The sequence below is a fragment of the Tetrao urogallus genome (assembly GCF_951394365.1).
Source record: "Tetrao urogallus genome assembly, chromosome: 3".
NCBI classification, from domain to species: domain Eukaryota; kingdom Metazoa; phylum Chordata; class Aves; order Galliformes; family Phasianidae; genus Tetrao; species Tetrao urogallus.
The window spans coordinates 86,163,581-86,270,652 of record NC_136815.1 but is presented as its reverse complement, the minus strand read 5'-3'; the positions used below and the strand labels follow the sequence as shown (position 1 = coordinate 86,270,652).

Sequence of the window (107,072 nt, the reverse complement as noted above, 5' to 3'; positions counted from 1 at the left end):
GAATTGTCACTACTCTCATTCACAGTTTTTCAACTAATAGGAAATATTCTGAAAAATAATTGCTTTCCATAGACGCAAAGTAAAAACAGGTTGTGTAAAAAACTTTCTTATTTCTTATTGCTGTGCATGCCAATTATCTGCTTTCCTACACACAAACAAAAGTATTTGTATAGGTCTATGCAAGAGATACAGTTTCACAAGCAGAACAGATACTGATGTGTAACATAACCAACACTGAAAACAAAACAGGACTTTGCACAGTAGATATACATATTATCTGGAAGTTGCAAGCGTGACACCCTGATGTCATGGGCTAAGGACAGTTTTCTTCCATGGGTCCTATCTTATAGGGGCATTCTGCCCTCAAAAGTCATTTGTGCTAGCTTCACGTTGACAAAAAGAATCTCTATTCTACATATATATATGTATTTATAAAATTACAGAAACGATGGTAGAAACCAAACGTTAGTGCGAAACCCCAGAGCTATGTAATATTTTGAGTGCAGACAAGATTTTCTCAGAATACGTGCAATAAAACCAGGATTACACCTTTTCTTGTTTAAATAACCCTATCATTCTACAGATCTGACTTGGTATGCAAGTCACACTCCAACAAACCAGGCTTGAAATCTTTGTTGCTCCCCTCAGCTAAAAGATACCAAAACTTTAGTAGTTGGTGTTTTGTAGTGAAATAAACAGAGTTAAATTATTTTAAAAGAATAGTAAGTATAAACCTAATGAGCTTTTCATTTTCAAGTTAAAAACAGTGAGTGTGATGCTGCACTCTCTACTGAACATTTACAATCATTATGATCTGAAAGCAGATGGATTTGTCTCAGACAGTCACAAAAAAGGTGGTGAGGTAACTTACAGTCATCTTGCTCTGAATAAAGCAAAATGCAAATCATTAAAATACACTGGCACAGCAGACCATCTCCTAACAAAATCCAACAACATCTCTTTCTCCAAGTTAAGTGCTAGATGAAAGAAACAGCCTCAGCAGAAAACAGCACAGAGACAGCCTGCTTTACCCACCTGGGACAGCTGTGGTTGGGGTGCTCAGAAATCTTGGTTTACATGCTTAAAAAAAAGCCATCAGCATTCAAGCTTCATCAGCATTAAAGCTGATGGCTTTGACAGCACGTTTCTGGAGTGTTAGTGCAACTAGTCTTGGGACCAGTCATTGGCTCATAAAGCAGTGCACATAGACCCCAACCGTCCATACGACAAGAAGAGCTGTTATGCTACCTCAGGAGTTGCTGGAAAAAAAGTAGGAAACCAGACAGCCTGCCTTGCTCTTGAGCTGACGTATAACACATACAGGCATGGAGTTGCATGAGTCTTCTGAGGATCAGGCAATAGGTGAGAATTCATAGATGCAAGAGGAGACAGCAAAGTTGTCTTGCTCTTTCATAGCATATATATAAAGATTGCATGGGAAAAACTCAAGGCTTGATTAAATGACTTTATTTTCTATCATATATGCCCACAAGGAGCTTCAGAGCATGGCATGGACATGCACAGACATTTTTCCTTTTGACCACGTGCCCAAAGTGACACATTTCATTGACTTTTAACCAAGCGTTTTGGTAACATACCTAGAATTGCAATGACTCCAGATACTGGAATCAGTTTAAAAACTGAAAGGGAAAAACCATGCTGGCAGCTAACACAGGAAACTTTCTCTGTAACAGAACAGGTCACCAACCTGTCCTTGTCATAAGAAAAAAATGTGCCTGCTGTTTTAGCTTCTCCATTTCTAGTGCTTTTTTCTGTCCTGCCTCAAGCTCTTAGCTGCCCTATTTTGGAAATATTAAAAGACAGCTTTATTCCTTCCAACCTCCAACCCTCCTAGGTGAAGGCTTTGCTTTAGCCTGGTGTGGCTCTATCTCTGGTGGGAGGCAAAAGGTGGGAGAGGGGGAATGTGGAAGCTTAATAATACATTTCAGCTCAGACCTTTCTGCTTTAACTATGATTTCTGAAGTCATGCACAGGAAAGTCAGAGATGAGATAAGATTGAGGCACCTACTTTTATGGCTATTACAGCCAATGACAGGGCTGTGCTCCCTAGACACCTAGCAGGCAGGACTAACATGCAGAGCTAGAGCATACCACTGATTCCTACCTTTCTTTAGAATTTAGGTACGACATGAACTTATCCTTCAATAAATTTCAAAGCAGAGAAGAGAGCAGTTACAATGACCTCCTTGAAAGAATATCTTCAACATGTGCCACTGTGCAAGAGGTTGTTAAATTCAACAATCTCAAAGTTAGGATATAGTGGGAACTCAAAAACAACCACATTGTTGACATAAGGATTTTTTTTCAGGTGCTCTGTAATTTGGGAGTATTTAAGTCTATGCTTTTGCTACTTCCAAGAGCTAAATCAGTTTATTAAATATACATGCTTTTAACCTGCTTTTTTTTTTTTTTTTTTTTTTTTTTTTAAATCTCTCATAAAACTGCACCTATCCTTTTGGGAGCAAAGAGTCTCTCGTAAAAAAAAAGGCAAGTTTTATGAGACAGCAGGGGCTGAAGGGCAGGAAGCATACCAAAAGCTCTGCTTTTCTAAACACTGCTGAAATCCAAGCAAATAGTGTTTTCTCTCCTACCTATGGTCATAGAAGAAATCCCAAGGGAACTCACCTTTTTGTTAAGCATGACTTCCCTGTGAAAATCCATTGGCTCTGCTACTTCCCCTATACTCCTTAGGAAGAAATTTATGTAGAATTTAGCTATAACCTCCAACTTATTCCTTTACACATTTCCTATGATATGACAAAAGAAACTAGTCAGGAGCAAAAACTGTCAATACATTTGTTCCCACAGAGAATCACTTTGCAAGGTAAGCAATAAACAAAGCTTTCAAGTATAAACTTTGACTCTGTCTAGATTTCCATTAGTTTTACCTTTTTGCAACCAGGTTATACGAATTTAAAGTGATGAAAGTATGCTCAGTGAACTCTGTCAACTAGTAACTAACTAACTTTTCTCCTTTAATTATCCTTAGGACAACTTTCTACATACCTGCAATTTGCAGATCTAGAGAAAAGGCAATTTCCCAAGTTATGAAGCGGTCGTAGGTGCAGGGATGCTGCCTTACAGAAGAAAGAAAAGAGAGATTGTACAAGACTAGAAAAAACTGGCCTACTTGTGTGGAAGAAGTCCTGACACCCCCTCATGCCAGGGGTGTTGGAACTAGGTAATCTCTAAGCCTTTTCCAAGCCAAGCCATTCTCTGACATTTCTCTCACTTCCCATATGACCCAAGTCAGCTAGGTGAGCTGCCACTCCCTCTGCAGGAGGCAGACAGTAAGAAACTTCCAGGGTCTTGAAGTGTACCAAGGAGGTACAAGGAACGTGAAATTTAAGGAGAAACAGAGGCCAAAGGGAAACCAGTTGATTCCCTTGCAATGAAATTAACAGCATGAAAAGAGAATGATCATAAGACTCTCCTCCCCTCTTGCTTTTGGTTTATACATGATACATTCGCTATATTGGAGGAAAAAGAAAAAGAAGTGAAAAGATTTTTAGAATATTCCTAACATTGCATGAAAAAAAGGAGCCAAAAGCTATTTCAGTGCAATATATTTTGCTTTTTTTTTTTTCTCTTTCCTAAGACCAGCTCTTAAAATAACCTTACAGGTTATAGTCTAGCGTCTCAGCTTTTTGAGCAGCATAACCTAAATTCTGACAAACAGCAATTCCCAGTAGACTTGCACAAAGCAAAGGCAGTGGCAGGCACCAGTCACACAGAATCTCCAACATCCTTGCTGGTGATCACAAGTGTCTCACCAATTTTTGGTTTGTAGCTTTAGCTACAAAAATGGCCAGAGTATCTCAGTGGGCTGACAAGAACTAGAGCAAATACGCTGCTTCCTGCTGAGCAAACCTCAGAGAAACGACCCAGCACAATTCAGGAAGAAGCAAGACTCCATCTGACATCCTTTTGTAATATGCTTGTTATGCTCGTTAGAATATGACACAAAGTATTAGTAATGACAGATTCTTGTCTTTAGATTAAAGAAGTATGAATATGTGGTGTGATATGCAGAATTCAAACTGTGTCCATGAGAACAGAATTTGGACAGCGGGGGATAACTTAATTTTCACCACAGTTTTACTCTTTATCTTATTGATTTAAGGGTTTGGAGTTTTTAGCAGTTTTGCCATGTTTTTTTTCAGGAAGACTTATTTCTCTCCCTCTAAACCAGATGACAGGAAACATGATTCAAGACTGTTTGAAAAGTAACATAACAACTTCCTTTGTCCTCATTGATAACATTTTTGTTTTGGTGACCTGAGTGGATATCTGAGTGTATGTTCACTGTGACAAATCTTTTTCCAGTGACTCACCATTTTGATGAAATATTTTACAGAAAGCCGACAATTGATCTTTTGTGTCATTTCTTCTGGTGTCAGTAGGATTAGGAGAGAGAGGAGGGAACTGGAAAACATGTAGGAAGAATAAATGAAGTTAATGTTTTACAGGAAATTGGATGGATGCTTTGCTGAAGTTAATTTCCAGTCCACAAAACAGAGTACAGAATGAATGGAGATAGTGATGGTGAAGGAAATATTCCAAGAATCAGCTTCAGCTCACTGACCATCTTTCCAGGAAACAGTGAAATCATTTTAGCCTGCTTCAACTGGCCAGAAGTGCCCAAGAAATCTTTTTTTGTCATTTAGTGTAAATCAGAACATTCAACACACAGGCACCATCAAGTCTTGGATACCAGCTGGGCCAAGAGGCCCATCCATCTCTCTGGACTGATCCAGACCTCCCAAAGTTTGTTACTGGTGTTATGTCAAGGCTTAAGATTCCCTCCTAATACAGTATTCCCAGACTGATGACCAATGAATTCCTTGCTGTCTCTGTACCATTAACTGCCCAACAAATTAATCTTTGCAACTGAAAATTCTATTTTAAGTTAAAATACTGTAGGATTTGATTGTTAAATTAGTTGTTTCCAGGTATGTTGACAAAAAAAAAATCAATGAGAAAACGACTTCTCTCATTCAGTGGATATCACAAACCAGATTTCTTCTCAGGTAAGAGGATCTATTAATAAGGTGGATTTTAGGCTCCAAGCTTGTATGTGGAAAAATTGGAGAACAGCAAATTAATGAATGAAACATAGTTTCTCTGGTTTGTATGGCTTAAGTACTACTCAACTTTGACAATAAAACAATAAAAGCCAGCTTTCAGGTATTAGGATATGCCTCTGGATCCAAGGCAATGTAAGTTATGACATGTGCTGATTAGTGCGTCCTGCATATGACACTGCTTTTCTGACTGGATGCTACCCCAAAACGAACACCAGCAGAGCACTGCCTGCCCATTCACATCAATGACTTGAAAAGTTGTCAAGCATTCTGGCAGAAGAATAGCATAACCCACATGATCTGCTTCCTTAAGACACGAGGATAAGCACAACACTTCACTCAGTTTCAGACCTCCGAGGGTTTTACAGAAACATGGCACAAGTCACTGTACTCTGCAGTCACAAGTCTCGAGTCCCCCTGCTATAAACCTTTTGGCTTTTGGTTACCTCAGTGCTTCATTACAGTGAGAAGCAAAGAGGAAAAGTTTTCATTTGACTACTTAGTTCTGACCAAGGAAAGCCAATTTCAGAACCTCTGTTACAGGCTTTCTACATACTTAACAAACAAATATCTGCAGTAGAAAACACTACTTATTCTATGCATTGCTAGAAGCATACTCCAACCTTGGAAAAGTAATCAAATCTCAACATGCACCTAATGTTCATTTTTAATGATAATCATTTTTAATTCCCCATAAAACTTCATCACTAATCCCCAGGTTTCTTGTACGCTGTGTTACAGACTGTAAAACGTGCTGCATTTCCAGGCTAGCAGCTTCAAGTAGAAAGCAAAGTAACATAAGTGTTCAATAGGGAAATCAGAAGTGAACAAACAGAATGAAGTCAGTCATGACAAAAAAAAGCTTTTTTGTGAGCATCAGTGATCTGATGAAATAGCTTTTATTTGTTTGGATGATAATACAAATGATCATTCAAACAGTACAAAGTGCATGCAAGGCCTATTTCAATCAATCTGGCCTCACTAAGAAAGATCAGTAGAACAGATAAATGCCATAGACACTCTAAATGCTTGAATGCTAAATGCTAATATAAAATGAATACTGAAAGCCTGCAGAGGAGCCATGAGGCCACTGTACTTCTGATTTCTGAATAACTTCCTGATTTCTTCCTTCAATTTCCCACTTTCTTCCCTTTCACCCTTCAGCATATGTGGTGTCTGTCTTATGATCTCAGACACACAAAGACTTTGGCAGGTTATTCCTAAAGCATCCTGGCTGATCAGCCTTGTGTTACCTGCCTGAAACCTGCCTAAGTCCACTCTAGAAATCGAAATCTTTTCACCTTTTCTTTAGAATAATTATTTCACTCACTCAGCAAAAGTCCCCCTGTGAATATGGCAGTGGTTTATGATTGTTTGTATCTATAGAGATACATAGCACACATCAATGCCTTTGATACTGTCTGTCTTAAAGGCTTTCTGTGTGAAATGTGATAAACCAACAGTTTTTCTGTTAGCATGTACATCTGTGTTCCTGTTTTACTGGAAATGTAATATGCATGACCTCACATTTTTACACGTCTTTAACGTGTGCACAGGTTCATCAGAAGGTAACTTCTTTAGGTAACACCTATTTGACTGTTCCTAACCTACTAGTAAAATGAAAAAAAAAAAAAAAAGTTAATAGGCTATATTTCATGAGACTGAGTTAAATTAACTAAGTAACCTGGTATAATTACATTTTTCCACATAGATTTCTGTATCCCACTCCAAACTGGATCCCTGTGAGGCAGCACAGGGAATTGTCCCAGAGGTCACAGTCTGAGGTGCAATCAGAAGCAACAAGGAAGAGTTGTAAAACAAGAAGAGAAAGGTAAGGGAGGAAAGGCGTGACTGGAAGAAGACATAACCTACTTCTGTATACAGTGAAATGATTCAGGGTACTTGACATGTTTTCTTTAGCTTCCTTTCCTCCTCATCAAGAAAATAAATAACTGAAATTCTTGACTGACAGCTGACTAGTCATCTCTGTTGGCTGACCACAGACAGAAGTCACGGAGGAAGTGAAGAAGCAGAAGGAAGAGAAGATATTTACCTTATGAATAACAAGGCCAATAACAAGGTTCTTTAGATAAACAAAAGGGGCCACATAAAAAGGCAGGAAAGCATGAGCAAGCCTGACATTGGCAGAAAACAAAGGAGCAATAATGAGTTACAGAGAAGCAGAAAGCAGCAGCAATCCTCCCAACTGGAGGACTGCAGGAGTGGGCACACTCTCCTGAAGGCCTTCCCTCACGAGGTTGCTGATGGTAACACCTAATGCCCACGAAACACTAACATCTCAGACCACACCTTCCCTTGTGCTATTTCCAGAATTTTGGAAAATTCTCGTTTTATCACTGTAAAAACAGATTTTCAGACAGATTTTAGAAACTGAGGCAGAATGCTTTTCTGGACCTAAGCACCACAAGAAACGCTGCAACATTAGTTGATCTCAAACATCATTCACCCGACTTCATTATGAAGCTGAAAGCCTCTGACATCAAGCACAATTACTGAGAGATTTTTTTCCTTTTTACACCTTTTCTCAGTTTAGCCACAAATCCCTTCCCCAGCTGCCCTCTCTCCCTCAAAAAACCTCACTGTTTCAGACAGATATGTGAAGAACCTGTTTTAGTAATCAGGTGGGTGCTCGGATTGCTTCATGGTGACACAGATACTGTCAGCGCTTCACTGCGGAGGTGTTTCTGGCACAGTTTGCATTTTGCTTTGCATCCTTCCTCCACAACGCGAGCCTTCTCTTAACAAAGAAGCCATTTTATTGACACGCGTTACTGGGAGGAACTTTCCCTGGCCTCTGTAATTAGAGCTTTGGTAACTAATTGTCCTGGAAAATGATATGAAGAAATTGTTCTTGTAAGGATTAGCTCTCTTTTAGGGCTGTTTAGAAGCTAGAAATAAAGCAGAGTGTTGCAACACCACAAATCAAGCTATGTTCCAAAGACCATGCTGGAAAACTGTCCCTAGGGAGGCCAGCTACACGAAACATAGATGCAGAAGTACGTGGAGACCAGGCCCTAGAAAACTGTCCATCTCCATGCTGGAGGGTTGGCACAGCTGTGCACAGGAGTTACCAGCAGCCTGACTCAGCCCCCTTGCAGGCACACAAAGCACCTTTCCTGAGATTCAAAGACCCAGATTCTTCTAACACAATCAGCAACGGATCAAATTGCCCCAGCCTTTGGGTACACATTTCTACCTTTAAAACTCTGGTTGAACCGTTTAATTGACACGAACACTGCCATTATCAGGCCTACCTTCATTCAAGTAGCAGATTCCCAATACTACCTGGCAACTAATGCCCAACAAGCACAGAGGGAACTCTGCTCCCTGCATCCTCACATCTGGAGCACTGACTTGCTGTAGTTGTCAATTTTTCTAGGAAAACTTTCCATGCTTGAGAAGCGTTACTGGTTCCAAAGCACCTTCCTTCCAAATGAGAACAATTTATCTTTTTCCCATCCAGCCCCAATTGGATCCGTTCTTTTTTTTCTTTTTTTCAGCCTCTTCCCACCATACTGACACCTGCAAGAAAATGCAGGATCAGTCCACCTGTGCTCCTCACAGCTCTTTTCTGTCTACAGTTGTAGACATCCTTACAGGAAAACTGCCCCACACTGGATGAAACTATACTGAAGCTAGCAACAGCTGACAGCAGTGTCTAGCCTGAATGTTGACAGGATCACACAGCATGTTGTCAACCTGCAGATTTAGTTAATTACATATGCCATGTAATGTGATCATACAATTGCATTATTTGTTTTAATATATGCTCAAAACAAAACTGATGGCTGCTAATGAGCTTTTCAACTTCTGCTAAGGCAAAAATCACTCATGCACCTAACACTGTCTGGGAAGCTGCAAGGAAACTTGGAACTAGGCTTTCCTCTGCTCCTGCACTCTATCTCATCCATAAAGCTGCTGAACAAAGTGTTCAACTATCAAGCTAAGACCACCTGAAAACCACCTCTTAACATTTATTCAATGGCTTCTCAAGAATAAGACAGATACTGAATATTTTGAAGTGTTTATATTTAATATTTACCTTAACACAAAAGGGGTTTAGTTGAGAAAATATGAGACTGTCTAGGCAAAGTTACCACAATAAAAACCAGCAAGTACTACAGAAGGAGGGAAAAATAAAAGTCTTTGTGATAACTGAATAGTGTCTGGCATCAGGAGACTGAAGAAAAGCACTTCTATGTAAAGGAGGCATCATGCCTTAAAAAGATGCACAATTAGGGCCAGCTGTCACAGGGCTTCAGCACGTAGAATCATAGAATTGGTTGGGTTGGAAAAGACCTTCAAGATCATCCAGTCCAACCACAACCTAACCATCCTACCCTACTCTAACAACCCTCTGCTAAATCAGTCCCCTGAGCACCACATCTAAATGGTTGTTAAACACATCCAGGGATGGTGACTCAACCACCTCCCTGGGCAGCCTATTGCAGTGCTTAACAACCCTTGCTGTAAAGAAGTTTTTCCTGATATCCAACATAAACTTCCTCTGGCATAACTTGAGGCCATTTCCCCTCGTCCTGTCACCTGTCACCAGTGAGAAGAGACCAACCCAGCTCTGGCTGTAAGAACCTTTCAGGTGTTTGTAGAGAGCAATAAGGTCTTCTCTCAGTCTCCTCTTCCCCAGACCAAAAAGCTCCAGTTCTTTCAGTCGCTCCTCATAGGGCGACATTACATCTTCAGCTTCCATCAAACTGGTTCAGGAGGAACTTTAAGTGAATTCAGAGATGCACAGTTAGGGGAGGAAGTTGCTGGTGTTCCTAACTACTCACTTGTAAAAAAAACAAAAGAAAAGCCTTTGAGATCCTGAGTACCATATAATGCACCAAAATGCAATTTGCAATTTTTGCCATATTGATTGTAGCTTGATCCCTTTTCTGCCTTCCTTTTATCTGTATCTCTTCCTCTGTATTACAATATGCAGCCAAGTATTCTTAATTACATTAGTGAAAGTAAGAAAAAGTAGCTTTTTAAAATTCAAAAGGAGAAGAGTTGCACACACGGACCAATGATGATGCTTGCCATTTGCTCTGAAACTGTGGGTATTCTCAGGCACATTCCAGGCTTGATTTTGAAACTCCCTTTTGATGCAACTCCATACCAGTCTCGATTTTGAAGTTCCCTTTCAGTAAAACTACTGCCTGTGCTTCCTCTCTTTAACTACTGTGAAGAAATATGAACACAGAAAGCAACACTTATATTTCAATAGTACAAATGCACATAAAAAGGAATCTAGCTTTGCCTTCATGATTTGTACTGCCAGTAGAAACCTCTAACTAAGTTACAGCATTATTATTCAGTTGAACTTAGTTTGTTTTGAAGCAAACATATGTGAGCTATAAATCTCAAGAAACAAAAAATCTATTTAGCTGTAAGCACTTCTACATCACCAGTGGGCTGAGGCATACTTTCAGCATTCCATCTATTCAATGGCAATGTCAGTTGATTAGGCAGATTAGATATGCCTACCAGTGCAGCTACCCGACAAATTACAGGCTTTCTATCCACAGCAGGCCTTCAATAATTCCATTTTCAATGGAGATTAAAACGTATCTTTGGAACAAAACAAAGCCCTCCACTACCCAGCCACTCACTGAAAGTTTTGATAGTACCTTAAGAATACAAATACATCTAGGAAGCATACCTACCACTCTCCAAGTCATCCTGGGAACAGCAGATGGAATGAAGTCTGGTTGCCTATGGAATTATGGGCTACATTTAGTCCCCATGGCATAACACAGCTGCTCAGCCTTTGTCCTCCCTCTTCCATCCAGCTCTTGCCAGCACAGTGCAGTGTGTACCAACAGGTGACCAGCAGCAGCCACACAGAATGGATTAGCCATTAGCTGCGCTTCTCTCAGCCTTGCAAGAGCTGCTGGAGTTTGAGCAGTGAGTCCCAGAATCCCCACAGGGAAGACAGGCAACCAAAGGATGAAGATAGGGTGACTGCACACACTGTTTTCCTCAGAAGCTGAAAATCTAGCCATTTCTATAAGACATTGGGATGCTGTTTGGTGTTTCTTTTCAGGAAACACATCAGAATGACAAAGTTATCAGAAGATCCATCTTTCAAAAATGTCCTGGTATAATTATTTTTCATTGGGCCACATCTGCTTTTGGAAGCTTACTCACACAATTAACTCAAGAGAGAGAAAATAGCCCAGAAGTGCATTGCATTTTATTACAGCTGTTAGAAAGTGATCTAAAAATATCAGTGCTGCTGCCTCAGACTTTGGTCCTCAAGTCTATCTTCTGCTTCCATTAAAGCCTCAGAGTAGCAGGTAGTTTCAGGATGCACTGCACAATTCCTCAAAAAAGGGGCTTGTGGTGGTTTTTGTACCCTGTAACTGCAAGAGATCAGAGTGATGTCAATGAGAGATACAACATGGCCTTAGCTTCTATGTTATGACAGAGATGTCAACAGCAGTCAAAACGTTTTTTGCATTTGTATTTTTAAACTGTTCTCACAGAGACAAAAACGAAATTTGCTCTGTGGAAGAAACCCACAATCCAACAAAGTATGGATGTTTTGGATACTTGAGAGTAAGTCTACAGGATCCAGCATTAACTGGGGATCTATGGACAGGCTGTGCCTTGGAAAAGAAATAAAATGCAGAAGAGGAAAAATAGGGACACAACCATGGATGTACTGCATTTTGAAAGCATGCTTGTATGCTTTACTCTGTAGTAAAATTTCTTTTTCACCCCAGCCCACATAAAATTTCCCTGTTCAAGCTGAACCACAGAGCAGAAAATCTGGAGCCATCACCCTTAGGTAACAGTGATTAGATACAAGACAATCCTATTTATGTATACATATACCACATAAAAGTACCTAGCTGCAAATGTAGCACGCAGCACCCACTTTCCTAGGTTATCAATACACTGCATTTCTATGAAAGGGGATTAGGACTAATGGCTGCTGTTGATATGGCTTAGAGAGAAAAGAGTTTGATAAATTTAACCCAAACCACAGCCATCTCCAGCATTTCCACCCCTACTGGCATTAAAAAAAAGTAACAGTAATTGATTTTGGATCATTACCACCAGTTCTTACTGACAGAAGTCAGTGCCTAATGCTAACACCCTGCCTGCACAGCACTGTCCTCCCTTTTCTTTATTCCCCTCTGTAATCCAGGAACACACTACCTTTGCCTCTAGATAAAAAGCTATGTCTTTGAAGGGCAGCAGCAATGGGATGTGTTCTAAATGAAAGGACGTGTTAAAGCAAATGGAATTTATGTGAAAGAGGGTTCCCTACGTTTGTGAAACCATCGGTTGGATTTCTTTAATCAGAATGAACAAGCTCTGAAGGTGCTCTCAGTTCTTGGTTAATAGCTGCTGATTAAGTGTGGCGTAATATTTTTATTACTTACAAAAAGCCAAAGTGATGCATTTTCTGAAAATGTTTTTAGCAGAAATGTTGCCTGATGTTCCTCGCCTAGAAGCAGTTTTTGTTTTAAAATTTATGAAACATGGAATAAAAATCCCTCCTTCAGAGAGTGCTGGATCGATTTCAATGATAACAAATTACAGTTCTTTGTATTGCATCCTCAGACAAGTTCACATTTTAGAAATACTTGACTATTCTAAACAGAAGCCTTCAACTTCTAACAGCTCAAAAAGCCTTGTTCTTTCCTGGCTACTTGACACAGTTTAGCTTCCTCCTGAAGTTCTCAGCGTTATTTGAATCTTGCTCTGAGACCCAGAATTGCAAAAGCTAACAATATTAAAATTCACTATTTCAAGTAAGAAGCGTAGATATTAACTCACAGTAGCAGGACCCGAGTAGCAAGTGAGCTCGAGTCTTACCAAATCACTTTATTTCGTATTCCATTTTGTATTCAAACAAAGCCCAGCCAAATATAACAAACCAGGACACAGAAAACTAAAATCATTTTTATATCTATTGTGTACTTCTCACTGTTCTTCCAAGCTTAGTGCCAACACAGGCTCTCCCTAAATCCTAGACTGCATTCATGGGGTGAACTGCCAATTATATCACAGCAACCTTCTCCTTGCCAAAGTATTTGATACCTGGCTGGCATTTTCATTAGCCAAATCCATTCTGCAAGCTTTATGAGCTGTGCTGCAGCCTATGCTACTTTGGTTCTGTGATAGCTAGAAGCAGCAGTTGAAACAGATTCCAGCCTGGCATTTTCTACTGTAAATCACCATATACATACATCATGCTTTATCAGCAATGAAAGGCAGAAATATCATAGTTGCCCATATCTCAGTGGTTTGGGCCACACAGTGCCCAGAAGACATCATTTTAATAAAGTCCTGCATCTGTAGCTCTTATTTGTTTTGTATGCAGCAAACTGAACTACAAAAACGCACTCAAGGCAGACCATGCACTCATCCTGAAAGAAATTGAAAGCACTTTGATTCTGGTAACTGACTGATATGACATCAGCAATGTTTAAGGAAAAACAGCTGTGCTATCCTCTGTGGAATCACTTCAGTACTTCTCAGCAAGACCAGCAAAACTGAGTGCTACTGCCCTGAGGATTAGAAGAAATTAACTAATGTTGTTCTCATATCTGGACCAGAAACATGCAACTTGGTAATGGGAGCAGAGCAGGGAGAAAGCCAAGAAGGAAGTGCTAGGAGGTGGGTTACAGTGGGTGGTGAGGAGGAAGCATCAATACTTAGAAGAAGTCTGGAAGGATTGCCAAATCTCCCTAACGAGTGGGTGCCAGCAAGGAGTAACAGAGTTATGTGTGGGGAAGAAGGTTTAGCAGATAATTTGGGTCTGCAGATTTCCTGCTCCTTCGTTATCCTTCCTGCTTGTAAATTCACAGCCCCCTCTCAGAGAATGGATACTTGGAGTCATCAAGTTCAAGGAATCTAAAAGAAAAGACAAATCAAGATTTTGAAACAGTTTAAATCCATCTTCTAATAGCATGCTCACTACACCACTACCTTTATTTACTTCCAAAACATCCACTTGGAGGTTGAACATTTGCTAAGCACAACCACGCCAAGAGCTAAAAACAGGTCATTTTTACCTGTGGCTACAAATTGTACAGCAGGATTGGGAATGGGGTAATTGACAGCCAAAGTCTCTTGTAAAATTACTCTGCAGCTCCCAATACTGTTTAACACAAAAAAATCTCCATTGGTTTCTAGGACATCAGTCCCACAAAACAATTATCTCACAACCTGTCTTTCAAGTCTCGTTTGCTTCCTGGATGATTGACTTGCCATAGGGAAAAAATGCCCTTCATTTTTCTGAACACGCAACCTACGCGTTGTTCTCCATAAACACTTCTTGAAACAAGTGTGAGCGTTTGTCTGTATGTAAAAGCTTTCAATTTCAAAGCACAGTTGTATTAATTTTGATGTATAATTTCAAGCTTCCTTCTGACAATTTGCTGCCTAGAGTGATGTAAATTGCACTCCATAATAATAAATTCAATTTGTATTGTTTCTCCCTCTCTCTAATATCAATTATTTCCTACACCACCACAGTGTCATTGAAAAATAGTAGAATACATTAGGCACAAAAACTACTTCACAAGGGAAAATCAAGAGGATGTACGAAAGAAAATACATCTGATGACAAAGGCTGTATAAACAGAGACAAAAAGACCACTGTTCCCATACAGCTTTATAGAGCAGTGCTATTTTATGTTTTTTCCCATCAACATGGAGCAGGTTTTTCAGCTTCTTTTTCTGCCTCACAAAACGGTATCAGTTAACATTGGAATAAACACACTGGGTCTGTGTTTCAGCCACTGTAAGATGACAGAAGCTCTCCAGGCTGCACTGGAAATTCACACCAGCTAAAAATCATTCTTCACTTCCAAGAACTGTATGAAATTTGACTCTTTTGTGAAAAGCAATTGGAAAGCACCTCCAAACAAGTGCAGTGACATCATACATTCACTTCTTCATCGTGTTCAGTATAATGCAATGCAGACTTGGGCTCCACAGGACACAGGCTACTCTAAATTAACTACCAGGTAAGGAAAGAAATTATGAAGAGGGCAGGCAAACAGGAAGAAATACACAGCAGCTCGTTATCCTCAAATTAGTCACTCAGAAAGGGAGCATTAAAAAAAAAATTGAATGTTGATCAGAAAAAAAATGTATAAAAATTTAAACCAATTAAACTACGTCATAGAAATCTCTTACCTCTCAGAAGCTCAAATACTTGCCATAAAAAAACATATAACAACAAGGCTGTATTTCTCTTCTTTCAAAGGCAGCGACTTCACTTTTTCTTGGAAAGGAAAGCAGTATTACGTTCTAATGAAAATAATACTTTTCATTTTTTAATTCAGGTTAAGTTCAGACTTGTCTTAAATCACAAACATTACACTGTACTATTTTGCATCGGTCCAAAAGAGCCCTCTAGCGTTCACTGCTGCAGGCCAAACAAGCTTGCAAATGGCTATAGAGCCTCCTTTCTGCAATTTTCTACCTATTTCTACCTATCAGCTCCAGCTAACAGGCCTACACAGCACAAGGAAAGCAGATTCTAGGTACTGCGTGATACACCTGTGTGAACACAGTAATTGAAATTTCACAGTTAAAACTGCTCATTGTTGATCACGAGACTATTTCTATATTACTTTCTCATTTTAAGGGGTTAATGGGGCTTTCAGCCAACCATTATTAATAAAACTCATTGATATACAATTATTTATGTCAAGAGAGCCTTCAGTCTTGAAAGTAAACTAATTATCTCATTCGGTCATCAGTATTGAAAGTGTGCAACTAACAGGTAGTGCTGCTTGCATCTCCAAGGAGTTATTTTTCCACTGGGATTCTGCTTACTTCTTGAAGAGATATCCTGTTCCAAGTTAAAAAAGATAAAATCAGCTTAAGACTTGTTAAGCTTTCTTACTTGTTAAGTTTTCCCACTTCCTCAGCTGGTCCAACAAATGTGTCTGATGAAATAAGCTATGAAGCACACCATGACAGCCCACAGAGCTACTGGACTGCAGATTCTTCTAATTTTTAGATGCTTTTGCATCCAGGGAGACTGTGCCTTTAAGTTCCCTATCTGCCAACCAAAAAAAAAGATGTTAACCCACTCCCCCACCAAAAAGAGTTGCCATACAGAGTTGTGTGCAATCTGTGAAGGAGGGCATAATATTCGTACATTTTGCCCACAGCAAGTCTACTACTGATAGACACATGCCTTGTGTACCTGTGGTTTGCCACACATTCTGGACACAAAGAGAAGGCAATCTCAGTAGCTTAACTTCAAGACTGGTAATGATAGGCATGATTTAGTCTTCTGTACACATACAGCGCATCTCCACTCCATAGCTCCTGAAGTATGGTGTTACTGGTCACTCAGACACAGACACCTAAAATATACCAAGCCTCTCACATGGGCTATGTGGCCCTTGGTAGGTCTCTCTCTGGTGAGTCTTCTATCTCAGTGACCAAATGACTGGATCCTTTGTTCTCACCTGCTGCCAGAGCCACTGTCAGTGGGGCAGTGAGATCAGGGAATTCTCCAGCTGACAACAAATCACCTGTCATATCAGGCTGTTGTGGTTTAACCTGGTGATGGCTCAGCACCACGCAGTCCTTCACCCACTCCCCTCCTCCCCAGTGGGATCGGGGGGAGGGGGGGGAGAATAGAAAAGAGAAAAAAAAGATAGAATATCAACACTGTTTTTCTCCTAGAACTAAACATGGTATACCAGATGCTCTGAGGAAAACCATTTGTCCCAGCTGAAATCTAGACACAGGCCCATAGTTTCTCTATCATACAGCCACACAAGGCCAGATGCCTGCACAAAGCAGAAGCCAGTATTTGTGGAAAAGGAGAAGGGGCGCAATCACCTCACTTGGTGGCAAACTGTCCCACAGGCTTCACCACTCCTGCTCCAACACATGATTACAGCTTCTGTATGACATCTGTCCTCAGCAAGAGAGGCAATCCTTTATTTACAGCAGAGGTTTTTCTCTTTAGGGAAATAATACAATTAATACCAAATTTATATACATTTTTAAATTTTGTTCCTGCCACTTTCATAAGAGATAGAAGTTTTTTATGTCCATTTCCATAGTTAGAATTGAAAAAGAACAGGACCTGAAACCCTGCATTAAAAAAACAAACCAACAAAAATACATTCCAAAATTGTATGAAGAATAACATTTGACTTCTTTAACAACCTTCTGGTTTTTAGAAAGCTTGTGCAGAAGTTTCAAGAATGAAGCATTTTGGCAAAGATGTCCCCTGTAAAAAGACTGATATTCATACCCAAAATCATAGAACGGCCCAGGTTGAAAAGGAACTGTAAGATGATCCAGTTCCAACCCCGTGCTATAGGCAGGGATATCTCCTTCTAGACCAGCTTGCTCAAAGCCCCGTCCAGCCTGGCCTTCAGTGCTTCCAGGGAGGGAGCATCCACAGCTTTACTGGGCAGCCTGTTCAGTGTCTCACACCCTCACAGTAAAGAATTTCTTCCTAATATCCAGTCAAAATCTACCCTCTTCCACTTCCAGAGTCCCTGAGATCCACAGCTATGGTTTAATGATACGTTATGTACAAAGAGAAATTCTGCTGAAACAATTTGATTCAGAAGCATTACATCAGCCTTCATCTTAACTCTATTAAGCATGTTAGATACACAAAAAGTTATCTAGAAGCTACTTGCCTATCCTTCCATTAGGGAGAGTATGAAATATTCAGTTCAGCCTGAACTCTCACACATTTATTGAAGGGATTCTTATTGCAGGGATTTTAGAGGATATTTTTGTATTGCAGTTACTTTAAGTTCAAAGGCTGTGGGACTTGTTTGGTTGGTTGGTTTGTGCTTTTTGTTGTTTTTTTTTTAAATATGAACAGGACATTTCAATTCACTGATCTCAGTTTCACAGCACTTGTACAAAAGGTTTAGAACTGTATCCAGCTTACTGGTAATAACACAATTTCCTTATCTAAATGTAAATGAAATTTATGTTTCCCATCAGTAATAACAAAATTATCAAGGGATAACAAGCAAAAGGAAAATATGTAAAATCCAATAGTGATTTAAGTGCATGTATGATATGAGTCTATTGAGGTCATTAACCACAAGGTCACAGCAGATACAATTTTATGAAGAACAGCAATGCCAAAGAAGAAAACCTTGTTTTCCCAGAGGAAATGCAGTGCTACTTCACAATTATTACATTTTTCCATCAAAATGAGCTACGTTCACTGTGTCCTGTTATGATTTCCTTCTTCCTCAGCCTCTGTTAGAAAATGAAAAAGCAGCATGAAAGAAAGCAGACTGACACTAGAACAAATTAATTATGATGCTCTGAAATAGGATATTGGATTATTTTTTCTTATATTAGTGATAATACAGATTTATTTTAAAGAACCCTACCATTCCTACTTCACTGAGACTGTAGAGGTGAAAAGCATATTTTGTTAAAACAAGAAATAATTTCCAGAGAGAACTCTGTATGCCATTTTTAGAAGCATCTTCAACTAATTCCCATGGCCTGACATCATGTTCGACAGCTTCTATCAAATCAACTGGCACAAAAACAAGGTTTCATTTTCACCCTAAGATAGCCCAAAAGTAGCCCACAATCTTAGAAAAGACTCCCCTTAGAAAAACATAGTATCCAATTTATTCCAATATTCTCTTCACCCCCAAGAAAGTCAAACAAAGGAAAAATACATGCAGAACAAACCTCTGTACAGAGGTGACTCTGCAGATGGAATTCAAGTAAGCAAGCAAAGCCTCTTCATGTGAAAAGTGAAAAAAGTAACATGAATATGCATGCTCTGCAGACATGTTAAAGAGAAGTGTAATTCTGTAGTTGAAAAGGTTACAAGTACTCCTGCTTTCATCTTTTAAAAGTACACTGAATAGAAATCATAGGCAAGTTATAAAAAGCACGAAGGTTATGAAAGGCCTGGCCCTTGCTATACCGATAACAGTATATTGGACAAGCATTAATTCCTAAACCCAAAATAGTAGTAGCAAACAAACAATTCACTACTTTCTCAGAACACTTTCTCTGGTTATTATGCTATCAGGTTATCTGAGTTGAGCTTGAAGTAACAGCTGTCCGAGGGCCAAGGCAAAGGAAAATGGCCAACAAATTGCGGTAAGTCACTGCTCAGTGCACTTAGCAATGGGCTGGGCACAGAGAGGCAGTAGCAGATCCACAGACATCAGTATTCTGGATGAGGGGACCCCTTAGGGCCTCCATTTCTCTTCTGCTGTGCCAAGCCTATCATCACATACGCACTCTCAGTCGGTTTATGCATTGTACCAACCCAGCTCCTTCTCCCTTCAACATATGCTTTAATTCACTCTGTGTGCCCTCATATACTAGTGGGATCTCAGGAGCGGAGGGAAGCCAGGAAGACAATCAGAGCTCCATTAATCCCTAGGCAGCAACTCAAAGTGAAGTAGTACACACACACATCTTTTGAGGACGAGGAACTAGGATGCAAACCAAACGAGGGACCAGGAGCTAATGAGCATGTAATCAGTGCTGAAGGGCACGCTGCACAGTCTATGACTTTTTTAATGCCTGCTCTTTATAGTGTTTGCAAATTAACACGCAGCAGGCTGGTGGGAATCTGAGTCATCTAAGGACTAAAATAAATGCATTCAAATGTCAAAACAACTAAGTAAGAGTTCCAGTTTTTAAGAACCACATTTTCAATGGCAAAATAAAAGAAGTTCCAATTCTAACATGCCCCATTTTGACCCTGTTAAAATCTAATGTTTTATTCAATAAATAACATGTAGAGTTATTAGTCGTGCTACTTTAAATTTGGTTTTAAATCCTCATTGAGCTCATCTCTGTGGATATTCAGAATCTACTAATTAATTGAATTTATATACAGTAAAAAAGCAAAATTTAGTAACAGCTAGGAAATAAGAATTCAAAAGAATAAAAGATTCAAACGTAGGTTTTTGTTTTGCTTTGCTAATGGAAAAATATTTCTGATTTTTACTGCATTTTCCTTTGACATGGAAGAAAACCTGCTGATGCAAAAGCAAGTACTGGAACTGTGAGGAAAGAAAGCACTGAAACTTTACTCACACTGCTGCTTTGTATTTTAAACATTCAGATGTGAGGCAGTGAACCTCCAGCTTTTTCCAGTATGGTGCAACTGTGGGCTTCCCCTGCAAGAAGAGCTCCATATTGCCTCCCACCCTCATTCCTTAGTAGCTGAGCAACTACAGAGTAAGACAGTTCAGCAAACTCTAAACAAGAAAGACAAGTTTTCCATCTGACCAGTTTACTGGACTTCTCTTGTCCCAGGAAACACAGAAAGTGCACAAATGGGTACAAAAGCACACTTGTCACTTGTTCCAGAACAGCACAGAATAGCACGGTGTCAGCAGACGACCAGCCAGGCTTAGGAGCTGCTCAGAGCCTCAATCCTATGATACAAAAAAACAAAACAAAACAAAACAAAAAAACCTGCTTCCTTTCCAAGTGGAGCACGTCGGTTATCCACCCAATCAAACTGGAGCAGTAACATAACGTGATGGCGGGGTGGAAGGTAAGACGACCACAGGGTCACCCCTTCTGGCAGAAGGACGGGCCTAAGCGGACTTCAGCGGCAAGGGACGCAAGGGAGGACCAGAGCGCTGTCTCTGGCATCCCGGGATGAGGTAAGCAAGGCGAGGAGCTCCATCTAGCGAGAGCACCAGGCACACATCGGCACGCTCGCATTCGGAACCTCCACCAGCGTCATGCCGCAAGGGACGAGCAGCCAGGCTGATGTGAAACTTCCCCGTGTTTTATTAGTCCTCAATTTCAGCATCCTTCTGCTCTGAGGAGATCACAGCACATTACTCTTACTCCCCAAAGCACTGGAAGAACGATCCAGCACGACGGCCCAAAGCACCTCTGCAGTAAAGAAAGATGACTTCTCTTCCCAGGTCCAGTGTTATTATTAAAAGCAACTGCTTTATTTCTGTTTTCCTCTCCCAGTCTCACCATGTTACACACTGAACACGTCTGGAAATGTACTGCCATTTGAACATACTGCACATGCAACATTTCACCCCTCTCCTCAAAAGCTATAAATCAGCATCATCAGCTCATTAATTTTTAAAATAACCTACAAATTTGCATTTCAAAATATCCCAAAAGTTTTGTCGGACTTCTTCAAACATAGATGAAAATGTTAATTGATATAAACAAAGAGATACAGGCTTCGATGTTCCAATATTCCAGAATATTTGCAAGAATGAAATGCAGCATAAAAAGTCAAGAGGAAAGTTGTCAGCTTTTGAAGGGCAGAGACAAGTAACAGTGTACAAGGAGGAAAAAAATTAAAAAGAAGATTTATATTGTGAGGATTAAACATTTCATAAGCAAAAGACAGTACAGAACGACTACAAGCCTATAAGCAATACTTACATTAGCCTTGAGAAAAGAGCACCAGGCAGAAAATGAGGCAACCTCAGAAGAAAGTAGAAACCAATAAGTAGCAGTACTTCCTACACAAAAAATAAAAGCTGTTTCTAACTCTGTTCTGAACTGTTTGAATTCATTTTCAAGACTGTTTTTCTGAGGACGGGAGCAGAACCCATGCCAAAGAATGTGAGCTGTTTGGTTACTCAAAAAGGAGCATTTAGTTTGGGACTCATCAGGAATGTTTAAGGGAGCATTTTTTCTGGTTCTTTCCAAGTTATTACCAGGACAAATTCCAGATTATTTGGACTAAGATGGAGGAGAATAAAGTGATGAGTAACAATATAAAGGCACTTAGTATCTATTATTGCACACTAGCTTTGGAAAGTAGTCAGTGTTCCTAGCCAGCACTACATGAACTCAAAAGATTCTGTAAGTTCATCCAAATCAACCTATGCAGGAATTAACTGTAATTCCAGAGAAGAAAAGCCGCCTCATCCAAGCACTAACTGCATTCAGAATTCCCTCTTGCACACGGTTTCTGCAGGATGGCCTGCCAGGGATTTCCACAACGTGAGAAACAGACTTCTGTGCTGCTTAGAGAACATGGAGAGATGGCCAAGGAAGCCTGCATGTCAGTGAACAAAAAAAGACTCTCACCGAACGTCCACAGCAGGCATATCCCACCCATGGTCCAGATGCAGCTTTGGACAGTGTGACCCTAGAAGAATTGTGATTTTTTACCATTATGATGTGATTTTCATCAATGCTTTCCATGATTGCATGAAAGCCTTGTGCAACTGTGCTATGCAATGCTACATGCACTCGTGTCACCTGGTGAGTACAATGCCATGACTGTTGTCAATATTCCAACCTATCTACACATCTGCTTGTGAAGACGAGTTCTCTTGTTATTGTGGAAGAAAGATCCAGAATTCTTCTGTAGTGCTGACAAATTCTGTAATTTCCAACATGTCAAAAAGCTCCCCAAAATTATAAAATAATTTGCACTGTGTTTCTATGAGTGATTTGATTGCTCATTTAAATGTGTTGAATGTGTCTTCAAGGTGAAAATTAACTTATCTGTGCTGTTGCAAATCATAACAGCATTCAACTGAAACCTAAATTATGATAAGCTCAAGTTATAATGTAACTTGAGCAAATAATTTTGATACTTTGGCTAAACACAGTCCTGTGCAGCAATGGTTTCCATTTTGATAAAGGAATCTGAGAATTGGTATGAAGATTTTGTCAGAGATATACTCCATTTTCAGTCAATGTACGTAAATGACCTGTGAATTTTCAAAGGGAATGTATACAACTGTAATCAGCAAAGAAAAATTTGGTCATGTCTCTTACTTAGTTTTCTATAAGACCTACCTTGACAGAAAAAATCTCTCACTTCATAATCGTGCCTTATTCACATCATCAGTTTCTGCCATGTGTGAGCAACTATTTTCAAGAATGAAGCACGGAAGATTAAAATTTCATTAAAAATCTCTGAGGAGCAACTTGAGAACTTGCTAAGAATTGCAAGCACTTCCACTGAACCAGACTGATGCATCTGGATGCACGAGGGGACTGGGCTTGCTTAAGTTGGAGAAAAGTAGGCTGCAGGGAGACCTCATTGTGGCCTTTCAGTATTTGAAGGGCGCGTATAACAGGAGGGGGAATGACTGCTCACATGGGTGGATAGTAACAGAACCAAGGGGAATATTTTTAAACTGAGACAGGGGAGGTTTAGGTTAGATATTAGGAGGAGGTTTTTCACTCAGAGGGTGGTGAGGCACTGGAACAGGTTGCCCAAGGAGGTTGTCGATGCCCCATCCCTGCAGGCATTCAAGGCCAGGCTGGATGTGGCTCTGGGCAGCCTGGTCTGGTGATTGGTGACCCTGCACACAGCAGGGGGTTGGAACTGGATGAGCATTGTGGTCCTTTGCAACCCAGGCCATTCTATGATTAATTTCACAAAAATAAGGTCTAATATCCACTAGTTTAATGGTTTTGTTGCCTTCTTGTTTTTCAAACTTGTAATGACTTTTTAAAAAATAAATTTTGTTACTTACATACATTAATTACATTATATATTTTATACGGGGCCCAAAACAACTCTTCTTCACTCAAGATAATTCCTCTTCACTCAATGTGACCCAGGAAAGCCAAACTGTTGGACATCCTTGTTCTGTGTAGAAAAGCTAATCTGCATTAACCAATGGCATGAATTCATAACACAAATTCAACTGCTCAGTAGCTCCTGCCATGTGCAAGGAATTGCATATGCCACAATAGGGAACTACTTCACAAAGAAGTGAATGCCCAAACCAGAAGCCGGTGTGAAACAACAGATACTGTGTACATCTTACCTTATTCCATGGTAGTAACGTCTTTAGGAAGACACATCTTCAATATCAGGAAATTAACTTGAAAAAAAATTCTACAGCTAACCAATTTAACTTAATGCCTCTGCTTTTTGCAGATTTCCAGGAAAAAGCAGTCCCACATCACAGCTGTGAAAGAAAGCTTGTTTACACGGACACGCAGCCTTACTGACACAAGTCTTGCCAAATCCTGTAAATGAAGACACTGAAGACGTTACCACTTTTTGCTGCCTGCTTAAACCTTCTGCCAAAGAGGGCCATTGCTGCAGCACAGCAAGCAATCTGTTCCTGCCTCACAGTCAACTGTATTTGCTTTCTGGGAATGTGAGTTTGTGCTACATCCCATTTGTAAACTACCCCAGCTGCACGGCAACCATACGTGCTGTTCTGACAATCTTTGTCCAGCAGCCTAAGGAGAGGAGCAGAACAGAAAACTAGACATTGAAACCCCATTAACTGCCTTACCAAAACTTAGCAGGGTTTGTTAGCCAGAACCTTCAGGAAGATTAATTCGAACAAGCTTTTAAAAGTTATTAATTAAACCATAAATAGAATTTTAAAATGACTGTAGAACACTTTTGTTTAATTTACTTTTGAAGTTAGCTAAACAAACAACAGCCACTGCCAAATGCAAGTATCCATAACAGATCTCACTGTGAGTTAACTAGGACACTTGAGAAGTTTGTTCACGTTAACATCTCAGAACGTCCAGGCTGCTCATTTGGAATATTTTTTTTTCTGAATGTTCCTATGTATGCAAGCCCAGAAACTGCTCCTCGTTTTTCCTGAAACGCCAAAATGCAGCAAAGACAGAGGGCTGTGTTCAGCGCTGGGTTGGAAGGTAGCAGTGACAAAGTGTGAAGTGAAAGCATTCCAAGCAAGCATTTTGGTGAGGTATTCAGAAAAATGACAAAAATGGCTCTGTTGCTTAGCTCATTTTTCACTGAATTACTTAACCAGATGGAAAGCCAAGCTATGTGACCTTCTCTGCCAAGTCAAGTCACATATCTTTTTTTCTTAATAGAGTTTAAAAGTAGAAACAAGTCTGAAACGACAAGGAAAACTTTTGATGAAATCTCAAGGTGAACACATTTTCTAAAGGGTGATTGCAAAGGCCATTAGACACACAAAACAGATTTATACTAACAGCTCTCAGATTTCCTCATAATATTGATCATTCTGATGCTGGAAGTGCACATTGCAGGCCAAATTCTTCTTCAGTAAAGTCATCTCTTCAGTACACCAGAAAAAGAAAATCACATACCTAGAGAACTTAAAGGAATAAATAAATGCCGTAGTTAAACTCCTGCTCTGATGAGAACCACAGCTTTTGTTTTCAGTCTCAACTTCTATAGTTAATGTTGGGTTCTGCTGTGCTTTCCATACATGTATTCCCACCCAACAAAGCTCAGAGCTGATCAGACAGCTCATATAGGCTCAAACTGAACTCACATTTACATGTCAGAAGTGACACACACACAATGCTAAACAGCTACATCACTCGAGCTGCCTATTTCCCTACTTGTCTTGAACAGCAGCATATACCAGCTCCCAGTTCACTGTGGGCAAAAACGCCTTTCTCTGAGTACTGTCTAACCACAGTTAAGGCTTCAGTAGGCTTTGGGATACAACAGATCTTACAATTTTATCATTAAAAAATTGCTTAATTTTAATTAACATTTTTAATTTTCAAGACCAAAAAAGGTAATTTAACAAACAGATCTAATAGCACAAAATAGTGATTTTCTCTAAAGCTGTGAAACCTTTCACAGAGATATCAGCTATGTTACATTATTAGTCAAGTCTATAGTCCTCCACACATCTGTACAAACCTTCAGCAATGTGAATCCTATCTTTACTTGGGCAGGCAAATCAAACATCTACTGTCATAGATATTTATAGTGCTGGGATTTTAGGACCTATTTCTGAGAGGTGACAGGCAACAACTTCTTCCAGTGTAACAGAACGTTCCAGTTACAGAGCTCATGTGTGATCAAGGATCTTGTAACCAATGCTGCAAACCACCACCAAAAAGTCTAATTCTCATCGATAATAAAAGCTGCTTTACATAGTGGGTATAACCATATCCTTTGAAGCCCAACTGAGCATCCAAGGAGTCTTCTGTCACCAAAGGTAGAAGCAGTGCAGTATATGTTTCATCACTAGAACTTACAGCAGTTTGAAAGCAGAGCAGGACAAGCCTCACCACAAAGTATCATCCAGGGTACAGGCAAAATATTAGCATAAAGTAACTAAGAATAAATCACAGATGGACAGTGGGCTTATTTATGTTTAATATTTGTTCAATGTTTTATCTCTGAAGTGACTAAATACTCAAAGAAAAGCAGTCAGGATAAAAACGGCAAGTTTTACCATTACTGCCTGTGTAACAGCAACCTCTTTTCCCTGCTACAATTTAAATGGAAGAAGAATGAGTTTTTTTTGTTTTTTTTCTATTTGTTTATCTTTAAATCAGAACCAGGCAAAGGATTTTCTCATGAGCCTTCCAGGAAAGCTAACTTCTGGACCAAAACCAAATAGGAAAACGTCATCAGGAACTGAGAACAATTCATTAAGTTATGAGTATGCAAAGACAAGATTTGGATGAGACAGCGGTGAAAATTCTTACGTAGCTTTCAATTTAGCAGATCACTGCAAGTAACAACCACCTATCACATAACAAGAACCCAACTGAATTCAGAGCCCAGGCATTATGCAGAACATACAGCGCGCTCTCAACTTCTGTCTGACTTTCATACATTCATCTTCAGTGTAAGGAACAATACTTAAAAGCAGTCAACATCCACAAACCCACCTGTCCACAAAATCTGCACAATTTGCTCCAAAAAGATCATTTCATCAGAATTACAGGATTTTGTTAAGTCCTTTACAAAGCATTGGGAGTGGCATACATTTCCGTGCATACTGGATCATTCATAGGGTTTACAAGAGACACAGGTCTAGACATAGGCACAATACAGGCTACCTTACGTTAGCTATACACACCTGGAATGTATGTTTATCTACCTGTCCAACAGCTGTCTCTCCAGATTATAGCCTGTTATGTCACAGAAAATAGAACTGTTTCACATGCCAAGCACAGCAGAAGTGTTGCTCCATTCACAGCAAATCCATTTAGAGAACTAGCATGGGCATCACCTGCATTTTTCCAGATAAGCTGTCCCTGTTAATGATTAAAGCTGTCTAGAACTGTAGTTTGACCAGTTTGCTCTTTTCTACTGCCCTATTGGAAAGATGTTGTGCATTTCCATGTTTTTCCACCATCCAGGCAGTGTGAACAGGAATCAGCAAACTTGCAGCATATCCCTAGCTCTGCTAATAAATGGCAGTTAAACAAGCTAATAACAAAGTTTGAATAACACAGAAAATAACAACTGACTTTACCTGAGCAGATATCCCAAAACTGGGGGCTTCGAGGTTGTCTCACTTCAGAGAAACAAATTGATGAAGTCCAGTATTCCATCAGGAGCAATTTGTTTACTTACAACAAACATACATGGGGCAAAAGAGGACAGAGTAGAGGGGGGAAAAAAAGATGAGACAGAAAAAAAATCCAACTCTTCTTCCAAGATATTTATTATCTCCTCTATGAATCCAACTATGCAGTTTATATTTGAGTCAAGAGATGCATATTAATTAGTTAGGCTGTGAATTTTATGAAAACCTTTGACCAATTACCCACAGATGCACGCGGGCAGTGATGTGATTTATTCCTGGAAAGTCTATTTGCAAGCTCCACATTTCAGAAGCAGCGTCACTCATCCTCAGGCAAATAAATTTTGCCTTCTGTGGCATCCTTGCAATAATTTTGACTTGTATTGGGACTGCTTGAAGCAAAGCATTTTACAGAGCAGTCTTATTTTTGGAATTAGATTGTATAAAACAGCGTCGTGATACTGCCTGAAGAAATAAGCAGAATGCCTAGTGTACCGATTTGCATTTAAGAAAAGGTTACTTTTGTGTTTGGGTATTTTTACCAAGGAAACTTAGTCCAACTTTATAGGAATTGCTTTTAAAAAAATACCATTTCACTAAACATTCTGAGTACTTATAGCTGCCATTCACTAAGTACAACACGGTGTTTCATTTTGTTCAGTGAGCTTCAGAATATTCCTGTAAGTATTTTCTCCACATTATACCTGAAAAGCCCAGGGACAGAAACCTTCACTGACTCTTATCCAGTGCCACAGAAAGTGACCGTTAGATTCATATGCACATAGCAGAAAACCTGTATTCTATCTCCATGCTCAAAAGACTTTGTACTTTTCTTTTTCGAAGATGAAAATTGAAGCAATAAACAACACTTTGGCACAGCACATTTAAACCTTCAGTGAGTATTTTCAAAAATCCATCAGCATAAGTAAACATAATGTTTCGTATAAGATTTCAGAATCTATTACTGTTATGGTCAGGAGAAAAGGACCGAAACGTGAAAAAGACTTTTTGTTTAAAGAAGCAATAAACATCTGCAAAGGCTGCAAGTTTCTCTTTTGCATGGAAAGTTAAAAAAGGTAGAGCAGCTGTTGAAGATCAGTGAGTTAAAATCAGTGCCTTCCTCCACAAAGAGTGGCTGAAGTGCTAGAAATAAAATTAAGGAGAAACCTAATTCTGCATCACTGACTACAGCCTTCCCAGCAAATATCCAGCCACCCTCCCTTTGTATCACAGAATCTGTAATCTCCACTATCCTTGTTGTTTTTTAGCATAATAAAGTACTGAATGCCCTTGAATTTCCTATGGGCTTGTTGTGAGCAAAACCTTCCTCATGTTAAAACAGCAGGTATACTCTTCACTTAGATGCCATAAAGCCTGTAAGTCAGATTGCTTTATCTGGTAATTACCAAGCTGCAGTCTTTATTTTAACCTCAGTCAAAGAAGACATCTTTATCAGCATATCCACAGCTGCTAGGCAGGAATGATAAGTTTCACAGCTTTCAAACCTGTCCACATCATTTGAATGTACTATTCCACAGCACTTTTCAAAACAATGAGCTTCAGCCAGCTAAATCCATTGCAGGAAGCAGGAGCAATTCAGTCCTCCCAGCCTAAATGTACTCTTAATCATTATTGTACATGCATGCTTCTTGGAACTATGTCATAAACGCATGTCAAACTGAAATTATTCTGGAAACACAATAAAACAAACAGAAACATGTAAAGAAATGTAGTGACAGAAGTCACAAAGTCTTTATACCTTTGATTAATATTTAGTTTAGGGCTGCAGCTCAGCAGAGACTTCAGAGTATTTACTTTTACTTTCCCCTTCACATGACAAATAGCTCTTGGGGTTTCACCCTTCTAGTTAGGCCTTAAAGCACACCTCTCCTCCAAAACACTGCTATCAAAAGTGATACTTCAAATAAACATCATCAAACTGGTTTCCACTTAAAGAAATGTGATAATATTTAACTAAGCTTTTGTCAATTTATCTCTAACATCCCATACTTTGACGTCAAATGTACAAATATAACAGAGATAGGACATTTTCCCTCTGCAGACTTCAGTAAGTTAACATGTCTTTCTAGTTTCTAATGCTGCAGACATGCTTTATCCAAATACTCACTAAAAATGCATTCATATAGAAAAGGATCAAACCCAGAACCTGAATGGTGAAACTGCAAACCTTCTGGTCCATGCTAAACCTCTGCAGCTCTTAGTGGGCCTCTTACAGCTTTCCTTGGGGTGTGCTATTACAGTGGAACCCACCTCACACAAAGCGGAAACCAGACACAGAAATGTGCAAAGCCTTTGAGGTTCAGCCACCAAAGAGGAAAGTACAAGCTTCCTATATTTGAGTTGTCACTACTTCAGAATGTCATTACTGAAATTCTTTAAGACGTTTTTTATAACTCTAAAAGTCCTTCTGGTTGTGACTCTGCAAGGCTATTTCTGTGCATACACATAAAATAGTTTCCTAAAGCTTTTAGTTCTGACATATCAGAATTTCCACTAAACAGATCACCAGAACTGAATGCTTATGGCTTTTAGCCACACAAAACACCATTGTGGTTTCTTGCCCCTACTAAGTACATGTGTTCCACCTATACTTTCAATTCTACAAGCTCTATTGCAGAGAAGAACCAGTTAAATTGCACGTTGTTCGTATTATAAACGAATCCTGTCCTAAAGCTTGACCCAAGCAGACAAAATTCACAAAATACGATAAATGTATTGAATAAATTCAGTATCCAGGTATAGTCCTGTAAATGGAAAATAACAGCACTGAAACAAACGGAGTTACCATGGCGAAGAGTCTGGAGTGACTGGGAGCAGAATTTGGCTACCTGGCATTTACCCACTTTACTAAACTTGAAGTCCTGGAAGGGCCAGACAGCCAATAACTACATACTTTGTGAGGAGAAATGTCTAGAAACCCAGCACACAGAGGTGAAATGAGGATAAATGCTTTGCCTCCACGCTGAATTTTCTGCATTTTGTTAGTCTAAGCCAGGCCATGGGTATTCCTGTAATATGCCGTGAATATTTTCAGCACGGAATTCCATTTCTTTAAAAATAAGACATGATTCATACCAAATTCACATGGCAGGCCCTGGAATTTTAAAGCAGCTTGCACGTAACGTGCAGACATGCAGACCTTCCAACGACTTCAGTTAGGATCTCACTTTCTAGAGATTAAATATAGTTGTCTCAACTACGGACAGAAAATACTTGTAGATTTAGCATTTCTTTCTGCACCCAGCTTAAGTACTTAGAGATAAATAATATTAAGTGCTCAGATCTGAGCGGGGAGAAGGCTTCTCACAGCAGCAGCCACTTCAGGCAGCCGCCCCAGCACCTGACGTGTGGCAAAGCACGCCTCATGGACGGAACGTACTCAGAAAAGTCCGCCAGAACTACGGCAAGCCCGCGTTCACCGCCGGTTCGCACCGCAAAAGTTGCCAGAGCCGAGAGGAACCGCTCGAGAGCCGCACAGCTGGGAGAAGCTCTCCTCTGCCGCACGAGGGAACGCCAGCAGCCCGCGCTCCCCAGCACGCACCGCCGCCCGCCCGGCCGAGCGCCGCGGCTGAAGGAGCGGCGGCAGGAGCGCGGCTCCCCGCCCCGCAGGTGCCCGTCGCACGCGTGCCGCCCCTCACCTCGGCTCCTGGCGGCGTTTTCCTCCCGGCCGCGACCGGTGGGGGTCGGCACCTCCCGGCGGGTAAAGCCGCCGCTCTGCCCGCGCCCGCCTTCCCTCGCCGCGCCTCTCCCCGCCCGGCTGAAGGCTGCCAGCGAGCGGGACGCCGGGACCGGTGCCCCCGCGCGCCCGCCTGCCCCCTGCGAGCGCCGAGGGCGGGGGGAGCCCCGAGGCCGGGACAGCGGCTCCTTGTCATAGCCGCGAGTGCTGCCAGCGGAGACGTGCCGCAACGCGCGCCGAGGGCGCACCGCGGCGGCTCGGTGCCGGCCCGCTGCCCGGCGCCGCACCGCGAGGCGGCCGGCTTCGCTTCTGCTCGGGGCATTCCCGATGGGGTTCGGTGAGGCGACGTGAAGCCGGTGTCCGCTGTCGCCGCCCTCGACAGCCCCCCAGCCCGTGGGTTTGCAGGGGGCCGCCCGTTGTCTTTCGACATCTTTCAGGAAAAACTTCTTGACAGCAAGGGTTGTTAAGCACTGCGATAGGCTGCCCAGGGAGCAGGTTGAGTCACCATCCCTGGATGTGTTTAAAAGCCATTTGGATGCGGTGCTCAGGGACATGATTTAGCAGTCAACTTTGTTAGAGTGAGGGTAGGATGGTTATGTTGTGGTTGGACTTGGTGACCTTGAAGGTCTTTTCCAACCTGAGCGATTTTATGATTCTTTCTCATGCTGTCTGCGTGGCCCATTGCTTAATGGCCAGATACTTAAGTGTCCCGAGCTTCAGGCTTGCCTAGTTACGCACGGCTGGTAAATGACGTTCGTTTTTCAGACTGCCACCATCTGTATTCGCAACAAGTTTAAAAGAACATTGGGAATGGAAACTGCAGCTGCTGTAGGAACTGAGGGGGGGAGATGCTCTCCCCAGCCCTGCCCTTGTACAGTGCGAGCTGCAGCATCTGGTTTAGGTTAGATATCAGGAGGAAGTTTTTCACCCAGAGGGTGGTGAGGCACTGGAACAGGTTGCCCAAGGAAGTTGTGGATGCCCCATCCCTGGAGGCATTCAAGGCCAGGCTGGATGTGGCTCTGGGCAGCCTGGTCTGCTGGTTGGTGACCCTGCACGCAGCAGGGGGTTGGAACCGGATGATCATTGCGGTCCTTTTCAACCCAGGCCATTCTGCGATTCGATGGTCTGAGCGACAAGCGCACGACCCTCCCAAACACCGCTTTCAGCGCAGCCAGCGGCCGTGACGTCACCACAGAGGTTAGGGCGCCCCCTCGCGGCACACGGCCTCAAAGCGCCTCTCTCGCCCCACCCTCGCTCTGCGCGCGCAGCCCTCTCGCCCCGCCCACCTCCGCGCCCGCCCCTCCCCGCGCCGGCGCTGATTGGCCGCCGTCTTCCCGCTTCCTTCTCCCCGTCTGAGAACCCGCCATTTTGAAAACCTTGTTGATTCCGGGAGGGGGAGAGAGAGGGAGAGAGGGAGAGAGAGAGGTGAGAGCGAGCGGGACGCGGGGCGCGCGACTCAGTCTGGCAGCGCCCCGCCCCTCCCCCTCCGCGCGCCCTCCCCGCCGCCACCCGCCGACCCTGCCGCCACAGCCGCTCCCGCTGCAGGAGCCGGGGCTCGAAACGAGGTGTGTCCGCCCGCCATGGCCGCACCGGGCCCTGCAGAGCGACCGCGTTCTCTCCTCGGGGCGGAGGGGGGGGGGGCGGGCGGCCGCCGCGTTCGTGCTGCGCTGTCTGGCGCCATCGCGTCGTTCGCGCTGCGCGCCGGGACGGGCGGCTGGCGGGGCTGGTCGGAGGCGGGAGGGGCCCCTCCTTTCTCCCCTTCCCGGCCGAAAATATCCCCGATGTAACTCTGAGAAGCGGATCTCGGCGCTTTCATCCCTCTCCAGCCCTCCTCGCCGGTCTGGGCGTTGCCAAGGCGGAAAGTTCCCAACTTTCTGTTCTTCTTCTGCGCTAAGAGGCGGGGAAAGGCAGGTTGGGCAGAGCGATCGCTTTTTCTCAAGAAAAACCGGAGGGTTTTGTTGCCTGTACCCCGCGAGAGACATTTTCTGGGCATTTTGCAAGAAGGTGTGAACTTTTTCTCCTTCATAGTGCAGCCCGCGGTTCCCGTCGCCTGTTTGTTTCCTCTGTGTCTTTCCGAATGTTTCACAGTTTGGGAACTGGTGTGTGGAAAGTGCTGATAAACCTCTTCAGCAGCTGCAGAACGAGCGACAGCTTCTGAGTAATGTTAGGTGCTGCGTATAAGCAGGGTGTTTGAGTTCGTGTCTTCAAACATGGGAACGCCCGCAGCTTCTGCAAGGGTGCTGTGTTCTCATGGCTCTGCCCACTGCTTTCTACAGAACTGCACACCATGTCTGCTGTTGCTTCCTCTAAAGAAGATACGATGTCATCTGAAAAAGCAGATGAGAAACAAGCTGAGGCTGAAAGCAAAGCTGAGGAAAGCGAGGAGGATGAGGAGGAGGAAGAAGAAGAGGAAGAAGAAGAAAAGGGTACGTGTCATGGAACCATAGAATGGTTTGGGTTGGAAGGAACCTTGAAGATCATGTAGTTCCAAACCCCTGCTATAAGGCAGGGACACCTCCCTCTAAAACAGGTTGCTCACAGCCCCATCCAGCCTGGCCTTGAGTGCTTCCAGGGATGGGGCATCCACAACCTTGCTGGGCAATTGTACTGCAGCATCTCCTAACAGCAATTGTACATCTCATGGATCACAAATCATTTTCCAGTAGACTAAAACAGACAAGACTAGAAATAACAATACTATATTCCTTAGGAAACAATGGAGGGATTACCAGCATTTTCAGTTTGTACACTAGGGATTTTTTGTTGCTGGAGAAACTTCTGGAGATTTTAAGACATATCATCCTGTATCAAATCATTATCTGAAAATTGAGCATTTTAATTTTTTTTTTTTTTTTTTTTTTTGCCAGTAACACTTTGAGGCGTTGCACACTTGCAAAAGATAGACAAGTGGAAATAACCCTGGCATTGCTTTAGAATAATACAGCTATCATTTGCCTACCAACTGATAATTACTTTTTTGGGTGCCACAACTTATTTGTAGTGGTGAAGGAATTCCATGTGACTTATTTTACCAGCGGAAGTCATGGTGATGTTGAAGAGACAAGCAAGATAGACTGCATCACGTATGTGAAGAGGGTAGTGAAGGCATAGTAGATGCGAGGAAGGAACTACTATGCAAAACTGCTGGTGTTAAATCTCTAGGCAACTATTTTGCAAATGAAAACATCTGTGCAAATAGAGCTGTGGTATGGCTAGTGAAAACCATGTCACTGATGGTTTTGTGTTCTTAAAGGAGCAGAGCTTTGTCTTCAGAAAAACGTAGTAGAAAGGTTATGCTGTTTTAAGAACAATGGAGTAATTTGAACTAGCTTTCTACGAGCAGCTCATTGTCTATTCACAAGTGTGTTTTGCTGTGTTCTCTCCAGGTATGTGTCCAGATTAATGTTTGTGCACATTATAAAGCTGCTTTTCTATGTTAAGGCCAGAGCAACACTATGTGCTAAGGACAGTGTGATATGTGATATAAGGTCAGGTATCTTACAACGAGGTGTTCATGTTTGTGAAACAGTGAGGCTTTTCTCTTGATGTAGTGTTGTTAAAGTAGCTATACGGGATGTCTCCATTAAGCCAATCTAAACGTATTCATAGAATGGTTTTGGGTTGGAAGGTACCTTAAAGGTCATCTAGTTTCAAACTTCTTACTGTGAACAGGTTCCTTCCACTAAAAGGAAGAAGTATTATATTAAATTATTTGTAATAATGTTCTTGATAGTTTGGAAGATGTTAGTATTGTGCTCTGCAGAGTGCTGCACAGCATGTCTGTGTGTGATTCGGTACAGTCCCGCTATCCTTATGTATCTGCATTTTCTACTGATAGCATTCTGCTATGTGTTCTCCATTCCACTGGTGGGAAGAGAAAGAGGCTGCAAGCAAGCTGGATTCTCCCTTTGCCCATTTGTTAGCTTTCCTGTAAAGAACTGGAGTAGAGCTGTGCATCTGGGGGCTGGAGCAGAAGGGGACAGAATGAGACTGTGCAAGTAACATCTGCTCTGTACCTTAGAAAGGTGAAGAAAGGAGAGAAGGCTGGATTTCTGATAATGCATGGAGATGCCATCTTCATCGTGAGATGAAGATCCCTTTAGGAAATGTCCACTGTCCACCTTCAAGGATAGGCTGGATGTAGGATTGTAGTTAAGGACCAGAGACTCAGATCTACAGCTCTGTAGAATCCTATCGACCTTTATCCAAAGGTTTGGAAGTCTTATAATGCTTGGTTATATTGTTATCCTTTTTTGTTTTGCTTTTGCAATAATTCAGAGGTGTGTTGCCTATCACCGCAGTGGAGTTGCTGATATAATGAGGGAAAAAAAACTTTAAAAAAAAAAACAACACCCTGTGTTTTGCAGAAAAGAGTCTCATTGTTGAAGGGAAAAGGGAGAAAAAGAAGGTAGACCGATTGACCATGCAAGTGTCCTCGTTACAAAAGGAACCTTTTACAATTACACCAGGTAAGCTTGTCCTTTCAGGTAAGAACTGTGGGTGTTGAAATGAAGATGAAACCTCTCAAAAGATCAAATTGTTATCTTGTAGGTGAGACCTAACTTAACTGAATCACTGTGCGTTTCCGAACAGTAAAGCTGTTATAATTATATGAAAACTGTCTTTTACCCTACAAGGTCACATTAAACAATAGAAATTATATAATGTTTAAACTTAGCTCTGAATAGGCTTTTCAGTATCTAGCTATCACTGTTGTTGGAACATCTAGACTAAAAAGAAATGCCCAGTCTGTTAGCCGTGTTACAGGTAATTTCAAGTAAGGAAAAAAAGCCATTATCAGTGCCTAGTTGATAGGGAATGACCTACCCAACACTTGACTTGATGCTCTGCAGAAATAACTTCTTTTACATTAAAAAAATATGTATAGATAGAATATATATGTAGATGGATATTTGAAGTTGTGAACAGATAGGTAAATAAGAAGGTGATTTCTTTGTGTGTTTTTTTTCTTTTATTTGTTTCAGGAAAAGGACAAAAACTTTGTGAAATTGAAAGGATACAGTTCTTTCTGAGTAAAAAGAAGACAGATGAACTTCGGAACCTGCACAAACTCCTCTACAACAGGCCAGGCACTGTGAGAACTTAAAATCTATCTGTATAACTAGTAATTCTCATGCATGGTGAAAAAGTTTATCCTATAGGCGTTGTTTTCTTCTGTATTTGCACATGTAGATCTACTTAAGTGTCATTTATTACAAACTACTCTTGAAAATTACTGCTAAAGGACTTGTTACTCGAGCCCATAATTCTTCTAATTTCTGTAAGCTACTCTGAAAATCTTGTGGAGAGGGATGCTGAATTGTAAGCCTATAGAATGTAGATTTCCCCCTTCCTCTCCACTCCAGGTTAGTGATCACTTTACGCAAATGAATTGGCAATAGTTCATGGCTGACATGCTAAAACTGCTGATGTACATGGAATATTTTGACTGTAGTCTGTATAGTTACTTTGAATACAGCTGTGTCTTACTGCTTCATTTATTCTGTGTGGTACCTGCACTCGTGGGTTTCACTACATTGCTACCTACCTAGTCATTTTCTCCACAAAGCAATAGAAAACAAAAGTACATCAGTATGTAACATTTTAATTAGTGATTTTGTCATACTTGCCTAAAATAAGACTGAACTGAAAGATTAATTAAAAAAAAAAGATATGCTCTCTCTTATATCCAAGGATCAAACTCGATCCATAATAGCAAATAGTTCTTAGTGCCTATTACATACGATTGATCATGCCTTAAATTTCAGAATACATCTGGCCCATTTTCTTTGCTACTAGGAGTGAAATGGAGATGGAGTAATTAAAGCAGATTCAACATTATCACTTCAATGCACTTTATTTTTAAACTCTTGTATTTTAGAAACTTAAACAGCTAGCACAGAAATGAGGAACTGAGTAATACAAGTACAAATGCTGGTTAGAATATCTGAAACCACTGCTGCAAATGCTGTGGTTGTTTAAATGACACAGTGAAGGTCTGTGATCTCAACTATTCAGGAGGAAAAAAACAGTGTATATTCATTAAAATCTCTGAATTGTGGTATTTATTTGGTGTGTCAGTTAATAAATCAAGTATTTCTGGCTCTGTATACAGATATTTGGATTGTTTTGCAGTAGAATTTCATCATTTGATGGGAAAAGTGGAATGACAACCGTGTAGCTTTCTGATCAAACTAGATTATTAGTGCAAGTTGTGAAACTGCATCCATTTATGAAACTAGTGATGCTTTTATATCATCTTCTGGTAGAGGTACTGTGAATCCCTCTCTCCCCCCATGGCTCACAGATCTGAGGAGTAACTGACTGAGGAGTCCATAACGTTTATTGGCTATGTAGTGTGTCACTAAGGCACTAACAGCTCAGTAACAATTATCACCAACTACTAAGTAAGTTGCTTATTAACACAGTCAGCTAATGGGCACGTGACTATTAGCAGTTTCAGAATTACATACAAAATAATGTGATTGGAAACTGATATTTAACACTCTTCAGTACTATTAGTTAGACAGAAGTGCAGTTGAAATGCAACTCTCACTGTTCCATCCCACGCTATTTACTTGGGTGCAGTTCCACCCTGTTTTGCTCTATGCTCCCATTTGGATGTAGGCTTGCTGGAGAATCCAGCTAGCTGTTAAAGGCTATTGCTCTGGTGTCCCAGTGCTCTGAGTCTTTAGGTCACCCTCACTACTTTCTGTAGCTGTCCACCTTCCTACTGCCCAAAACATGGTATTTCACAGAAAGTCATCTGAACAATGTGCCTCGGGCTGAATTCCTATGGTTACATAGGTTCTGGTGGCTTTACAAAGTTCTGCTTACCAGCAGGTTCCCCAAACATGCTTGCATTTATCTGGCTTTGTTCTGATTACATGCGGCTTGCATTACTTAAGACAAAATAGTTTACTTCAGCCTCAGTTGTTCTACAAATAAATACCAATACAAATAATTTTCTATCTTATATACAGATGATCCATGTAATAAAACAACATTTTTCACGCTGTTTTTGAGCTTACATAGATTCCTGCTGTCTTAGCTCCTTAATAACAGATAATTGCCCTTGATGTATTATTTGGGCAGCCTTCTGGTTTCCTGCAAGGTTCTGATGCTCCTGTGAGACCTGTTGCTTGGGGAAATCAGGCAGCATCACCTGCTAAAGTGACTGAGATAGCTGGACAACATACTGTGAGATGACAAGATTCTGTTCATCATGGAAAGTTTCTCTTTTAAAAAACTGTATCTGTTCTATTTCTAAACCTTTTATTGTAGCACTTGTGTCCTAACCTAAAGTGATAATCACTGATAAATTTAGAGCCTTGTCTTGTAGAACAAAGTATGTCCATCACTGACCAGAGTCACAATTTACAGAACTTTTAACAGCAAATTTGTGGTTTCTAATTATAGAAACATATATAAAAATATTTCTAGTCCCAGAAAATTCTAATGATCAGATACTTTAAAGATTGACTGTATTTGCATAACTTTTGTGAAAGCTGTGCCTCTGAGCTAGAATAGAGGTGAATATGTTTGCATATAAGTAGGTACCATTTGGAAATACCAGTATGAGTTCATGGAAAACCATATTTAATCAGAGTTGTTGGGATTTCAGGATGCCATTTAAGGTCAAGGAAATCAGATGGTGTTTTGTATGCATGTTCTATATGTGCTTCAGAAAGTAGGTAATGTTTAATAAAACATGCTGACACATCTGCAGATTTTCTATAGGTACTGGGTAGAACACAAGGAGCTTAGCACTGGTAAAATTTTAAACTAGTGGAGGAACACCAGAAAGAAGATCTGTAAAATTGTTGAAAGTAGTTGCAGGTTGTACTTGGTAACATTATAAATATCTCATAACATTTTGGGATTCTTTTAAACTTTTTTTGTGAAGAAGAGATGAAGAAAAAGCTAAGGAACTTCATTCTTGGTTGTAGATAGGAGTGATTTTCTTCATTATGAGGACTGTCTGTTATGATGAAAGCTTGCTCCTGTTCACTCCAACGGCTTAATGGCCAGCCTTGTCAGTTGAGTGGTGTGTAAATATGTAAATTGATCATGCAGAAGAAGAGCTTCATAAGTGCAGTCACAATCCTATGTGAGAATTTAAAAAGCAAATAAAGCTAATCAGCTCTAACAGATCGTATACTGAAAGTTCACTATTCTATAGCAGACTATACAGTAAGTGAACGTCAGGCTTCCTGTGATCATCGTTGCGCAAACATGTTTTGCATGTACTGTATTATTTATAAGCTCCAAACGGCAGGTGATTTTTCCATGCAAGTTATTAAAAGGAATTAAATTACCAAGATCCCAGGAACTTAGTTGTAATTTAGCTGTCATGAGAAAAACAGAGGCATAAGATGTAGAAGTGAATGTTCATTGGGTTTTTTATATAGGTGCAAGTTTTCATCGATGGTAAGCTGCAAGATAGAACAGATTTTTCTTCTATGAAAAGTTAAACATAATTGGATGAAGTCCTTTAAGCTGCATGTAACAGAAGTTAATCTGTGTTCTATTCTAGGTTGCTTCCCTAAAGAAGAATGTGGGTCAGTTCAGCGGGTTTCCATTTGAAAAAGGAAGTGACCAATACAAAAAGAAGGAGGAGATGTTGAAAAAGTAATGATCTCCATTGCTGCTTCATATAGTCTGACTCATGCTGTACCATCTTTTTATTTGCAACATTTGTCTTTACAGAATTTACATTACACTCCATTCATTGCGCAAGCTTTCATCTCACTGTGCCTTAAAACCTTTCTCCTTCAGAATCAAAACCCATTTTTGCTTAATGTATATTAAAAGTACAGTATTATTCCTAGAATTGCTGTGAGATAAATGTAATGATCTGGAGCATTTAGCATAACAAAGTGATGTTTTTTGTTTTGTTTGTACTGTTTCTCCACATAAGCTACTGCCCTATTAACAGAAGAAGGTGCTGCAGATTGGTTGTAACTGGAATGAAAAGGGTTTGAAAATAATATAAAGCAGTAAATCTAGTCATAACAAATCAATGTCGGGTTGTAGGCATAGATCAGTTAAATGTTGATCTGTTGTTTATAATGTGTTACTAAATACTTTGGATTTTCTCTTCCTTTTTTCTCTCTCCAGATTTAGAAATGCAATGTTGAAAAGTATCTGTGAAGTTCTTGATTTGGAAAGATCAGGAGTCAACAGTGAGCTGGTAACCAGAATCTTAAACTTCTTAATGCATCCAAAGTCTTCAGGCAAGGTGAGATGCAGGTTATGCTTGTTTTGAGAACTCTGTCCTGGCAAAAAAGTGCAGCTGCCTTTATGCTTTAAAGCACTAAACAGAATTCATGATTAATATGTGAGCTAATTGGGGACAGCCATTCCCAAATTCCAGTAGGCAGCATCTGCTTTGTGGCTGAGTGGAAGAGAACAGACACAGTAATATCACATAATGGCAGTCAGTTTTTAATCTGTAAGCAATGCCAAACTAGTTAGACTGTTGCTCAGGAAACTTCAGTTTATTTGCAGCAAACACTGAGAAGTAGTATGTACCAAGTCAGCACGCTGCCTTAGGGATGCTGGTAACAACAAAATGCAGTTTTGTATAACCTCAAGAGTTGTCAGCTAATCTGCTGCTAGAAGAAAAAGTGTACTTTTATGAGTAATGTAAAGTTTCCTTGTTTGTGCTTCCCTGATCCCTAACTGTGGAAGATTTCTTTGATTAGGGGAGTGAAGGGGGTGCTTAGCTTAAAAGTGGAATTCAGTTTCATTTTATTCTGATTTATCCCTGTGCTTTGAATTTCTTTTTAGCACAAGATGTGGTATAAGAATAACATGTACAATTGGCCTGTTTTTTTGTTTTCATGATGCAGACCTCTGTACTTACTATTTTTTTTACTATTATTTGAAGGAATTTATATTTTTCTTTAAAATATTCTTTTGCATTCTGTTGCATTCTTTTGCATCCCTGGCTTTCAGCCATTGCCGAAGTCCAAGAAGACACCAAGCAAAGGTGGCAAGAAAGAACGCAGCAGTACTGGAACAACGAGAAAAACAAAACGCACCAAGTGTCCAGAGATCTTGTCAGATGAATCAAGCAGTGAGGAAGATGAAAAGAAGGAAAAGGATGATTCTTCAGAAGAGAAAGAAAGTGAAGAAGAGGTAATGAGGGCTCTTGCATCGTTTTTTTTCAACATAGGGCTAAGAACTTTTCTCTGCAGTTTGTCTGTGATTGCTACCAATTGTTGATTTGTGGAACGTGAGGTTGGAGAGGTTTGATGTTTTACTCAATTAATGGTTTCATTTATAAAACTTATAAGAGAGATCTTGATTTTCTTAGTGCCTTAAGGTTAGAGAATCGATAAGATAATACTAAGGTTCTCATTTTTGTTCATACAGCCGTACAAAACCATTTGCTGCTTGTCAGATTAGGGCAGTCAGAATTTGAAGTGTAATTGATGGGATTCTTACATCACCTGTGAAGGTTTTATTTAACGTAATCTTCATTTTAATAGTAAATTCTCAGTATCTTTTCCAGTGAGAGTATGTTGGTATTTGTATCTGTGTATGTAGGGTTTGATTGGATACCTAGAAGTTAACTCTGAGGTGAGTACAGGTCCCTGACTCAACTAACTGCATTGTTTTCAGATCTTGGTTCCACATTTCTTCTGGATCTTATTTTCTGATTTCTCTTTTGGGCTTCTGTAGCCCAAAAGCCCTTCTGTAGAGCTAAAGGAGGCAACAGAACAAGCAGCCTTATGGAGATCCCTGTGTTTTACAAAGAGTTCTCCCTATTTGCTGTTCTGCTGTATATTCACTGAAACTTATTTCAGTCTTCTCTAACATCAGAGAGATTAAAAAACAACAACAAAACAAAAAAAAACAGAAAAGCCTTCCACTGTGCATTCAGTTTCAGTCCTGAACGTAGTTAACAGAACAGGCACAAAATGCTCTGGTGCAGATGCCACTGGTTTTGTCCATATGTCTGAAGTGTGAAAGAAAGAAATGAAAGGAACCACAGGCTCCATCTTATCCTATAATTTCTTTTCAGTGGGACTTCCTTTTTAGCCATAACCAAAGCCATAGAACAAACAGCAATTAGTTAATTGGTGTCAAAGGAAATTATTTATGTGGGCTATGTAGCCTTTGACTCCAAACTGAGACAGTTATTTACTTGGGTTGCATTCCCTCCATTGAAGTGCAGGATTGGCAGACTAAGTAAATAGTCTGAGCTATAAAAAAGCTGATGTATGTAAGTTGAACCATTAATGCAAACACTTTTACATTTTGGAGGTTCTCATGTTAGGTTAAAAAGAAGCTTCAAGGAAGTTCTTTGCATCTCCATAAAACAAACATAATTCTGAGTTTGCATCTTTCTTTTCCCCCAGATAGTGAGTCAAAAGAGGGCAAAATACTACAAGTGAATTTTATATTTGGTTGTCTCTTCAACAGTACAGTCTTCCTGCTGTGAGGGAAGGAAACATGGCTTTCAGGGGCAGGAGTCTGCTTTTAGAAACTTTCTCAAGAATTTAGAATTTCTATTTAAGAAAAAAAAGTAGACCCTGTTGATCTAACAGAGTCGTCTTTGCCTTCTTTCAAAAGGCAGGAGGAGTTGATGACCTCCAGGCAATAACCTGGTGTACACTGAAGACTTTGGAAGTTGAAACTGACTTGCATGGAATAAAAGTGTACTTAGCATGCAAGTGCTCGTATGCCAAATTAGTTTGAATATAGGAAATGGTGAAGTGGAAAATGTCTACCTTTGCAGAGCTTTAAGGTTATACCATAAAGAAGGAAAGAAAAAAAAGAAAAAAGGCTAGGATTATATAACATTTAACAAACTACAGGCTGTGTTTCCCCTGCTCTTTTGGAATCTCAGGCTGAAGTAGTGATGAGCTTCTCTTGACTGCAACAGTATTCTATTGCTTTGTTTTTTGATCTTATGTACCCAGAAGGAAAAGATATCTGAAATACTTCTGTATGCTGAAGGAACATAATTTTTTTGAAGCTTAAATATGTCTGCTGGTTGTAACCTCTGATTCTGTCGCTAGTGATAGAGCTTTATCAGGAACTTAAAAACTAATTGCAAGTTTAGTTAGACTTGGGGTGATTCCTGAGTATATTTTCTGATGTTAAGCAGCAGAGGTCTCACTTAACAACACTGCTTTTTAGTTGTATAGCTATAATAGCAACTGTAAGTGAGCAATCCAGCATAAAGAAATACATTCTGTTCTACGGAGTGCTAGTTCCAGGGGTTGTACCAGATACCAATGGAACAAGTAGTTACAAGTTGTATGAACTTATTTAGATGTTACTGTGTAATAGTGATAGCTCAGGTGACTACGCTGCCATTTAAAATTGAAATTGGAATGATGAATTTAGTAATTACTGTTAGTTGTTTTGTTTCGTGGTGTTCCTTCTCTGAAGCCTGGTTTTATCCTCGTCAAAACTTTCTGTGAGGGCAGTTTTGAGCCTTGTTAGAAGTTCTATATAAAAGCTTGTGTTAAGCACACATTTAGTTTGTGATAACAATGCCATGCATGTATACACGCACAGTATGAATTAATGTTCTTTCTCTATTGGTGGTAACTTAGTGCAGTTTTCTTTGAGTTTGCTAGCTGCAATAATCAGCCAAATTATGGGCCAGCTGATGTATCTCTTCTCAGCTGTGCTAAAAGAACTTGCTGTGTGTAGTCCTAGTGAAGTACAGCATCTAGAAATGATTTAAAGGCATGGCATGTTGTGTTCTGAAATTTTTCAGCTAATTATAAGCAACCATAGCTTTGAGCAACCTGATCTAGTAGAAGGCATCTGCCCGTGGCAGGGGTCCAAAACCAGATGGTTTTTAGGGTTCCCTCGAACCCAAACCATTCCATGATAACTAACTGCAAATGGAGGGGTGCAGTACAGCTAGATTACAAACACAATCAGAAGGTGCCAGTTTGAGTATATAGAGGAGCAATGTGAAATTCCTGAGAATGTGAACGTTTTCACCCCACAGTTTAGAAGTAGATATTGCTAGTAAAATGTATTAATGTTGTTGATGTAGTTTGTGCTGACAGAAGGGATGATTTCCATTGCTTAAGAGGAGTATGGGTTGTTCAGTAGGAACCACTGTTCTAATCCTCCATTTTCTTCTTTATAGCCCCCTAGAAGAGCATCTAAAAGAGAAAAATCTAAAAAGGTGACTTCCAAACCCAAGAAAACTGTGAAGGGTGCTAATGTCAAGAAGGCGGATAGCAGCACTACTAAAAAGAATCAGAACAGTTCTAGGAAAGGTAAACGGCTTTGAATCTTTTATCATGCATTATCTTGTAGCTTAACAGAGATACTTATTAGAAGACAGGCTTCTTTACCTAATTGTGAAGGAAAATGGAGTTTGCTGAGTTATGGATTTGAAGTTTCTTTCCTCGCACTGGTAATTTAAAGAAAAAAAATTGATTTGGGTATATTTTTATATAATTATATAAATTATATTTATATAATTTTTATATACATTTTTGTCTGTACATCTAAAGTATCAGCCTGGTTTTGTTTTCTGTTGTAAGAGCGTCATGAAGTTCTATTAAACTTCAATCTTACAATTGATGGATATATAGTATATATCCAAGATTCTGTCTCCTATTCAGCAGCTTGATATTCACAACACAGATACGTGTTCCACGTGCATCCTGTTGCTCTTGTTTTCCTTATATCTGACAAATGCATGTATATGCAGCGTAGGGCAGCCCACTCAGCTGTGGCCCTGTTCTGATGAGGAGCTTCAGCCAAATCATCTCTAGAGGTTTTTTATAGCCTTCAATTCTCTGACCCTCTTGGAGTTAAAAAGCCATCCCAGTGGCAGCATTACTAATGCAGCATATATCCGTGTACCACAAGCACAGTTCATTTAATGCCAGCACCAGCATATGTGTGTGCTCTCACAGAGAAATCAGTTCAAACTAACTAGTGGTTTGTCAGTGAGTTGAGAAAACAACAACTCTCAGATAAAAAAAATCATGCTCAGCTTCTTTCACAGCCTTGTTTCTCAGCTGTTAGGCAGCCTGTGCTGAACTTAATATTTTTCAGTTTGCTGATGGCACCAATGTGATTGACTGTGTGCATGTACACTTCATTTTACCACCACAGTGTGTGTGTGATGTTAGGTGTGTGCTTTGTGTATGTGTGTGTTAGATAGTCTGTGCTTAGTTTCCTATTTATTCCTGCTGCATTTCTGTTTTGAGTCTACGTCCACAGTACAAAACTTGAAATGTGAAGTGGGTCATTCTGCAAGCTCTTTATCTAGACTTAGTGCCTCTGTTCTCAAACAGGATGCCAATAGCAGTGTGCTGGAGTCACTCAGTCTTGGCGTTTTTCTGCTGGAAAAGATTATAGGACTGTCCTGTGCCTTTTCACTTAACTTCCCTTACGATTTTCCTTGCTTTTTGGGGTGGTTTTTTTTTTTTTTTTGGAATGGTGTTTCTGATGGCATGTTTGGTATTACAGCACTGCAAAATGATGAGACTCTAGTGAGCAGCACCATTGGGAAAAGGAATCTGAACTCCTTTTCAAAGCAAATAAGTGTTGTTTTAGGGCAGAAATGTCTCAGTTTTGAATTCTTGTCATAAATGTTGTTGGTTTGCTTTTTGTTTTTGTTTGATAGATGAATATAAACAGATCCATACTTTCTAGAGTATGTATTGATTTGTAAACTGGTAGTTAACAAACAGTAATGCAGGTACATAAGTAAGTGCAATACTGACAGCATTAGCTTTATTTATAAAATGATGGACTGGCAAGATATCCATTTTAAGGGTGAGCATTGCATCAAATGTTCTGATAGCTTTTGTTTTGGAAAAAGAATGAAAGCAAGTTGAAAATGTTTTATTACAATCTGAGTTACTCTTCATATTTAGAAAGCGAATCTGAGGATAGTTCAGATAATGAACCTTTAATTAAAAAGCTGAAGAAACCACCCACGGATGAAGAAATTAAGGAAACTGTCAAGAAATTGTTGGCCAATGCAAATTTGGAGGAAGTCACAATGAAACAGATCTGCAAGGAGGTAAGCAGGTGATTTAGCAGTTTTTTGGGGGACAGTGAGCTGTCTGTAAGCTGACTTTTCATCTTGTTTTGTAAGCTATGGCTTACAGTCTACACAACGAAACAAAATGGTTTGCCTTGATTTATTTACTAACAGCTACTAATAGGAGGGCTTAATCTTAAGGTATGCAATGCTGTATGTTCCACAGGGGAATGAAAATCTCTAAATCAAAAATAGCTACATGGAAAGTAGTGTTGTTACCTTCAAAGCAACTGCTGTGTGTTAAGGTGCAAATATTAGAGCTATTGAACCAGCGCAGCAGATTTTTGCTGTCAAAAGGGAAGGACTGTGCTGCTCTGTGCACATTTCTGCTTGCCTTGCTCTTGCTCTTTTTGTATCCTTTGAGTCTGTTCGGTGCTGTCAACGCAGAATAAGTGCATAGCTTTCAATTGAGTTAATGAGTTGTATAAAGTGAGCAAAGAAGCGTTGAGCTGCAGGACAGGAGCCAAGGAGGAGAGTGGGTGGGAAAGGGCAAAGTGACCATCACACAGACAGCACTGCTACCTGGTCACTTCTTACACTAGGATAAGTCTGAAATGTGGTGAGCTGCATTCATTGTCAGTGTTGGCATTTGCTGTGGTGGTGGTGGTCGTTTAATTAGTTTGATATCCTTTCACTTCTCATTCATGATGATTAACCAGAGAGTAATTGTAGAATTGCACTTAAATATATTGATGCTTATGTTGGTAACTTGGAAGATGACAATTCCACTTATTACAAAAAAATAAGTAGGCATTTAGATTTTATTTTTTTTTTAAGAAGGCATTTGTCTGCTTAGCAAATGTGTAGGACAAACATTGGAGAATTCTGGGTTTGCTTGACATGGCAGGTTAGGCATTCCAATTTGTTGGTGTGTTGCCAGTAGCATTTTAGTCAGTGACCAAACATAAAAAATAAATTGATGTAGATTTCATGGTCAAAATAAGGACAGGGAAATAAAAGTAACTTTCCATAATTAACAGAGGGAGTTCTGCCAGTTTTGTAATGCTAAAAGTACAGCACTGCTTTCTGCTCTCTTTTTATTTAAGCTTCTATTCATAAAGTACACTGAGTGGAAGTAACTCAAGGTTGTACTTTTAATTCTTTTTTTCTAGGTGTATGAGAATTATCCCAGTTATGACTTATCTGACAGGAAAGACTTCATTAAAGAAACAGTCAAAGAGGTAAAGAATTGTTCAGAAACATTTTTCCAAGTCTAATAGGAATTGGCATGACATAGTTTCACACCAGTTGTAATAGCCTCCTGTGTAGTGTTGGAAGCATCCCAAACCTCATTGTTTTGATGAATGTGAATACTGGCTTTTTTTTGCCCTTCTTTTTTGGCTCCCCTTACGTGGGGTGTGTTGAGTGGTTTTGTTGGTTATTGGTTTTTGTTGCTGTTGTTTGTTTTGTGGTTGCTGGGGTTTTTTTTTCTGTATTCCTCTTCCTAAAATAACTGGTCCAGACTTTTTTTTTTTTCTTAGCATGTCATTACTACTTGGAGTTTCTTTAGTAAGCAGAACTAAAATTAGAGCTCTCCTAGTTTTTGATGACTTGACTCTGAAGGCTGTATGTTCTTCCAATTGCAGCTTTGGCTGCGAGTTGCTTTGTAAATCGTGCACTGACCACTGATAACAAAACAAAGGTGGTGTAAGCTTCGTAGACTGGAAAGCTCTACAAATGAGAGAAGGAAATTGGATGAAGAGAGCTTTTCTCTATATTTGCCCCTTTTCACTGATAACACAGTTAGGAAGCTGCCTATGAGGTTTTTTTTTCTTGTAGGTTCATTTGCAGGTGTTGAAATGATACGTGACTGTCTAGAAAATAGCTACATCTACGTGCTGTGTTATCAGCAAAGGCATAAGAGCAATCTGTCTGCTGGAGGGATGTTCTTGGCCTTTCCTGCCAGCAAAAGTTGAGTGCATCTTCTTGATGCTAGAGGAGAGGCAATGTGTATGTTGTAGGTAGAAGTTGAGAAAGGAGAAAACTAATGCGCTTCTCATTTCAGTTGATTTCATGATCTGATTTGACTGGGAAGTTGAAGATTCCTGATTTTGTTTCCGTGGATTTGAAGATATGATAGGCACCAGCAAAAGGAATGTGTCTTACCCTTGTGGTATTTAGTCAGAACTGATTCTGCTGATCTGATGCTAAGAGTGTTAATGTAAATCGTGTCGTGTATCTTTTTTTAAAGCAAAAAAAAAAAAAACAAACAACCCAACAAAACATGCATTTGATGCACGTTTTAGTTGAACATTCTTAAGTTTTGTGCATGGTAATAAGTGTTCCCTTTTTTATAGCTTTTGTACATCTTTGATTGCTTTGAATAATTAGATTGATTGGAACCATCACAGCTTTTTAGTCTGCATTACTAGCTTGCAGAAGACTTAAAAATCAAGATGAAAGCTGTTTATCTATGGACATACATGCAGAGACTTGAATACTGCATTATTGGTTAAAAAAAAAATTGAATATATATCCATTTTAAAAAAGAACAGGAGTTAATGGCATGTTAATGTCTTTCATAGTCTGAAACATTCTACAGATGCAGAATTATTCTAGATTGTCATTACTGTCTTGCATGTTTAGGCACTTGGAATTGTCAAAGCATGGTAACTAATTGGCATATAGATGTTATTTTTGTACTCTTAAAAGGCTTTCTGTTGTGTATATAAAGTTATTTTTGATTTCTTTTGGCAAATCAGTTTTTAATCTTATCTTAGAGGATTTATGACATGAAATGTCAGTGTTCAGCAGTGAGGCTGTGATGGAAAGAGATGCAGAAGTCTGATTAAACTACGAATGAGTTGAGGTTTTACAATGTTTTTCCCATCTTGTACAGAAATGAAACTGTAGTTTTATACTTAAGCTTTTCAGTGTTTAATTTTGTACAAAGACTACAGATACGTTTGTTTCAATGGCTTGACCTTATAAATAAAATCCCTGTAAAGACTATAGGAAACTTTTTTCAAATCTCATGTTGCAAAAAAAAAAAAAAAAGTCTTTTAGTGTTTGGACTTGATGGCCTGACGTCTCAGAAGTGGATATCCATGATGTACAGTTAGGAGGTGTGATAGCTTTGGAAGCCCCCAGTGGGGTCTCTGACTTGGGCTTTACTGCACGATTGTATGGGAGCTCTCTTCTGAACCTCAGCCACGGTGCCTCAACGTGTGTGCTGGTACTCCTAAGTCTGCAGTCTTGAACTTTGACCCACGGCTTTTGGGATCAAAGTGAACTCTTTGCATATCTGTTTCTGCTATTTTGGTTTCTGTTTTCCAAATACATTGTAGCTCATGTGGAAAGTCCTGCACTTAACATGCCAACTAACAACAGATGCTGAAGTGTGGGCTGCCATTAATGCCAAAAGCAAGGAATCCCTTTGACTACAGTATTAATGGCAAGAAGAAGCATATTTTTGCATTTTATTGTTGTATAGTTGGGAAATAAGTGTTCATAAGTAATCTAAGTTCTGGAAATGTTCAGCCAGTTAGGCTATTCAGTCATCACCTATTTTGACTTGCTTTGCGTGTAATCATTCATAAGACTGAATGTAACGGGGTTTTTTATTCAATAAATGTCTTTCTCAAAAATGTAAATCAATGTTGATGGTACGTTTGCTTAAATGTATAGTAAAAATAATTATACAGAAACGAGGCTGTTGTCTTCATCTCGTTTGGTAGAAACTACCTCAGCTTACATCAGCAAGCTTCCCTACTTAGGAGATGTAGCTGAAGGGCACATCTTTACAACAAGACCTAAAATTGTATGCTCTGTGACTTATTTTTTTTTTCCCTCTGAAATATTTGAGTGTTAAAAGTACTTTGTAAATTTTAATTATGGAATTCAAAACACTAGGGGCTTCTACTTCCACTAGCAGTCCCAGCTAAAGCTGTTAAGTTACCTGTGTCAAGTTTTATTGTGTTTTCACATGGATTTTTAATACCAGTAATTTAAATCATGTAATTTTCTTGTGATTGGTATTTTAATATACCAGTGAGTTTTCATTTTTTTGGGGTCAGGAAGTGTTTTTATGGCAAATGACTTCCAAGTATAAACGTTTCTTACTGTGTGAATTCTTAGGAACAGCGTGCTGCTATTTATTGTGCACGTGCATTCCTTGCCATTTTGGAATTGTGATGATGGAATGGAAATGGACTTGGCAACTGTCAAAGATTGTGTTACAACATCTTAATTGCATCTAAGTGCAGTTCTCAGCTGAGGAGAAATGTCTGAACTATTTCTCAGGTAATCCATTCCAGTCTGGCTGCAGCTGATATGTGATTTCACTGTGTGGAAGGCTGTGAGACCAGTACTAGAAAATACATTTAAAAATCTGTTTTTCTTAATGCTACTGGATGTGAAACAGCTGATCAGATCTCTGAATTCTATACAAAATAGGCACAGAAGTTAACAGTGTGTTTAAGGCACATACCCTGAAAAAAGTTCAAGATCATATGCTGACCATAGTAGTCTAGAAAAACCAGTCTAACTTCTTGATTTAATTTGCTTTCAGTGTAATTCCTACATGCCTACAGTGTGTTTGGTTCTTTTGTTTACTTAAGTCTTTGGTATTCAGTGTTTTGGTTGGTGACCTGCAAAAACACAGGCATTAACCTGAATGGCTTGCTTACACAAGCAGCTGTTTTCAGGAGTGATCTTGATCTTTGGAGTGAGTGCGTGGGTCCTGTAGGAGAAAGAAGATGGAGGGAGTTAGGTGGGGAAAAGGAAGAGTAGCAATTAGGTGGAGGGAGGATGCTACGTGTCTTTAGACAGAGAGCTGAGTTCTGGGGTGACCCATGGTACACTGTTCAGGTGCATCTGCCTGAATTTAGAGTAGGCACCACTAAACGGCTTAAAAATAAACCTTTTGGAGCTCAGTGCTTAATTTGTAATACTGCCTTTGGCAGTCAGCATGGCAATTCTGGGAAGGCTTATCAGGTTTTTATGCTGTTTCAGAGAGATGGTACCTCATGACCACTTGGGTAGATTTCAAATCAGAAAGCTGTATGGCAAATGTATTGCAGAACACTTTAGGTTGGAGGTGACTTCTGGAAGTTGTCTGGTTCCAACCTGCTGTTCAAGTTGACTGTAATCAAGTAGCTTCCAGTGAGCCAGATGAAAAAAACCAGTCATCTCAGGAATGCTTTATTTTATTTTTTTTCAGTTCTATTACTTTTATTTTAGCTCTCGTCACTTAGAACAACGGGAAATCTATAAGGTACCAGGATATTTTGTCTGGAACCTTGCAATAAGCAATTTAATAAAAGTCTGTGCTTCTCTTGCTGAAAATTTTTAAGAAAGCATGTTATTTTTGCTTTTCAAATAAATGTCTTTGAATTTGGAAATAATTATAAGAGCAAGTAGCCAGAAGTTGTATATCAAAAATTATGTTCAGATGGGCCTTGATTTACAGGAGAAATGGGTTGATGGGAACATCATAAAGTTTAGCAAATGCAGAACCCAGCATCTGGGAACAATAATCCCATGTAACACTTTAGATGGGGACAAACTCGTTTCTTTCTAAGCAACTTTGCAGAAAATTTTCAGGAAAGGATCTGGAAAGGAGCCAATGGTGGTGCATCAGTAATTGGAACTGGAGTTCACCTGAAACCCCCGTGTTCCATCACAGGGGCATAATAACACTTGTGTATAGCCAGTAGGTCAAGAAAAGCAAGTATTTCCCTAAGTTCAGTACTTGGGAGCTTGCCTTGGGATTGTTGTGCTCAGCTTTGGGCTCTGTGAGATAAGGAAGGTGTGGGCATCCTGGAGTGAGTCCAGTGGAAGGCCACCAAGATAACGGGTGTGGAGCACACGATGTACAAAGGAATGCTGAGCAAGCTGAGCTTGCTCATCTTTAGAAAGAGACAGGTAAATGGGGTCTGTATTGCAGCCTGCAACTGCCAAGAGAGAGTAGAGAGCAGGCAGGGGGTGGGAGGATCCTCATTACTGGAGGTGCTCAGGCAGAGCCCTGAGCAACTTGCCTTACAGTGGCCCTTCTCTGAGAAGGACCTGCAACCAGATCATCTCCAAAAGTTCCTTCTGACGTGAACCATGATTCTATGAGAATGGATGAAATATTTTGCATTTCTTGAGAAATTCCTTATCCGAGCAGTTGCGTTGCTCTGAAACATCCAATGACTTTGGGGTGGTGGAATAACAATGATAAGCTCCAACAGGTATAATTTGGTGACATTCAGAGGGTGTTTATCCTGCAAGTGTAATGGTCTTTGGCTATTTTATACAAAGCAGCTGGCTGTGAGGAGGGAGAGAAACTTAGAGTCTCTTAATGATAAAGCATTCGTAGTTTTGTCCACATCTAATACTCAAATCTGCAATAAAATTTGTTCTCTTAGAAGAATCTCATGCCGCAAATTCAGTAAAAACCTGGCCTCCCACATATTCTGTGGGATAGCACTGGTAGCACGTTCACCATGCCTTTCTTCCTGAGCTTGTTCACTGGACTACAGCTTAAACTTACTACTTACTTCACTCTAGTTTATAAACTAAATTATAGGCTAACATTTTAGAACTAAAATGAGAGAAAACAGAAATCTGTAACACCAGCTATTTTATTGACTGGGAATTGGGGGCAGTGATGCAATCTACTGCTTCGTAGTACCTGATTTTAGAAGTAGCATTGGTATTTTTTTCTGCTTTAAAGATTCTCAGTGTTAGAATGAAATTACAGGTGCTGGGGTCTTGAAGAACGGTAATGAAAATTCAAGGAAGAAATAACACAACTGCCCTGAGGATACTTTCCAGTTTTATTCTGCTGCCATAACATAGTCACACAGAAGAATTGAAGTGTAACAGATCATGCTCTGCATTCAAATATGTTTGATAACATTTAAACAAATCTGCTCAAATAAAACATTCCCTAGTTCTTTATTTGCAGGGAATAAATTAAACACAGAAATAAAAACACATACATGCTTGGAATAAGATTTGACATGAGCATTTGAAAAAGAAAACTGGGGGAACATTAAGAATGAAGCCTCAGAACCAGCCTGATGTTCTTATATATTTTAAATGAACATAAGGTAAAGTGGAACATACTTATTTTTATTTACTCCTCAAACTTAAGTGCAGCGCAACACCACTTAAGTGCCTTAGCACAAAAATAATATACAAATAATTAATAGTTACTGATAAATTTATCATTTCTCATGTTAATGCTATAAGAAGTGTGCAGCAGCTAAAGCCAACTGTGATAGCATTGGTTCATGTCCTCCTCTATTCTCTAGCGTATCATTTATCTACCTGCCAACTTAGAGATAGATTTAAAACCCCAAGAACAAATTATCAGCATGGAAGCACATGCCTGAAATAAGCATGTTCATGCAAACTTTTCAACTGTAGAAATGAAGCTGTGTTCCTCTTTCTAGGCAGGTTTTTCTTGAATAAGTGATTTGTTATGAAGCTGACAAGTTTTGACCACGGTCAGCAGAAGCAGCCATTGAATTGAATTAATGTTTCGAGCTCATAGCATTAAGCTTGTTTAGAATCATAGGATCAGTAAGGTTGGAAAAGATCACCAAGATCCCATCACCCATGCCCACTGAACAGCATCCTTCTGTGCCACATCTACCCTTTTCTTGAACACTTCCAGGGATGGTGGTTCCACCACCTCATACATGATAAGCTAGGAAAGAAACTTGGAACTCAAATACGTACAGCTCCCAATCTTTCCTGCTTAAGCTGAAAGTGAGCCTGCAATGTGTGGAGTTAACAAAGTGCAAATAATTACCAAAAGCAAAATCTGATGTTTGATTATCTTTCATCAAAGGATTTTGTCTTGCTTCTTATAGCCTTTGAATTACAATTTAATATTTGGAAATACTTTTAAAACTGTACATACTAGCCTTTACATAGAGAAAAAATTATGAACAGTTACACTTTTCCTATTAATCCACATAATTCAGCCTTAAGAAGCGGAACAATATATATCTGAAAAACATTAGTTATATAAACATCTTCACCTCGTAAATTAGGGATTAAATAAAGATATTTAACAATATCATTGCTACTCTAAGAACAAGTTATTAGGTATTTAAAAAGAATTGCATTTATTCAGTAGCATTTTTCTTAACGTTGCTTTTGTTGTTTCTAGTGATTTCTAGTGATAGCTGTATGGAAATAAGCAATGTTAAAAGCTGAAAAAGCTTGCTGTGTCACTCTTACATGAAGAGATCAAAATATAACAAGAAGGGGGAAGAAGAATAAGTGCTTGCTATCCTTCCAGAAAACACGAGGCAGTAAAGTTACACGGAAGGTATGGCAGAACAGAACTAAAAGTTGGTTTTAATTTTTGTTTCCCATGAATACCATTTTAGTGGAACAGTATTACAACAGGTATCCTGATTGTGCCTCTCTTATTTCTACTGAGAAATACTTTGTCTTCCCCGTCTCGTGGAAAAACTATTAGCTAGATGCTTAGCCCTTACTGGATAACTCCCACAAGTTGTTTTTCATAATACTTTAATAACAAAAGAAAAAAAAAAAAAACTTCCAAGTCAAAGTGCATGCTACCTTGTTTCAGCCCTTCATAAAGTTAAAGTTAATATTTTTCCTCATTCATCTTCACTGATTTTTAAAATATGAAAGCTGAATGAGCTGTTGGGAACTTGCAGTTCTTTTCTTCCCCCGCAGTGTGCACTCATAGCAGTAGTTAGTTCCTCAGCCCAAATGAATTTGGAGTTTTGTTTCCAAAATAATCTTAGAGTGTTCTCAAGCTATCCTTTTTCTACATGATCAGAAGCACTAAGCAAATCTAAACTTACCCTACTGTAACAAGGATTTCTCTGAATTAAGTAACAGGGAAAACATTTCAAAGTTGTTTTTAAGGTAATGTAAAAGTTAATCTTTACTTTCAAGTTTTTATTAGCTACAATAACCTATGATTGCACTGTAAACTGTTCCAGCAGTCTGATTTAAAGGAACAAACTTGATATTCCAAAGCCTGGGTGGTGGAGGCTAAGAATATGAGAAATACTGTAGAAGAGATCATCGATTGCAAGTAGAAACGGTGACAGCTGAGTGCCTTCCTACAGTAATTCTTGAGTTTGTCTGGGTTATTCAGGCTTTTGGGAGCAAGTTTGAACTCCTCTGAGCATAATCAACCTGAGAAGCACAGTTAGTGGAAAACTCCCATTCTCCCTTTACTAACTGCCAGCATTTTTAATGCTGTATGCTAACTTCATCTTTCTTTAATATGACCTTCTGAAATGAAGATCTACAATAGCATGACTTAAGCCACATAGAAAAGGACTCGCAACAAAAGTTCCATTAGTTAAGCTGTGGCCAGAGACTCCAATGGCACCCTTACTAGTGATATTTTAGATGAAAAGAAAAAAAAAACCACACAATACGTATCATTAGGGCTTAAAAGGGGAAACAAAAAGAGTAGGAAAAGGAAGATGAAGATTTTATCTTCAGGTACCATATACTATTGAAGTACCACTTGGAAAAAAAGGCAGCAGATAGGAAACTTGAAGATAGTTTTACCCACAGAAAACAATTTCAAACATATCTATAAGCACAAAAAAATTCATAGTTAAAATGCTGCTATTTTGCTGGCTTCTCGAACCCCGCTCAGGTAAGCTCCTGTAACAGTCTGAGGAAAGTGCCTGTTTGTGGCCTGTATTTAAAAAAAAAAACAAATTAATTAATTGTTTCTAGAGCTACTGAAACAGATTTAAAATGAAAAGTTCAGATCAGTTATTTTTTACATAGGCGTGTGCCAACATTTTAAAAGGCTATGGAAAACTTAGTTGAAAGAATTTTAGAGGAAAGACTGATGATTTTTTACAACATCAGAAGCTGCAAAGCAAGTCAACTGGCAACGTTAGTTGTCTGTTCTGCTGCAAGCACTATGGAGAGACATTTGAGTACTATTTCAAGGTAGAATGCACCCATCAGCACCATCAGCAGCATACATCTGTTATGCTACCCAGTAACAGAAAGATAATTTGACTAAAAATACAAGTGGAGAGTATGTTCTTTTCATAGTCTGCTCTTCCTGGTTATGCAGCTCTTTCCCACCCTGAGATACATGGTGAACTACCTATTCCCAATAGGAATAAAGATAGCTGTGTGTCAAAATGAAGAAACATTAGTATATTTGTGTGACAATATACTTTCATGCTACCTCTAAGTTAATAACTGTTGGCTGGCCAAAAGACAGTCTTTCATAAATAGTTCCCCAGTAACCTTAAACCAACAGTAGCAAAGATACTTACCTCACCAGCAAAAAAAATTGTTCCTTGGATGTCTTCAGCTATAATGTCATAAGCTTCGCCGCTGCCTCCTGTTCTTACAAAACTATATGCCATCTGGAGCCAAGGGTCTTTGCTCCATCGAGTAACAAAAAACTTCACTGGGTCAGGAACCTCCTGTATGATTAGAGTGAAACTTATATGCTACAGAGAAGAGCTCACGTTTATGTGGCTTTCCATAATCCTTAGGGAGTATGCAGTATTATTGTACTATAGATTAAATCCCTGAATTAAATCCCAGTTTTACTTATTACGGCACTAAGCAGTGAAGATAATCTGTTTGCTAGAGTTGCCTGATGTTTGAAACATTACAGTTCCTCTGTTTTGAATGCAAGAAATGTGGATACTGTATCAAACCTAGAAATACAGAGGTAAAACAAAGAGTTCCCATGTCACAGTAACACATAATCTTGCAAACAGATAAAACAGCAGCATCAACGTAATTCAGCATGTTTGTGTGTGCAGTGTAAGCTCCTTGCATCTCAGTAAGACATAATAGTTTGTGAATTCTAGTTTAAATCTCAAAATATAATTTCCGTTTTGCAGATCATTTTGTTCCAGTGAAGAAATAAATTGACTTGTCTAAAATCAGAAAATGAGCTGGTTTGAAAGCCACATTTAGGGAGAAACAAAAAGAAAGTCTGTAATTAAGCTGTGATTGTAGTACAGTGTATTTTTTGTCACATTGCAGTGTGTAAGTTCCACTCCATTCTACTAGAAAGAGCCTGAATAACTCTCTGAAGGCTCACTTAGCTACAGCTGTGTCTTACTCTTAAGGCTCTTGTGACAAGCAGACAGAAACACCACTGATTGCCTCTGCACAGCTTCTGCTATCAACAAATAGACAATTCCATTCAGGTCACCCCCACAAACTAATGTTCAAGCAAGCAAAACAATTGCTAGCCAAGGAGATACATGTGGCAGGTTGCACAGGCATCCCAGAAGGAGGTTTTGGTATGGCACGCAAAGCTACCTTGTCCTTGAAAGTCCTGCAGTGCTGTCAAGAGATGGCTAGAATTCACAACTGTGTTAAGCCATGGGGACAAAGACATGGCAGTCGTCCTTCTAGATTAAACCAGCACCAAACTGAAGACCTCTTTGCTGCCTATATGTTCTGATGAGGTGAAAATAGCAGGTATGTGGACTTACATTGCCTGCGATTCTGGTAACTGTAAAGCTGCTACCAAAAGTATGTTTTCTAGGAAAACATCTTGGCTTTCAGCTGTCAAAATTTTTCCAAGACCATTAGTCCCAACATCCATGAACATTAACGCTGAGCATTCCTTGAGATGTAACTGCTACAAATGATTTAGCTGTAAAATATTACAGAGTTTGTTAAGAAGAGTGAAAATAACGTTCAATGATAGCCATCTGCTTGCCCCACATTTGTCTCATTCTCCTGTTAGTGTTTGTCCTGATAAGCTGGTATCTGGATGGGGTAAGCAAAGGAATTTTTACCTCTTGTTTCTTTACAGTCAGGATTTAGGACCCTTGACTGATCATGTTGCTTGTACCTTTACCATAGGGCATCTCTGAAAGGGCTGTTTCCTACTAGAAGAATAATTTCTCCCCTACACAGCATCTGAATTTGATTTTTACCATAGCTCAAAAGAAGCTTTTCCTCAAACACACAGAAAAAGAAAAATAGTCAAAAATATCAAATGTTTTCCTGTACATCAAGAAGTAATGCAATCAGAAGCTTTATTTCTGTTGGCACATTCATTCACATCTGTTAAGAGAAGAGGTTTTTCTTACCTGCTCCTTAAACAGCTCTCTGAGTACAGTCATACACTGTTGCAGTACTTGTTTGTCATCTAAATTCTTAATGGTTGTCACAGCATCTCCAGTGACCACTGACATTAAAATGCTTTGTTTGCCCTAGAAAACAAAATCATGATATAGAATATCACTTCAAAATTTTCATTTTAATTACTAACTACTAATTTAAATTTTAATTAATAAGACAAAGATGTTTTTCAGCTACAGAATAATTTTTGTTCTAGACAAAATCATCTCCGATTCTTTAGAATGAAGGCTTCCTATTTTTCAGTGTTTAAGATCAGAGGATGTTAGTAACTGGAAATCTTGTTAACAGAAACCTGTATCGGGACAGTCAGCCCCTCTCACAGCTCACAGAATTAACTGAAAACTCGCTGTATACCTATTGGAAGACTGCACCCAAATATTTGACCTTTGAGCCAGACCTCTCAAACTCCCGTGCCAAAACTTCACATCAACTCTACTCCGGTTTCAAAAGATGGTAAAAGAGATGAGCTATTTAAATACTAGCTAGACATGTTTTGGATTGGAGCCAATGCTGAGTTCTTAGCAGCTGATTTTGGCCCAAGAAATGAAAGCTCAGTTCTCATGACGATTCCTTTCACTTCAGGAAATCTGCTGTGATTCGGCAGTTTCAAAGATTAATCTGTAACCATGGAATACCAGACAGATTCTCAAATCCTTTCATGAACTCTCCCTCTTTTATCTGTACAATAAATTCTTCTGTTATTAAACTTGATAGCTATCAGAGAATAGCTGTCAAGCAACTTAATAATTGCATGAGTGTTTCTGGAAAGCATCAGCATGCTGAATCTCATATAGAATGAGCTCCCAAGAATTAAGGAGATGACAAGAAAGGCTACATGGAAAGTCATACACAGGTGTTGATATTTTGATGACAGCACAATATTGACAGGATAGTTTCTTTTCACAGTAAGCCATGAAGGTCCAGAAGAACTTCTAGTCAGGTAGTAAGCAGCACTTGTTAAAGCTTGAAGAAGTAGGTTAAATGTGTAGCATGTCTGCTTGCAACTGCCAGGGAAGGGCAACAGAATGCCAGTACATTGGTTTGAACTGGTTTTGAGGCTGACCCTGCAGACCTCACATTCACACAAAACCTACTGCTTGTCTTCTGCAACTTCATAAAGTCACTTGGGCCAGTGCAAGCCAGTTTAATAAGCCAACATTGTCCTTTTTAGCTGATTTAAGTAAGGAATTAGAAGTCCTGAACTTGAAGTGACAGACAGGCTTTTCCATCTTTGTTCATCTGTGCCAGGTCTTACACACTTGTTTTCAGAATAGCTTTGATACTAAAAGTATTAACATACTTATGTAATTATTTTGCACCCAGGCCTGGGAAAATATTGCTATTTAGTACAAAGAAGTATCAATCAGCTTTTTCTTGATAAATAAAAGTGATTCCACTTAATTTAAAAGGAAAGAGGAAAAAAAGGGGGAGGTTGGAGGGGAAGGAAGCTTTCACTGTTCAGTAATTACTGCATTTAGATTCCAAACCGAATTTCTGAAGGGCCAGCAGAAAATACAGATGGAGTATGTTACCTCTGGATCCATGTCATAGAAAACACTGAACAGTCCACGTTGGCTGGAATTGGGTGGAACATGACCAAAAAAATCAGCACCTTGAATTTTACTATCCCAAAATCTATAAGGAAACTGCAGTGCAATCTAGAAAGAGAGAGAGAGAGAGATGGAATCAAATAATTTCATAGCACACCACAAAACTCATAACTGTTCATCTAATCATTTTTCCCTTTTCTTACTCAATTTTCAACACAGTTTTCTGAGGGAGTTTCAAAAAATAATGTGTAAGCTGAAGTCTAAGAAATAGAAAATAAAGGGAATTAAATTCACCATGAAATTCACTATGGAAAATGCTCAAATTTGGCAGAGTTTTTACAAGCCTAATGCAGAACTCAGAAATTCCCTACAACAGATGAGGATCAGTGAATTTTGCCTTTAAATTTCCACATTGCTATAGGATCATTTTTGGCATTACTTTCATTTCTGTTTTATTCTAAGCGCAGATCTTAGAAGGGATCTTTTCAGGAGCAGCTCCCTTTTTCCACTAGGAAGAGTTAAAGGATCTTACAAGCTGGTCAAATACGCAGCCTTTGGTACTCTTCCAAAATAGTTCATGTATTTCCTAGGTCAAAATAGACCAGGGCTAAGAGTATTATGAGAACTTTGGATTATCTAAGATGAGTATGAAGGTTTGCTCAAACTCAGGCACAAAAAAGTTGAAGCTGTGAAGTGATTCTGTAACAGTTTCTTTAAAAACCACATTTGTGACAGGAATTCTGAGAAATACACGTGAGCTCTGCTGGCTTTGTAATAATTTACATTGTGATGGTTGAAAAAGAAATGAATACAGTTATTTCCATTGAATTTCACTAATAGTATAGAAATAGAAAAAAGTAAGCAGCTCAGCAAAGTGTTTTTTCTGCGCTTCCTTCCTCAGCCCCTTCTCCAAAATCACAAACAGCAGGCACCTCACAGAAGATTTTTGACTAGAGGATCCAAGTAAAACCAAATGCGTAAGCAAACCCGGAGTAATGCTCCATAAAAGCAACAGGGCCAAAGCAGCGAATATTTCCATGAAAAGGACCTGAAATATGATCTGAATTTGCTTACCTTCTCAATGACTCCTGCTCCCAAACTATTAATAGCTTTAATTTTTTTTTCTGACAGCGGAGGATTGAACTGAATGGCATTTTTCTGGAGAAGGGCCAGTGGAACCGTCACTAATACCTGAGAGAAATAATTACAGCCACAATTGCAGCAAAAGCTGAACGCTGTACTTAAGATTGATAGAACCCTCTAAAGTATCTTGGATTATCCATGTATAATACTCACCAGATACCTTAACATTAGAGTCTGATTCTACTGCACATTAATGGGGAACACATTCATTACATTCAAGTAAGAACAGGTCTCTCACTTGGCTGGCTTTTAAGTTGCAAATTGTTGAATTACTTGTGTGAGTGGCAAACCATGCTGGTAGTTTTAATATCTCTCACAAACTGTAGGCAAGCAGACCATCAGATTAACAAAAAATTCTTTTTGAAAGGGGAAAGGGTCTTTTTTTTCCTTCACAGATTCCCTCCCTTAAAAAAGGGCTCAGTAACATTAGTGATGTCAATCCTCTTTTGGTAAGAACAGGTATCATTTTTAAAGTGATACCTAAAACATAATTTTTCCAGTACAAAGCAAATGAAGATGTAGGAAGTAAGGGTGACTGAGAGATAAGAAGTTGTTGAGTCCTGCATCCCAAAGGAAAACATTTTAAAGGGCAGATTTACATGTAAAAAAGGGGTAAGGCTGAGTAGGGAAGGGTACCGAGGAAACCATTACTTCAGAGACCAGATAAAAATCTATGTGCTTCGTATTTCTAGTTCTATCTTTATAGTCCTTAGTTCTTTAAATCAAGTAGTACTCAGAACTCAAGCATGTTCAGTGAAAAATAGATTCCAGGACACCCAAATACAGATCATTGGAATGTATGAGTTTTCTTACAAGTGTGAGAAATTGGAGTAAATAGTCTTCTGTGGAAGGGGAAAAAACAAACAAACAAAAGTACATGGACTGTGGAAAATGCTGTTGTTATGTATCCAAAATCCATAAACTGAAAGCATACTGGGTACCTTTTGTGTTCTCCACACAGTTCCATCTGCAGTAGTGACCTGTACTTCTTCACCAGAATAGTCAATACTCTGTACCTATTGAAATACAAATTTGTATAATAGTTTAGACTGCACACCTAGGATGCAGAAATACAGCAGCTGTGTTTTCAGTATCACAGATTTAATATAAATAGAATTACTCAATGCTGATGGCAACATCAACAATTTAATTTCTGATCAGTGAGAAGGTTAACAAAAGAAATTCTGAACTTGCCCTCTCTTTTCTTAGAGATAAGTTGGAATGATCGCAGCTCCACATTTGCCTGGTCAAAAAAAACCCTCAAATATATGATTGGGTATGTCAAAATAAAACAAGACAGGCATTGCATCAATATTTTCCAGACTTACTGGGAAATTTAACCGGATGTCCAGCCCTTCAGCCAACTTATCAATGATAGTGGAATATCCCACAGTTAGAAGAGTGTGATCTCCAGCAAACTGAGCAAAAAACTCATTATGGTCCCATGAGCGTGCAGATACCTGTGGACAGAACATAACCCAGCTGTCTCTACTGGTAAGGTGACATGGGTTCTAACAAAAGTCCTGTAAGTTAAAAACCACCCAATTCCTTCCACAACTTTGGCAAAAGGAAAAAAAAAAATAAAGAAAAGTACATGAGAACATATGGCATTGTTAACAAAAATAAACTGCTTATTTTCCCAAGGCCCCTAAGTGGCTTATAATTGCTGGATTAAGTCATAAAATGGCTTTGTGTCCAGCAAGGTTTTAGCTCTGCTTGGGGTAGGAAAAAAAAAGATAAGTTGTACCAAAAAATGAGGTGAATTGCAATGATTGCAGTGTACTTCAGTTTTCTCTCCAGCAAAAAAAGTCATATTTTATAGCCCTAAGACTTGGAATAAAAATGAACTATTTCCCAGTGTGAGGGGGAAAAGGAGATGTTAAAAAAAAAAAACAAAACAAAACAAACAGAATTTGTCTCTATCTTCACAGGTTATTCCATGTTTGCTTTCACTGACATTCTCTCCCCAACAGACTCACAGTACAATAGTAATATTTGCTCTTGGCAGTCACCACCTGGCAGTGAAGCAGTTCTCAAACTGCTATTGAAATGACAATTCCTATCGCTGCAGTTGCATTCAAACCATATCACACAGTCAACAGAATACCTAGGAGTGGTGAACTGGGGCCCACTGTCATAGTGTTGGAACATTTTAGGAGTTAAATGCTTTTATTCTCAAGATACCAAGGTAGAGAAGTGCCTCAGTTTTTTTAAACACATCTGAGAAGCAGAAGCCACACACCAATATCTGAGAAAGAGTAACTCTCTGAATCCTTCCACCCAGAATCTCAGCAAAATGCACTATTCCCCTGCAGCTTCTGAAAGTAAAGAGGATTTCACTGCAAGTGTGTCGTGAATTCCCATTAGATTACCTACAGAGGTGCTGGAATTTATGTCACAGTGCTTTTGAAGAATAAGTTAGGGATATAGGAGTAACTTAGGGACAGCTGATTGAGGCCACGTGGGGGATCAGAAGGCTTCTCGATGTCACTTGCAACACTATTTTCCACAGAGCTGAACCATGTCAAAACAGCTGTCAAAACTCACCTGAGAGAGATTGCTGCCACAGGCATACTCCAAATTACTGAGATGGAACTGTAGTACTTTTTCTTCCAGTTCACTGAACTGGATACCAGACTCCCGAATAAAGGCTTTATAGATCTCCTGTATTTTCTCTGTGAAAGAACATGTTTCAAATAAGGATATATCACAATTCACTAGAAGTCCTCCTGCATTTCAGTATTCTCTTCTCTAGATCTCAAGATTTTCAGGCTTGTTTGTACTAGGATGTTTTTCTTCTCATAGAAAAACCACAAGATCTTTCTGATGATAAAATACAACTTTGTTGCTTAAACATAGGTTTATGTAAAATATTTTTTTCTTCAAAAAGAAAATGTACATAGCTTCTGGAAGATATTAAAAATATATTAAAAAACTACTAAGTGCAACAGCATAGTTGGGATAATCAGTTGAGACAGGAGAGACATTAATCGCTTCACTGTCATTAATATACAGTTGAAGATATTTCAGAGGGAAAAAAACCAACACTGTAGGATAACAGAATCCTTGCAAATAAATCCTGTTTAATTTTTTTTATTCTTTTTTTAAAAACAAAACAAGAAGAGATGAGGAATTTGATCCAGAGTTCACTGAAGAGCACAAAGCTACTACTTCTGTCTTATTCATCCCACACTGTAAAGATTTGGGACACACCTATTTCTGAGCAAGTTTATTTGTTGTTGAATGTGCTTGCATGCTGTAAGTGGGAGGCATTACCAGCAGGGATGGGAGCATTCTTGCCGTTGAAAGACTTTGATTAGGCTGTTTTTTAAACAGATTAGTCATAAAGAATAGGAGTTACAGCTCACTGCTGCCTGCTTCAGCAGGTGTTTGAGTGTTTGAGCTGCAACTGCCAGTAGTTATACTGCAAAAAGCTACACCATTAAAACAAGATACTACACTAGAAGTAATGCAGTATTTATAAAAGCCTTCAAATTCATCCTCCTTAGAAGTTACAAAGGACTTTTTGGTCTGTGAGTGTACAAGTAGTCAATTGTCCTCAATAGAGCTGGGTTATCACTGCTGTATTAAAGGTTAGGTGTGCAGCCATACCTAGACATAAAAATGTCTGATGTAAAAGGCATTTTAATATGAAATTCTAAATTCTGACAGTTATGAGCACAGCCAACATATTCACTTTTAAATACATCTCCCACTTACCACCAAGAGGAACATCTTGATGCTGGGTTTTATCTTTTCTCCACTCAGAGACAACATCTAGGATGGCATTGAAATGAAAGTCCATACGTTTATCAATAGTGGGATCTGTTATCCTTCCACCTTCCTGGATCAAGTCACATTTCTCCCCCAGTTTGTGCATTTTAATGCCAAGCTTAAGAAGAAGACATTTTATTGCTTTATAAGTATGGAAAAACTGCAGTGCCTAGCAGCTTAAGGTTATTTAAAGAAAGGTGAATCCCTCAGATTTAAATGATGTCAATGAAAAAACATCCATGGTCTTAAATAACAAGTCATATTAACTCAGACTCTTGTGCTCTGGAATACCAAGAGCCCTTCCATCTCTTAGTTGTCCACAAACTGTTTTTCCCCACTCTTCCATTATTTTCTGTATCAGAGATTCCTTGAAACCTCATCTCCAACTTTCCTGTCAAGTCATGGGGTAGCACAGAGATGTGTCTGGTATCAAACATAATGAACGAGTTTCTTTCATTTTTCCTTCACTTTATTTTCTAATTGCCACTGAAATTAGTTCTTTTCAGCAGCTTTCTGATGCCTGATGGCCTAACAGCTCCCTGCAGGCATCGACAGGATGCATCTTGCCAGTTGCTGCCAGCTTCATTATCAAGCAAGCAATGAAAGAAATGGTTTTGAATTAAACCTCGTATCTTTCTCTGCTTATCCAACTCATAGCAAGGAATTCATTATATTCTACACAGTCAGTCTGGAGATTCTCCCTAGAGCCTTGTTACTTCAGTGCACTCCAGTGTTTTTCACATCTCCTTGCATATCTCTAGGATGCTGCTCCCCACTGCAGATCTCAAGACAGAGCTAAACTCTGCATGAAATATGACATCACATAACCACATAAGGCGAGTACCCAACATGTATTCAAAAGCCATTGCTCTTCACCTCATAACTGAAGTGTTTTAAAAAAATAATAATAATAATAAACCCCTTCATTTTTATTCTTCATGACACTTTAGAACACTAAACAGTTAAAACAGCGTGGGCTGGATTTACATGCCTCTCTGAATAAACTCCATATTCAAGTTCCACTGGGGGAAGTTCTGCTTCCTGCCCAAAAAAATTAAGCTGTGTTATGTTTGGAAAAGTATCTGTTAAACATATTAAGTATTGCTTGTTCAGAATCAAACTAGAAATGCAGAGGCCAAGCAAAGGCAAGTCTGTAACCAAGTTCTGTATTACAACAGCATAGCAATAGCCTACCACAGTGATGTCTTTCTCAGCTCTAAAGTTTTGTCTGTACTAGAATCAGCAGTCTGCCAGGTGCCTCTTGTATTTTTATCTCTAGAAAAGGGCAAAAAAAGGAGTTTCTTCCAATTTTGAAGCGAAGCTGCCTTGTTTTTCTTTACATAATGTGCGTGAAACCATTCTGCAGCCCTTCTCTGTCCCCATCTGTCACCAAAGATAGGACAGCAGCACTGAGTTTACTCAAAATGCAGAACAGCGTTTTAATCATGCCGTGAAAAGAGACTCCCACCCTTACCCAGCCACCCACACCCAGCTTCTGACAACAGTTCTGTAACGATAACGCACGACCACAGCAGAGAACCCACTTGCTCACACATTAGTGCCATTGGGTTGTTGACGCATCCGTTGACGATTTGTGCACCTCTCCCAACAGTGACGCCTGGGAACGTCTTATCGTCCCACACTCGGCCACCAATTCTGTCCTTAGCTTCCAAGACGATGACCTACGACACAGTGCAGTTCAGTGCATGGTGAGACGTGGCCAACTCCAGAGCAAAGGGGAAAACAAAACAAAAACAGAAGCAAGCCAACAAGGCTAACAACCTTAATGCCTTATTTTCATTAGGTTATTTATACATTTAAATTGTTATTTAAAGGTTACCCTTTGGGATATGTACACGTGTACAACAACTGATACTTCAAGAAACAATCCCAGTGGAAAATTTCAAAATATTTTTAAAAACAATAAAGACATGCTGGAAATCTCAAAAATAGAGTTGAAGGCATGCTGCACACAATGATCTCTGTGCAACATCCACCTAGGGACATCTATAATGCTTTTGGAGAAGTTTATTTCAAGGGTATTCCAAGAATAGCTCATTTTCATGTGCTCACAGCTCATGTTTAATTCATTCATACATACTTCTTTCAGCATCCTGACTCAGGATGCTGGACTGGATAGATACTTTGTCTAACTAAATATATTTATTTTTATTTGCTTTTATTTTTATCTAAATTCTTTTTGGACAAACTCTCTCCAAAACAGCAGAAAGCAATAGGAAAAAAAAGCACGTACATGTATTTAAAAAATTGACAAGATACTTCGTGCATTAAAAAAATTGTCCTGCTAGTCAATGATTCCATATTTTACTGCAGGAGAGCTTCCAAAAGATCTTGATGGACAATAAGGCTGCACTACAATTTGCTATTCAGCAGAAAAGGAAAGAGTTTATGGAGCAGTAGGAGCTAGGGTTTCACTTATTAAAAAAAAAAGAAAAGGAAAGCAACGTGCCCATTCATTTCCTTAAACATCAGCGCTGCAAACATCTAATTTGTAAAGAATATTGCTATTCTCTGATGTGTAAAGTTCTGTTACTATATTGGGATCATACTGGTAATAGTAAATGGAGGAGAAGGGAAATATGTGTGATTTGCCTGTTTAATAAACAAATAGGTACACTAAAGTGCAAAACAGAGAGAAAATCTCCTTTAAACAGCAATTGCCATCTACAGTTGGATTATTTATACACAGATGTCCCTGACTTCCTTTATCTTCCCTACTCAAGTCTGCCTACAATACGCACTGCTTGCCTTGTTAAAATTTAGATGAAGATAAATTCTGTTTTTAGCAGAAAATTTACTCAATAAAACCCCAAATTCTGCCAATTAATTGGGATGCTCCATGCTTAGATGTTTCTAAGAACAAGGTTATTTCTTTATTTTGAGGAAGAACACTTCCAAAGCAGAGAAAATCTTTGAAAAAAGTTTTTTCAAGTAACGTACTCTGAAGTTTCTTACCTTAATCCCAAAGTTGTGTAGCTGTCGGGCTGCTGCTAATCCTGCTGCACCAGCCCCAACAATAATGACAGATTTCTATAAAATAACGTTCAAATACATAAAAGCAGTTAAGAACTGAAATATAAATGATAGCTGCAAATGTATTCTTGCTAAAGTTGAAGTACCCTTAGATTTCAGAAATGCAATTTGAATTGCAGATGTCTCAATTTCTTTTAACTGGAACAGTTCTCAGACAAATAACACACTTAACTTGTAACAATTCCAATCACAAATTGGGGCGATCAATAAAAGCTTTTTTATAAACTGAGAACGCATGCAAATACATTCTCCACACAGAAATCAACTTTTTCTAGGAGGTTTCTATTACAGAATGCATTCATTATGTAAGTTTCTGCATTCTGTCATGAAATTTGCTAGTCATAAATATATACCCTTCAATCATAGCTCTTGCAAACCAGAAGTTAATATGAGTTTCCTCACCTCTGGAAGCAGAGGTGTATTCCAGGATTAAGGCACAAGAAGAACCTAAGCATACTGCATGTTTTTCCCCCACAGTTCCCACCCATCTGAAAAGTGTACAGAAAGTTCAAATCCACTGGGTTGGATTCCACAGATATGTGGGAATAGAAACCTGGCTGGCAAAACCTCCCATCTCTGCTGTTTCAGTGAGCACTACAGGTAGATGAGGTTAGGATGGATATCAGGATAGTTAGGTTGGATATCAGGGAACACTTCTTACAGCAAGGGTTGTTAAGCTGCCCAGGGAGGTGGTTGAGTCACCACCCCTGGATGTGTTTAAAAACCATTTGGATGTGGTGCTCAGGGACCTGATTTAGCAGAGGGTTGTTAGAGTGAGGGTAGGATGGTTAGGTTGTGGTTGGACTCGATGATCTTTAAGGTCTTCCTGAGCGATTCTATGATTCTATGAGGACTGTGTGAAATATGTTTGCTTTTAGAAGTAATTCCAACACAACTTATTGGAGTTAGAGCTAACGAGCAAAAAAAAGAATTTCCATGTCATTTTATAGCAGTGATAACACAGGGATTGTTACAGCTACTTACATTGTGGTACTCTTTAGGAAGAAGATACTGGTCAGTACTGACTGATAAAATCCCTGTATTAATTAGCCCTTTCCTTGTCATAAAATACAGTATCCTCGCCATTTCCTGTACACAGCGAATACGCACAAGCCCTCGAACAATTATATGATGGACACATTTTTGAGGGGTAAGGGCCTCCTGTAGAAGAGAAAAAAGCAGTATTGGTAGTTCAATATCCGATACTTTCACATGTTTGCAACGGATTTGCATTGTAAACCACATGATAAAGGTTAATCGTGAATCATAGAGGTGCCTGAGAATATTTTAAAAGCAATTTTTGTGGAAGTTTCTTGCCAATCAGCCTTAAAGAGTAAGGTAATAATTTCTCTCTTCTCAGTTTCCTTTAAATAAAAAGCTAAATGAACTTGGAATAAAAGCATAAGTGTAAAAGATGTTCTTGCAAACTCCATGTACTGAAATCCATCCCTGACTGCAGGTGGCAGTGCTCATGGTTAACATTCCATTAAAATTCATTTTAAAATGGCATTCAGAATAAAAGCTAGATGAGTATCCAAAATCTTCACAATTCTTATGCAGATATCGGGGTCTGAAAGCTTCAGTATGTGCAATTCTAGTTGTCTCTTGATTTCGTTTATATTAAATAGGAATAGAAGCAATTTCATTGAAGGGTAGCATCGTAGAATAAACGAAAGGAGAAAGGCAGTCATTTCCTTGTCCAACATTCATACAAGAAAAAAAATACTGTCAAGCACACACAAACAACTGTTTAGAAATGTCCAAACATTACTTTTGACAGTAAATAGCTGAGCAGATTTAGTGAAGGTTTAATGCTTTTAAAACTTCAGCATTTTACCATAAAAGAAGGTCCTAGGCATTACAACTAATGGTGGAGTGGAAATCCAATCTTGGCAAGAATTTTCAAAAGGATAGAAACAATTTTTTCTGGTTCATAAGGCTCTAATAGAAATAGAGTCCAATTCCTTTGCCTCCTCCCACTTAAAACATCCTTATCCCATAATAGCAGTTATTTGCAAACAAACAAATTAACTTTTAGCAGTTACCTTGCAGTTTGTGTACCACAGAGCCAAAATCAGGTTTCTCAAGGCCAAATACATGGTAGGATCTCGTGAATATTCTGGGAACTCATAGAGCTCATCTAGTTCCATGACATCTGGCCTTACACAAAGTGCTTTCCCACATTCATTGGGCTGGTAAAAAGGCTGGAAATATTTGTTCATTCCTGGAACTGAATAAAGACACACACACACAAAAGAAATAGTCATATTCTGTTTTATCTACTTATCCTTTTCCCTTTAAGACAATTCATTGATCTGGCACAGATAAAGAAGCCAGGAAGCATCCCAAACTCTAGCCACTTTTAGAATTATCTCATTTCATACGACTTTCCCTTCTTCTACACTCCAGGCTGTGTAGTACTAATTCTTGTTGCACTACCTCTTATAGTGCCTTGGGCCTAAGAGTTTGAGTTTTGTCAGAGAAGCAGCACATGCCCTCAGATGCCATGACTGGTCCAACATGGAACAGGATCTAAATTCAAGTCTAAAGCCTAGCACTGCTGTACAGGCTCACAGAGTCCTCTGAACTGCTTTCATTTTCAGCTCCCAGCTCTACCCAGAGTGAGCAGTGACTAAAAGTAATCATCTTCCACATGCAGCACTAGCAGCTCTGTATAATGAAGTTGGTTTCCTATTTATAAAGCAGGTAAATATCTGCTGAATAGATGAGCAGATTTATTTTCAGCACCTAAGGAGAACAAAGCCTGCAAGGATAACACAAAAGCAGAACTTCCCTCGAAGTACTCTCTCTGAGCCAGTACTGAGGTATATCAGTAAGGATGATACGGGAATCCTGAATTACCTTCTTTCATACTGAACCTATTTTGCAGATCTCGCTCCCAGATTGTCAGTCTCAGAGCTACTGTTAGCAAAAAGTAACCTAAACAAAATCCATGTGCCGTAAGAAATCTAATCCTTTTCTGCAAAGCCTCAAACATCCTCAACATCAAAACTAGCAGAATTAAATGTTGTTATTACAAACCTTCATTTCCTTAAGAAAACAAATGATCTTTTAGTACCGGAATGTTAACTTCCATTTCTGTTACTAATGGCAGGTAGTAATCAAAAAGCCTATGAAGTCTGTGCTTACACCTTAAAGAAATGCATTACCTTTATCTTACAAATGAGTAAATTACGACAAAGAAGTAGAGAGGCAGTCACACAGAGGGTGTGTATTAGTGCTGAGAACAGAACTGGTGTTTCTGAGTCGGGAGCGTTGTGTGCCTTATAACCTCAGTTACAAGACAACAGTCATCACACCTACTTAAGGAACAGAGCCCTGCAGATGGCCCTTACCAGTCAAATTAGGTACGCTCTTTAAGTGCTCTAACTTCACAAGGTTGGATTCACCAGGTAAACGATTAGTGCTGGTACAGGATGGACTCATGCCCACGCAGTCTGGATAATATGCAGCTAGAAAGGGAGCTGCCACACTGTCTTTCAGCAAAGGAGGGAGTATGAGCATGGAGTACCACCAATGGTCTGAAACTTCAGCCACTCTCTGGCCAAGCGGAGAAGTGAAGGAAAGAGGGGAGAAGAGAACATGTCAGTACTTTGAAAACGTTGTAAAATGAACCAATTCCCCCCTCCCTCCAGAACTGACACCAAAAAGCGCTATTAGTACCAATCTCAGATTTGCAAGTCTTAAAGACATTTTCTCTCCCTCTTTCCCCATCCTCAGCCTGACACAGAAAACTAGCAGTATTAAACCTCAGAAACTGAGCTGAAATTTCATAAAGTCCACACCTATGTGGAAAACAAACAGATGAGACATGCCACGACAATGCACCTGTGCCTTACCAGGCCCTTGATAAAACATTTACAGTTGCTCGTGCAACCAGAAATCTGAACTTAGAAGTCTAAACTAACTGACTGATTTAACATAAATTCTGCTGTCCCCATCAAAGACCTTCTAAAACCCTAAGAAATGCTACTGACTCAGCCTCATTTTACAAAGTAAACATGCATTAAGGAAACAAAATGTCCAAGCTTCCACAGCAGTCAACAATTATTATGAACGTTTCCTGGGACAGAGGTACCTCAGGTACACTTGCCAACACTGGCTTATCATATCATACTCAATCTGAAATGTGAGGTTACGTGATCATAAAACGATTGCAACACCAACATGCATCACGTATCATTCATATTAGGAGGTAGAGGAGAGAGAAAACATGTTTCGGCTTTCCTATGCACTTTTCAGAAAGAGGAGACAAGGCTTAACTAAAGATGGAAACCACCTGGAAGAGAGGGGAATTTGGAGATGGGGATTTTTGTTTGAAAACTGGCAGCTGAATGCTGTTTAAATGTTTGATTAGGTTTGCCTAATCAAAAATGAGAATTAGGAGTGAGCCTTGTATCACTGGCCACAGCTCAAAGACAGCAAGAACCACCTGAAATCTAACTGGTATAGTGAGGGAAGAGAGGAAAAAAGATGAGAAAGTAGAAGGTCCTAGGCTCTGTTGCAAATAGTGTCCTTTGCAAAATGCATAAATACTGCTACAATTGGCCAAAAGTTCAAGAAAAGGAAAGGCGTATGCCATGCTTTGGGGTTGTTTTCGTATTCTGAACAAATGAGGAGGAACAGCTGCTACTCACCAAGTCCTCAGGCATGGAACATTGGTCTGAGCCCTCCGTCTGAAAGAAAAGCCAATTGAATCAGAGCTATTCTTACACTCTACAACAAAAATTAAATATAAAACAAAGCAATTTGGCTATGGCATGTTTCCTTAAACCGAATAATGCATTCATGTTAGCTTTCTGTGGCACAACATTTGTATTAGTAAAAGTAAATAACAGAGAAACATATAGTTAAAAACACAACACACTGAAAAAATACAAAATATACCAGAAAATGTTTCTCATTTGTTGAATTAAGCAGTCTCCACTGATCAGACATTAGAATATGTGTCTTATTCCACAAAACGGAGTGGAACACTAAAACAAATTGGAAGGGCAAAAAAAAAATCTGGGAAGATTCTACATTTTTCAGAGAGACTCTTCCAGTCCAGACTGGAAAGACATAAAACCAAGATTCCTAGATTTATTTCAACATCACAAGGTTCCAAGATGAACTGTCATGTTTTTCACAAAAAAAGACTCTGCAGCATTAAAAGGACTCTTTTTCAAGAGTTATCTTCGTGCCAAAGCTGAAAATTTCCCATGATAAAACTTGCTAGAAGTTACCAAAAGCTCACTGAACTTTTCAAACATTTTCCTCCATAATGAGCATGGCTTGACAAACTAAAACAAATATTGTGATGCATGTCTATTTCGTATATTCTGATAATCTTTTCATAGCTTCAGAATGAGTGATTTTATAACTGACTACAGACAGAAAGTATTTCAAATTCTTCTTTCTTGATATTTTCACTCAGGATACAGAAAAGGCCAAACAGCTTGTGGGCCTTTCACTGTGCAACTCCACAGGCCATCAGGCAACCGTTTTTAAATTAGAAACATTAAGCAGCAAAGTAAGAAGTAAATAATGTCTGCAAACAAGAAAAATCTACTTGTTACTAGTTTCCATATGAGCAAAAGTCTTCTGTGTTACCTTGGTGGAATTGTTTAGTTTCATACCACATCTGTAGGTTTTTGCTATTTGCGGTGTCAGCTGGATTTCCTTTGTCAGCTGACGCCATTTACCACACTCTGGCTTTGTACACTGCACCTACAAGTCAAAAAACAAACATGTTTTTACTTGTTACTGACTGATCATAGATAAGGTTAATGAAGCCTCGATAACCAACTGAAAGAAGGCAGATGTGAGAAAATTCTTAAGTGCAGTTGTTAAATTCATTCTCATATAATGTTCGGGTGTAAGACACTTTGTATACTAGGTCTTGCACTGATTTCCTAAAAGACTGAGTTTCACCACAGAACCTAATCCAAAAGTGATTCAACAGCCATTACTACTTCAGTGGCTTTTGCAAGCATTGCTGTGAAAAGTGTATCACGCACTACTTCAATAGACTTCATTGTGGCCTTCCAGTATTTGAAAGGAGTGTATAAACAGGAGGGAGAACAACTGTTTACAAGGATGGGTAGTGATAGGGTTAGGGGGAATGGTCTTAAACTGAGACAGGGGAGGTTTAGGTTAGATATTAGGAGGAAGTTTTTCACTCAGAGGGTGGTGAGGCACTGCAACAGGTTGCCCAAGGAGGCTGTGGATGCCCCATCCCTGGAGGCATTCAAGGCCAGGCTGGATGTGGCTCTGGGCAGCCTGGGCTGCTGGTTGGTGACCTGCACACAGCAGGGGGGTTGAAATTCTATGATATGTTTTTTTCAAACTTTATTCCAATTCCATCTCTGTTTCTCTTCTACTCCCTTCAGTGTGGAAATACAGAAATCAATGTTTTGCAAGTCTTTTACACTCAGTTTGCTATAGCTGGTATGTCCCATTTTCCCCACTAAGTCTTACTCTATCTGAATATTATACATCTTAGCTGCTACTTCAACAAAAAGCAACAGAAAGTTGTTCTCTGTGAGACTTGGAGAAGGTGTCCAACAATGGAGAAGCTGATCAGAATTGATCTTGAGCTTTTCTCTAGCCCCTGTAAAAACTCAGCTGGCCTGCTGCCTGATCATACAATATCAGAAAGTTTTTCAGTTCAAGAAAGGAGAAGATGGAAAAGACAGGTCAGGGGAGTTAATTTAAACATCTGTTCAAAACTGTATGCCTTCACAAATTAACATCACATTGAAATACACCATATTCCACAAATCGCTGTCCATCTTACCCAATAAGGGAGCTGTTGATCAGCCATGAAGGCTTTTGGGCTGGGCTCACTTTTCCCATTACTTGTCCAAATCCTTTTCCAGGCTGTGTATTTCTCATAACCATCTTTATGACTAGAAAGAAAGAGAAAAAAAAGGCAAGTGGTTAGGAAACGGCATGATCTAGTTCGTTTTAAGCAACAGTGGTTATTCTAAAATTAAACCTTTTATGTAAGGACAGAGAAATAAGGCTGAAGAGAGTCCTGTATTTTTCCTATTAAAAACAAAGCAAGTTGTGGTTCTTATGATAGCAATAAAGAGCATCCTGACCACTATATCCTCTTGGTATTGGGCATACTTCCAAGAAGTTAAAATGGGGACTGAGTTACAGGTGCTGCTGAGTTCATAAGCACTCAGAAATCTTAGCAGAGATGGACTAAATTCCCAGAAAAACAGAAAGGAGCCTGGAGCCCAAAGTACTCCCTGACCCTGACCTGAGTCTTCACCAGTCACTGAAATGAAAGCAAAATCTACTTGCTGGCTTTGGTCTTATTCTGACCCAAGTCCTCTCTCCTGAGCTCACATTTGAAGTGAATCTGCTATCTAAGGGAAAACGGATGTACTCGAAACTACTTAAATGCACTCACATCTTTTAAAATTCTCTGCTTTTGTTTTAAAAGAGAGGAAAGCTTTAGAATAACTGTACTTGTAGAACAGCCTAGGTATAAAGTAACTGGTTTTGCTCACGCTACACATTTATGCTGATGATTAGTCCGTGCAACACCTGCAGTTTTAACACCAATATCTAAGCATCACTTCAAATAAAGCAAGCACAGAGGATGAACCCTCGTATTATTCACAAGTATATGAGGTCTCTTCACTCGTATCATCTGTCAAATTTAATAAGTACTGAAAAGGCACAATGTTAATTGGCAAATCTACCTTCGGTAGTAGTGGTCAAAACATTCATTGCAGAAGTGCTCCCCACAGGAAAGATGATACCATCTGGACGTATACCCATTTTTTGCACATCTGAAATGCAGAAATGCAGAAATACTTTATGGTACATTTCAAAAACCCTATTAACAATAGCACATTCTAGAATGTGAACCAAATATTCGGGACAAGCCAGCACATTATGTTATGTTCATGAAGGCTGTCTTACACAAGGCACTGCAGTTATTCAAATCACAATAAGGAGAAGATCATTTCAATTGTCTCAGACACTTCCAGTTCCCAAACGAAGCAACACCAGATGCAAAGGAGGCAAAGTGTGCACAATAAGCAGTTCTATAGCTGGCTTGGCTTCCAGCAACCTCTCTCCAACAATGAGCCCTGCTTTAGCACCCTTTAAGTAGACACTTCCTGAACAAAAAATAGAGTTGTTTTTATAATGCCTATTGTGACAGACAAAGCATTTTCCAAATGTGTAAGGAACTCTCTGTAGGAACTTAGCATTTCTTGACCTTTTTTTCATTCTGTTCTGGTCTGGTGCAGCAGTGGGAGGGGGTCATCTTGATGAATATTTTTCTTGTACGAGTGATGAATGGATTCACAGCTCATCATAAGATCTAGTCCCCAGAACAGCTGACACAACCATATACGCAAATCTGAACACCAAACCAATGTTGCCTTTTTTTTTTTTTTTAATATGACCAAGTTAGCTGCAATTTTATCCCAAAGAAGGAAAACCTTAAGGAAACCCCTACACATTCTGGACTTCTATTCTTTATTACTCATGGAAATAAGTGCCTATTAGCAAAGGTTATATTCATTATGCAAAGCAATCACTCTTCGCTTAGAAAACTCTCATTAAACTCAGTGAAATGAGTCAAGATGAATGTATAAGGTAAAAAGCAGTGACCTAAGGTACTAATTGAAATAGACAGTGGTGAAATCATCTCATCTCAAATAAATAATGTTGAAAGTATGTATTCTGGTGGAAATATATATATATATCTGTATGTAAAATATAGAATCTATCACAACATTAAAATAATATTAAAAAAAAAAGATTATGCAACATCTGTTGTTTCAAAAAATATATATAACATCACTAAAACTGATTTCTCAGGTACTCCTTTCCCCTAAAAGTCTCTTACACAACTGCTGAAAAACTTGGCTTTTCTGTGACAACATTTAACTGCAGCTAACAAAGAAGAATTCTCAGAGGTAAGTAAATGAGGCATTGGAGTATTTTATATCACTGGAGAATAAATAAAATGAGGAAAGTTTGCCCAATTAACGAGAGAGGGAACAATGCCATATAATTACAGTCTGCCTACTGCATAATGAGGTCTGATATGTTTCTTTTTATAGATACTGAACACACAGTACTGACGAGATGCATCTCCAGGGTCAGAATGCAAAAGGGCTGGCATTAGCACACTGAAAGCCACAAACAACTTGAGAACAAGGAGTTCAAAGAAGTCCGATTGTCTCCCAAGTCCTAAAATGTCAAGCTCAGAGTCTCACCTCGGACTGCAAAACATTCCAACAACAAAGTGATCAAGAATTTCGGCAGTAAATGGCGGTTTCATTTTCCATCTTGAAAGCAAGTTTAGCTTCCTCAGGTTACACTCAGATGCTCTTGGTTTCACAGAAACAAGGCGTGTTCCAGAGGACACCATTAATAACATCAATAGGCTTATACTAAGCTGAAGATACACTCTATCAGAATTAGCAACTTGTGCGGTAGAACCTTAACCACAAACTGAACAACCTGTGACACTTTCCTGGCATCTTAAGACTGGTATTAGTGTCCTTCAGTCCTCCCTCTACACTTGGAAATGAAGGGGTTTTTCAAAATGTGGTTAGAATTTCAAATAGCAAGCTTAGAAGAGCCCATGAAAAAATGCAAATAAAAATAAACAAACCTTTCGGCTGCGCTGGCAAAGCAAACGGGACACGTTGCAGTGCATCCAGCTTTCTCACATTTCCTGTATTTCTTTTCTGATGCATCATCATCATCATCTGTTGCCTCGGCTGCTTTCTTCTTCACCTAATAAAGAATAGCTGAAATCTGACCAGAAACGACACAGATGTGTTTTCTAACAGAGGCATACAGGCAGTTCTGCATCCTGTGGCATGGCATTGAATAAAGAACACAAACCAAACTTTCTGAAGCCACTGTGAGATAGCTGCAGCATGAAGCAGCTGTCAAATTAGGTCATTTTTTCTATCTCTCCCCCAGAAAAAAAAAAAAAAAAACAGAACAGTAAAGATGAAGATATCATTTAAAGCTAAAAATGTCTTGTCTTAGCTTAACTGATACCATTGAAGAAATTATAAGCAAAGCCTCTGGTTTAAATAGCATTTTGAGCTCCATCACATGCTAATGAGTCAAGCCTCAGGCATTCTTTTTATTCCACCTTCAAAAAAATCTCTCCTTCACATACTTACTGATGTTAATTAGCTGTGATCTTATCTGCACCTCAAACAAAATATTAGGGCTGGTTTGGAGGAATATTTTTTTTTGGACTCCAGATACAAAACTGTATACCAAATACCTCTTATGGGCTTCAGAGATGCTGTGTATCACATTAATTTGGGTCTTGGACAGCCTGGTTCAGCTGCACAGAAAACTCTGGTTGTATTTTTAACACATCAAGAATTTTCAAGTTATACAGAGCATTTGTCTCTTCCGAATACTGTTGATAAAAAAGCAGCTTTGCCTGCTTCTTCGCAGAACTGATTCTCCCTCTTCCTGCAAAAACGTTCCATCCCTGAAGTATCCACAGTGAAACACCTTCTTTATAAGCGTTAACAGAAAATAAAAATACAAGAGTGTCAAATTGTTATAAATACCTGTCTTCCAGAACTCCTCAGAGGAAGGCTGTCTGGAGACTGCTCTGAAGAACATGCCTTTTTCTTTGTTCGTACCCTTCCAGCTGACATTGTATTATTAGACCTGTAAAGAAAAAGGTAGGGAGCAGTTAAGAAAAAAGAAAAATAAGAATTGGTTGAATTTGCAGAGCTATCCAATCACCTGGACGGTACAGCCTCACTTACACTGCTTCTCCTGTCAGAGAAACATGGACAAGAATCTGTTCAGCCTACCCAGTAACTCAGGATGGAAATGAAGGTGGCATTATGGGGAAATGAACAACGATCTTATTCTAAACTAAATTCACAGTTAAGATTAGATCCTTGAGTACATCTTGACAGACTGTTCCAGATCAGCATACCCTGGATTTCAGTAATCTGATTTGCATTACGTGATGATCTGGACTAGAATTAGGGTCAGCAATGCGAGTAGACTTCAGTTCACAATGCGAGCTCTGAAATCCAAGCCTTCACAGTGCTCTTCTCCTTGACAACTGATTTATTGGTAGCAACAGAACTGCGTGGTACAGCACTTTTATTCAGATGTTCACCACCAAATGAAACACCAGTTCCAAAACTGGGATTGTTTAGATTGGAGGAGACTCTGGGGAGACCTTATAGCTCTACAGCTACCTGAAAGGAGGTTGTGGCTAAATGAGGGTCTGCCTCTTCTACACAGCTGGTGAGAGGATGAGAGGTAAGGGCCTCAAGTTGCACCAGGGGACAGGGGTTGGATGGGAGAAAGAGGGGTCAGGCACTGGAATGGGCTGCCCAGGGAGGTGGCTGAGTCACTGCCCCTGGAGGTGTTCAAGAACCATTTAGACGCTGTACTGAGAGACGTGGTTTAGTGGGGAAGTATTGGTGGTAGCTGGGTGGTTGGACTGAATAATTTTGGAGGTCTGTTCCAACCGTGGTAATTCTATGACTCACACACCCTCCTGTGAACGTGCATCAGAATTTAGGGTCTAAACAGCAGCAGCTGCATTGTGATGTTAGTTAACTGGGAGATCACAAATGCAGTTACTAAACTGCTTCAGGAGAGAAGTTCTACACCAGAAGGCAAATCCATGCTTATATTTAACTACATCCCTGGGAACAGGAAGAAGGCCACAGTTCATCATGTAATCTGGAAAGCACGGAGTATGAGAAAGTACACTGCAGAAATGGGAAAGCATATGTAAAACATTACAATCAAAGGTATTCTTTTTGCAAGGATTAAAATACAAATAAAATAGCTTGCAGGAAGAATTAAATCTAATCTACCACACATAAAGGAAACAGACTACGGCACTGAATCATGAATGCTATCTTGGTGTAATAAGGAGCAGATTGCAATTTTTTATTACTATTTTTATGTATGTATTTGTACTATATCTGGGATTTCTTTCGGTTGTTCCAGGCTGCATCCTCCTCATTCCAACTGACAGCATGGAGTGCTAGCAGTGGCTTCGTTCACTAGCTCTCCTAAGTAAAGGTAGCAGCAAGAGAGAATGGGAGTTGTTACAAAGTTTCTGCTCTCCAGGTAGGAGGAACTGATTTGAGTGCATAAGGGGGAAAAAAGAAAATCACAGGATATCCACAGATGGGAGAAAGTAACTGAGCTTGGGAAGCCAACTCAAACATTAACTTTCTTTTTTGTATGCAAACATTATATGTAACTAGAGGGAGAAAAGATATATCTATTATTATGCCAAAAAAGCAATAGCAGTCCACCATCATATACTCCACCGTATGGAGGTGGTGGTGGTTGGAGAAGAGAAAGGAAAGCCAACTAGTGCCACTTAAATGACATTTCCCAAAAGTACCACTTCAAGCCCCAGGAAATGAAAGTCAGGTTTTGCTGACAGGGCTGTCCAGTAGCACAACATTCACTGAAACACAGAGTGGTTCGGGTTGGAAAGGCCCTCAAAACCCACACGATTCCAAATCCCTGACAAGGGTAGGGTTGCCACCCCCACCAGCTCAGGCTGCCCGTGGCCCCATCCAACCCGGCCTTGAACACCTCCAGGGTTGGTGCACCCACAGCTTCTCTGGGCAGCTGTGCCAGTGCTTCACCACACTCACAGTGAAAAATCTCCCCCTGACACCTAGTCTAAATCTCTTTTAGTTTGAAACCATTCCCCCTTGTCCTATCAACATTATCCTTTTGCATCACCTCTCTATCACCTCAGCCTCCCATGCCAGCTGATCATCCCTCGCAGCCAGGCAGGGGCTGCAGGCGGTCAGAGCCCATCCCAAAGTCAGAGGGGAGTATGCAACCCCATGTATGTGGGGCTGGGGGGAAAATCAAAAAGCAGCCACTGTCCACTGAGAAGTTTGGTGAAAACATCGCTGGTTCACAGGGCCTCCCGCCTTGATTGGCAGAGAGCAGATGTAGGGAAGCACGGATGTGTTTTTGTCGTGGATGCTGCTGGCAGGGGATGAGGCAGAAGGTGGAGAAGAGGTGGGTTTGCAGATATAACTGCTTTAAGGCCATTGTTTCCAGCTGTACACCGCTTTGCCTTTGCTTCCCCTCCCAAAAGCCCCACACCTCCCACTCCCGCAGCTTTCTCAAGAGCAGCGGACACTGCCTACTTCGCTATGCTTTATGTGACTCTGCGCACCCTACCATCGCAGTGCCGGAGGAAAGAGACCCTTTAAAGGGGAAAGAGACACACATCCCTACGCTGTGCCACGTTCCGTACCGCTTCGTCCCCCTAATGCCCGGCCTGTGCGGGGAGACTTAACAGCAAGTTTGCATTGGGGGGGGAAAAAAAAATAAAAAGAAGGAAAGAAAAGAAAATAGAAACCACACACACACAGCCCACACCCAGGAAGCGAGAGCAGCCGGTGAGCCGAGGCCGGGCGCAGCCCCAGCGCGCTGACAGCAGCCGCCCCGGAGTCCCCCGGCCCTGACAGCGTCCCCGGGGCGCTCACCTCGGGTCCGGCTCGCCCGAGGGCCGGAGAGCGCATCCACGCGTGCCCGAGCCGCCTCCTGCTAGAGCTGCAGCGGGGAGAGAAGGGGGGAAGGATGGAGGGGGGGGCGCGGCGGTGAGCTCGGGGGAAGGCTGCGCCTGCACCTGCCCCGCCGCCGGGCCGGGGGCCGACGGGCAGCGGGGCTCACTCACCGCCGCGGCCATCCCCAGCGCCATCCTCCTCCTCCTCCTCCTCCTCCTACCGGCGCCGAGCGCCCTCAGCCCGCCTCCTGCCGCCGCCGCTTCCGCTCTCCGCGGTGCGTAGAGAGGGAGGCGCCGCCCCGGGCCGGCCCCGCCGCCGTGCAGGTGCCGCCGCTGGGAACGGCCGCGGCGAGGGGCTCGTCGGAGGGGAGATGGAGGAGCCGGGGGGCTGCGGGAGCGAGGCGCAGCGGGAGCGGGTGCTGTCCGTAGAGGAATGGCTGCGGAAGTGGAGCGCGGGTGCCACCGCCTTCCATAAGGAGCACGGGCATCCGTAGGTCGCTTCGCTCTTCGGCCCGGGCGGAGGGCTGGGGGCGGGGTGAGCGGCTCTCGGTAATAAGTGCGGAGCTTAGGCAGGAAAAAAGATCGGTACAAACACGGCCTGAAACTGAAATCGTTGTTGTCACCTACATTTGTTTGAAAACGGCAGAGAACGCCCAATTCGCGCTGCGTTTAGAGCCTTTACTCCTTAAATCGTGTTCTAAACGATGAGCTTTAGACGATTTGACCGAAGCCCCGCGCCTGCTGAAGCGACAACTCCGCGCTGCTGCTGGGTGTGAGGGGTGGGACTGGACCTGACTGCGGGGCCTGGGGCAGCGACTGTGCTGGGGGATGGGGCCAGGGTGCAAACCCAGCCATCATCCAGCGGGAATTGCCTGAAAGGCGTTTCTAGAGGAGTGGTACAGCAGTTTAACCACACTCTGAGTGTCCCAATGAGAGATGGGATCATTACCATGGGCTTTGTTACCTAAAGAGACAAGCAGAAAAGTGTCCCTTGCTAGCAGAAACTGAAGTTATTTTCTAAGAAAATGGAAGGTGAATTCATTTATTTGTATTTTGAATTGTATTTTTGACTATGAATATGCAAGAGTTTGGGCACTGCCTGGCATGCTGCACAGCACTCTGTGCCAGCACCCACAACCCCTCCTAATGCCTCTGTTCCCCTGCAGGCTCCTACAGAAGCACCTGGACCTTCTGGTGGATGGCAGAAGTGGGCTGAGGATATTTTTCCCTCTTTGTGGTAAAGCAGTCGACATGAAGTGGTACGGAATGGCAGGGATCGTGACTGGAAAGCCCTTACTGGTGTGGGGAGGGAGAAGGGAAATTCCCAGGCCTGTAGTGGCTGGTGGAAACACGCTGCTGAAGGCAGGCTGAGGGGAGGAAACAGTGCAGTTCATTTGCTGGGAATTTAAGTGATTTGGGCTAAATATATATATTTTTTTTTAACGCTTTTAAAATTTTACATTCACTTTCTTTTTTTGGGGGGGGAGGGAGGGTTATAACAAATAATATGGGCTGCAGAAGTTCATGTGGTTGCAGATGGGAAGGAACACAAACCAACCCCCCCAGCTGAACCACTTCCCCATGGAATCCCAACAGCCCATGTTACCACAGTCTGTGACAATGACTGCTTGCTTGGCAGCATGCAGGCTCTGCCCCATCAGCCAAACTGCTGGGCCACAGGACAGCCTGGCTGCCTTGGCTCCTGCAACAAAACATCTTTGTGCAAACAGCCATAGGTTCTCTGTTTCACCATCCTCGCTTTCACCAGGTTCATAGGAATAAAGGAATAACCAATTGGATCCAAAAAAGCCTTCAAGCCCTCAGCAGCCATATGTTGAGTGGTGCTAATTTAAACTCAGATTGCATGGGGGTAGTGTTCAATAAAATGTGAGAGCTCCAGAAAGTCAAGGTGAGTTGCACCAATCCATCCTGAAGCCGGAGCCTGGGCAGCATTTCTCTATCAACACATGGTGTAGAGGAGATGTTGGTGCACTGAGCTGCTCACACAACCTCAGGACTTCTGCTGTGCACAGGCTGGCAGACATGGGACACAGCATCGTCGGCGTGGATGTCAGCGAGCAAGCGCTGAAGGAGTTCTTTGCAGATCAGGGTCTCCCTTATCGTGAAGAGCCAGTCCCAGGGATCTCAGGAGCCAAAAAGTTGCAGGTATGTCTGCTGCAGTGCCAGACAGTCTGCTGTGTTCAGCCATGTACTGCAGGCACAACGGAGCAAACAAGTCCTTCTGCTTTGTGCCTCTGCCTTACCAGTAGTCATTCACTTCTCCTTTTGAGGTTTGGAAGGGAGCACTGGACTGAACAGTTCTTCTTTTCAGCGTGTTACTTTAGGCTTTTTGAATGACTCTAAAAGGCCTGAACATAAAGTTGACAAAGTAGCATATTTTAAAATTGAACAGTTGCGTGCCTCAACATGCCAGAACCTCTATGGAAAGGATCAGGAGAGGCGCCTCAGTTAAAACAAATAAATACAAAAGTATAAAAGGTTTCTCGTGGGTTTCCTTCATTACACCTAAGTGTATATTTAAAGATGTAGTTTCTGATTAGTATTTTTTCCCTTGCTTTTTATTTTAGAGTACCTCTGGAAACATTTGTCTGTACTGCTGCAGCATTTATGATTTGTCCAGGTAGGAATGCACAGTGTTTTCTACAATTTTTTATAACCAAACATGGCCCAAAATTGCTGGAGTTCAGGGGAGTTTGAGCTTCTGGACAACGCTCTCAGACATAAGATTTGTATTTTGGATGGTGCTTCATGAAGCTGGGAGTTAAGTTTGATGATCCTTGCAGGTCCCTTCCAACTCAGGATATTCTGTGACTCTATGATTAATACTGTCCAATCATGTTATTTGGACCAGCCTGTTGAGCCAGAACCTCTAAAGAAACCTCTTTTTTAAACTTGTGTGAGAAATGTGAATGGCCACTATCTAACAAAAATTAACTGTCACGTTGACCATTAGGTAAAGATGCCAACCAAATACCTTCACATGGACTTGTTCTAAGCTGTCCTCTAAAAGTCATACAAAACCACACTGGCTTTTACAGTAAAAACAAATTATGTTCATTCTCACTGATGGATTTTACAAAGCGAAATCCTGACTTGATCTCTGAGTAGCTTAGCAAAAGTGAAAAGAATATTAGAGATATTGCCTTGAATAGTTTTTTTCTTTTAATTACTAAATATATTTTTCCCCAAAACTATGCAATTCACATATTTGTGGGTAAGCTGTACCACTGATTATGTGCCCCATGCTTTATTAAACACACTTTTAAAAATGGACTTAAAGTATTTTGCATCACTCCCAGTTTATGACACTACGTAATATATTGTCCAACAATGACTCTCCAAGTGCCTTTACAAACATGGCTCAACTTACTCTAAATTACTCTTACTGCTATAATATCCTTATTTATCATTTCTTCCTTATTAGTTAAAAGTCACAATGGAAAATGCAGAATACTTCAGCACCACCCACACTACTGAATCCTGAAAAATATTGTGGCCCTTTGTTCTCTGCATCCTCTGGAGTCGCTTCTCAGATCTGGTGCTGGCTTTGCACCTGCACAGGTGTCAGTGGGTGGGGGATTTTGCAGAGCACAGAGCTGTGCAGGGACTCTCTCAACCTCTAGCACAGGAGGCTCCTTGAGGCCTTGGGCAGTAGTGTGTCTTGCTTGTTGATTTGTCCCCAGAAGCCTCCTGGTGGTGCTCACCACAGATGTAAGTCTGTCCTGGAATGTCCTCTGGTCTGCACCAGTACTTGGGATAGCTGGAGACTGCAGGCTGTGCAAGGAGATCAAGGCTTAACCTTTACAATGGATTGTTGCTAAGACTTTTGCTGTTACAGCTGACTTCATTTGCTTTGAATGTTGTGTATATAACCAGTCTTGCAAAAGTGAATGCCTTGGAACAGATGGGCTGTATACAAAAGCGACTTTGTAGATACTGCCTGGTTTCCTCCCTGCCTTCCCCCCTGTGATGGAGCTACTTGCTGTGCTGGTTCCTACATACCCTTCTAACCATGAGCTGACAGGTTACCCAGGGACTGCTTGAGTTCCTCATCTGCAGTTTTTGAAAAATCCAGCTCCAAAATTGGTAGCAAGTAGCATGGTGAGACCCATACCTTCCGTCACAATGCAGTGGAATAATACTGCGAGATTAACCAAAAATAGGTAACTAGTGAAATTTTGAGTTCATGTCTGTTGGGCCCAGTACACAGGTTTGTCACCCACAAAATAAATTGGCAGGTACACATCCTGGACATGGGACTCTGTGCTGAGTGCTGCTGTGGTGAGAGTACAGACCTCGTTCCCTACAGCAGTCAGCAGGCAACTGGGACTGCAAATGCACATGCAGCTCTAGTTTCTATGTACAATCACCCAGTAATTATGGAAATTGAACTTATTTCTCTCTTGCTGAGGCTGGCCTGCTAACAAACCCTTTTGATCTCTATGCCTAACAAGCATTAGAGGAAATCTCAGGTGTGCTGGTGACCTTTGTCAGAATGAAGCATTTCAAAGCCTCCTGATAGTTAAAGAGTAACAGCAATTACTGCTTTTGGTGGGAATTCTGGGAAGTGTGGTGAACAGTTACGTTGCACAACGGTCATGTGTCCTAATGCAGTTACGGCTGCCAAGCTTTAAATAAATAAACAAAAACTGCTTCAATTGAATCTACTAAACTTCTGCAGAGAGAGCAATTCACAACGTTATTGCCTAGATGAAGCAGGATTTCTGTGGTATGTGAATTCCTGTATTAGATGTTGATTTTTATTGATTTTTATAAATTGTAGTAGTAAATAGACTGCCATCTCTCGCGCTGCATATTGTATAAAGTTGTAGCAGGAGGCAACGTAAGGCTGAAAGTTGGGCACTGAGATGTGTTCCTAATGTTCATTAGGATGAAAGTCAGCTGTGTGCCTTTTCCTCCTTTTCCTCGTGGCTTTGTTCTCCTCAGAAGAGAGCTGAGTGCACAGAGAGGCAGGAAGCACCCAGATGGCTCAGCAGCCCAGAGACCAAATGCAAGGAAAGGTCACAGCATGAGGCTGCCTGCAGCCTGCCGTGGCTGTAGTCCCCAGTGAAATGGTGGGGAGCAAAGTACTTGAAATGTCTGCGTGGAATCACTGCTGCCATTACAGTTAGACCAGATTCAAGCTGGAAAGAAAAATCAGGAGCAAAAAAACAGCAGTGCTTCCTGAGGTCACAGAGCAGGCTTGTCTGTGCAGAGAACAGCCTCCCAGCCTCAGAGGGTTGAGTTTGTCACCTGCCCTCCTCATCCCCACTTTATACTTAACTGTCTCTTTAAAACTCTCCTTTCTTATAGAAGACTGATTATTTAAATTAGAGGCTTAGTCTTGGCAAGCTTTGAAAGAAGTTGAGAATTTACAGTGTTATCATGTCTCATCGCAGTAGAGCAGGAAGTACAGGAGCTTCTAGGTTAGGTGCCAGAAACTCGGCAGTGCTGTTGCAATGAAATGAGCAGCAGGGCAGGGAGAAGTGAAGAAAAATGATGCAATGGGACTCAGGCACTCTCCCAGTGCACAAAATGGTATTGCCAAGTTTTATTTATTTTTTTTCTTTTTAAGTAAATGTATTTCAGACTTCTAAAATAATGCAGTTTATTATTACAATACTCTTTAATTTCCAGTTTTAATAACTACCAGAAACAAGGCTCTTTATACCCCTAAACATCTACTTTAACACAGTATTAACAAATGCATTTTCCAATAGTCGTGGCTACGTGCAGGCTTTGGGTAGTCCTTGAAGCCATCTGCCAGCACATTCAGGGGCAAATAATGTCTGTGGCAGCATTAGACTGAGGCAAGCATCAGCTTACCTTAGCTTTTCTAAAATTAAACAAGTTGCAAACTGCAGCTCCCTGTCCTGGGCACGTAGCTGGGAACTGAGGTGTTAAAAATGCCTGAGTGTGCCATATTCAACAGCCCTAGTGCAGGGAGGTGCCTTCTCTAACTTGTGTTGGAAATCATACGTGGGCTTTAGAAGTTGGCCATAAACTGTCAGCATCCCAAATATACATCAGTGTTGCCTCAAGGATTATACTGGAGTGCGAATGCCAAAAACCCAGACTCAAATCCCCAAAGTATTTAAACTAACCTCCTCCTCCTGCTTGTCTCTGCACCCCCTAGAGAAAAGGAGATGCTGAGCAATTCCAGCACCTCATGCTGTCGTAGCAGGACAGTGTATGGGAGGGTTTCTGAAGAGCCTGTTAGTGTTGTTTGGAAAATGCTGGACCGTATCTGCAAACCAGGTCTGCACAGATAGCTGGAGACTGTTTGTGACTACACAGAAGTATCTGAATAATGATAACGTAACCCTATTGCTGCATTTAAACTTTTTCCTCTTCTTTCTATAGTGCAATTGTTGGCAAGTTCGATGGGGTTTGGGACAGAGGAGCTCTGGTGGCTGTGAATCCATGCGACAGGCAACGGTTAGTGAATTTGCTTGGCTGTTACTTTTCCCTGATGTATCCAGTGACACTTTTGTTCCCTCCTGCCACCCGGGGATGAATTCTCTCTCACTCAACAAAGTCACCTAAACATGTTTTTCTCTATGGCGAGCTGCAGCTACAGAGCTCTGCCCTCTCTGTTTGTGAGCTTCCTTCAGGAAGCCGCCCTGCCTCTTGGTGGGAAAATATGTGGTTTGCTGCAACCCAGCAGAAGCAGAGCTGCACGTCTTATCTGAATTTTATTATTTCCTTTTCACCCCACCTGCTTCTCTTGCCTCTCTTTGTTCGTTTTCTCCTTGCTTCCCTTTATTTTTTTCCATTCTTGCCCATAGCCAACCCGAATTCAGTTTGAGGCTACCCGGCACGTTTCAAAAGATTGGTCCTGCATTCTAAACCATGGCAGATGAATGCTGTGTTTTGTCTGTTAGTTTTGAGATGAATGTGGGAAAAGAGGGAAATGATTGTTTATAGAGAGTGCACAGAAACCTTTACTTGGGATGTTTCATGAGCTGCATGAATTCCATGCTCATGTATTTCTACTTGGTTGCTGTGCAGGTCAGTTCAACTTGTCTCTGCACAGGAACACGTTACCTTATTTGGTGGATTGTTTGAATGCTATGCTTCAATGTTTGTGCTGTTCCAAAATAATGAAGTATGACTATCTCCTTTTAGCTATGTCACCTTGATGAGCTCCCTAATGGAGAAAAACTCTTCTTATCTCCTCGTTACAGTTTTATATGATCCAACCAAATACAACGGTGAGAATTTCGCGCTGCTCATGTTTTGATTTTGCATGTATGGTAATACAAATTGTGGATAGATGTGGTAGATACCTTAGTATTGCTTTTTTATCAACAGTGCTTTGTTAGCTGATTGTGTCAGTATGGTTCTTTTAGGTGTCAAGGAAGCTTGACCCTTTCCCTCTGGCACTCAGATGTGCCAAGGACAAGTGAAAGAAAAGCAAGATATATTAACAGTGAAATGAAACTGGAAGAGTGAATGCTTAGAATAACATCATACCCCCTGTCTGGCCTAGGGACCTCACAGCACTTCTAAGAACACTGATCACCTTAGACCCGTGGTTTATTTGCCCAATACTTGCAGCCCAGCATGCTGCACATCTTGTGCCTTTCCCCTTACTGCTACCATGGTCAGAATATGCCTGGAGGAGGTGAAACTGTAACCCATGAAGTATTTTTCCCTTTTATAACTTTTATTATGTGCTACTATGTCTAGGTTTTCATTATGTTCAATATTTTCATTATGTTAGCTACTGCCTCTCAAAAGAAAGAGATATCTTGCTTTTGAGCTCTTGGGCATAATTATCCTTCAAAGAATAGGTCTTGTTATCATTAGTCACAGTAGTTTCATACACTGCTCTCCCTCTCACATTATTCAGCTTTTAGCTTGAACTATGCCATTACAACAGACAGGGACTGTTGTAAATTCACACGCTGCACTGAGTGGACACAGTGGTTGTATCCATGGCATGTTTGTGACTTTCCAACTCCTGACAACATGGCTGCCCTGACTGCAGCCTGGAGGTAACAGCAGCAGCACCTGAGGCTACCTGAGGTTCCACCATGGTGTTTTCTGGATCCCACAGGTGGGGCTGCACACAGAGGGCTGTGGGTGCTGTACTACAGATATTTGTCTCCTTCCCATGTCTCCTCACTGATTAGCTTCACCATTTTCTTTCCAGGACCACCGTTTTATGTTCCTGAATCTGAAGTTAAAAGCTTGTTTGGTAAGTAGTATTTCAGCACTGTGTGCTTCTACCTCTGCAGCAAGTGAGGGAATCATCTGCTTGCTTCTTAGATAAGAGATTGAGTCACAGAACAGTAATAAGGGAAATAAACGCCATGCTGTCACAAGGCTTTTGCTGTCAATGCAGCTTCTCAGCTCTTGAAAAGACATGAGGAAAACCCGAGAGGCAGACACTGTCTCTTTCCTTGCCTGGCATCCGTTCACCCTCTCAGGATTCGGATTGCACATAGTGGCCCTGTAGCTTCAGTCCTGTTTGACCATTTCACCTGTCTCTGCACCTCATCACCACCTGCCCTGGCTTTTTTATATAAGGCCTTTGGATATTGGTTTCTGCTGCACTTTTGTAAACAAAGAAGAGAAGTAAAACGTCATGCTACAGAAATGCTAAACGTACAACTCCATTGCATTTGAAAGATAATGTTAGAATTGTGGCAGGTATTTAGTTTCAAACGTTCTTCCTGATATCCTTTGATATTTGTACTTCTTTTAAATGTACATCTTTCTGAGACCTCTGAAGTGTCTGTGTACAGTGAGTCATTGTCATGGACAGTTGGGTTCCAGTGCAAAAGAGACAGGTAAGTTTCCCCCAGTTGATTTGTGTAACACCAATAGGGACCAGGAGATCTGTGCATAAAATCTTGTTTTCTGATGCCTTACTTTCTTCAGTGACTTCCCATTCTTTGATTAGTTGTTCTTTCTTCCTTTTCAGGCAGCCAGTGTGAAATTAAGTGTCTTCAGAAAGTCAGTGACTTCTCAGAGAGACACAAGCAGTGGGGACTAGATTATTTTCTGGAAGCAGTGTATCTAATAAAGTTTGTAGCTTCATTAAAATCAGTTTAAATAACACACCTCCTGTGCATGGGAACTGTTGCGTCACGGCCTGAAGCACTGATTGATCACCTGAGGCAAGGACTGGGTCTGCCATGGAGCACAGCTGAAGGCAATTTAGGTGTGTGATCAGAACGGGTGGAGCCTGGCTGCAACTCTCCCAGACCCCATGTAAGGGCTGACTGCCACCAGGAAGGGTCTCTTTCTGGAAATCTCTCCTTCTGGAGTTTTCTACTGTGAGCCTGGGACGTGGGTGAGCATTTCATTTTTGATTGTCTCTTTCCACTGTGATAATCTTTCTAACTATAAACCTTTTGAATACCATCCTGACTACACCACTCTTCTAACTGTACGTTTGTTATTTGCACACTCCTGCCTTTCTTTTATGCTTGTCTCATGTTTTAAATGCTTTGGGGCACTCTTAAAGCAGGTTTCAACATACAAAAAATGTCTGTGGAACATCTTTGGATGATTTTGCTTTCAGAGTCAGCTCTGACTTCACAGCTGACTTCTGCCTTCAGCTGTGCACAGCTTTCCTTAAAGTCCATGTATAAATAAGTGGTTTTAAAGTGTGCCTTTTCCTTCTATTTATCAGCTCATGTAGTCAGAAATTAAAGGAAAAATAACTAAGGTCTCTTCTCTGTGGCTGCCAGCAGCTGCTGCCTGGGCAGAACTCTGGAGATCTGTCCAAGGGAAGCTTGTGAGCACAGAGTCATGGCAGCTCAGGTTCAAATGCTGCTTTTTGTGGTGCCAAACAAGGGCAGCTGGGGAAGACAAGTGGGCAGCTGGTACAGTCTGCTGTTCTCCACCTCTGTTAACAGTTACACTTGTATGATTACAATGCGGTGTACTGACAGTAATACTAGCACAAGAGGAAAAGCCATGTGAATTTTTGAAGTTGTAGACCAAGAGTTGTGAGTCTCTAGGACTGATGACTGTATGTTCTGATGATTTCATAGAACCATTAAGGTTGGAAAAGACCACAAAGATCATCTAGTCCAACCACCAGCCAAATGTTCGTGCCCTCTAAACCGCACCCCTCAGTGCCACATCTGCCCTGTTCCTGGATACCACCAGGGATGGTGACTCCACCACCCGCCTGGGCAGCCTGTTCCAGAGCCTCACTGCTGTTCTGAGAAGAAAGCCTTTTTCCTAACACTCAACCTGAACCTCCTCTGGCACAGCTTGAGGCCATTTCCTTTCGTCCTATCCCTAGTTACCCAGAAGAAGAGACCCACCTCTGCCTCGCGATAACCTCCTTTCTGGTAGCTGTAGAGAGCAATGAGGTATCTGCTGAGCTTCCACTTCTCCAATCTAGAGAATCTCAGCTCCCTCAGCTGCTTCCCTTAAGATTTGTGCTCCAGACCCCTCACACTTCATTGCCCTTCTCTGGGTGTGCTCTAGGGCCTCAGTGTCTTTCTTGTAGCGAGGGGCACAACAGCGAGCACAGTGCTGGCAGTGCAGCGCCACCACCAGGCTCCATTACAATTCTCAGCATTGCTCGTAGCCACTGAGGGCCACTGCTGCTTTAAGAACCGAAAAGAGACGTAACTTTCTTGTGGCCAGAGCAAGCTGAGAACTGCTCATCTGGTACATTTTTGCTTCCGGGCAGTGAAGTTCAAGTGCCTCCTCTCAGATTAGGTGTGACAGCTACTAGGACTTATCTGGAGCTTGTGGACACGTGATAGCTGAGTGCAGTGGAAAAAGCAGCCAGTGGCCATTAGTATAAATATTATATTTTCAAAGGCTTCCCAGAACAGCAAGAGCAATCGCGTGCAATTGCGCCCGCTTCTCTGCCCGATACAGGGCACGAATAGCAGCAGCAGCGCTGCGCCGACTTGCGCGGAGCTGCCGAGCGCGGTCTGCGGGCGCCCGGCGGCGGCAGAAGGAGGGGAAGCTCCGCGCTCCGTGCCGCAGCCGGCCCGCAGGGGGCAGCCGCCGGCCCGCTGAGGCCCGCCGGGTCGCGGCGGGGATGGCGGAGGAGGCGGACGAGGCGGAGCTGGGCCTGCTGGAGTGCCGGGTGTGCTTCGAGCGGTACGGCCCCGGCGGGGGGCGGCGGCCGCGTAACCTGCCGTGCGGACACGTCCTGTGCCGCGGCTGCGTGGAAGCGCTGGGCGGCCCCGAGCGGCGACGCCTGGAGTGCCCCTTCTGCCGGCGGCCCTGCGGCCTCAGCGAGACCGGCGACTGCCTGCCGCTGCTGCAGCTGCTGGAGCTGCTGGGCCCCGGCGGCCGCGGCCCCTCGGTCCTCGGCGGGGCGGGCGGCGGCGCGGCTCCTCCGCGGCTGCGGCTGTCGCTGGGCGGCTGGGGGTCGCTGCTGAACCCCACGGGGGTGGCGGCGTGCCGGACGTCGGGGCGCCTGGCGGTGACCCACGACGGCAAAAAGAGGATCCACGTCTTCGGGCCGAGCGGGTCCTGCCTGCAGCGGTTCGGGGAGCGGGGGGACGCGGGCAACGACGTCAAGTACCCGCTGGGCGTGGCGGTCACGGCCGACGGGCACGTGGTGGTCGCCGACGGCGGGGACCGCTCGGTGAAGGCCTTCGACTTTGACGGAAGGGGGGTTCTGGCCGTGCGAGAAGGGTTCTGCCTGCCGTGGGGGCTGGGCGCCACCCCCGGGTCCGACGTGATGGTGACGGACGCCGAGGCCGGAGCTCTGTTCCGCCTCACGGCCGACTTCGGCGCGGGGCGGCTGAAGAAGTGCCAGCTGGTGCGCTCCAAGCTGACCAGCCCCAGAGGGGTGGCCGTGTGCCCGAGCTCGGGTGCCGTGGTGGTGATAGAGCACCTGAAGACTGAAGGACCGAGCGGCTGCAGCACCCGAATGAAGATCTTCAGTGCAGACATGACTCTCGTTGGCCAGATGGATAGCTTTGGGCTGAACCTCATCTTCCCCTCCAAAATATATACCACGGCTGTGGCCTTTGACAAAGAGGGCTGCATCGTCGTGACCGATGTCTGCAGTCAGGCTGTGATAAGCTTGGGGAAACCCGAGGAGTTTCCCATCTTTAACCCTCTAGTAAGCCACGGGCTTTCTTATCCCGTAGGACTAACTTATACGGCAGACAACTCCCTCGTTGTTTTAGACAGCGGTGATCATTCAGTGAAAATATATAGCTCTGCTTGAGTGGGCTTAGAGGTGTTCTGCTACTGGTTTGAGCTGCTTTTGGCTGCAAAGTGTGTGCAGTGCTGGTGTTCAGAGGCATGGAGGGAGGGAGGATTTCCTGAGCTTTACATGAAGTGAAATTGCCCTCTTAGACCGATGTACTGTACTTCCCATAAAATGTACGCCAGATCCCATGCATGGCTGCAGGAGACATCGTGGCTGCTGCAGACCTAAGTCAGCAGTGAACCAACCAAGCAATTAGGAATTTTAGAACTATTCCCTATGCTGACAACCAAAAATTCATACTATGTATTAACAACAGCATTTGGAATGGAGTAATCCAAAATCTGCACCTGGGATAGAAAAGGATGCTGCTTTTGCTTACTGTTATTCTGTTTTTGACAGATTTCTGCATGACAAAAGACTCTGACTTAATGATAGGAAAAATGGCAGCTTCAGCTCAAGGCCAATTGATCCAGCCATGATCAGTTGCAATACATGAGCTATTAGCATTTAGTTAGTTATATGAAGTGAAAAGATGCTCAAAGCCTTTTTTTCTTCTCCATATTGGGGAAATGCACTTCTGGGTATGCCCTTCTTTGTGTGCATTTCTTACCACTTTGTTGGTGTTTTACTGAAACACAACACTTCCCACATATCGCATGGATCCATATCTTCATTGAGATGTGTAATTACTGGCTTGTGTGGCTTTCCCTAAACGCATCTCCAGGTACTCGTGTGTCGACCATGGGTATTTCTGCATCTACGGAGTGGAACTGGCCATGTTAGTAACGCAGGTACTCTTGAGAGATTTCCAGTACTGCCTGCATCTGTCTTGAAATTAATATGGTACTTCTGCACCACTCTGCAAAATTCAGTTGAGATGTTGAATGTTGGGGAGGAGTAATAAGGACAAGGGGGTGAGAGCCTTGCCTTTTCTAGCCTACAAAAAGTATTTTGCTGACAGCAGATAGCAGGTGAACAACTCTCTATATTTTCTTGAAAACCATTTTACTGTGGATGTGAGTTCTGTTGCCTTACTACACCACGGGAATCCAAGCGTATGTGCATTGTTTTTAGAATGATATAACGCACCTACTAGAACTCACTGCTGCATTCTAGGAATTCATGTGTTTCTAAAATAATTACCTAGGTAGTTCGGCACTAAAAGAAGGTTACATGTAAATGTGTCTTCTGAGGTGGAGACTAAACTAACATAAAACTTTTATGGATGTATATTTATTGACTGAAAGCATGCCTATTAACTAAAGCCACTTCAAGTTCATGGGTAGTGTTTCTATTGGTTAACTTGTCATCTAGCTTTTGCTCTGACTTCTTGGCCATTTAATAACTACTGTATTGCTGTATGAATACCATGTACAAAATATTTCAAATTGGAGCAATTTTGGCCCTTAAAGTCAATGTATTAAAGCTCTTATATTCAGGCTATGTATTAATATATCTTCTGTTAACATTTATAAAAGCTAAGTAAACAAGTATATTAAATACAGCTATTTGTAAAGGTTAATTGGACAGTGGACTAGATGTCAAATACCCATGGAGTTGGATAAATTGGAATATGAATAAGAACAGATGAAAGTGGGATCTACCAGTGTCTAAACACATTGTTTCCACACTCCTGAGAATAGGAAGAGGCTAAGACGTTCCTGTTTTTAAAAAAAGAAAATTCTACATAAATCCTAGCTGAGGGTTTGTGCATCTATTTCTTTAGGTATTATGGGGAGATGCGACAGGCACATGGCCGTGACCTTTCCCTTGCGCGTCAGTGCAACATTTTGATTGTAGACCAACCAGTGTTTGGCAGGTGATTTAGCTTAGTGATTGACAAAACCAAAAAACACTGAAAGCTGTCAAATAGAGCGACCACAGAGTGTGCTTTCTTGGTCATTCAACTTCAAATCTCATCCTCTTGGATTCATAGCTTATGGCGTGGCAAAGAGGCTTGCTCTTTGCAGGAGACAGAATGAGTGGCATAGACTGCCTGCGCAGGCTTCCAAGCTACTTTTACTCTGTCTCCAGCAGCATTTGACAGGGTAACTCCAACTAACTACGTGACTCGTCTACAAAGTCCAGGACTGAGAAGACCTTGGGATCGGCGGAACCAGTCTGCTGCTATCACAACCACAAAAAGCCAATGTTATGTCATTTGGTTACTTTAAATTTATTTTTTCCCGTAACAATGACTGCAAATGAAGGTGCAGAGGGGGACCTGGGGTAGAAGCATTCCCAAGCTGTTCATCTACACGGTTTGAACTGCATGCTCCTTCATCCTCTTACACCTCTCAAAAGCATTTGCACACCACTTCCACAACACATTCCTTGAACGACTTGAACGTCTGCCATCATACACAGTTATCTGAGATTTCATCCCTTCAGTCTGACAGAAAGGATGAGAGGTGTGGCATTAAGAGGACAGTTTGGGCTTTGCTTGCCAGAAAGCCCCCTCGTGGGCTGTCACGGAAAGGTTCACAAATGCTTGTGTGTCGGTGCTCCCTCGCAGTTTCACTGGACGGATTCACCAAAGGTTCCAAAGAGGAGATGATTTACTGAAGAGACAAAATTCAGGGTTGCCGCTGATCATCGTGCTGGCAAAATGCATCTTCGCCAAGAGGTGAAGCGAACTGCTCCCATCTTAGAGGAAAAAGAGGAGCGTAGTTTTCTGTCTCTCATCTCCCATCTCTCCTTTAGTGTCTTTCCCTTCCTTTTCTCCATCTTCTCTTCTGCTTTGTACTCTGCTTCCCAAAATAATAATCCTCAGAACCCGACCTTATATGTCCCCCTACCTGGGGAGATGTTAACGTGATGTGGGGGAGAGCAGGTTGCTATGGTCACGTTTGTTTAGCATGTTCTTCTTGGAGCTCCTTGGAATGCTCAAGGGTGCTAACTTTAAGTATAGCTTCACAGGTAACAAGGCCAAAGGTCTCACTCGATGTGAAAATCTGACAAAGTGACAAAGCTTTAGAAAGGAAAACCAAACAGACAAAAACAACCACAGCATGGACGGAACTTTCAGGTAGATTGATCTTTCTGAAATCAAGCTGGCGTCAAGACGTAAACACCACAGGAGCTGACCAAGAAAAGCAATGCTCCTCCGGAAGACACAGTGAGCCTACGAATGCAAAGATTTTGCATCGTTGCATCTCCAGTAAGTGAGGCAGGGCACGGGAATGGAAAAGAAGAGCTGACGGTACACCTGCCGTTCACAAAGCCATTGTCAGACTTCCAGGAGTCCTGCTGCGTGCCAGTGCCACCTTCCTTTCCCACCTAGGATATGTCTGCCAGGAATGCCGGACACGGACAGAACGATGGCAGGCACAGCCGCCACGACCAGCACAGCAGCAAAGGGAGCCACAGCTCCCCTGCCACGCCCAACACGGCCAGGGTTGGCACCCAGAACCGCTGGCAATCCACGGAACTGCGGCAAGGACGCTGTAGCGCACGGCACGCTACGTGATGCTGCAGTGTGACACACCGATGCCAAACCTCAGCGCCACGACAACGCCACGGAACAGCTCCCCTGCCACGCCCAACACGGCCAGGGTTGGCCGCACGCGTCGCACGCTGTCACAGTGGGCATCGCAGCGTCACAATGGCCACCACTGCCCCGCCCTTCACACCGCCCCCTAAGTACGGGAGCAGCGGCAGCTGGCCCACACTTGCCGAGCTTCGGCCTTCTGGGTGCCACGCGTGCGTGGACGGGAGAGGAGCCAGAGCGCGAAGGCAGGCGACTGCCCACCTGGGGGTGGGCGAGAGAGAGGCGGTGCCAGGAAGCGCAGAGGACGACGCCACCTGGCACGCAGAGTGAGTGCAACGGGCGCACGAGAGGCACTGCTGCGTGGAGCCACAGCCATCGCTCTTGCGTCCGGTGCCCAGTGCAGCCCACTAGAGACTAGTCTCTAGTCTCCAGGAGGGGACGAGATGAAGAACACACCCGTGCTTCATCAGCCCAAGAACGGCGTGCTGCACAAGCGCGCGCAGCGCTCCGAGAGCGGTGCGCAAGAGAGTCTTTTCTGCCGCCCGCTGCCAGGATGGAGAGCTCATCACGCTCGCCGTGAGAGGAATCTCCTGCAGGCAATGGTCAGGCGTGCAGTGGAGACCACAGTGGAGATCGCGATGCGCAGCGATGCCGCCTGGGGACAAAATGGCATGGGGCTCCTCATCCCCCGCCCGGCGGTGGATGCCGAGGAGCCCATGGAGGTGGGCCCGCCTCAATATGCCCCGACACCCAGCAGGGTCCCCTGTGGAGTGCAGGGCATGGGGCTTCTCATCCCCCATCCGGCGGTGGATGCCGAGGAGCCCATGGAGGTGGGACCCCCTCAATATGTCCCGACACCCAGCGGGGTCCCCTGCGGAGTGCAAGGCCAGGGGCTCCTCATCCCGCACCCGGCGGTGGACGCTGTGGTGCCCATGGAGATGTAGTGAGCCCCAGGCATACCGGACATGGACTAAATGACGGCAGGCACCATAGCTGCCACCACCAAACAGGCAGCTGTGGAAGCCACAGCCGCTATTCGGACCAGGACTACAGACAAGGACGTGACCGACCAGCCATCAGACGACCACAGGAGCCACAGCTCCATCCACCATTCAGTCCACAACTCGAGTCACAGAGGCAAACACCGATCAGATGACCACAGGAGCCACAGCTCCCGCTACCGTTCAGAAGACGACCTGAGTCACAGACACGACCAGCAATCACGTGGCCTTGGGATCCACAGCAAGTGCCACCGCTCTGACAACTGCGGGAGGCACAGCCATGGCCATCGATAAGACAACAGCGTCTAGCCAAATACTTTCCACTCTCGTGGCAACAAACAAGAAGTGGCCAAGACGTTCCTGTTTTTAAGAAAATAAAATTCTACCAACATCCCAGCTGAGGGTTTCCGCATCGATTTCTTTGGTTGCCCTGGGGACGCGCGAGGGGCAGATGGGTGTGACCTTTCCCTTGCATTGGGACAATTTGATTGTAGACCAATGTTTGGCAGGTGATTTACCACTCCAGCAGTGGCTCTGGAGTATCCACTGTCGTGCCAAACACGGGTTCACGGGCCACAGGGTAGGCTAGGTTGCAAGAGAGTCGAGGAGCTGATCCAGCCCTACCTCGAGCTCATAAAGCGCAGTCAGCTGTGAACTTGCGGGTTTTCAAAACACCCTCCAAACATCGTTAACACCACTTACAACTGGAAAGCTTTTAAAAACAATTACTTGCTTTGCCCTCTGTTTAAACACAAGGGTATTTAATGAAAAAGGACTGAGCAGGGGCGCCACGACGGAAGAGGAATGTCGTAGAAGCGCAGATGAGCTGGCAGCGTCCAAAGACGCCGAAGGTTCCTGACGGCAAGGCGTAGGAGCAGCGGCTGAGGTGCATTGCTGCACATGCAGAGAAGAAGGCAGGGCAGAGGGGTGGCAAAGATGGCTGAAGGGACACCTGGCTTTCCACAGGGCATTTTGTGTGCTGCCTGGTGTCCTCATGCGTGGCAGCACTGCCTCCCTTTCCTGCCTGTTGGGAATGCCTCTTCTCCTCGCCAGTTCTGAGGAGCAGAGAGGGCTGCGCTGCTCGCACTGTGCTGGTTCACTGGGGGAAGGTAATGGAGGAGCCCCGATCCTCCGGTAGCCCCTGCAGAGTCTGGGGCCTGTTGCTCGTCATCCCACACCTGGCATTGGATGCCGAGGCGCCCATGATGGGGGTTGCCAGGCCCAGGCATGCCTGACGTGGGCAAAATGAAAGGAGGCACAGCTGCCACCATCAAACAGGCTGCTTCAGGAGCCACAGCTACAGCCACCGCTCAGACCACGACTCCAGACACAGACACTACCACCGATCAGACGGCCACGGGAGCCAAAGCTCCAGCCTTTATAACCATGTTCACTATCCAGGCAGCAATATCCTTCCATAATGCAGTGGCCCATGTGGGTTTGCCTCTATGCTACCAGTTGCTCTGCTTCCACTGCTGCAACTACCCCCCACAGGACATTGGACACCATCCAGGAGTCAGTGCAAGAGCACCGTTTTGTTTTTGTTTTTTTTTTATTTTTTTTGCTTTTTTTGGCTACAGGACATGGCAGTTTATTATGCAGTAAAGCCTCTTCAGCGCATCACCTCCTCTGCTGGCAGTATTCCAATACCTTTGCCTTTGGACCAGTCCATAATCCCTTCTAAGATTCCGGGATTGCTATTCAAGTCCGCTGTGTGATCAGTGCGATCCACTTTCTCCGCATAGCACTAGTTGCGTAACGTGTGGAGGGGACCCTTCCGTTGGACATTCAGCCCAGCACAGGCAGTCGGGGTACCAAAAGGACTTGCCGTTCGGTATCAACCACGTCCGCAGCAGCTTGGACCCCTTCATATTCTGCCCGTATCTCTTTTTCAGTTGGAGTACAGCAGGTCTCAGATCCTCTGCGTACTCGACTCTGAAACCCTATGTCTAATCAAGTCTCCCCTGGCACTCTCTCCCAGAGGCTCCAGGTGGGGCCATTCTCCCTGACTGTGGTGTAGAGCATGTTCTTTACATCTGCGCCTGTCCTGACTGGCCCAATGGCTACTGCATGTTTTCATGCATGTTTTAATGGTTCTGATACACTAGCTCACTAAATACACATAGTAACAAACATTCTGTTAGCCCAACAGCAGTACTGCAGGATCACAGGCAGAACAACCGGTTGAAGACCAGAGAAGAAGGAGTGGCTAATGAAAGGCATTCAGGTGCCAGGGGAGCTCCAAGAAAGAAGGGGACCGGCACTTGAGCAGGGTCTGTGGCGACAGAGCAAGGGGAAATGGCTGCGAGCTCATGGAGGGAAGGTTTAGGTTACGTGCAAGGAAGAAATCTTTTGCAGGGAGGCTGCTGAGGCACTGGAACAGGTGACCGAGTGTCGTGGTTGATGTCCCGTCCCCACAGGCTTTCCAGGGGAGGCTGGGTGAGGCCCTGGGCAACCTGGTCCAGCTGTGGTGTCCCGGTTCGTTGCAGGGGACTTGGACCAGGTGGCCTTCAGAGGTCCCTTGCAACTCGACTCTAGGATTCTGTGTTTCCAAATGGGGAGGTCCGGCCTGTCACGGTTCGGCCCGGTTCGGCCCCCTCCCTTGGCAGGGGATGAAGGGACCCGCAGTCTCACGCCGGGGAACAGGGAAGGGGGGGAGGGAAAAGGTAGGGAGATGGGCTGGGACGAGGAAAAGCAGCGGCCACCAGCTGGGGAAAAAAAATCCAATTGACTACAAATGGCAGCGGAATGCGAGATCATACAGTACAGTGCAATATAATTGGAACTGCAGTGAACAAATCCAATAGAGGAGGGCGAAGCCACAGGCCTTCCTCTCACGGTGTAGGCAGCCTGGCCAGGGAGCACACAGAGCCACGGCGGGCAGAAGAGGAACAACCTCGAGACTCCCGGTCAGCCGCAACTTTCCCTCTGAGCGGACAACGGGAACAGAACGACCAAGTCTTCTGGGAGCCGCAGGTCACTCTCCTCTTCCGAGAGCCAGGCACCCAGAACCGCTGGCAATCCACGGAACTGCGGCAAGGACGCTGTAGCGCACGGCACGCTACGTGATGCTGCAGTGTGACACACCGATGCCAAACCTCAGCGCCACGACAACGCCACGGAACAGCTCCCCTGCCACGCCCAACACGGCCAGGGTTGGCCGCACGCGTCGCACGCTGTCACAGTGGGCATCGCAGCGTCACAATGGCCACCACTGCCCCGCCCTTCACACCGCCCCCTAAGTACGGGAGCAGCGGCAGCTGGCCCACACTTGCCGAGCTTCGGCCTTCTGGGTGCCACGCGTGCGTGGACGGGAGAGGAGCCAGAGCGCGAAGGCAGGCGACTGCCCACCTGGGGGTGGGCGAGAGAGAGGCGGTGCCAGGAAGCGCAGAGGACGACGCCACCTGGCACGCAGAGTGAGTGCAACGGGCGCACGAGAGGCACTGCTGCGTGGAGCCACAGCCATCGCTCTTGCGTCCGGTGCCCAGTGCAGCCCACTAGAGACTAGTCTCTAGTCTCCAGGAGGGGACGAGATGAAGAACACACCCGTGCTTCATCAGCCCAAGAATGGCGTGCTGCGCAGGCACGCGAAGCTTTCCAAGAGCGGTCTTTTCTGCCGTCTGCTGCCAGGATGGAGAGCTCGTCACGCTTGCCGTGAGAGGAATCTCCTGCAGGCAATGGTCAGGCTCGCAGCGGAGACCGCGATGCCCAGCAATGCCGCTGGGGGACAAAACGGCATGGGGCTCCTCATCCCCCGCCCGGCGGTGGATGCCGAGGAGCCCATGGAGGTGGGCCCCCCTCAATATGCCCCGACACCCAGCAGGGTCCCGTGCGGAGTCTGGGGCCTGGGGCTCGTCATCCCGCACCTGGCACTGGATCCTGAGGTGCCCATGGAGGGGGTTGATAGGCCCAGGCATGCCAGACATGGGCAAAATGACGGGGGGCACAGCCGTGGCCACCGATCAGACGGCCACGGGAGCCACAGCTCCAGACACCGTTCAGACCGTAGCTCGAGACACAGAGACAACCACCGGTCAGACGGCCACGGGAGCCACAGCTCCAGACACCGTTCAGACCGCAGCTCGAGACACAGAGACAACCACCAGTCAGACGGCCACGGGAGCCACAGCTCCAGCCGCCGATCCAGAAGCTGCGGGAGGCACAGCCGTGGCCACCGATCAGACGGCCACGGGAGCCACAGCTCCAGACACCGATCCAGAAGCTGCGGGAGGCACAGCCGTGGCCACCAATCAGACGGCCACGGGAGCCACAGCTCCAGACACCACTCAGACCGCAGCTCGAGACACAGAGACGACCACCGGTCAGATCGCCATGAGAGCCACAGCTCCAGCCGCCGTTCAGAACACGATTCGAGACACAGAGGTGACCACCGGTCAGACAGCCATGGGAGCCACAGCTCCAGCCGCCGTTCAGAACACGATTTGAGACACAGAGGTGACCACCGGTCAGACGGCCATGGGAGCCACAGCTCCAGCCACTGATCCAGCAGCTGCGGGAGGCACAGCCATGGCCACCGGTCAGACGGCCATGGGAGCCACAACTCCGGCCACCCTTCAGACCGCAGCTCGAGACACAGACACGACCACCAGTCAGACGGCCATGGCAGCCACAGCTAGTGCCACCCATCCAACAGCTGAGGGAGGCACAGCCATGGCCACCCATACGACAATAGCGTCTAGCCAAATACTTTCCACTCTGATGACAACAGCAAGAGGCCAAGACGTTCCTGTTTTTAAGAAAATAAAATTCTACCAACCATCCCGGCTGAGGGTTTCTGCATCTATTTCTTTGGGTACTATGGGGAGGCACGAGGGGCACATGGCTGTGACCTTTCCCTTGCGCGTCAGTGCAACAATTTGACTGTAGACCAACCAGTGTTTGGCAGGTGATTTGGCTTAGTGATTGACAAAACCGTGTTCTCCTGCAGCGTCTGATCTCAAAAAAGAGCACAGTCCTGCGGGTCTTTCCGTGAAAGCGCAGCTATACCAGAAAAAGCAGACCATGAATTTCTGCTGAACTTGGTTTCACGGATGTTTCCTTGAGCAGTGGCTCTAGAGTACCCACTGTCGTGCCAAACACGGGTTCACAGGTCACAGGCTAGGCTAGGTTGCAAGAGAGCCAAGGAGCTGATCCAGCCCTACCTCAAGCTGATAAAGCGCAGTCCGCTGTGATCTTGTGGGTTTGCAATAAATCTCCAACTCTGAGTTTATATTGTTAATACCATTAACAGCTACAAGGCTTTTTAAAAGAAGTATGTGTTCTCCTCTCTTTCAAAATGTTTTTTAAGAAGGATGAACACAGGCACCACAGTACAAGATCAGACTAGACAGAGTGTCCAAGAGGTGGGCTCCAGAGTTAATGAAGGGATTGGAGGGCAGTGTGTATGAAGAGCAGCTGAGGTCCCTTTCATGGTTCATCCCAGAGCAGAGGAGCTGAGGGAGGCCTCATGGCGACCTGCAGCTCCTCACAAAGGGAAAGGAGGGTCAGCGCTGAGCTCTGCTCTGTGGTGGCTGTGACAAGAGCTGAGGGAACGGCATGGGGCTGCCTCAGGGGAGGGTTGGCCTGGGCATTAGGGAAAGGTTCTTCACGGACAGGGTGGTTGGGCCCTGGGACAGTGCCGTTCCCTCGGGTGCTGTTCCTGCCACCAGACAGCAGAGCTCAGCGCTGACCCTCCTCTCCACTCGTGTTTGGAGAACACGCTCAGAAAGATGATTGAGCTTTTTGGTTGTCCTTTGTGGAGCCTGGAGTTGGACTCGTTGATCCTTCTGAATCCCTTCCAACTCAGGTTGTTCCATGACTCTATGAACTGGGGGCTTTCTCATCATCCTGTATGCAGTGAAGAAGGCAGGGAAAGAATAGCCTTGCCCAGCTAAGAGACAAACTGGCTCATTGAAGTGTCTGTAGAATGACAACAACCCATGCAAATGGATCCACCAGGCATGCTCAGCATCCTGATAATGTTGTTGCTCAGGCAGGGCCAGTGTCCAGAGAACAATTTGAGATCAAAACGTTGCTAGCATCCAGTGAACATTCTGGGGCCCAAGCATGTCTCTGAGGCAGAGAATGGCATTGAATGAGGCCTTACCCATTGTCCAGAGAGCAGCCAGTGACACAGATGTTCCTGTCATCGAGAGAACAGTGAGGAGTGACTGGTGGTATATCCATCAGAGAACACCGTGAGGCTCAGCGCTGTCAACTGGGGCAAAAATGGTATGGTGCTACAGGCTAATAAAGAGTGTTTGTCTGTATTCCATGCCAGACAGTTGACTGACAGATCCTGAGTTACTTGTTATATCACTTTTATCTGTTACGATCAAATTTCTCTATTTCAGTTGCATTAAAGTTCATGTTTTTTCTTTTACTTTCTCCTCTTTTTTTCAACATTGGAGATATCCTGCTGAAGTTACTACAGTCTGATTTGTTAATTCTTTAAAATATATTGACCTACAAAACTTTGTTAGTGTCAAGACACAAAGCAAGTGCATATGATCGGTCTAGAAAAACATCTTGGAAAATGCAGTAGGAAGTATATTGTCTTGAGTAGGAGTCTTCCTGAGAGCTTATGAAGGGAATTTACCCAGAGGAGCAGCCCTGTGGAATATATATGCCTTTTTACGCATCGGGTGCTCTTGTGTCCAAGGGAAATTACTGCATCAGATAACATTTCCTCTGGGGAACTGCTGTGTTTCAGAATTCGTGTAATACCATTTATGCTTTATTTATACATATAATAATGCATAAATTGTATAACATGTATAATAATAGATACACATAGTTTGTCACCCCAGCAGTTGCGGGACCTGGACAATTCCTCTGAACTACAAGGCACGGACTTTCATCCTCTCAAACCTTCCTCTGCACCAGGAGATTGTTTTTCCTGCTGATCTCGTGGATGTGCAAGTTTCCTAGAGCCTACTCCATGCAGGCATCTTTCCAGCAGCTGAAATGCTTATTTTAAAGTATTGGGCTCACGTTGTTTTAAAATCCACGAGAACTCCAGTTGTTGCCCATTCCGCTCCTGCCTGCTTTCATATCTGACTGGAAATCACTCGACATTTGGGTTTTGCTTTATTTTACCTGCTGGGGCAAACCAGCTTTGTTCTATCTAGTTTGTCTCCTGCCAGCTCCTGCAGTCTCTACTTATCTCACTACAAGAAAATACAGGCTTTTTCTGTGACCGATGCAGCTGTTTTTGCTGTAGGGCTTGGTGCTTAGCATTATACAACACTGCATCCAAGAAACCATTGAATTTTATTTTTAAGTCATTTAATTTTAATTCATCTGATTTAGACACATCAATTGTGAAGATTTAAAGAACACCTTAAAAGTTTTGAGATCTCCAGCGTATGCGGGAAAATGCAATAGTAAAACTCAAGCCTTTCTTTTGTCACACCAGATGACTGAAGAGATAACGGGAGACAGAAATGCACTAGTACACATACAAAAGCTAAAGGGCTTTGACGTTTTCACTTTCTCTTGCTTCTTCCTTTATGCAGTTACGCACATTTACCCTGTAGCTCCTTTAAAATAGGTTTTCAGGGCGGTGCCTTAGTGCTGTCTGCTTCTCAGAGGCCTGCACAACACATACTGCCCTTTCCATCTGGAAATCAGTTGGAACGCGGTCACAGATTTCAACGGAACAAAAAATGAGAGAGGGATTATAAAATCACAAGGGACTCACGTGCAAAAAAATGTCATTACTTCTCTGATGGTTAAGGGGTTCCTCTGGATGCGCTGAAAATGGGGATGGCTACGGATGTACTTTCCCTTCTGTAAGCGTGCTGATATTTTCATAGAGAATATAATTCAGGACTGTGTCAAGATGCTTCAGTGAGAATTACCATTGCAATCCCGTGCTTTAACAGTGTGGATTAAAACAAACGCAGTAGACAGGATTCCTTTACTACAATCTCTTCAGCCCCTGCTATAGGTTGATAGGTCTGCTGCACATACGCGCTGCAACCTCTACTTGGTTTATGCTTAAGCTTTGATCTCAGGTTGCTGTCGTTGCATGTAAGCATACCAGGGTCTGTTTACAGCGTTCAGCAGTAAGACAGTCAGAGTTGTTTCAGAAATGATAGGGTACGCAGAGGGAAAACTCAAAAGGTGAAAACACATTTTTATAAATACATGAACAGCAAGGAGAGGGCCAAGAAGAATCACCCGCCATTACTGGATGCAGCGGGGCATGCTGTCACCAAGGATGAGGAAAAGGCTGAGGTTCTCAAAGCCTTCTTTACTTCTGTCTGCAATAGGCCAGTTATCCTCAGGGTACTCAGCCGGAAGGCAGGGATGGAGGACAAATAAACCCTCCACAATTCAGGAGGAAACCGTTAGTGACCTGCTGCTCCACCTGAACCGTCACAAGTCCGTGGGGCCAGAATTGGTGCGCCCGCGCGTGATGGGGGGGCTGACAAAAGGGATTGCCAAGCCGCTTCCCATCATTTATCAGCGGTCCCGCTCAACAGGGGAGGTCCTGGATGACTGGAGAATTGCTAATGTTATGCCAGTGTCCAAGAAGGGTCAAAAGGAGGATCTGGAGAACTACAAGTCTGTCAGCCTGACCTAGGCATCAGAGAAGGTCATGGAGAAGATCATCTTGAATGCAGTCGTGCAGCACGCTTGGGACAACCAGGGGGTCAGGCCCAGCCAGCACGGGTTCGTGAAATGCAGGGCCTGCCTGACCAACCTCATCTCCTTCTGTGACCAGATGAGCGGGCTGTTGGATGAGGGAAAGGCTGTGGATGCGGTCTACCTAGACTTTAGTAAAGCCTTTGACATCATCTTCTCCTGAATTCTCCTGGAGGAGCTGGCAGCCTGGACCGCATGGCTGTGACCTTTCCCTTGCGCGTCAGTGCAACATTTTGATTGTAGACCAACCAGTGTTTGGCAGGTGATTTAGCTTAGTGATTGACAAAACCAAAAAACACTGAAAGCTGTCAAATAGAGCGACCACAGAGTGTGCTTTCTTGGTCATTCAACTTCAAATCTCATCCTCTTGGATTCATAGCTTATGGCGTGGCAAAGAGGCTTGCTCTTTGCAGGAGACAGAATGAGTGGCATAGACTGCCTGCGCAGGCTTCCAAGCTACTTTTACTCTGTCTCCAGCAGCATTTGACAGGGTAACTCCAACTAACTACGTGACTCGTCTACAAAGTCCAGGACTGAGAAG

General features: G+C 42.2%; 4 protein-coding genes across 4 annotated transcripts; 3 read left to right on the top strand and 1 right to left on the bottom strand.

Annotated features, from left to right (window-relative positions):
• Positions 1–32,455: 32,455 nt before the first annotated feature.
• Positions 32,456–48,065, top strand: DEK (DEK proto-oncogene; the record flags this gene model as incomplete). Its single annotated transcript, XM_079533262.1, has 11 exons — positions 32,456–32,596; positions 33,308–33,457; positions 35,399–35,500; positions 36,017–36,126; positions 39,568–39,662; positions 40,152–40,272; positions 40,992–41,174; positions 44,158–44,290; positions 45,908–46,056; positions 47,190–47,258; positions 48,039–48,065. The coding sequence occupies exons 2-11, from the start codon at positions 33,319–33,321 to the stop codon at positions 48,063–48,065; spliced, it is 1,128 nt and encodes a 375-aa protein (XP_079389388.1). The 5' UTR covers positions 32,456–32,596; positions 33,308–33,318.
• Positions 48,066–55,627: 7,562 nt separating this feature from the next.
• On the bottom strand, positions 55,628–81,408 carry KDM1B (lysine demethylase 1B; the record flags this gene model as incomplete). The annotated part of the gene is made up of 21 exons (XM_079533302.1): positions 55,628–55,711; positions 56,313–56,465; positions 58,104–58,226; positions 59,688–59,813; positions 60,780–60,896; positions 61,790–61,864; positions 62,177–62,308; positions 63,396–63,523; positions 64,569–64,740; positions 66,167–66,304; positions 67,599–67,673; positions 68,661–68,837; positions 69,722–69,906; positions 71,033–71,237; positions 72,335–72,373; positions 73,290–73,406; positions 74,476–74,587; positions 75,395–75,484; positions 77,329–77,453; positions 78,260–78,362; positions 81,194–81,408. 21 exons carry the CDS (start codon positions 81,406–81,408, stop codon positions 55,628–55,630), a joined length of 2,691 nt encoding a protein of 896 aa, XP_079389428.1.
• A 176-nt stretch (positions 81,409–81,584) lies between these two features.
• On the top strand, positions 81,585–90,305 carry TPMT (thiopurine S-methyltransferase; the record flags this gene model as incomplete). Its single annotated transcript, XM_079533337.1, has 8 exons — positions 81,585–81,703; positions 82,380–82,472; positions 83,247–83,379; positions 83,802–83,854; positions 87,598–87,672; positions 88,363–88,448; positions 89,393–89,441; positions 90,171–90,305. The coding sequence occupies 8 exons, from the start codon at positions 81,585–81,587 to the stop codon at positions 90,295–90,297; spliced, it is 735 nt and encodes a 244-aa protein (XP_079389463.1). The 3' UTR covers positions 90,298–90,305.
• A 1,898-nt stretch (positions 90,306–92,203) lies between these two features.
• Positions 92,204–93,403, top strand: NHLRC1 (NHL repeat containing E3 ubiquitin protein ligase 1; the record flags this gene model as incomplete). The annotated part of the gene is made up of 1 exon (XM_079533706.1): positions 92,204–93,403. The coding sequence occupies exon 1, from the start codon at positions 92,258–92,260 to the stop codon at positions 93,401–93,403; it is 1,146 nt and encodes a 381-aa protein (XP_079389832.1). The 5' UTR covers positions 92,204–92,257.
• Positions 93,404–107,072: the final 13,669 nt, after the last annotated feature.